Source organism: Oryza brachyantha, chromosome 1 (genome assembly GCF_000231095.2).
Source record: "Oryza brachyantha chromosome 1, ObraRS2, whole genome shotgun sequence".
Classification (NCBI taxonomy): domain Eukaryota; kingdom Viridiplantae; phylum Streptophyta; class Magnoliopsida; order Poales; family Poaceae; genus Oryza; species Oryza brachyantha.
In genome coordinates, this window is record NC_023163.2 from 21,768,356 (window position 1) to 21,900,873 (window position 132,518).

General features: G+C 42.3%; 15 protein-coding genes across 23 annotated transcripts; 8 read left to right on the plus strand and 7 right to left on the minus strand.

Moving 5' to 3' along the window:
- Positions 1-20,503: 20,503 nt before the first annotated feature.
- On the plus strand, positions 20,504-21,986 carry LOC102708397 (mitogen-activated protein kinase kinase kinase 17-like). Its single transcript, XM_006646175.1, has one exon. The coding sequence runs from the start codon at positions 20,607-20,609 to the stop codon at positions 21,984-21,986; it is 1,380 nt and encodes a 459-aa protein (XP_006646238.1). The 5' UTR covers positions 20,504-20,606.
- An 8,377-nt stretch (positions 21,987-30,363) lies between these two features.
- On the plus strand, positions 30,364-31,880 carry LOC102708675 (mitogen-activated protein kinase kinase kinase 17-like). The gene has a single exon (XM_006646176.2). The coding sequence runs from the start codon at positions 30,444-30,446 to the stop codon at positions 31,878-31,880; it is 1,437 nt and encodes a 478-aa protein (XP_006646239.1). The 5' UTR covers positions 30,364-30,443.
- Positions 31,881-36,520: 4,640 nt separating this feature from the next.
- LOC102708953 (mitogen-activated protein kinase kinase kinase 17-like) lies at positions 36,521-37,908 on the minus strand. Its single transcript, XM_015834194.2, has one exon. The coding sequence runs from the start codon at positions 37,850-37,852 to the stop codon at positions 36,521-36,523; it is 1,332 nt and encodes a 443-aa protein (XP_015689680.2). The 5' UTR covers positions 37,853-37,908.
- A 2,915-nt stretch (positions 37,909-40,823) lies between these two features.
- Positions 40,824-43,178, minus strand: LOC121055178 (mitogen-activated protein kinase kinase kinase 17-like). Its single transcript, XM_040527049.1, has 2 exons — positions 41,772-43,178; positions 40,824-40,877 (listed from the first exon to the last, which is right to left on the minus strand). The coding sequence occupies exons 1-2, from the start codon at positions 43,122-43,124 to the stop codon at positions 40,824-40,826; spliced, it is 1,407 nt and encodes a 468-aa protein (XP_040382983.1). The 5' UTR covers positions 43,125-43,178.
- Positions 43,179-49,540: 6,362 nt separating this feature from the next.
- On the plus strand, positions 49,541-50,764 carry LOC102722160 (membrane protein PM19L). The gene is made up of 4 exons (XM_006644506.2): positions 49,541-49,747; positions 49,908-50,127; positions 50,210-50,255; positions 50,355-50,764. The coding sequence occupies exons 1-4, from the start codon at positions 49,621-49,623 to the stop codon at positions 50,430-50,432; spliced, it is 471 nt and encodes a 156-aa protein (XP_006644569.1). The 5' UTR covers positions 49,541-49,620; the 3' UTR covers positions 50,433-50,764.
- A 10,261-nt stretch (positions 50,765-61,025) lies between these two features.
- On the plus strand, positions 61,026-64,500 carry LOC102722438. Its single transcript, XM_006644507.3, has 4 exons — positions 61,026-61,316; positions 61,633-62,120; positions 62,217-62,324; positions 64,003-64,500. The coding sequence occupies exons 1-3, from the start codon at positions 61,136-61,138 to the stop codon at positions 62,316-62,318; spliced, it is 771 nt and encodes a 256-aa protein (XP_006644570.1). The 5' UTR covers positions 61,026-61,135; the 3' UTR covers positions 62,319-62,324; positions 64,003-64,500.
- Positions 64,501-66,582: 2,082 nt separating this feature from the next.
- LOC102722718 (bidirectional sugar transporter SWEET2b) lies at positions 66,583-68,664 on the plus strand. The gene is made up of 6 exons (XM_006644508.2): positions 66,583-66,691; positions 66,804-66,840; positions 66,919-67,138; positions 67,649-67,807; positions 67,911-68,030; positions 68,145-68,664. The coding sequence occupies exons 1-6, from the start codon at positions 66,646-66,648 to the stop codon at positions 68,253-68,255; spliced, it is 693 nt and encodes a 230-aa protein (XP_006644571.1). The 5' UTR covers positions 66,583-66,645; the 3' UTR covers positions 68,256-68,664.
- A 3,127-nt stretch (positions 68,665-71,791) lies between these two features.
- Positions 71,792-73,250, minus strand: LOC102709520 (probable methyltransferase TCM_000336). Its single transcript, XM_006646179.1, has 4 exons — positions 73,134-73,250; positions 72,597-73,004; positions 72,214-72,486; positions 71,792-72,127 (listed from the first exon to the last, which is right to left on the minus strand). The coding sequence occupies exons 1-4, from the start codon at positions 73,248-73,250 to the stop codon at positions 71,792-71,794; spliced, it is 1,134 nt and encodes a 377-aa protein (XP_006646242.1).
- An 8,564-nt stretch (positions 73,251-81,814) lies between these two features.
- Positions 81,815-83,813, plus strand: LOC102709799 (flavonoid 3'-monooxygenase CYP75B137-like). Its single transcript, XM_006646180.3, has 2 exons — positions 81,815-82,766; positions 82,870-83,813. The coding sequence occupies exons 1-2, from the start codon at positions 81,864-81,866 to the stop codon at positions 83,494-83,496; spliced, it is 1,530 nt and encodes a 509-aa protein (XP_006646243.1). The 5' UTR covers positions 81,815-81,863; the 3' UTR covers positions 83,497-83,813.
- Positions 83,814-86,400: 2,587 nt separating this feature from the next.
- LOC102710084 (3,9-dihydroxypterocarpan 6A-monooxygenase-like) lies at positions 86,401-88,040 on the plus strand. The gene is made up of 2 exons (XM_006646181.2): positions 86,401-87,303; positions 87,398-88,040. The coding sequence occupies exons 1-2, from the start codon at positions 86,401-86,403 to the stop codon at positions 88,028-88,030; spliced, it is 1,536 nt and encodes a 511-aa protein (XP_006646244.2). The 3' UTR covers positions 88,031-88,040.
- A 3,664-nt stretch (positions 88,041-91,704) lies between these two features.
- LOC102710365 (cytochrome P450 711A1) lies at positions 91,705-94,057 on the plus strand. Its single transcript, XM_006646182.3, has 5 exons — positions 91,705-91,937; positions 92,298-92,450; positions 92,575-93,388; positions 93,484-93,579; positions 93,673-94,057. The coding sequence occupies exons 1-5, from the start codon at positions 91,705-91,707 to the stop codon at positions 94,006-94,008; spliced, it is 1,632 nt and encodes a 543-aa protein (XP_006646245.2). The 3' UTR covers positions 94,009-94,057.
- Positions 94,058-96,920: 2,863 nt separating this feature from the next.
- On the minus strand, positions 96,921-99,125 carry LOC102722995 (heat shock 70 kDa protein BIP4). Its single transcript, XM_006644509.2, has one exon. It carries the CDS (start codon positions 99,122-99,124, stop codon positions 97,085-97,087), a length of 2,040 nt encoding a protein of 679 aa, XP_006644572.1. The 5' UTR covers position 99,125; the 3' UTR covers positions 96,921-97,084.
- A 3,852-nt stretch (positions 99,126-102,977) lies between these two features.
- Positions 102,978-105,581, minus strand: LOC102699449 (probable methyltransferase TCM_000336). The gene is made up of 5 exons (XM_006644510.2): positions 105,497-105,581; positions 104,415-104,541; positions 103,873-104,286; positions 103,492-103,764; positions 102,978-103,381 (listed from the first exon to the last, which is right to left on the minus strand). The coding sequence occupies exons 2-5, from the start codon at positions 104,529-104,531 to the stop codon at positions 103,046-103,048; spliced, it is 1,140 nt and encodes a 379-aa protein (XP_006644573.1). The 5' UTR covers positions 104,532-104,541; positions 105,497-105,581; the 3' UTR covers positions 102,978-103,045.
- A 10,887-nt stretch (positions 105,582-116,468) lies between these two features.
- Positions 116,469-124,902, minus strand: LOC102699728 (phosphatidylinositol/phosphatidylcholine transfer protein SFH6-like). 8 transcript variants are annotated; one of them, XR_001549426.1, is made up of 17 exons: positions 124,659-124,902; positions 123,900-124,200; positions 123,686-123,782; positions 123,500-123,599; positions 123,333-123,410; positions 123,181-123,263; positions 122,988-123,089; positions 122,839-122,888; positions 122,664-122,763; positions 122,483-122,581; positions 122,281-122,391; positions 121,942-122,065; positions 121,374-121,529; positions 121,130-121,296; positions 120,806-120,880; positions 120,288-120,372; positions 117,394-118,161 (listed from the first exon to the last, which is right to left on the minus strand). XR_001549426.1 is itself a non-coding variant. In XM_015832602.1 (15 exons), exons 1-15 carry the CDS (start codon positions 124,684-124,686, stop codon positions 120,352-120,354), a joined length of 1,776 nt encoding a protein of 591 aa, XP_015688088.1. In that variant the 5' UTR covers positions 124,687-124,902; the 3' UTR covers positions 120,240-120,351. The 8 variants fall into 8 exon arrangements, 1 of the variants encoding a protein (XP_015688088.1); XR_001549424.1 differs by lacking the exon at positions 117,394-118,161 and adding an exon at positions 116,469-116,665 and having other exon boundaries at positions 123,181-123,258; positions 123,333-123,599; XR_001549425.2 differs by lacking the exon at positions 117,394-118,161 and adding an exon at positions 117,219-117,345 and having other exon boundaries at positions 123,181-123,258; positions 123,333-123,599.
- Positions 124,903-125,366: 464 nt separating this feature from the next.
- Positions 125,367-128,550, minus strand: LOC102700003 (bifunctional nuclease 1). 2 transcript variants are annotated; one of them, XM_006644511.3, is made up of 11 exons: positions 128,433-128,550; positions 127,971-128,290; positions 127,564-127,734; positions 127,432-127,481; positions 127,274-127,330; positions 126,967-127,032; positions 126,809-126,883; positions 126,230-126,345; positions 126,025-126,116; positions 125,705-125,763; positions 125,367-125,578 (listed from the first exon to the last, which is right to left on the minus strand). In XM_006644511.3, the coding sequence occupies exons 2-10, from the start codon at positions 128,287-128,289 to the stop codon at positions 125,708-125,710; spliced, it is 1,002 nt and encodes a 333-aa protein (XP_006644574.1). In that variant the 5' UTR covers position 128,290; positions 128,433-128,550; the 3' UTR covers positions 125,367-125,578; positions 125,705-125,707. The 2 variants fall into 2 exon arrangements, with proteins under 2 accessions (XP_006644574.1, XP_015693534.1); XM_015838048.2 differs by having other exon boundaries at positions 127,971-128,304.
- Positions 128,551-132,518: the final 3,968 nt, after the last annotated feature.

A 132,518-nucleotide genomic window follows, 5' to 3' on the forward strand; every position in this document is an offset into this window, starting at 1 on the left:
GGAGAGAGTATAGAATAGTTATTCAGTGTATATATAGAGTTTTTGCACTTGCGAAAAGTAGTGCACCCGGACAACGGGGCGATGGCAAGCCCCCCGGCTCTCCACCATGCTCCGGCATCCGGGTCCCGGCAAAGCGGCAACTACGCCAGACCACAGAACGAAATGATCCCATTCCCACGCCTTCGATCCACTCTCCCGTGCCGTGACGACCAACAGCCACAGCAACAGCAACCGCCCCATGGGCACGCCAACCGCGTCATCCCGCTGACACGCCACGCGCAGCATTCCGACTTCCGCGGCCAGCGCCAGCGGCGCTCGCACCATTGCGCCAACAGCACACGCCTCGATCGGGCACGGGCGCTGGCTGCCACCGGCAGCGCACGCCGCATAGCGCCAACCGCCCCGCGGCCCACCGGCACGCGCAGAGACCAGGCAGGGCGCATGACGAAACGTTTCACGGCACAGCGTCCCCGCCCGCACCGGGCAAGTACACTGCACCAATGCACCATGCATGAATCGCAGGCACGACGTGATGATAAATGAAAGGAGATAATAGACTATAAACCAATTATAAATATATTTTTTAAAGATGAGAGGTAATTGAGCTACTAATGTGTAACTAGCTAGATATCGTGTGTGTATGACATGTATAACCATGTATTAATGTTCTGTAAGTAACTCTTATATAAATTACTTATTAGATTAATTATAAACGAATTAGAGCTGGTAGTTGGCTATACTATTGAACTTGCTCTTAGTACGTTTAGTACGCAGTACTTCAGCGTGACAGGGTCCACGTCCTGGAGAGACAGATTGCATCTCGATTTGCCATAGATCGATCGATTTTTGAAAAAGAATTTGCCTAGCTAGGTGCCAGTCTAATTTGCCTCCTCTCCTCTCCTCTCCTCTCCTCTCCTCTACCCGAAAACTGAAACTTTATCTGGTACGTATCCCGTCAACCTTACACAAAAAATAATACTATGTATACGCTTCCCGGACCAATACGGCTTCATTCCCATCTCCTCCAGCCACCCATGCCCTCTCCTCCTCCTTCGCGTGCGTGCGAGCAGGCGTCACGATCGGTGGATATCAGGCTGCTTCTGGGCTCATCAACGTGGACACGGGGCCTGCAAGTGAGGGGAATGTTCTTGTCAATTGTCGAGGAGACATGATTGAGTTGTACCATTGATTAGAGCACACATGTTTGTTTCAACACAGCATTATACAACAGGAGCGCTGAAATTAGCCACGGCAGCAGACCGTACGGCGTTAAAAATGGGCCACACGATCGAGTACACCATGGCAACTCCTCGGAAGCTACTATTCACCGATGAAACAAACACATGCATACAGCCAATGAGTTCAGGCCAACTGCATGCATGCATGCTGCTAAAGTTGCGTGTGGATAACCTGTTTACCTACAGGACTAACATTGCACAACACAACCTTTTTCCCCCGAAGACCCATGAAGATGCGTGCACCGTAATGGAGAATTCATGGCTGCCTGAAAAAAAAAAGTTTTGGGGCTACAAAACTGTTTGCATGAATCAACAGAAAAGGCAATCATATGTTGAGTTTATTTTATCATTGGCAATTATTTGGTCTATTGAGACTGACTCCAGATCTATAATTCATGTTGTTTTGGACAACAGTGTGGTCGAATTTTTAAAAATTTTGATTATCAACAAATTTTAAATATTTCATTTGAAATACTATGAAAACATATCTATAAATTGTCAAAAAATGTATTTTAATAAAAAGCAAGATATTTGCTTAATTTTTATATTTTTTATTAAAAAATCATATTATCATTGTTCAAAACAACAATAATTATCAACATGGAGAGTATCAAATATAGAAATTAAAGAAGAAAAATGTAGATAGATCTCTGGAAATAAATGCAGACAAACATGACATTTTTGTTTGTTGATCTCTAATTAATATAGATCACCTAGGGCTGTTAGGAAAAGCCATAAGCATTTTTTAAAAAAAAACTAGTGCAGCAAAAATTGATTGCTTATAAGACAGTTGGTGGCTCCTTTACTAACATGGAGGCCCATAAATAGAGCATGCAGATCATGTCCATGAAAAAAAAGTAAAAAAGACAATTGGTTGGCATCAGGACCAAAAGGGTCCACATAATCTGCAAGTTTGTACCAATTCAATGCTAGATACCGAACAAAAAAGAGGGACGTAAGTCACGTAAGCAATGGCAATTTCTGGACTTTGCATTGAGTCGTGCAGTTGATTTCAGAATTGTTAACGAAGTTTGTACCGCTGAAATTAAATTTCTAATAAGCACATAGTGATATTAACTGTTGAGAGTGGATTAAGTGCTAAGCATAAGCAATGGGGGTGATTATTTGGGTTTTCATGGAAAAAGCCAAACAAAATATTTGCAAACAAAAAATAATTTTTAAATAAAATTTTTATATACGTATTTTTAGCGATCTAAAAGCCAATGGTGAAAAATAAACTTTGGTGAAAACCTTAAAATTAACTCTAAATTTAAGATTGAAAATTCTAATTTTGTCCTATAAGTATAAAAATAAGTGAAAAGATAGGGGTGGAAATATGCCTTTAATTAAAAAACGGTTATACATTTACAGGTTATCCCTCTTCTTCAGAAAAAAAAAGGAAACTCAGAAGCTCTGATATAATCTTGTAGTCCGTAACAAAACCTACAATGATCAATTTGTGACTATTTCTTTGATGTCTGATTCTATACTGATCAAGTGATCAGTGTCAGTGCTCGCATACGTCAAAAGTGCTCATATGTAAGTCCCCTTACCAGTAATGAAAGTCGACCACCAAGCAGTGGCCCAAATGGAAAACAAGTAATGAAGTTATTCAAAACTGTAGCACTTGTCGTAGCATTGCATCAAATGAAGCAGGCATTCAGGATAGACCACCCAAAGCATAACTTAGAATGGGACAATTACATTAATTTGCCTAAATTACTAATCAAATGCTTATGATGATTACAGAACATAATTCAGTTTTATAAGCATAAACCTGTCAACTCTTAATAAAAATAAAGCACCACTTCAGGGCATATTGCTGATGAAAACCATAGTGTGATTATCCTAGAATCATGACCTAACTCTCCCAAGATTTGGCATCTAAGACAATTGTTTAACAAAGTACTAAAGCTTTTCTCTTCTTTTGAGAGAGAGAGAGAGAAGCAACATGAAAGCATGGCATCTAGTATTAAAAATCATAGGCACGAGATCAGGCACTTGTTTGAGCGCGTACGCTCAAAGTGAACGCACAGTAGTTATGAGATGGCAGCTCATCCATAAAATGTATGAAGTACTTGTGCTGCGCAACCAAATCTACGTCCACCAAACCCAAACTATGGTACTATGGACTATTAGAGCCTGAGCAAAGATGATAAATAGTAGTCACCTTAAAATATACTAGCTCACGTATGACAAGTTACCCACAAATTAGCGGGATCTAAGTATCTAGCCGCCTAGTAGCTAGCCAAATGGAGTAATTAACTCGTCCAATGTTTCCTAATACCATAATAGAAAAAGAAAATTTGGCCCTCCGCATAGCCATGTAATAACAAATTACACCGTTCATTTTGCAATGTACATATATATGATATATGTACCATTACTATATAGCTAGCTTAGTAGTTTTATTATTGTAGAGTCTACTCATAGTGAGCCTAGCCTGAACCTTGAAACAAGAACTAATGAACTATATACGACTTCTTTTGTGTTGTTTCCTAGCTCTTACTACCTCTGTCTCTCTCCAAGAAAACGCCTCGCTACCTCACAGCATGAACAACTCAACAAACTTCAAGAACAGCAAAAGAGCAAGAAAACCGAGTGCAACGCAGTAACCATGGGAATCTATCTAGCAGCTGCTCACCTTCCCCTCCGAGTCCACATCGCGCTCCTTCCTTAGGAGGCCATGGAGGCCTTGAGGAGGCCCGGCGGCCGACCCCATCCGCGGCCATTTACTCGGTCGGTCCTCGACGTCCTCCCGCTTGCTTGAGCTCTTGTGTCTCCGAAAGCCAGGAGGAGCAAACAAGTGGGCGCAAGGAAGAAGGGTTAAAACCAAGCAAAGAAAAGGAGGGCGGTCTACTCTTGTGTTTTGCAGAGAGAGAGAGGGGGGCGTGCAGGGGTGCAGGGGCAAAAGGAAAGGAGGGAGCAAATGTGCAATGACTGTCAGCTATTTTTTCTGCTTTTTTCTCGAGTCCGCACAGCGCTCACTGCTCACGCATCGCTGCCACCGCAACGCGCGCCCCACACACATATACGGGACGCATACTAGTGTACAGTTCATCTGTCTCGTATCCATTTTTTTCAACTCTTCCCTCCCCGCTGCCACTGGAAGTGGGGCACGGTAATGCTAGGCCCCGTTGCCAGTCGCCGAGAGGGAGGGGGGGGTCCCTGTTGAAATCCGTTTGGAAAGAAGAAAAATATAGTGAGTCACGTAATATTTGTACGCAAATTCTGCAAATTTACACATTTCAAACGGGACTCGCTGAGCCGCAGTGGATCACAGTCCACATGGTAATGTGGTATATAGGCCCTGTTTAGTTCTCAAAAACATTTTCTAAAAACATCACATTAAATTTTTAGACATCTAGATGAAGCATTAAATATATATAAATATTAAAACTAATTACACAGTTACGGGGAAAAAGTAAGACGAATCATTTCAGCCTAATTAGATCGTAATTATTCATAAGTGCTACGTAACCAATATATGCTAATGACGGATTAATTAGACTCAAAATATTCGTCTCGTGTTTTCTAGGCAAAATCTAAATTTTATTCTGTAATTAGACTATGTTTAATATAAAAAAATTTGCAAACTAAAGAAGGCCATACTGACGGTGAGAATTCCATTTCACCCTGGCGTCGGAATTTCTCGAGCTCCGTGTGACGGAGTGAGCAAAACAAAGCAGCTTGGCTGAATACAGCTGCAACGTTTCTACGTTCAAGGCTCGCAGTCATCACCATTTCCCCCCGTGCTTTTCACAGAGTTTTCACCGCGGCACCGCTGGCCTTGCTGCATGCTGCCCTGAAAGGCTTCATCATGCGCATCGTCTATCCCTGTGGAAGCGAGTGATTTTTCTCCCGTATGCGCGCGTATCTTTTCGCTCTCTTCTCTCGTCTCGTCTCGCCTCTCTCTGGTCTGGTCTCGGGTAGTACTACGTGGTTGGTATCGGCTGCCGTGCATGCGTGGTGTGCACACATCGCCTTTTTTTTTTTTCGCTCGGCGGCAGCCAGCGCAGCGGTATCGGGCGGGTCCTTTTTCTTTTACCCGGCGCGGCGCGCGGCTTCTCTCATCACTTCTTCCCTGTCTCCACGCTGCCGCGGCCAGGGGCAGCAGGGGTGGCCTCTGCGGCGCTTCTGCTCGTTCGCCTGCTGCTTTTGCTCGCTTTTATCGTGTGTCTCAGGAAACGGGAAAGGGACGGGGTCGGGGGCTGGGCCGTGGAGGGAAGGAATTCAGAGGGGACTGTGCCAAGCGCGGTGGCTGCCCGAATCCCAAGAGATTGGCAAAGATTTGGGGGCGTGCTTTTATTTAACGTTGTTTCGTGTTGCCTCCCCTCTGGTAGTCTAGCGTTGCACAATAGTAGCTAGGTTTGCCTCCTAGTCTCCTTCCTTCGGGGGGCAATTAAGCCATAACAATGCTGTATTACAGTTCTGTGCGTGTCCAACAACGTGCAGATTGAACACTGGGGATCCACACGGGATCATGGCCATGGCTGAAGTTTGAGTACCACGCAAATACAAGTATTTCGTCAATCTATTCATCCACTAGAGTCTTGATAGCAGACAGGATAGCAGCCCGTGGATAGCCAAACAGCATATATTGCTCCTTCGCCGCATACATGTGAAACATCCTTCCGACTCCTCACATAATGCAAATACACAAGAAGAATCTAAACACACCATTCCAGTGTGGGTCGCATGCAAACAAGTGAAGCCATCTTCATAAATACTACCAGTAAAACTAATCTCGTTCATTGATTTAAAGAATATTTTTTATTTTGATTAATATTTGATTTATATTTATTCCACAAGTGGTTGGAGGCACTGGCAACGTGCCAACGAGTTCCTAAACAAGGGATGATCCTTCCTAGTTCTTACTTACTAGCAACATAAGAAATTTAAAAGAAGAGAAACCAAAACAAAAATAAAACACGAAAAAGAACATGTGTTTTTTTTCCTGCTACAAGGAAACCCTAGCATAGCTACTCCATTAGAGCATCCCCAGTAGGATTGGCAAAATCCCCGTCGGGGGCGGGGACCCACCCCATCTGGGCCAGGGCCGGGGCCTCGGCTATTTCGGGGATGGGGCCCGGGGTCCAAAAATACCCGCGGGGATCCCCGCGGGGCCCCGAATTAAAAAAAAATAGAAACTTGGGCTAGGCCTAATTAATAAACAAGCAAACCATAGATCAAAATAGAAACTTGGGCTAGGCCTAATTAATAAACAAGCAAACCATAGATCCCCTCCCTCCAGCCATCTCTCCTACCTGCCCGCCGCCACCACATGCTGTGCCACCGCCACCACCTCCAGTTGTCGCCGCCTCTAGCTAGTCCCCGTGCAGCCACGCGCCGGTCCGCCACTGCCCACCGGCCTCCGCCACCCACCGCCGCCCCCGTCCCCCACGTCGAATCGCCGCCCGTAGCCGCGGCAGCCAGCCTCCGCCGGGCGCGTCGTGCGCTCAAAGTCCTGACGCTGTCAGCCCGTCGTTGCACGCCGCGCTTACGCTCGCCACCTCACGTCGCCGCCATCGGCTCACACCCTGCCTTCCTACGCCCGCCAGCTCACGTCGCTGTCGGACACCGCGTCAACGTCGCCGTTGGCTCGCGGCTCGCCTCCCTACGCCCGTCGCTGCACGACGCGTCGACGCATCCCCTCACGTCACCGCCAGACACCGTCGTTGGCTCGCGGCCTGCCTTCCTGTGCTCGCGGGGATTTCGGGGCCCCGTTCGAGGGCGAGGACCCGGCGAGGACGGGGAGGGGACTGATTTTCCCCCGATCTCTGTTTCGGGACCGGGGTCGGGGCGTTCCAGCACTCCCCGTCTTTATTTTGAAAATAGAGAATGGAGGATAAAAAATACCACTCCTACTAGAGCATCTATCTCATCCTCTATTATTGGATATCATCAATATTAGGAGAGAAACTTCGTATTTGAATGTTTTCTCTCCATCTCCAAAGAGAAATGAATGATGTTATGTAAAGAGAAATGAAGGATGTTATGTATGGATGATCTGCTGAAGTCTAAAAAAATATGAAGGTTAAAATTGTTTTAGATAATCATCCAATAAAGATATAGATGGTCAAATTTAGATGAAGATGTTAGGGATACTCTTAGTGCATTTTTCCTAAGTTTCAACTTGCACCATCTCAGCTTTTTCCACTCTTGTAAATACTCCTCCTGTTGCAAAATGCAAGCATTTCTATTATTTAAATATTGTATCAAAATATAATTATTTTTTATACTATTTATAATATTAATTATCTTATCAATCACTTCATATCCAAAATTCTTTCCATTTAATCCATACCTACGCTCTCATCCACATTCATTCCTTATTTATTTGGGACCTTAACAGTAATTTCTTCTTAACTTCCATCATTGCTAAAAAAAACTAAAAATATTTATATTTTGGGATGGATGTTGTACATGTTGTCCCTATATTAAATGTAATTAGCATGGTAGTCCGCGCGGATTGTGCAGGTAGCATCATTATAAAATTTTCTCTCGTAATTACATATATGTTCTTAAATTATTAAAATTGATAGTATAGTTTTTAAACTCTGCCTTGACTTCACCAAATTTATATGTTTGATATTTTAATTGACATAGTAATTCATATGTATATAAAGCAAAAGGGATGGATCTTTTACTGCTCTCATATTTATAAAATAAATTAATAATATCTCACATCTATGGTATATTTGTTTATCTTTATCTTCAGAATATTAGTTATGTCTCCTTAGGGGCTGTTTGGATTCAGGGACTTTTTTAGTCTTTTGTCACATCGGATGTTTGGACATCAATTAGGAGTATTAAATTTAGACTGATAAAAAAACTAATTGCATAAATAAAGACTATTTCATTAGACAATTTTTTAAGACTAATTAATCCATAATTAGCAAATATTTACTGTAGCATCATATTCGTTAATCATGGACTAATTAGCCTCAATAGATTCGTCTCACGAAATAGTTTAGAATATAAGGTGAGTTTTATTAATAGTCTATATTTAATACTTCTAATTAGTGTCCAAACATTCGATGTGATAGGGAAGTGATAGGGAATTAAAAAAAATAAGAGGGATCCAAACACCAGAATATTATTTATTGCCAGCGTTCTTCTCGGCACCGGTCACCGGCCGTTTCAAATCCCATCCGGTAGCGCTAGGGTCAGAGTCATACATGTTGCAAACATGGACCATGCGTACGAATACGTTTATGCCGCTAACAAAATACTCTAGTACAATAGTAAGGTTTTTTTGGTGGGATATCATGTGACGGTGCACAAATTTCATCAAACAATCGGCCATATATCTTTACAAATCTATATTTTGTCCGGTTGATTTTTTTTCTTATTTTTTCGATTAATCTCAGAATCTCTAGTCCATGAAAGATGTTGAGACTTATTTTCCTATTACTTTATATATACTCCATACACGTATATTAGATTGGCACGACAGTGTCTTTTCATTCAAAAAACATAATGGATGAGAATAATACTAATACACGTATAATTTGGACATTCATTACAATTCATGAACATATTAATACTACCAACTACTACGTTCGCCTCAACACGTACCCAGTACACAAGTTAATTCACTCGTGGTTGAATTACAAATGACGAAAGCTTTTCGAAATCTCAATCTGTCCCACGCAACTTATCTGCCCTACCAGCCCGTTTAACTTCGAGCGGCCATGGGCCTTCTTGCGATGGGCCTGGGGAACGAGCTGGCCAATCGCTTGACCGAACCCAATGCGGCGGGTTCCTTCCGCGGGGCGCCGGTGGAGCTGACGGCCTGCGCCCGCCTGCCATCCCGGTCCCGGCGCCACCACTCGGTTTCTGCTGATGCTGAGGTGGGTAACGTCCCTGAGGCGACGGCGGGGAGCGCGCCGGCCGGTGCAACCCCGCGTCCGGCGACGATCCAGGGGAGGTCTCTGAACCTTCCTCGCTGCCACTACGGGTTCCTTTTAGCTCTAAGTAGTCCACCATAACCTGCGTGGTTTCCTCTGCTGTGGCTGTGCTAAGTACAGGGAGATTTTCGTCGTCTTGATCGCCTACAGAGCCGGGAAGCAAAGACGGTTCAGTCTTGTGAGAAAGTAATGGTACTTGTGTCGAAAACGAAACGGCATGAACGTGTGAATACCAGTAACAAGTGGTCGAGCGGCCTCGAGGAGTAGTGGAACGGGCAGAGCGAGCATCAGAACAAGATTGAAAGCAACATGTGAACACTTCATGGCTTAAGAGTATTTCCTGCAGCGGTTTACTAACGGAGAAGCTAGAACGAGTTATCAACGAACTCAAGCACTCAACTCAACCATCCGTGGCCACTGGCCAGCTCGATCGATCAAGATCACGCTTATATATAGCCGGCCGGTGTGTCCCCGACGGGCAAAGCCCCGGTCGCCCGATTCCCACTCACGATTTCATCAACAACCCACCCTGTCAAACGCAGCAGAGGAGTTGCGCATGTTGTGCATGCCGGTCAGCAAACCTGGACATACGCCAGCCACAGCGTCGTTTGCTCGCTCAAGTCCAAGTGAGGAGTCAATTCTGGACTCGTCTCGCGAAATTTTAGCCCTTCTTTAGTTTTGTCTTGAGGTGTTGGGGAGGTAACAACCGGGGCGGTACCAGGCCCACGCCTGACCAAAAATTACATTAGAAAAATGACTATATTTTAGTTAAAAATTATAAAACAAATTAATAATCTCTTGTTTAGTCCTAGGCTTGATCAATCTCTGATTCCGTCCGACAACAGAAGTGTGTGTCTGTTTACCAGGGATCATGTACAGTGTAGTGTAGCAGAGCTGGCCTTGTGACCATGTGCATACTTGGTTTGTATTAATCGAACCACCGCGTGGCCGTGGTTGTCTTCATGCACTGTGTGCGTGATCAGACAAAAGGAATAACCGAAACACCCCTTTGTCTCGCTTGGGAAGTGGGAACCTTATTTGTTTCCCTTTTCTGACCGGTGACTCCACCAAACCATTTCTCAGATTTCTGCATGCAGATCACGCAGGATTGAAACCCGTACCTAGCTAAACGGCGATTGCTTCGTCGTTACTGCGTACTACCGATGTTAGAGGTTTGATTTTTGGTTGTAATGTTTGATCATTCGTCTTAATCAAAAGAATTAGTACAAATATAAAAACTGACAAGTCGTGCTTAAAGTTCTTTTGATAATAAAGTAAGTCACAGGCAAAATAAATGATGTTTTTATAATTTTTTAATAAGACAAATGGTCAAACATTGCAAGCAAAAAAATCAAACATCTTAGATTATAAAACGGAGGGAGTAGTTATGTGCCAGTTATGCTTTTTCTTTAGAAAGAAAATACAGTTGAATGTTGTATCAGTCAAATTTTATATGGTAACAGCTTGCCCATATTAAAAGAGGTTTAAAGAACGCTAAAGGGTTGTTTGTTTGGAGAGGCTAATCTATAAGTCTCTCCACTTTAGTCCCTTTTAGTCTTTAAAATACTAAACATGAGAGACTAAAAGGGACTAAAATTATCTGGTCCATAAGTCCCTAGGGAATGTGCTAAAAGGGATTAAAGGCCTATAGTATATCTACTCTACTGCTCTAGGCATATAGCTATGTGTGTACTATGTACTATTGAGTAGGTCATTTAATGAGGTTTTAGTTTCTTTTTGGCCAGTCTCAGTGGAAGTTTCATAGGCAATAAATAGGGTGTCATGTAGACATTTTTGATAATGTGGCAACGTATTAATGAAGAGAGAAATGAAATGAGTTTCATGTGGATGAAACCCTCTATGCACAGTTACCTAAACAGTTTGTGTCTTGCATGTAACGTAGGAAACAACAATAGATGAAACTATATATTAAGAGGGGATGTTTTATTTTAGTTTCAAATATCTTTAGATGACATGTCACTCTAGATAATCGTGTTCATGAAACTTACATTGAGAATGACTTTAGTCCTTTCAAACAAACAAGGTATGACTAAAATGGACTTATGGAAACAAACAATATTTCAGGGGCTATTTGTTTAGAGGAACTAATCCATAAGTCACTTTAGTCCCTTTTAGCCCATAAAATACCAAACAAGAGGGACTAATAGAGACTAAAAATAACTAGCTACGTAAGTCCCTAGGGGACGTGCTAAAAGGGACTAAAGGCCTATAGTACTCATACTCCACTTCTCTATGCCTATAGCTATATGTATATGATATGTACTATTGAATAGATCATTTAATAAGGTTTTAGTCCCTCTAAACAAACATGGTATGACTAAAAAAAACTTATGGTTTAGTCCTATGACTAATTTTTAGTCCTAGGACTTATAGAAACAAACAACATCTAATCATATTGTGGTAACTGTGGTCCGCAAGGAATAAAGTAAATGCCGGTGAGACAAGGAGAAGTGCTGTGTATATTTGTTGATCAATTGATTACTGACTCCAATTCCATAGTTCTTATCCGTTATCCGTTTTTTATGTGTGTTAAAACTTCTAAAAATTCAACTATTAATTATTTTTAAAACTTTTAGTTTGAAAATACTAGTACGGATATAGATGAATCTTAAAAAGAAATTTAATAAAACGAAAATATTTATTTATTTTTATATGTTCTAATAGAAATGTCAGTCAAATATAGAATATAGATTTTGAAGAGCGTGGTCTAAAATGAAAGGAATTATCGGAACAAGAGAGAGTACTGTGGTCTTAAATTTCAACATTAGCGAAGAAGGAACGTGCTCCAGTATGCAGTTATGAAAAAGAGGAAGCATGGCAAAAGCCAAATGACCCATTCTTGAAAATTAATACTGATGGCTCTTCTCTTTTATTGAAGACCGTAGGCGCCAGGAAGTTGACATGACTGCATAATGGTTTTTTTCATGGTGAGATTGACGTCCACTTTGGAAGTGAAGTTCCGGTTACTCACCGAATTATCGTGGATATGCTTATTGAGTTTTCTTTTTTTTTAAAAAAAAAACTTTCCAGATAGATCTTTCTTTCAAAAGTTAAATAAATCCAGTTTCAAATCTGTGGTGGTTAATACTTTAACTACGTAACAATACTCTACGCCTCCACGGTGTTTTTCGTGCTCCAGTCCGCTCAGCCGATTAGGATGGAACGAACGGAAACTCTGGTCCGTTTGCACCGGGGTTAACGTACTTTCTCCATTTCAAAAAATAAGTTGTATCTGTATGATTCTATACTGTCTATTAGTATATTCTTTCATAATATATTATCATCATCTACAAATTAAAATTATGCCAAAAGATTTTTCGAATATGTGTGATATCAGAGATATACTCTTCATTTTTAGTAAATGGCGTCGTTGACTTTTTGGTACATATTTTATCATTCATATTATTCAAAAAATATGTGGATATTTGAAAACGTAAATTATAGTGAAAATATATTTAGTAACAAATTCAAGCACAACATAATAAATGATAATTACGAATGTTTTTTGAATAAGACGAATGATCGAGCATGTAACAAAAAATTAACGATGTAGTGTATTAAAATACGAAGAGAATATTTCTAGTTCAAATTAGTTAAAATTTTAAATATTGGTTTACAAAAATTGTTGGCTCATACTTTAGAATGGTAGCAAAGTACCTAACTCTTTAGTTGTTGTAGGTGTGTTCAGAGTCTTTAGAAGCTGCGTCTGAATGGGGGATTTTTGGTGGAATTTAATGGGAATTATACTAGTCGCTATGAAAATGTTCCGAAAAAGCCCTAAAATTTGGGTGGACAGTATGCCTGAGGACTGAGTTGTACTTAATTTGGTCGCTGTCGATCAGACTTGTTAGCAGTAGGGTACTGGACGGTCAAGCTCAACCCCAAACTCATTTTTCTTTTTAAAGAAAGAAAAGGAAAAGGAACATACTATATGCTTCAAGCTTTTGCCGTACGACACAAATATTCTTATCTTGGGCTGGGTTACGTGCCGGAAATAGGCCGGCGGTCTATTGGGCTGCTTGTACTGGCTACAAGGCCCGTAATACACACGGTTCAGGCTTGAAAGCACCTCCGCTACACACAAGTAGTGGTAGACTAGAGGAAAAGGTCAACTTTAGGTCCCTCGGTTACGCTCGAATTTAATTTGCGTCTCCAACCATAAAATTAGGTACGGATCATCCCCAAACTTTGTATAGCCGTCTAAATCGAGTTTCTTGGTGATACTGAGAGCATTTTTAGCTAACGTGATGCTTACATGACCTATTTGATTTTAGCCGCGTTCGCCATGGTATAGATAAGTTAACTTATCCCTGACACGAAAAACATAGTAATAGATATATATTAATTAATTATTAATTATTAGAAATATAAAATAGATTAATATGATTTTTAAAATAACTTTGTTATAGAAAATTTTTGTAAAATATACACCGTTTAGCAGTTCGGGAAACGTGCACGCGGAAAACGAGGAGGGATAAGTTAACTAGGCGGGGACGGCGAACGCGGCCTTTGTCCTAGTCCTAAGTGACATTAACGTAATGCTTACATGGCACCAGAAGAAAATTAAAAATAAAAAAGTAAAACAAACATATGGGACTCATATATTAGTAAAAAAATAAAGAGGGTCCCATCTCCTCCACCTCACCTACCTCATTCCTCTCTAATGTTCTCATGATCCTCTCCATCTCCCTAATTTCATTTTTTTGGTTATCGCTGCTGACCTTCAATGTAGGCATTCCACGTGTCGTTGAGCTCGACGGTCGCTCTACTTTCACGCGACGGTGGAGGCTGCAAGGGAGGAGGGATAGGGAAGCTCTTTTAGGCATGAACTTTGTCCTTCTTGCCTAGAGCTCTTGCAGTCTTCATCTTTTCGCTCGTCCACCACAACCGTCGGCGTCATCTGACCTCTCCTCAACTGTTGTCATCTGTCACACATTGGGTATGAACCCTCATTGCCCGCCTAACCTAGCTTCTTCATGGATGGGAGCTTACCAGCTATAGACATGACGAAGCTCAAAAAGGCGGTTGCGGGCTACAGTGGATTGGCGGCACCATGAGGGGAAGAAGGTAGTGGACCTGCCAGAATCCTTCACTAGTTGAGGCAGGATCCAAGGCTAAGACAAGAGTTGCTTGGAATCACGATGGAGAGGAGTTGTTCTGGGTCAACGGTACCAATGAAGACAAGGTGAGGGAAGTGCAAATTGGTCGAGCTTAGGTGACCCAGGTCTAGCAGGTTCCATTTACACAAGGACCAATCAATAAAGCTCGTGCATGAATGATTTTATTGGTGAAACCATTCATAAGTACTTCATTATGTGATTTGAGAACAAAATGTTATCCAATGAATTAATTATGATTATGATTCACGGAGAAGACCGGGATATATTGGGTGATGAGTTAGGAGAAGGACAAGACAGGTAAGGACATTCAAGTCAAGATGGAGAACCAATTCATATCAAGTGCAGGTCTACATTGATATTCAGGTTCATGTTTCACTAAATTGGTCACCTAGGTCACATCTAGAATCCAATTTTGACATTCTATATATGGACAAAAAAGTAACAATATAATCTTTCCAATATATCTGGCCTCATATCAAAATTCCATCGGAGTTGACATGAATCATCTCAAGAAGAGGGCGTACAAAATTTGTTATCTTTTGGACCGTTAGGCCTTATATTGTATTAGAGTCCAATAGAGACACATCCATGGGTCCTTGGATAACCCTAGAACCCTAAAATTAAGTATCAATCATCGAATGACGGATAGGTTTTGCTTAGCTTATTCTGTCATTTGTACTTTCACCGCTAGTTCAGTTTGTGAAACCCCAACTTGTGATATTCATTGATATTCACAATGTATTCAAATTGTTTTTTGTACTCTCTGTGTATGTTTTTGATTCACTTGCAGGAGATAAACATCTTGGAGATGTCAACCACATTTTGTCAATGTTAATAACCAATAGAGCGGTGGTGTAGTGATTACAAGGGGTTCGATTGTTTTAGTTGGAGTCTTTGGATCATCAACATCAAGTCCTGATAATCGGCTTATCCATACCTTTCGAAAGATTGGGTCCCTATTTCCTCAACAAAGTAGGTGGAAATGAAGACTGTTCCTAGCCGGGAGAACCTTATTGCAGCTCAGCGAATCAAGTGGTTCAACTGGAACCGGTGTAGCTCGTTGGTTGTACTAGAGTGGACTTCGAGTGTCGACTCGAGCTCGACAGTGAGTTAGAGGGGCTTGGGGAATGGGAACAGATCGAGCTTGAGCTTACCCAGTGTAGGACAAATGATACGAGGGCCTTCCATTGTTTGCAGCTGGAGGGAAAAGGACAAAGGAGAGAGAGGATAATGGAAGAAAAGAAGGGGAAAAGAGGTGACGACACGTGGGCCACATAGTTTTTATATATTTAGGTGGCCATCCTTTTTTTTCATGTTGGAATGCCAGCTAAGAGCCACACGTATGTGCCGTCTCATGTAAAGGACCTACTATACATGTCAGCCCATGTTATACTTAATATCGCCGATGGACTTAATTTGGACTGGTTTTAGAGGTTAAGAGGTATCCTCTACCTAGGGATGAAAATGATAGGAAACATTACAAGTATTTTCTTTACGAAAATGGCCAGGAATTTTTAAATTTATGAATTTGAGTGTTTTAGTTGTAAATTCAATACCATGTCGACAATTTAAGAAAACTAATTTTAAAACAAGAACGATAAAAAAATTATTATTATTGTGTTACTTTCAAATACATTGTGGGTATGTTGTACAATGTCCATCTAGTTGATACACCTTTTTGCCAACTTCAGATGGTGATTCTCGAATAGAATTCAGTAATTTAGGGTGTTTTATCTTGTGTTGGTGTTTTTTAATTTATGTTTTCTTTACATGTCAGTGTGTGCTGAGTTTGTTCATGCGTGGACTTTGTAATATTTCGCTGTAGCTTGTTGAGGTTATTCCATTATCTGAGAAAAAAAAACTCGGCAATAGTTAGAGGACCCAAAATAGAATTTCTAGACTAGACGATTACAACACTCTGAAGCCCAAGCTTTAATAATCTCAAAAAAGGGGCCCAAGCTTTTCACAGCTGGTCATGGTCTCACATCCATACGGCTAACAGAAATCGGCCCGGAAGGCCGGAATATGCTACGCTTTTCCGCTACGTAAACGCATAGGGGCTAGTCGCCAGCGCTTATTTTCTCAGCGTGTAGAGTGTAGTTTGCTTTCGACTCTGACCCTCTCTTTTGAGAAAAAATTGGGAGGGCATTGGGATTCTTTGAGTTGCATAATTGGAAGCTTGCTACTCCTATTTGCTTAAGCATCACCCAATTCCCAATCTTTCAACGGAACAGGTAGCGTTTTGGAGGTTATCGGTGTCATCAAGTAAACTGAAGTCTCTTTTCTACCACAAGTTTCAGAAAAAGCTACAATACCTGCTGCAAAGGAACATGAGATTACAAGTTGACTCTACACATGTGGTGATTATGTGTTTATGTCTATAAGAGGCTTCAACTACTCATCCCTAGCTATCGCTCCAAATCATCCTCGCCTCACAGGGAAATGAGCAGCGTATAAGGATTGGGCCGGCAACTAGCTGCACTGCTTTTGATTTTGAATGCTCAAAAGGAGAACAGTGAGCCACTGGCAGAACGGCGTAGCCTCACCGTCAGTAGGCAGCAACTAGTTGCCGCGGTCTAGTTGTAGGCCACAATCGAGCTCGTTGCGACAGACACCGGACAGTGACTTGACTCAGGAGGCAATAACTCCTTCAGCTCAACCAAAGGTGGCTTGGCTGATCAACTGCCCGATTCTGAAGGGTTCAGTTCAGTTCCTGCTTCCTAAGCCAAGCTGCCTTATCCAATTAGCCGGCAGGTTGTGTCAAGCCAGTTGCGTTTAGTTTATAGCAAACCTTCTGGAGCTTGATGGAGTTAGGTCGAGGCGATATTTCTATTGCAACTAGCTCACTCGGACGAATGAACTAGCGAAAACTAATAAACCATAACTACGACTCCAGCTCTCCAAATTGTCAATTCTTGTTTTTAAAGCCATAAAAGTAGCTTGCCATCGGCCAGCGGCCAGCGCCGGTCGATACATGTCAATACCATCGATATAGTAATATAGTTATATTCAGGCATTGACTAAGTTAATGTTATATTTTTCTTTGTCTCCTTTTCTTCTTTAATTATTAGACGTTGACTCCGCTTTACATTAAGTAATTTGCGGCCATTGGCAGTGTCAACGCTTGCTGACGATTTATTTGGGGGAAGCTCAAGGCCATCTTTGCATCTTGCGGGAGTACGAAAATATAGTTATTACAAAGAGGAGACTATATGCGTTTCCTTTTTCTTTCGACATGGCTCAAAAGCAAAGTGATCGAGTTTCCTTTATGAAGGGTCGGGATAAGAAAGCAAAAGAGTAGTTCGTAATCGATCCTGCGGTCAAAACGAAACTGGAGCTTTCCTCGTTTTTTATTCCTTGCAAACCTTGAATAGAACCTGACTTATGTTATTTATGAAAAAGAAAAATACTATGGAGCTTCTCAAACTAATTAAGACGCCCGCCCGAGTAACAAACCAAACTAGTCTTGCCTCATCTTGTATTTAACAAATAGTTCTTGTGAGATAATCATCGCAAGTTCTCAACAGTGCATTTTGTATTTAAGGGTTTTTTTTTTGTCTCTTTACAGCTGCTGGGAGCGACTGCTACCTGCATGGTGGGTGCAACGTCATTCCACACAGGCCGGATTCTTTATTGCGACACTTTGCTAGCATGGTACCTGGAGTTATGCCTCCGGACTCCAGCTCCCTCTTAACTCAAAGGTTCAGAGCATCTGTGCACATCACTTCCCTTATTGCGTTTCTTTTCCAATTTGATCTCCAGGACATATACACAGCCGACCTCGTGCATTGTTTGTCAACCTCCTAACATCCATGTTCATGGATATATATATAGTCAATTCATACAGCCAACAGAAAAAACTCATAACTTCTTGTAAGTATAGATAAGACCAAGTAAGAGATGTAACAATGGTTGACCTACTTCATACTTGGAGCAGGTTCAACCAAAAGGATAATCTTACAACTTGGCTAGAAATTGGAGTTCTCGGGACGGGAAGAACGGGTTATTGTTAATGTAATCGTAGGGCAGTGATGCTACTCATTAGTAGCAGTACCACAAAGTGTAGTCCGTACCGAACACTTGACTTGCTCACCTTGCTTGCAGCAATGCCGGCATGTGTTGACTTGGGCCGTGGACCATTGAATCGAACGTCGAGTTCGGCGTCGCAGCAAAGCGCGCGCGGTCGAGCGTCTCGCAGATCTCCAGACGTTCGGCTCATGTGCACAAGCCGTCTTGAAAAACGCAGCTCCCTGCCTCCCCCTTCAACGCGTTTGCAACGTGCAGGCGGGCAGGGCTACGTCGCGCCTCACCGACAGGGCGTGGTTTGGGGCCAAACTGAGATCGGATCAGGGACGCTCGCTCACCGAATCAAACCCGGCGCCCGGCTCGACCGGGCTCGCGTGGCGTCGTCGGCGAGCTGCTTAGCTGTTGTTCCCCTCTCGTCTGGCGAGCTCCTTGTGTGTGTTCGCGACAAACAAACGCATCAATCATACCGAGCAAACGCGCGTGCCGCGCGCCGGTTTGGCGGGCGAGGCGGGATGCGCTAACAGTTTTACCAGTTCGCGCGGCGCTGGGACGCACGCGCGGCGCGGCGTGCTGCGCTCTCCGACGACGAGGCGGCCCACCACCACCTTGTATGCTGGAGGGGGCAAGACCGCAAGAGGGATGAACCGTGAACGTACGATGCAAAAAGTGAGCGGACAAGGCGGCATTGCGGCCAGGTATGTCGTACTCGCTGTGGGGAATGGAAGGGGATGATGCATCCGATCTGACGCATATCCCAACTGCTAGTGCAGTGCAGTGTTGTTGCAGCGCGTTGCTGCAAGCCAGGTCGGTGTGGCACCTCTGGCCCCTTTGGCCGCCGACTTCTCCCAAAGGTGCGATTCTTTTATTGGTCGGAGACAAGAGAGTGTCGCCAGCTCCTCACTGATTAATCCGGAGAGCCATCCGATTTATCCGAACGAGCAACCAAGCAACAGCAGGTAACTAGGTAAGATGTGGCGTCTAACTGTAACACTCCACAGCTGGCTGCCTGCTAGGTGAATGCACCAACTCCTGAACGAATCGGTCACATTCGGAGGAACCTGAATAAGCGAATGGCCGAATACCTGATGTGTAATCTGAACTTGACCCAAATTTGATCCCATCAAAGTCGTCACAGAAATTTTTCTCAGGATGTTGTTGGGCCAAAGTACAACCATAGAAGTCATGTACCTTACCTGCTCGTCCGGGTGGGTTTGGTGGAGCAAACTGCCGCTTACCCCCCGAACTACCATAATTCTGTTCCGGACTCACAAGCCACAATGTCAAACCATCAGGCAGCAGCCATTTATGTCCCTTCCCCCACAAAAAAGACCCCTTTAGGCGCATGCGTTGACCTCCGGGCCGGGCATGTTTATGTTGCGTTTGAGCTATATGGTCTTCCAATGTCATCGAATCACCAACCACTTGGCCCGCTAGATTTTGCTTTCCTTGCGTTCCATCTCTCTCACCATCGACGGGAGAAGAGGTTGTTTGGCAAAGCCGTTGTACGTCCAATCTTGACCGGTGCCGCGGTACCGCTGATTAATTGGGCACAGCCGATGAACTAAAAACGGGATTCGCACAATCTTGAAACGTGCCGCGAGACGATTAAATTAGCGAGCACCGCACACCCCGACCCCAAATTTTTTATAGCTAGCTCGTGTTTCATACCGTGATACGGCACGGAGTACTGCTTATTTTGGCTCTTAACTAATGCTGTCTGTGTACACACGAGCTACACGAATCTGCAGAAATTTAACCCCCTTTGCGGTTTACTACTACCACGAAACCTGTAGTAGTAATTTGTAATCATCAATTTGGGTAACACACTAGCGCATCTCGTGTTCCTCGTTCCCAAGCATCTGAGAAAACGCATGAACGCAGCGTTTCTAATTCTCCCCCACTGCAAAAGCAGGAGGCCGTCCGTTGATGAGCCGGTCGTTAATTAGCCGCGCGTTCCCACCCACACGCGCAGTCCAGTAGCCGCGCGTGCCGACGACGCACCACCCAGGCACCCACACACACTTTCTGCCCCCGCCCCTCGCCAAGTTGAGCTTCCACGCACACCAAACACCTTGCCCATTTCCTAATCTTAACACCCCCCGCCCAATTAACGCCAAGTCGTCTTCTCCTTCTCCTTCTCCCCCCTTTGTATATAAACGCACGCAGCCACACACACCAGAGCTCAGAGCTATCACCACCACCAACAACAACAGCAACAACAACGCATTGCAAAAGCAAGGAGAAATCTGAAGTCCAACCACACACACAAGAGAAGGAAGAAGCAAGGAATGACGATTGCAGTGAGCGGGAGCTGGACGCGGCTGCGGACGCTGGGCCGTGGCGCGTCGGGCGCCGTGGTGTCGCTGGCGGAGGACGGCGCGTCCGGGGAGCTGTTCGCGGTCAAGACCGCCGGCGCGGCGGAGGCGGCGATGCTGAGGAGGGAGCGGGGGATGATGTCCGGGCTGTCCTCTCCGCACGTCGTGCCCTGCATCGGCGGCAGCGACGGCCCCGACGGGTCGTACAATCTATTCCTTGAGTTCGCCCCTGGTGGGTCGCTCGCCGACGAGGTTGCCAGGAATGGAGGTCACCTCGAGGAGTGCGCGATCAGGGTATACGCCGCGGATGTCCTGCGCGGGCTGGCGTACCTCCACGGGAGGTCGCTCGTGCACGGGGATGTCAAGGCGAGGAACATAGTGATCGGCGTCGATGGGCTCGCCAAGCTCGCCGACTTCGGGTGTGCGAAGACCATGGATTCGGCGCGGCCTGTGGGAGGCACACCAGCGTTCATGGCGCCGGAGGTGGCCCGCGGGGAGGAGCAGGGGCCAGCGGCAGACGTCTGGGCTCTCGGATGCACGATCATCGAGATGGCCACCGGGCGCGCGCCGTGGAGCGACATGGACGACGTCCTTGCGGCCGTCCACCGGATTGGATACACGGACGCCGTGCCGGAGGTGCCGGCGTGGCTGTCAGCTGAGGCGAAGGACTTCCTGGCCATGTGCCTTGTGAGAAACGCCAGCAACCGGAGCACCGCGGCACAGCTCTTGGATCATCCTTTCGTGGCATTCGCCTGCCACGAAGTCAAGGCAGCGCAGCCGCTGAGGTGGGTCTCTCCGAAGAGCACACTGGACGCAGCATTCTGGGAATCGGAGACTGACGACGAGGAGGAGGCACACGAGACAGCAGAGAGCCTGCGCCTCTGTGATAGGATCAAGTCATTGGCGTGCTCTGTTTCCGCCTTGCCGGATTGGGACTCCGACGAAGGCTGGATCGATCTGTTCGTTGAGCAGTGTGAATCTCGCGATTCGGAGGAGGCCAAGGAATCGGTTGATGTGGCGGGCAGCGCGCCAAGCAAAGTGAGCAGCGCCGCGACGGTGCCAGCTGCTGAAGTGGTGGCTGTCGGCGGCGGCTGTCGTCCAAGCGATGAACTGGACGTGGAGGATCGGCCATTCCATGGCGATATCCTAGCCTCAGATCGTTCAATCGAGCGTCGGAATAAAGTCTGTGCTAGTTCAGACAACGATGTACTTCTATTTCGATTACTATGTAACGGAATTTATGCAATGGAATTCTTCCAGCTTTTCACAAATCTTGCTGCTCTGCTCTGTTTTGTTCCCGCCGTTCCCACTCTGTTTTCGTCAAATCGCGAGCTTCAGGCATGTATAGAGTAAAAGCGCAATCCGTACAGCGAAATATTACTCGGTAACTTTACTAGTTACCACTTTCGCTAATAAACAACTGCAGAAGCATAGCATAACCTGCCTGTGACACCACGGCATGGGAACCCCTTAATCACCCGTTCCATGAATCCCTTCGACGGCAGAGAAACAAAAACAATCGATAACACCTGAGGTTTATTCCGTTCTGGAATCCCAAATCCAATCAAGTAATCAACGGCTTCTCGGCCACGAAACAGGTGGAGGTTTCCCGTCCCTGAATCGACACGGGTGCCGCGGGCGTCAGCCTTCACGTATACTACGTACGTAGTACATTTTTTTTAGCTGTGGAAATGCACTAGTCCACTTTAATTAATCTCGTGGCTAGACCAAAGCCTCCGTGGTGGGGGAAAAACCAGCGACCACGAGCGGCGACGGCGCGGGCGTCGATCACCTCACCTCGCAGGGCGAAAAAGAAAGCCGTACCTGCCCCTTTCGCGCCCGGCCCTCACGACGGTGATTGGCCCGGATGCCCGCCGTCCTGGGCCCCAGCCGGCCCAGCACCGCCCGTCCGCGAACCGCCCGCTCAGCCGCTCAGCGCTGACGGCTTCAGCGTGCAGCCTCTTATCTCTCTCCCTCTCTCCCCTCGCCGCGACGGTGCGTGCGTGCGTGCGTGCATGCATGCGTTGATGTCACGCGTGGGGTCTGCGCGGCGCCGCGGCGGGCACCGGCTGACGTGAACCCTCGATCATCCGTGCCATCACCCCGCACTACCGTGACACCGGTCCGGTCCGTCTAGCCAGGCGCACGCATACATGCCGCGCGGTCAAAGCGTGGGCACAATAATTTGGGCCGCGCGCGGGCGGCCGCGGATGGCTGCCGGCCTTGCCGCCCCGCCGATTATCCCGTCCGGGCGTCACGCAACGCACCGGCTGCCCTGGACGCGTGTCCCGGCGGCCAGGTAGGTTCGGCCTGGTGGCGTGCGTGACTACGTGTCCGGGTGGGCTCGTGTCGTGTACCAGGTCGAGCGCGTAAAATTTCGGGCGTGGTGGGGGCACGAACGGGCGTATCGGGATTGGGCTACAGCGGATAAGGGGGAAGACGTAGGCGAGAGCTCTGGATGGAGTCCACGGGTGAGTGCATTTTGGGGGTGCCCTGTTGCCAACTCGTGCCACGGAAGAGTCCACGGCTTTCGGGTCGCCTCTCCCGGGTGCCGAGTCTTTGCCACTTTATGCCCTGTGTTACTTTCGAGTCAGCTTGGTTTGGGGCACAAGTAGGAGAGCACACATTCATTACTCGCTCTGTTCTATGTTTTTTATACGATGACTTTGATTTTTTTCTATTTAAAACAATTGACTGTTTTTTATTTATGTCGTTGATTTTTATGTCTATGTTTGATCATTCGTCCTATTTAAAAATTAAAATAATTATTAATTATTTTGTAATGGTTTAATTTATTACTAATAAACTTTAAAGTAATTTATATTTTTTTAATAAGATAAGTGGTAGATAGTAGAGCCAAATAAAAAAATAGAATGAGTATTAAATCTTCCACCAAAATATAATTACTTTTAGTACTATAGTTATCCCATTAATCATTTTACCTTTCATTTTTCTTTTCTATTTTATTCTAACCTACTGCCACAGCTCCGTTCATTTTTTCCTAACCTACCGTCGCAGGTCCGTTCATTACTTATTTATTAAGATTTCATAATAATTTTCTTAAATTTAATCATATAACCTATAAATAATTATATTTTAAACTCGGTATCGGTTCTAGATACGTCCAGATCATTTAGTTCGGTCGTCCTTGTGAATTAATGGCTTCTTGATTCCAGAAAGATCCAGAACATTTAGGCTATCGGTCGATAGATGGCTCATTGATTCATTTGATTGCGACAATGAGACCTTGGCGAAGTCAGCCCGCGGTTTCGATTGTGCGAGGGAACACTGTGGGTTGATCGCTCATTAGGTGGCCCTTTTATCATGCGAACATGTACTTCTGCATCTAGAGAATTTCTGCCGGTCTTTTGTGGTCAACTCAGTGCCAGAGCCAGCTTTGGTGGCACCAAACTGAGCTGCCGGGTGGCGCGACCAGTGATTTAGGCGAACTGGCTCCACACAGCCGATGGTGAATGTATCTTTTAAGACGCTGTTTAATTAAAAAACTTTTTCTAAAAACATCGCATCAAATTTTTGGATACCTAAATAAAATATTAAATATATATAAATACTAAAACTAATTATATAGTTACGGGAGAAATTGTGAGACGAATCTTTTGAGCCTAATTAGGACGTGATTAGTCATAAGTGCTACAGTAACCAATATATGCTAATGACGGATTAATTAGACTCAAAAGATTCGTCTCGCGGTTTTCCGGCAGAATCTGAAATTTGTTTTATAATTAGACTACGTTTAATAACTTCAAATATGTGTCCAAAAATTTGATGTGATTTTTTTAGAAAAATTTTGCTATCTAAACAAGGCCTAACCCTGGACAAATAACAATGTGCTTAAAGATTATTTACACGTGTAATTTGCTCATATCTGAAGTCTACCTATCCACTAGTAATTGCTTGAATGTGTTCTTTTTTGTTTTGCTCGTCTACCATCTGCTACTGCTTGCCCTGGCAATTAAACAAGTGTCAAGTTATTGTCTAAATGCTAAACACCTGTGTGTTACTGTGTTGCCTCGTCTAGCCTTGACAGAAAGTAGCTTTGCTTTATGCATCAATAACTAGGGGTCCAATCGGGTTGATCCGCCAACCTACTTATAAGCTAATTAAATGGATAACCACTTAAAAATGGGTTAACGGGCTAACCCACTTATGTGTAGAAGCTGTTCAGCCCATAAAGTTGCCCACCCTTAACCCACCCCTTGAGTCCCTGACATAACTACACTGTTCTTCACCGAATAAATATTATATGCTTGGTTTGGTGATCAAGCCCAAACTACGTACTTGTAGGATGACTACAGGTTGATTATAGTCGACTATAATTCAACTAAATAAACTAAATTTTATTTTATGATAAAACTTAGTTCATTTTATTGACCCATGCACATCTGAAGTACTATTTTGTATCAATCCATACATGAGGCAAAGAGGTATGGTCCACCAAATCCGCCTCCCCCCAAAAAGTTATCTAATTTTTCTTGAACTGGACTTACGAATTAGAACTCCAATTATTTTTAAAGATTCGAAAATTCTACCTTGGGCCGAATCCCTCTCTTCCCAACCCATCTCCTCCCCTCTATTTCTCTCCTCTCTCTTCTCTTTCTCTTTCATTCTTTCCCCTTTGGCAATTTCTTTAAGCCATGACTAAAATCTCTTTAAAAAATGTGAACTACATGTAGATAGGAGTTTTTTGGTGTACTAGATCCTATGTGTTCGAGGTTGTTGACGTGTACTTTAAAAAAACATATGGGTTGTCGAAAACGTAAGGTCAATTTTTCTAGTCTAAAGTGAAAAAGAATAGATTTAAGGATGATGAAAAGTAAAACTTAGATAATAAAATAAGCGATCCACTAAAAACACTATACATGACCTCGGAAAATGAACAGGACATGACCAATGGGGTATTTAACAATTCGTCACTTCATTAACAGTTTAAGAATGTGTTGCTATATATATATATATATATATATATATATATATATATATATATATATATATATATATATATATATATATATATATATATATATGAGTTTAGGACTCACTTGTCATATACATATAAATTAATTGTCAACATTTAGGAGTGAAAAATAGTTAAATATCCCCACTGTATAAGTATAAACTCTTTAAAACCCTTGACATTCCCTGATTTCTTTCATGTTATCTAAATATAGAAAATAAAAAAATAAGGTATATTAATGTGTGGTATCTGAGTACACAAACCAATATTAAATTTAACTTCTATAAATTATAAAAAAATGATTATAAATATACATATAGAAATCAAAGTTTAATTGGCACCCTCGTCAATATGCGTATGCTTATGCTTATAAGCCAAAATTTGAATATTTAATCTTAAGTTTAGAGGTCATCTTGAAGTTTTTTTCATCGTAGTTTATTTTTTAATATTTGCTTTTCGATCACAAAGAACACGTATATAAACTTTTTATTCATAAATTATTTCGTTTACAAATATGACGTTGGCTTTTCCCTAAAAATACCGAGTAATGACCTCCTTGTTCTTTTATTACTTAACTTATAAAGATCAAATTTGGATAGATACATATTTATATCATGCAAAAACGGGAGAATATTCTACAGCGATTAAAATCCATTTTCCTATATAAGCTCACCAAACCTGGCTCTCTAGCTCGAGCTATAATCGGGCGCCCTGCTGCTCAGTCCCGCATGCTTGCTTTCGTAGTCTCGTATCTCTAAACAAACATAAACAAACATGATAAGTCTTGTAATATGGAATGAAGCAATATGTCTCTGCCTCCTTGCGGACATTTTGCATCGACATATGCATATTTGAAATAATTAAAGTTATTACATATTTATGTATTCGGCGATCCGATTATAACTTTAGGTTCGTTATTTTTTTATAACAAGATGTCACATGATTATATTTAGAAAAAAACATGGGTTATATCCTTTCATATATGATAAATGATTTTCAACAGGATTTTCAACAGGAATTCAACTTCCCGTTAAAACATTTTTATGACTTTCCGTTGTTTCATCCAATGTATTTTTAATGTTTTTTGGTGTTGGTTTAAAATGGTCCATAGGGTATTTTACCGTTGTTTCATGGTTACTGGAGAAGAGGGAGAAGTATATCTGGAACAAAACCTTTTGTGATTTTTTAATGTTTCATTTATTTTTTATGCTTATTTGTGTTGAATCAAAATATTGGAATGCACACCTACTCCCTCTGTCCCTAAAAAGAATCAATTCCTAGTTTCCCAAGAAAGAATTAGGAGTTAGTCAAATGACCAAAATACCATTATTAATAGCAAAATAATGTTGGTGTGTGGGTAACAGAGAGATATGGAAGAGATAAAATTTCTCGATATGTGGATTTATTTTTTTTGCATAAATTTAAAACGCTTTGAATTAATTTATTTTGGGACGAAGAGACTATGTGAGGTTTCTTATACCTTTTGTGTCAACGAGTCTTACATCTGTGATGGACACGCATGTCAGTTGTTTCAATAGTTGAAACTTGATATTTCGTACTCTAAGGCACAAATGTTTCAAAATATAAATTTAATTATGTGTCATTAATTAATAGGTAAAACATATTTTAATTAATAGAAAAACATTTTACATGCGATAAAAACATCGACCTTTGTTTAAAGAAAAATCATGCGCATGATGTGTACTCCCTCTCTCCCAAAGCAAACCAAATTTTCACTTTTTACCTATAATTTTTGACTCTTCGTCTGATTAAAAAAATTTATAATTAATATTTTTATTTTTATTAGATGATAAATTATAAATAGTATTTAACGTGTGACTATTTTTTTTTCTTAAAAAAATTTTGAATATGACAAATGATCAAACGCTGGACACGAAAACCGAAGACCGAAGAGTTTCTTATCGTGGGAGAGACGAAGTAGTGGATTCACGTCTTTCCACACCTAAAGTTCCGTACACCTATTTTTTGTTTATGCATGGGCAGTAGCCCTCTCTCTCCACTGCTTTTTCTAAATGGAAAAAAAAAACAATACTATCCTCGTATTTTATGGACCAGACTCAGGGCTCCTTCGCAAAAGCATGTTCGGATGCACTTGGTTAGCACGCAAAACGAGAAACATCATTGATATATGATTAGTTATGTATTTTCTATTTAAAATTTGAAAAATGGAATGATATGATTTTTTAAACAACTTTCATATAAAACATTTTAGTAAAAAATTATATCATTTAACAGTTTAAAAAGCGTGCGCATGGAAAAAGAGGTGAAGATTAGTTCCTTCACCCTCCTGCGAACGCGCCCTCAGTTGTCGTTTTAATACACGTCTAATTATTCATTTTATTTAAAAAATATATAAATATATGAAAAATATAAACTATAATTAATATTTAGTAATAAATCTACTTAAATAAAATAAATAAGAATTACACAACTTTTTAACATAAGATGAACAACATGTAAATAAAAGTTATTGACCTCATTAAAAAATCAATATTATAAGAGTATTTTTTTCATCCTTGAAGAGATATCACGAGCTACCACTGTTTTTTATATAAAATTTGATATCTTTCGGTATCTAGATACGAGAAAATATTAAATTTTATATAGAAAATAGTAATAACTCGTAAAAGTAGGGGGACATGGCCAGTATAAGGCCGTCCACTGGGACAAAGCAACGTGTCGCACGCCTCACAGGGGACAAAACGCCAGGTATTCTCCCGTTCCAGAGCTAGATGCGCGAAAAGAAAACGGAAGCAGGTAGCAAAGCAGCGCTGTGGCCCTGACACTTGTCGATGCAACAACTGCGACAGGTAATCGGTATCAACTGTAGAGCACATACAAAAGGCAGCCGCCAACTGAACAGGACAGGTGGCAGAGGCACAGGTGTTTGAAGGTGAACTTAGGAGTAGTACTAGTAGTCGGTAGCAATACATTGCTTGCAGATGATCTTGGATACATATTCTGCGTAGTACTTTTATCAGCCGGAATTTTAAGAGCTGGGAATGATTGGATTGGTGCGGTCGAGGGCACAATCTCTTCGCTGGCACGATGAGGCCAGTGAGGACATCCTTATCATCAGGGCGGGATTCCACTGATTGGAATGACGACTTTTGCTTTTGATTACTAGCCGCGCTGCTGTATTTTTGGACTGATTTCTGTCTTCAGAACATGACGAGTCGATCACATCGGCCGCCTTAAACCAAGGCTTCCAGCGATGTGATTCTATATCTTACAGTCCAGCGATGTGATTCTTACGGTTGTTTGATTGTTTCAGATAAGCCTGAACATTCACGACCAATATGTACACCTTTTAATTTCGCCAATACCGCTATCGATCATAGCGTGGCGGTGGCAGAGACTGGCACGCAGCGGCAGAGCAGTGGCAAGTGGCAACTCGCATCGATCCTTCCCTACCAGGTCAGCCTAATCCGATCGCATCAAAACCGAGCAATACTAATGCCCACCGCCGCCTGCATGCCGATCTGCCATAGAAATGTGCAACGACCCAACGAGACGGTGCAGGAATTAACCACAAGCTGACATACGTTCGCTCAGCAGTCAGCGCGCCACTGAAGTGCGTTGGTACTAGCAGTGTAGCACTATCCTCTGGCTCTCTGTGTCCTCGATACGTCGCCAGGCAAGCAGCAGAGAGGTTTGCCGACCCGATCAATCTCGCGACGGATTACGTGTGCTGCTCCGTTATGTCCTACCCGCGCCACGCGCATGGCTGCATGGTCTCGCGTCCGCGCGTTCCATATACAGATATATACTACTAGTACGATGCATGGGCCAGGCGGTAGCACGCAGTGGCATCGGCGGCGCAACATGGAGAAGCCCCGCTTGCCTTCACGTCTGTTCCCTTCCTTTGGGCGCGCGCCCGGCCAGGTGCCTACGAATCTCGGCCTCCCATTCTTCTGGAGGTCGACTCGTGGCACGTTTTCCCGCGCTACTGAGTTCCCCGTTGGGATTTTATGGTGATGTACGTGGACCAATCCGAAGTTACACTGTTTTGGAACTTTCACAAGCCATTATTGAGCCTCTTTATCTCAGGGATAAAGATCAGAAAAAAGAGAGGAAATAGGCAGCCTCTTGCATATTTGCCTATCCAGCAATTGACCCGGCGATGGTTGGTGAGAATGACTTACATGGGGAGGCAGGGAGCCTTCTGCCAATTTCGTTGGGGACAGTACGATATTTAGCTCGTGGTCACCCTTTCTCTTCTCAGATACCAACAACCCGTGTTTGATCCAGTGGCTGAGCCTGCGATATCCCTTGTCTGTGGCTGACCGTAAGCTATTAATAGCACTTTAACTAAGTAACACGAGTGACGGATCCATCAGATCACACTCGCGCTATGAATATTCCTACGGATAATACTCTCTGACGGTTAAAATGTCCTCACAATGCGGGCCTTCACCGGAGAGAGAGAAGCTGCGACGACGCTGGTGAGCCTTCTTCCAGCCGTACAGGCAGGAGACGAGTGCTCCCGGCCTCAATTCTCAATTTGGCCTCGTGTTCCAATTCCACCCCGCTCACTCGGGGGAACCAAAACACTCGCGTGCTCCGCTAGGTAGACACGTTGCGAACTTGCGATCGCCCAACACCACAAACCGTTCGGCCACGGTCCCACAAGCCAGCCTCCCGTTCCCCCCATCGCAGCGTCGCATGCTTTTCAAGCCATGCCGCGCCCCCGGCCTTATATATACGGGAAGCGCGCCAGTTGGAGCGCGGCCGGCGAGAGCGCAGCGGCAAATCACACGACAAAACCGAACCAAAATCGAGAAACTACTTGGAGCCAAGCTGAGACGCGAGGAATGGAGGGAGCAGTAGACGGAAGGTGGACGCGCGTCCGCACGCTCGGTCGCGGTGCGTCCGGCGCCGTGGTGTCCCTCGCCGTCGATGACAGCTCGGGCGCGCTCTTCGCGGTCAAGTCGGCGGCGGCGGCGAAGGTGGCGGAGCAGCTCGTGCGCGAGGGGCGCATACTGTCCGGGCTGCGCTCGCCGCACGTCCTCCCCTGCCTTGGCTTCCTCGCCGATGCGGGTGGCGAGTGCCAGCTGTTCCTCGAGTTCGCGCCCGGCGGCTCGCTCGCCGACGTGGTGGCGAGGAGTGGGGGGCGGCTCGACGAGCGCGCCATCCGCGCGTACGCGGCGGACGTGGCGAGCGGCCTGGCTTACCTCCACGGGATGTCGCTCGTGCACGGGGATGTCAAGGGGAGGAACGTCGTGGTCGGCGCCGACGACCGGGCCAAGATAGCGGATTTTGGGTGCGCCAGGACGGTGGGCTCCAGCCAGCCAATCGGCGGCACGCCGGCGTTCATGGCGCCAGAGGTGGCGCGTGGGGAGGAGCAAGGGCCAGCGGCTGATGTCTGGGCGCTGGGCTGCACCGTCATCGAGATGGCCACCGGCCGCGCCCCGTGGAGCTACATGGAAGACATCCTCTCGGTTGTGCACCGGATTGGCTACACGGACGCCGTGCCGGAGGTGCCCGGGTGGCTGTCCGTGGAGGCGAAGGACTTCTTGGCCCGGTGCTTCGCAAGAAACCCACGCGAGCGGTGGACGGCGTCGCAGCTCCTGGAGCACCCGTTCCTGGCATCAGCCGGCTCCAGCGTGAAGGCAGGGGAGGCGGCGCCCCAATGGGCGTCGCCCAAGAGCACGCTGGATGCGGCGTTCTGGGAGTCGGACACGGACGACGAGGAAGACGACATGTCAGAGAGCCCCGCGGAGAGGATCAGAGCATTGGCTTGTCCCTGCTCAGCCTTGCCGGATTGGGACTCCGACGAGGGCTGGATCGAAGTGCTCAACGAGCCATGCGAACCTTGCGACATGTCAGTGCCCAAGGATGCGGCCGAAGAGAAGGGGTGCGTTCTCACGGAAGTGTTCTCCGGTGTTGATGCAGATTGTGCTGATCCTGAGTTCACTGTACGATTGATTACTGTTGCTTGCATTGGGCAGCAAGAAGTGTTCTGCCTGGGTTTCACTAATGGCCCACTTGTATTTCCTATTAATAAAAGTGAATTAACAAAGTCTTTGTTTCGCACAAATTGCCTTCTCGTTCTTGCTTCTACTCATTTTCTTCCACTAGTATATGATTATCCGATTTGCACTAATCTGACGAAATTAGCAACCGCTGAACCGGTGTGCAATATACGATTATTCCAGAAACATTGTTCTAGACCCCCTCAAAAGAAATGCAAGAATCTGTTCAGGAATGACCGGCAGTATATCCGCTCATGCCTCATGGGGCCATGCTAAAGGCGGCGAGCCGACGACTAGATCATACCAGGAAAGGCTAGAGAAATCTTGGGCCCCTTTAGCCTCTTTTCCGTTGGTTCTGTGCCGATTCCCGGTCAGAACTCAGCACCAACTGATTGCGTACATTCGTCACATATTACTCGCTACCACCACTATCTATCTACTCTCTACAAGACTACAACTCTTTGTTGAGATAAGGATGCACATCTACAATAACATGTTCCAATCCAAATTGCCTCTGAAGAGTCCGAGTGGAACAGCGATCGGGTCAACCGGGGGTCTCGCGACACTGGATGGTGGCAAAGCTACTGCAATTAGGACCGGCACGATTGGTCCGGGAGTCTGGACGTGTTGCGACGCGAAGTGATCGATCTCCAGAGTGAAACTCCAAGTGGCAACCTTACCCAGACTTCCAGGTTTATGCCTCTCTCATCAGGCAGCGTAAACCAAGTTGACGTACACGTTTGATATTTGCCACACGTGGTAGGGGAGATGGGGAGAGGTGTCCAGGAGCTTGTCCAAATCCACAAGGCTAGCCCACCGCGACACGTGTCCAGCTCTCCCAGGATGCTCTTCCGTGAAACTTCAGCGCATGCCTTCTGGATGTTTAATGTACACTTTCTGCACTACTTGTCATCCGGAATTCTGAAATTCACTCGAAGTAGTCTAGAATAGACTCTCAGAAGTAACTTATGTTTGTAGAAAAGAAATTTTTGTTAGTAAAACGACTTACCGAACTACTACCGCTGTGGTACTGTGCTATACAACTCTTCTACTAGTACCCCTCTTCTTTTCACAGTGACATTTTTGGATTTTTATTGGATTGTCTTATTTTGTTATATTCACTCTGCTTTATAACACACGATGTTTTCGCTTTTCTAAAGCCAAACGTTTTCAAGGTTTACTATGTTTGTCAGATTCGATGAATTCAGGTTGGTGTTTAAGCTGTTCCTACATTTTTTTTAAAACAAATTGGTTAAACCTAACGGATTTAACGTTGGAAAAAGTTAAATTATCTTATAATATGAAACGGTAGGCAGGTGTTTAAGGCTATAAACAACTTAATTATCTACTTAAAAGTTAAAATTTTTCTTTAGAAATTTCAGATGATGGGTTTTTAAATAATTTTTTTACGTAAAATGTGTCAGCTAGAGGCACGAGAAGTGAGCTCACGGTAATATATAATCGATAATGAGAAGGAAAACAGGGCTTTTTATACGGCTAGTGCTGCGTTTATGAATTCCTTGCGGTTGGCTGCTGTTAGAACGGAGTGAAGTCGTCATAGGCAGCAAACGAATTTGGTCGCCAACACGACATCTGAATTCTGAAAACCGTCAGCAACCTTGCCGTGCGTCAACTACCTTCTCATTTCAATTCCCTCGCGACCGCTTCATCGCTGCTGGTTCTTGAGGAGCAAGAGGGAGGAAAAGTGTGGGGGGGCGTAGACTAGTTTAGTCGCCTCTAGAACCCTAACTTTTGGTGTAGCTTAGGAGGGCAGGGGCACCAAACTGTGTTAGGTAGGTGGCGTCCAAGTCAACTTTTCAATGCAGAGAAGCCATCTTTCTGCTTAACGAAGATTTTGGGCAATAATTAGCGTCATGAAGGAAGTTGAGCAACAAGAATCTCGTGCATATGTAACCCGCGAGATGGCCACATCACGTTTGCTTGCGTCATCTCTCGAGTTCAGTTGGGGGTTCAGGATCATTAAGTGTTTTAGGAGATCTGGCTGTAACAAGTGTGAATACAGAGTTGGGAATCTTTGGAATATACTAGTATGGCTGTGATGCTACAGTGGTTGTGTGCCTGCAAGTGCCATGCTGGGTTGGGTACAATGGCTTATTTTTCATGAACCTGGGTCTATATTTAACGATCTTATTGTGAGTTAATAATGTTCTCTGTGTGCGCCGAGGTGATATGTGACTATTTCTTTGGGACGGCAAGTTGTTGTGATTCTGAGTGCTACTGTAGTTGAGTTCAGTGGCATATGAAGCAAGAGGGGAGAAAAAATATCAAGGCACCGGATCATTGGACGATGGCGACGCGCAACAGTGAAACGTGCCCGTAGGGAATGCATGGTGCGCTGCGTGAACCGTGATGCGTCGCCTCGTCGGTGACGCCCTTCGTGACGCACCTGGACCAGCGACGCCGCCAGATAAGTCTCGATATCAAGAATTCCGAGAGAACCTTCCTTCCCTGGTCATTAGCCATTTAGCCGGCCGGCCAATTCAGGGGTGAGTTCATGCATAGCCCGGAGATTACTACTACTACTACAGATGCCCCGCCTTGCCTGCAGTAAACCACTGTCAATCATGCGTGCCAACATCGTAGGTGCATGCACCGTGCTAGCTACTCAGCAGGGATAAACTTGGCAGCTGGGTGGGTGAACAGAGGAGTAGAATTTTTTTTTCCCATCTATTGTCAGCCAGCGACAAACGCCGGGGGCACTGTCGCTTTGGCGTGCCGATTTGCTGCATGCTCCGGGTCACCCTCTGCACACAGCACACAACGTTAGTGCTTACGCCTCTCCTCTGCAAACTGCAAGGCAAAATGAAAACAAAGTGAAAAGGAATGGAAAACAAGTCAGTGGAGTTAATCTTTCTCTGAACAACTGAACGGATGACGATTCAGAGTTAGATTATTCCACAGTGGACGTTTGCCTTGTCCTGTGGTGCACCAACCGCTCGCAAGATGCATAAGCCTTTCGCCGGTTCGTATACCGGAGAAGTCTTCCTGTCTTGTGTTGGGTTTGTGTTTAGGGGTAAACAGAAAAGACAAACGATATATTTAAAAATAAAAATAATTTATAAATAAAAATTTTTATATATATGTTTTTAGTGACTTAAAAATAAATATTAAAAAATAAAAATAGGATGAAAAACTCTAAAACTAACTTAAAATTGGGAGTTGAAAATTTGAATTTTGGCTTACAAACGTATGCACTAGAGAAATATTATTAGTCACGTATTTTCTAGTCTAGTGTGAAACGCATGCAGGGTTAATTTGGTCAAGGTTAAATTCGATCACGAGGCCAGTATATATCGGGACATTTTTGAGTGAAGACATCCACGGATGACTTTCGCTGCATGGATTTCAACACTTCAACAAACATGTGTAAGTTGGGAGTATTTTTTACACCATTGGAAGATTTTGTAAGGCAGTGCCAATGATACCCAACACGGCTTATAATAGTCTCGAGCATATGCTACTCTATTCTAAGCTCAATGGACCAAACGGTAGGTGAGGGGTGGCACATATGATTTGTTCGGAAGGTCAAAACATGTGCCGGAATTGCATTTTTGCATGGCCGAACCGCTCGGGACGCAGAGAGCGGTTCAGCCTAACTAACATGGCACAAAACACGGTGCGAACTGAGCCACACCTAGGGAGATCTAGCGAAAGGTGCCCAATCGAAGCAAAGAGATCCAAGCGAGAGAGGCACATTTTCTAATCGTGGTGGCCTAACATATTCAGGCAGATTAGTAACTAGTAGTACTTTAGATATGTGCAGTATCTCACATAGTCACATCCCGTGAACAGCCTGGCTGTCTCCCCGTTGGTGTCTGATCAGACGATCGAATCACATGCTGCTGATAAAAACCACATGCGATTGGATCAAGGGTTTTTTCATCCGAGCAGAAGAAGCGGTAGGTTGATCTCATGGCTCGTGATGAGCTAGTAGCTAGCGCCTAACTGTGTGAAGCTGGCATGCATGATGTAATGCACCGTGAGGCAATTGCATATTTGCATCTCTCCACTTGTCACATGATGCGAGATCGCGTGTTCTTCCTCGTCTATGTAGCTGTAGATCACGCGAGCAGATCCCACGTTTTATTTCCCGTGTTTGCGCAATGTAGTATTAGTACGAACTGCTCGTTCATGGGTTTGCGAGAAATTTTAGGTGAAACCCATCAGTAGCACGTACACTGCCTAACTTGCAGGACCGTTCCTTTATGGATTAACTGATCATCGGAGGACATTTTGATAGCGATCCAATCAGCATGTGGCCGCCAACTGAACACCAAGCTCTAGATCACTTCCAATCCAGCGAGTTCAGATTCCACTGGAGTTTTTGCAATGCTATGTGCCTGTGGCCCAGGGAGTCAGCCACTCATAGGCCATTATGAGTTTTGGCCATGACCACTTCAGCAGTCTGCTCATGTGGTGTTCATGAAGCCCCTCGAAAACAGAGGAAGATGAACCAATCCCGTCCACAGTGCCGAACTATTAATCCAAAAAGGTACTACATCAGAGTTAGCTTGGATGATTGGATCTCTCCTAAAGTTGATCATCATCGATTTAACTGAAAAAAATATTCACACAATTCGAAGAGAGAAGTACGCTATGACATCATGGTGTCTCTCAAGTGACGTCATACTGACGCACATGATTTTCTCCGTACGTCCCAACGGCTTACTGAAAATCACCGATATACTCAGGCGCGATTAGTGGCTATCCAGTTTTCCGTACGCAACATTGCCTGTAGAAGAGAGCAAGAGACCTGCCAACTTCTAGAAGTGGATGGATTGCTGTTCGGTAACGACCTCGATCTTGATCGCTGGAAACATGAGTTTATGTTGACATATCCATGTCTCGCTCGAACTAATTTGGTCTCGAACTGTCACGTGATTGATTTGCAAAGTTTAGTAAAGGAGACGCAATGAAAATTTGAATGCACCAACTGGTTGGTCACAAACGAGGCGAAATTTGAGCGAAATTGATTTCATTACTCTGTTCCTGTTACAAACACAGTTGAATCTCACTGATCCAGTCCCATTGGTATCAAACGGGTGTAAAAATTTATTTTTGCAATGGCCTAGATGCACGCACAGGTAACTGCCCTGCCTAATGGACGATTCGATCGCTTCTGCTTCATTGCGCGGGAGATGGTGGCCGCCATCGGCAGCGACGGCGAACTGCTCGAACTCTGGGTCCGACGCTTCGGCCCAGACGTAGTCCGCGTCGATGGCCGGTGGCGTGACGGGGGAGAAGGAGCCCTCGTCGTGCAGCTCGATCCAGCCTTCGTCAGAGTCCCAGTCCGGCAAGGCCGAGGCAGCGCACGCCAACGCACCGATCCTCTCCGCCGCGCCGGTTGGCATCTCGTCGTCCTCGTCGTCGGTGTCCGAGTCCCAGCAAGCCTCCTGCAACGTGCTCTTGGGAGAGGCCCGTTCTTGCTTCGCCGGCTCCGGCCTGCGGTCGAGGGCCGCGGCGGCGGCAATGAAAGGGTGCTCCAGGAGCTGCGCCGCAGTGGACCGGTCGGTCGCGTGTCTTTTGAAGCAGCCGTCCAAGAAATCCTTGGCCTCCGATGATAGCCACGCGGGAAGCTCCGGCACGGCGTCCGTGTACCCGATCCGGTGGACCGCGGCAAGGATGTCGTCCATGTCACTCCACGGAGCGCGGCCGGTGGCCATCTCGATGATGGTGCAGCCGAGGGCCCACACGTCGGCCGCCGGGCCCTGCTCCTCGCCGCGGGCCACCTCCGGCGCCATGAACGCCGGCGTGCCGCCGATCGGCCCAAACGAGTCCATGGCCCTCGCGCAGCCGAAGTCCGTGAGCCTGGCCCGGCCGTCGCTCCCGATCACGACGTTCCTCGCCTTGACGTCGCCATGCACCAGCGATATCCCGTGGAGGTAGGCAAGCCCGCTCGCCACGTCAGCGGCGTACGCCCTGATGGCCGGCTCCTCGAGGCAGCCCCCGTTCCTGGCGACCTCGTCGGCGAGCGATCCCCCGGGCGCGAACTCGAGGAACAGCTGGTACTCGCCACCAGCCGCGGCGCGCGAGCCGAGGCAGGGCACGATGTGCGGCGAGCAGAGCCCCGACAGGACGCGCCCCTCGCGCCGCAGCTGCGCCGCCCCGCCGGCGCAGGCCGACTTGACCGCCACGAGCTCCCCGGAGTCGTCGTCGGACGCGAGCCACACCACGGCGCCGGACGCGCCGCGGCCCAGCGTGCGCACCCGCCTGAGCTGCTTAGCCATTATGCCTCGAATTCGTTTGGTCCTTGAGTCTTTTTCTTGCCTTGTGCGTATGGTGGCGTGTGGCGAGGAGGGGAGGGGAGGGGAGAGGGGTGTATTTGTACGGCCCAGCGGAGCGCGTTGAACACGTGCGGGAAACGGCGCTCGCTGCGGGAGGGAGGAGAGAAAAATAGCTTCGGCAGCGTGCGTTTTGCAAATCCTTCACCGCACCCACCACACTCCCTCTCCCTCCCCTGCATCGGCATGCCTGCGAAGGAAGGTGGAACGAAGTTGTCGCTCCGGTTGCGGTCGTGCGTTTTTGGCTTTTCGCCGGCGTTTTCTCCTGCGATTTTCCGTTTGACGGATCGGCGTCACGGCCGTCGGTCAGGTGCATCGGCACCCGGGGATGCAGCCGATACGCACGTGCTCTCTATCGTGTGACACTTGTCCTACCACATGGTCTGCTATCTGCCGGCGGCAGCCGGTAATCTCGCCGTCTCTTTTCTGCTTCTCCAACGGATAAGGCCTGCAAAAAATGATCGAAACACCGTGCTACCATCTCTCTCTGTTTATCACTACATTTCCTCTCGTCGATTCATAATCATGGGTGACGTCCAATCTCGTGTAGTAGTACTACATTTCAAACAACTGAAAAAATAAATAACTGGCCGTTTTACGGATAAGTCTGGGTGATCTCTCAACGTCCATGTGCTTGGGGTTTGGCCGAATGATCAGTTTATCTCTCTTGCTTCTGGCGTAACACTTTTGGTTGGCACATGTGCTGTATGATAGCTGTTTGTCATCTCTGATTGTGCTCTGGTCGGTTTAAGCCTGAAAGTTCTTCCGTCGAGCCCCCAAAACTAGGATTTCCGAATTTTGTGTCCCTTTCGCCCTAATTGAGATATGAGCAACAAGGAACAATGCTATTCCAGATTTCCAGGGCGTCATCCACGTTAGATGGCTCAGGTGATCGAAACGTGTGATGTTGCTGTCTGTGTAGAGCTTGTGCAGATAGGTCCTTAGAGCCTGTGTTATTTCCTGTTGGGCTACCCGGCGGTGTACCGCAGGCCTCTGTTTGATGCTAGTTATTGCCCTTTTTATTTACACATGTAGTTGTTGATTGCCCTATCTCCACAGACAGCACTAAACTAATCACACATGCATGTGTATTTTACAGTTCAGAAGGATAGTGGCACATGTCACCTTTCACTAGTGCTCTGCTCACTTGGCCAATCATGCATGCATTTAGGGAGGGCCTTCCATCTCGATTTTAATACCAGTAACCGACTGTTTGCGCTTGCGGTTATTAACTCAGATAAAACCTTAACCTTTCAAGGTTTCCAACACCAACCATTTTCTTGCACCGGAGATTCCTTGGATTTTCTTTCTCAACTTGAGATCTTTTTATACATGTGCTTATAAACTTTGCCTCGGCTCAACAACTACAATAGCCGACGCCCAAAATCTTTATCCGGAGGATGAACCTCACCCTGTGTGCTGTGGACCTGAACATGGAGTTTCTAGGTTGCTGTATTGCTAGATTCATGCATATTTGAGGTGGGGACACCCCCCCCCCCCGGGCGCTGAATTTTTTTTAAAAAAAAAGATCCATGCATATTCTGCATCAATGTGCATCTAAGATCAAACGAGATAGAATTTTTTATGTATTAAAACTAAAAAATATGTCTAAATAATTAATGTTTTTTCATCGCGAAACTGTTAATGTTTTTTTATTACCAATACAGTGTCCAACTAACCTTTGAGTATGCGCTTGACATTTTTTATGTATGTAAAATCTTTCTTTGTCTGTCTCTGATTTTTTCTGATGTTGCGAAACAATCTGTTTAGTTGTTTTTTTTTTGCAGTTATAAAGGAGAAGTATAGTAGTTAGGGTTTTGTTGCATCTCCCTATCATTTTTATTCAATACTGAAACCTATTGGATATTTGCTATACGACAGGGTCTGGGAATGTAAGGTGTATTTGGTTGACGGTCACGTCAGGATGGGATATGACCATCCGTATTCATGAAATGATGATCTAGTTTTAAATTTAGTTGGATAGATGAGATGATCTTTTTTTTGATTGGATGAGATGAGCATATTGAATTACTAATAAATAATAATATAAGTTATCATCATATTTCTTATCCTAAACAATACAAATTAACAACATAATCTATCTATGATCACTAATTAATACTAGTTTAAACTTGGCAGTTATTAATTAATGACAAAATATACTAATTATCACTAAACAATCGCTAACGATCACTGTGGATGAGCTCATCCGGTCAATTTGACTAGATACACTCATCCAACATCTTCAATTAAAAATGTATCAATCCTATTAAATGATCCCCAAATGAAATGGTGTGTGTTTCATATTATAAGACATTTTAATTTTTTTATAAATTAAATTATTTAAGCTTGACTAAATTTATAGAGAAATATTATAAAATGATAAATATATATAACCTTTTGAACTTAATGAAATTATTAGTGATATAGATGTTGATATTTTTTTCCTATAACTAGCATATTGCTGGTGCGTTACAACGAAATTTTCTTAAAGAAAATTATCATTATTTTTGACATATATCATGTCTTAATTGTTGCATATATTTATTATTGACATGTGCGCCCATTGGTTGCACGGTTCTTTTTTCTTCCCCAAAATAGAATTAGTGTGGGCAATTGATACGCGAATTCCATAGTCATTTTTCTTTTTTTAAAATAGGGAGTCGGTGGTGGGGTGGGTAGGTGGCAAATTTAGCACCCCACCATCACCACTACTACTGATCAAAATTAAACATATTTGATAAAAAAAATCTTATAATATTGAACTGAGTGAGTAACTAGCTTGATTCTATAACAAAAACAATACATCAGCTACAGATTACCGGTTGAAAATTTTGACTAGGTTAAGAATTGATCCTCTAGTTAAACCAACTCTAAGTGGTTTTTACCTAGAACCAGTTCTATAATTTCGAGGGCACTAAATGAACTCAGTAACGTAGCCAGTTCTATATATTGCATTATCTTTTATCCTCTAAAATGACACAAATAATCATCAATAACGTGATAAACCAAGTATTAACTCTTCAGAGTTACCTTGCAATATAGTCTCAACTCTAAATTTTGATAAATAATATTGACACAAAAAGTGAAAAGTATGATGCAAAAATGATTGAAAAATTAACCAACTAAAAAATAATTTATGATTAAAATTTTTTTCATGCTCTTAGCGATTAAAAAGGCATCGCTGGAAAAATAAACTTTAATAAAATCACCTTAAGATCAAGTCTAATATTAAGTTCCAAAATTCAAATTTTAGCTATGGCAAAGAAGCCAACAAATAAATGATAGAAATACTGACCTTAGCCAATAGAATATTGTTATCTATTAATTTCGTAAGTTGATTAATTATCTACTTTTTTTATAAAAATAAATGCAAAAATCAAAACCATATAACCATGTTTTAACACGTAGCTCAACGCTATGCAGTATCAGCCCTTGATTGTAGGATGGAATGATATCCACAGGCGCATATATAGTATTCACAAGCTAAGTTGATTATACTTATGGTGAAATCTGTCTACCCCTAATTGAAATTGACTTGATACGAGTCCTCGTATTTAGCAAGATATCTATTATGACTTCGTAGATGTCAAGGCTGGTCATCTTTTAGCTGGAGAAAAAAATGAAACAACATATTTTGCAAAGAAAAAATAATTTATAAATAAAACCTTTTATAAAAAAATTCTTAGCGATCTAGAAGAAAAAACTAGAAAATAAATTTTGATAGAAGAACCTCAAAATCATTCTAAATTTATGTTTAAAATTTTTAAATTTTAGTGTATAAGCAATATGAGGGTGAAGATATGTTGTTCCTTCCGAGGTGCTTTACTAATCGTAGAACTATGATGTGTGTGTACGTGACTACGTGAGTATCCGCGTTTGTAGTACGAATCATTTTCACAAAAATATAAAGAATGTGAAGAATTGACAGAATTTGTGCAAATTCAAAATTTATTACTTTGTTCTCGTCACAAGGACAACCGAATTTTACAGTGTCGTTCCGCTGGCAATCAACCGGACTCAATAGCATATCACTACTCACTCTCACGCCCAGTGGTCTGTCGTACTCCATGAAACCACGCGCTCGAACAGTTCGCGTAACATAGTCATCGTCATCCACGTCAACGAAATGGAGATCAATCTCCCCGTCCAATGTTTCCCACCAAAGACCAAAATCTGCACCGGCAATCACCATGGGCGCCGGTGTTTCCGAAGCTTCAGTTTGGTCGCTTTGCAAGTCGATCCAACCATCCTCTGAGTCCCAGTCCGGCAACGCAGAGCAGGTGATCGCCAATGCGCCGATCCTCTTGGTTGCGCTTTGTGACATGCCCTCGTCGTCGTCGTCATCGGATTCCCAGCAGTCCGCGTTGAGTGTGCTCTTGGGGGACACCCAGCCGTGCTTCGGCGCCGTTGCGTCGATGTCGCCGGAGGCGGATGCGAGAAATGGGTGCTCCAGTAGCTGCGCGGCGGTCGGGCGGTCCCGGGGGTTTCTTGTGAAGCACTTGGACAAGAAGTTCTTCGCTTCCGGGGAGAGACATCCGGGCATCTCTGGCACTGCGTCTGTGTACCCGATCCGGTGGACGGCCGAGAAGATATCGTCCATGTCGCTCCACGGGGCGCGGCCGGTGGCCATCTCGATGACGGTGCAGCCGAGGGCCCACACGTCGGCGGCCGGGCCCTGCTTCTCCCCGCGCGCCACCTCAGGGGCCATGAACGCGGGCGTGCCGCCAATCGGCTGCTCGGAGTCCGTCCTTCTGGCGCACCCGAAGTCCGCGAGCTTGGCCCGCCCGTCGGCGCCGACCATGATGTTCCTGGCCTTGACGTCCCCGTGCACCAGCGAGTTACCGTGGAGGTAGGCCAGCGCCCTCGCCACGTCCGCCGCGTACGCGCGGACGGCGCTCTCCGGGAGGCGGCCCCCGCTCCTGGCGGCCTCGTCGGCGAGCGACCCGCCCGGTGCGAACTCGAGGAAGAGCTGGTACTCCCCGCCCGCCGCGGCGCGGGAACCGAGGCACGGGACGATGTGCGGGGAGCAGAGCCCGGACATGACGCGCCCCTCGCGACGCAGCTGCTCCGCCCCGCCCGCGCCGGCCGCCGACTTGACGGCCAGCAGCTCCCCCGACGCGTCGTCCGACGCGAGCCACACCACGGCGCCCGACGCGCCGCGGCCGAGCGTGCGGAGCCGCCTGAGCTGCTTCTGCATCACCGCCGCCGCATCCATCGCCACTCGCTGAATCGATCTCCTGAAGTTTTTTAGTTTGGTGACTTTGTTGCTCCGTTCTACTTCTGCGACTCTGCGTGAGCGGCGGGAGGGCGAAAGGCCGGTATTTGTATGGGTGGCCGCCACTCTGGCTGCTTCCACCCGCGGCGCGTGCACAACGTGCGTGCGGGGGTCGCGTGCGTGGGCATCGCGCGCAGGAGGAAGGCAGCTCGCGCGCGCCCGTCAACGCCAAGGCGACGGCTTGACGAGCTCGCAGCCCCATCGGCCGGGTCAAATCCGAGCGCGGTAGATAGGTAGGAAATGGATCACCCTCCGTTTCGGACGTGCAGGTTGACCGACCGACCAAAACTGGTGCGTGACGGATCGTCCGATTGGCCACTTCCTACGCGCATATCCTTTTGCGCGATTCCGTTCAGGCGAGCACGGAATCTGCTCCGAAGTGGTAGTGATCTAACCGGAGCCGTCCAATTAACTGCACGCTAATCCGGTGCTCGTGCTGGATAAGGCTTGCGTGCCGTAAGCCCGTAAGTGATTCTTCTCCTTTTCCCTTCCCTTTCCCTTCGTGATGGACTTCCCTTTCCCCCCGACGTCGACTTTTTTTCCGTTCGTCAGGCGAAGAAAATTCACTGCGGCGAAAAGGAAAGAGCCACGCAGTGAATTAAAAAAAAAACAACGTGCAAAAAAGGGTCGATTCATACGGATGCAGTGATGCAGTCAGCTGATCCATGGACGTAGCCAAGCAGTTAGCCCGGATGACACACTGAGGCTGCATGCGATTTGCAAAGCGAGAGGACCCCAGGAAAAAACCCCGACGCTTCGCCCCGTAACAGCAGCCGGCAGCCGGAGCCCGGCAGCTGACCAAGCGTTGCTGCACTTTGGCTCCGGCTCTGCCTGCGGTCTCACTTGGATGCTGGAAACTTGGAATTTCCAACGGGACCCCGTTCCTCACAACTTCACAAGAGGTCAACCCAGTGTCGAGCAATCCAAAATCAAGGCCGTCGTCTCCTGCTTCCGACGGACAGAATAATCGACGGAAGTTCCATGTCCTTTTCGCAGCGTGCATATCTCCTTGCGTCCGGTTGATATATACTTGTGCACAAACGGGCAATAAAAACACCTTGACAATTCTATCACTCCTACCGTCCACCAACCGCATCGTCGTATCGTTCTCCATGGCGGTGTTCACACTTGCACCTAAGATTCATTGGATACTTTGGATGGGTACTTCGTCAACTCATGCACCTCTCTCATTCGTCCACTAAGTAAACATTTGCATGTCTGTTGAAGAGTCACAGCGCGCTTCATTCTCTCATAAAAAACGTTTTTTTGAGCTGTATGTCGATGATGAGTCGTTTAAAATATCTGCAGCACTGGAATAAAAGACGCCGCACCATTCCAAGATTCAAACTTGGATATGGTTCCTGTGATTAATAATTTCATATGCAACCTGCTGAGTTTAAAAACCTGACCTTGTTTTCTTACCCTGTGGCGAATTGCTCTTCTGGATGCAGCATGCAGCTTTGACTGTGTGCTTGATATTTTAAGCTGCCTAATTAAATACCCCTCGAATTTTCTCGCCTGTGAAATGTCAACTAGTCTGAAACATGTGGGTGCCCTGTACCATTCATATCTCGCTTTGTGTCATTGTGTGGAATACTGTGGCCAATTGACCGTGCATCTTTCTATTTCCAGGCGGAAAAAAATCCTTGTTGCACGTCCTCTAAAAAAGTCGGTCATATCCCAGATCGATATAAATCTTAGAAACCAGAACGCACAAGGAATTTTTTGACACATGTTAGTGTGGAAAACCTAAAAAGGAACGTGGGTTCCAATTTTTTTGTGTGTAGTTGTGCCATCAAGAAATGAGACTCCAGGTGGACTGGAGTAGAAATCTGGAACATGCTTAACTGTGAGCATGCTCTAAGGATACAAATACGAAACGGGACGGAAGGAACCGACGCTGTAATCGTTCTGACGACGCACTGAAAAAAAAATCGGCCTGGATATGCTTTGCTATAATATGGCGTGTTGGTACCTGATTTGTTTTCCACAGCACCTTGTGCTTGACCTGGGAAAAGAGAAAAGAAGAGCATTCGCGAACTGCTTGCGGCGCCTTTGATTGCCGACCTGGGGGGTCACAGCTTTTCGTTGTTCTGCCCTGAACATTTTTAAGCCATCCAAATGACATTATAGACATAGCCATCTAGAATTATCAGATGTACTAATGTCATCTTTTTGACGGGATGCATGTATTTCGCTTAATCATTTGGTTTTCCCTGATGACGTGAGTACTTCATCAAACCCCCCATTAAAAAAAAGCTGCACACGATGTACGACAAGTGTAAGATGGATGACGAAACTCAAAACCACGGACGCAGTGGTCACCAGCAGTTCAGCTGGCATTCTGTTTCCATTTACTACTACCAAAGTAGTATCATCAAGTGCCAGTTTAATAACATCGCCGCCAGCCGCCAGAGCGTCATATACATACGCAAGATTGATAATGTCATGCGGGTGCGGCGGCTTCTAGCATGTCGGTGTGTGCATGCACCGATGCACCACGCAGTAGTGCAACTCCAAAGTCGCCAGTCACGCACACCGTGGACGCCCTCTGGAACAAGTATTCGCAATGCAAACAAACACTGTCACATAGGTCAATCAGCGGGCAACGTACAACCTTCAGGCCAACAGCGAAACTATTACCACCGGAGCCATCAGGTAGAGCATTCAGGTATGCGTGCACGGTGACGCCGTCGCCATCGCCAGAAAATTGGCGGGTCACACGTCAGAACCAAAAGGCAGGCGAAAAGCGGCAGCATATCCGCATAGGCGCCGAGGTAAGATCCCATCGTGCCATGCGGATGTAAAAGGAGGATAGATGATGAGGATACTCACTCAAAACCGCGGATATATGCGACGACGCAGTTTTAAGTGGTAACCAGCTTCAGTTTTCTGCGAATGCCTGATCTATTTGCTGCTGGCACTGGCGGCGCCGGTTTGGATGATGAGGAGCTCTAAAAAATTGTCGGTTCACCACGCTGAGGACGCCCTGAAAGAAAAGATTCTGAAAACAAATTGAGAGCAACCAACGGGCAATAAGCCAACAGCAGAACAGAACCCTGCATCTGGACTTGTGGAACCATCAGCCCGCCCTTCAGAGTACCAGACCGATTTCCGTGCGGGGTGACGCCGGCGCCGCCGCCGGCGGAACCTTAGCCGATCGCATCACGATTCACGAAGACGAGCTTTTCGCATATGCCTCCGCGACCCATCACCCATGCATCCGGCGGCCACCCAAATTCGTTTTTGTGGCCGGCCGCGCCGACGAGCTTGTGGCAGCACGCGGCGCTGCCTACTCGATCATGGGATGGGATGGGACCCCCGCGGCGCGCGCGCGCGGCCGCCCGTCCGCTTAATTCGTGGGGACCGCGGTCGGTGGAACGTGGAAGGCTGGAAGCCAACATCCCGCGGCTGCGGCCCTCTGTTTTCGGCGGTGCGCAGGGTGGGGACGAGGCCCACTTGGTTTGTTGTTCCCTTTGGGTGCTGCGGCTTATGGGCCGCCCTAAACGGCGCAAGCCTGGATGGATTGGTGGGCCTCTCGTGAAGGCATACGATATTGGAGACTGGGGAGTAGCGGGCACGGGCCATTGCCCGTTGGTGTAATCTTGGAAATGGTCCGTTTTGTGCCCCTCAACTACCGAAAGGTCTGGCCCGTGCACATTCACGCTGGACACCTCTGCACGAACAGGTCGTCACTCCATGTTTTTTTCCCCTATTTTTACGTAGACGGAGATATATTTTCTTTTATATTTTTTACCGGCGATGTGGGTCCGAGATACATGAAAATTTTATAATGTATAGAACTTTAAATGTGAAAAAATTTATATATGGACTACCTTTAGATCTGATTCAAACGGACAGCAGCCTCTCCAACCAACCGGGCTCCTTCATTTGGTAACGGGGAAGCTCGACGCAGTTCACCTCGCGCTCCACATAAAAAGTTCTATTTCTAGTGCATTTGCAATTTCAATAATCGCTGATCTGTAAATGTCTTGTGCAGTTTAATGGTGACATTATGCGGAGTGGTATTTTATTGGCAAAACTATCTTTTGACAGTGGCATAATATCTAATTTCTTGACTCCGTGACAACCGAAAGAAATACCCAAAGAGCAAAGAAGGGTCAGCAACACCGAGAAAAATGCTATTATACTGTTCTAAAAAATTGGGTTTGCTACCATGTCACTTGTAGTTTCGGCTTCACTACAATATTATTTCTTAAACTGGCAACACACTTAAATGCCACTAGATGGATACCCCGCACGTTGCTATGGAAGAACTGTATGATAATATAGTAGATATGAATTCTAAAAAAAAATACCTAGTATACAATTTTTTCATGTGTTTATATATTTTTGTGTCTGTATCAAATATCCATATGTTATAAATGGTTGGTGGGTTGTATGGTGTGTCTTTTTGAAGGAAGAGATACAATTTACACTCTTGATGAATCATCCAAAGGCTAAAAACAATTGAGATGATGTGAATAGATGCAATTCACGTTCTTCATGTATCATCCTAAGGTTAAAAACAATTGAGATGATGTGGCTTAATTTACACCCTTGATGTATCATCCTAAGGGCTAAAAGCAATTGAGGTGATGTGGCTTCATGAGAGAAGAGAATGATATTAACTTTATAGAAAGTAGGGATTAGCCTCATTTTTTTCTCAAAGAAAATCAATCCGGCACTATTTTTATGGTGAAATGACATTTGTCGCCCTAGCCAACTGACTTAAAAAAAAGGACTTGATTCATCATGCAAATTTAAGTATGGTGAAAACACGAAACCCTAACATAAACTTTATAATTCCGGGTGCTTTGATTAAGTTCTTAAATATTACTGAAGTCCTTCGAATTATGATCAAGTGTTGTATTGGTGCATATAATTTTGTTTTATTTTTTATATGTATTTTAGTTTGTAATAAATATATGACTTGACTCGCCACCTTATTTGTTATTATGTGCTTCATTATTTTGTTGTTTTAAAAAATATTTCTCTAATTGTCCACACCAGTTGATCCATTGAATTACCTTATTACTAATTTGGTAAACTCACCAGGTAATAAAGAGTAAAACATTTTCTCTTGTGTTAAATAAATAAAAATGATACTTCAACTTGTTGTACTAGTTTGATTATGGTATTATAGCAACAAAAATAGAATGTTATCGTAGTGAAACCACGTTTTAACGATGGTAAAATAACAATATTCTCTATGGCACCGGTGTCACTCTCGATGCTTTCGTCGATGTGGATTGAGGAATGAGCGCAACAACCATGTGTCCAATCAAAACCAGCAGAGTTGGGCGGACCTTGCAAATGCGATGGCCGAGGAAGCAACGGTGTGGCGGTTAGCCAGAGCGGCGGTTCCTCAGTTGTGGCTGTAGCATAGGGAGTCTCCAGTCGCCTCATTCAGTCATTCCGTTACGAGAGTAAACCTATTTTGCTCAATTTCCTCCTTGTTCTTTTGTTTTTTTTTTTGGCAGTTTGTTTTCCTTAAACTTTACTTCTTAATATAATGATGAGTAAATTTATTGCGTATTTCTGAAAAAAAGAATCGAACGCTTGTACAGCTGCAAAGTTGGCTTGGTTTAGCTGCAAAGGAGCAAAAGGTCAGCTGACAAATAGCTGCCGGCCTCCCTCCATTCGATCTTTAGAACTCGTACCATTATCGGTCTCTCGGCATAATGGGGCCAAAAGAAGCATCTCCTGGGCTTTATGAGATACTAATCATACTACTGGCTAAACAAAGGTTGCATTAACCAGCAGTTGTTCTTTTGCTCCCGTTTCAATACTATCGGCAGAAGAAACGATGCCTTTCATCCTGGGTTATGCATATCCTTATCTGAATATTTGTTTACGTTTTGGCATCTACCATACGTGTCCTCGACGCAGCATCAGGCAATCCAACACCTCGCAGACATTCGCCCGCGGTTCGTTGGGCAAAGCAGAGTCCTCCGGCTGTCAAGGAATAAAGCTCTTGTTTGTTATTAGGAACTGAGTTGAACTGAGCTGAAACTAAAAGGATGCACGCATGTCTCTACGCGAAAGAAATGGCGGTACTTTTCCAGCTAGCCGCCATCTTAACCTCCAGACGAACAGAATCTCTGAAAACTCTTAGACGGTCTGAAACCAAACCCCAGGCCCCCCCTGCTGGCGACGTTTTCTTCTTTCTTTCATGCCTTAAGCATCACGTTTGTCACCAAATCTTAACGTAATTCGGCTGTCCATGCAGCCCCATCGAAGCAAGGAACAAAGCCAGCTATGTCCCGTCAGTAACATAGTTAGTATTATCTGCCGTTCTCCATTGATCGCGTGTGTATATATAAGGCCCGGATGCTAATACCCGAATTGGTGTGCCTCCTGAATCCAGTAGAAACAGTACTACTACGTACTACTGTAGAGTTTTTGCAAGCTCGGTGCGTGGTGATATACCCCAATGGCGAACGCGGGGCTGAAGCCGGTGGCCGGCCTTCTCCTGGTGCTCAACTTCTGCATGTACGTCATCGTGGCGGCGGTCGGCGGCTGGGCCATCAACCACGCCATCAACACCGGCTTCTTCATCGGTAAATTAATCAATCACCAACTCTACTCACATTTCGCCGTGTCGATCGTGTGTTGTTATGGGCACACCGAGCTAATTAGGTGCATTTTAGTAAGTAGTGTACGTTTTCTTCTGCTTAAGGATTGCTTGAGCTAGCGTGTGTGACGTATATATGTGTGCAGGTGCCGGGCTGGCGCTGCCGGCAAACTTCTCGCCGATCTACTTCCCGATGGGGAACGCCGCGACAGGGTTCTTCGTCATCTTCGCGGTGATCGCCGGAGTCGTCGGCGCCGCGGCGGCGATCGCTGGGTTCTACCACGTCCGCGCGTGGAGCCACGAGAGCTTGCCGGCGGCGGCGTCCTCCGGGTTCATCGCCTGGACGCTCACCCTGCTCGCCATGGGGTAATAATTAACTCAACCTGCAAACCTGCAACCAACCATGGCTTCGAAACCATTTTCCCTGACTCATTTCGTTACATTTCAGGTTGGCCGTCAAGGAGATCGACCTGCACGGCAGGAATGCCAGATTGGTAAGATCGAGAACAACACCAAACTAGCTAGGACTGTGACTCTGTGACTAACACGCTATTAACTGTGTGCATGCTGCTCTGGTCTTGATTTTTTTGCAGAAAACTATGGAGTCCTTCACCATCATTCTCTCGGCGACGCAGCTGTTCTACCTTCTCGCCATACACGGCGGGAGGTAGACGAAGGTCTTATCTTTCTGATTATATATATGAGCGTGTGAAGGTGATCAGGGCGGAACGACTTAATTTGGCTGGAAATTTGATTTCACCTGCCGGTTTATGGGTTAAGTTCGACGGGGATCCAGAGGAGCAATTTGTGCTTTGTACGAATACGTGTGTGTTTTATGTGCCAGTGTGTGACTAGTGCTGCTAGTAATTCGTGTAACTACTTGAATTCCCGTGTGATTTATTGATTATTTGGATGCGTTAATTCATGCTGTACTCTTGGATGGTGATGGTTACCTATTTTAAATCCAATCTGAATTCTGAACGGGTATCTCACAGAGACACAATGGTTTATCCAGCCCAATACCTAAGTAATGAATTCCCATGTTTAGATGGGCTAGGCCCAACTAACTAGGCGAGTTCAACCAAAAGAATTTTATGGACGAAATTATGTTTAAACAGCTGTAGAGCCTGTAACTTGGATTATTCATTCTTGGGATAGGACTATGTCCATCATGTTTTATTATTTCATATTACTACTCTCTCCATTTTACATTATAAGACTTTCTGGGTTTGGTTAGATTCATTTTTCTTATCAATGTATATATTTGTATATATGTCTAGTTTCATTAGCACATAAATGAATCTACGTAAAACCAGAACGTCTTATAACGTGGAACGGAGAGAATAAGATATAAAGACAATGATATATATAATCATACATTATTCTAGACAGATCTGATCTAATCGTAGTACAGTTATCACTTAACAAATTTATATATCTCTGATTAAGTTAATTGTCCATCATTATAATAAGTTTGACTCCATGTAATAAGAATATATTTCAGATTCTCCTATGTTTTACCTTATTTATTGATACGAACCTTCAAGGTCAATACATAACGTGTAATAAAACACAATGTTTTTACAACCTCATGTAAGTCTATAGTAAATAAATTTATAATCGTACCATATATTTAAAATTTTAAAAAATATATAAAAGCAAAGTTTCTATACAGATAATCTGAATATTCTTAAGTACATTTATGGAATACTAAAGTGTGAGTCAAACAACAAATAATACTAGAGCAGGTACAATAAGCCCTAATCAGTAGCTTCAGAAATAAATGATTCATAAAGGAAATGAGAAAACGAGGAGCCACCCATATATAAGGGATATTCTCAAGTTCTCAACATAAACTTAAGAAGTTCTCAAAAAAAAAACATAAACTTAAGAAAAGGAAAGTAAAGACGAGGGGTTGATCGTAAGTAAATAAATAAAATAAGTAGTTAATGACTTAATGATGTGATGAAGTTAGAGGTCATATTTATTTTTATTATTAAACTTGTTCATAGTAGTATTGTACCCTCATCTATTTGTTTCTGTTTATAATTTTAGAAGATGAAATTTGAATTCAGTCTTAAATTTAGAGTTGATTTTAGGGTTTATTTATCGTAGCTTATTCCTAGTATTCATTTTTAGATTAATAAGAACACATACATAAAAAATTTATTCATTCATCATTTTTTTTTGAAAATATGCCCTTTTTCATAAGAAAGGCCAGCAGACTAGCAGTTGGCAATGTTTTTCTTTTAGAGAGAATCTGAACGCCTTAATTTGTGAAACTGATAGTAGAGCCTTGCGCCCTTGCCACATTCTGAGCAATCAAGGATCTCATAACGCCAGACATCATGCATGTAGGCCAAGTCGCCAACACCTACTCATGCATTGAAGACTTGAAGGATATAGATCTCATGTCTCAATCTGTACTTCTCAACAAAAGAAAAGGTTCTACGTAATTTTAAATGCAACCCAACCAACCAACCTAAGACATTTAGAGTAAGACATTTAGAGTGTGTTTGATTTCCGATCAAGACCGGATGGGATATGATGGTCTATATTTTGTTAAATATGACGATCCGATTTTTTGTTTGGTTGAGCGAATATGGCAATCCAGTCTTTTATTTGGTTGTAGAGATGAAGATGGATTTGGTGATCCAATTATTTGTTTGGTTGGAGGGAGTATGATGAATTTGTAGGTATGGTATAACCCCCATCAAATTTTATTAATACACAATACAATTCATAAAATTTTCAATAATTTATTACACTACTATCTCCATTACAAATACACATAGAAAAAAGAAAAAGGAAAAAAAGAAAAAAGCGGCTGGATATGACCGCCGGGGGCTCACCGCTGCCGCCGCCGCCTCTCACCTCCCCTCGCCGTCACGTCATCATCGTCGCCGAACACGCATCGGCATCGCCGTCGCCACCGCGCTCGTCGCCCACGCCATTGCTCAACGCTGCTCCCTCCTTCCGGCCACAGCATGTCATCGTCGTTGTCGCCGAGCATGCATCAGCATCACCGTCCTCGACGCGCTCGTCGTTCGCACCGGCGCTCTGTCCGCCGTCGCCGCCGCACGTCATCGTCGCCCGATCCACTCGCTTGCCCGGGAGCCGGCGCTTGCCGTTGCTCCATTCGTCGTCGCCCACTCGCTCGCCCGACTCCCGGGCGCCCAAATCCGGCCAAATCGGCTGGATTCATTCATCCGGTATCTGGGGGGAATATTCCCCACCGGGCAGCCCCATCCCACTCCCGCGCACTAACCAAACACCTATAAAAAATGGGTTGACATGTCCTATCCACCTAAAACCCTCCATCCAAACACACCCTAACTAATACTGCTCCCTCCGTTTTATAATATAAGATGTTTGATTTTTTCTTGTAAAGCTTGATTATTTGTCTTATTTAAAAAAATTATCGAAATATCATTTATTTTGCTTGTGACTTACTTTATTATCAAAAGAACTTTAAGCATGACTTGTCATTTTTTATATTTATACTAAATTTTTGAATAAGACGAATCAAACATTGCAACCAAAAAGTCAAACATCTTACGTTATAAAACAGAGGTAGTAGCATTTTACAGATAGTGGTGAGCTAAAAGTTAACTGGCTTATAGATGAGGAAATGCATCTTGTGCACCAATAATGAAAATACTATTAGTATTTCTCAATGAAGAAAATACAACAATAGAGATATCATCATTTAAAAAGCAAAGACAAGGAAAAGGAACACTATCATCACAAGAGAACGACTCAATAACTTTTTCACTTTTGCTTATGTTTATAAACCAAAATTTGAATTTTCTATCTTAAATTTAGAGTTGAACTTAAAGGTTTTTATCGTAATTTATTTTCCAGTCTTTTGCTTTTAGATCGCTAACACATATATAAAAATTATTTATAAATTATTTCTATTATAAATATATCATTTTGGCTAATTGATAAACCGCAGGTCTCTCTTCTCGTTTCTCCGCTGCATACTGTACCTTGCTTCTCGAAGTGTGTGTCAATCTATGCAGGCTATAGTACTATGACTACTTTGCCTTGATCATGGCCCTGAGATGCTTATGCTAGGCTGCTTTATTTCTTGCTTTAGGATAAAGTGATCTCGTCAGAAATAATAGCTAATTACATTTGATGATAAGAGAAGGGCAAAAGGGCATATATTTAACAATGGCAATGGAATGTTTGACTTTTGCTACCTTCCGTTGCTAGAAATTCATTTATGTCATTTTCGTTATTATTGTTTATTGTAGGTCCGATCTGATCCATTCTCTGTGATGATACGTGCGTGCAACATGGAACTAGACGGATGAGCAGAAGTTGCACGCTACTCCACTTTGCCTATCCGTTTCGAACTTCAAGAACACCTTGAACCTTCTTCTCCTTTTCTTGGAACATTGCATTTTTTAAGTTGGTATTTAGAGACATATAATAGTTACCATTTTTTCTTTAAAAGTGAGAGGTGGTCCGCATCCCTATACACTTTTTAGTGAAATTTGCTACTCTAGACTGTCAAATGTCAAATACCAAATGCAAAGTTGTCATTTTTTTAGCCTAGTATTTAGATCCATTTTGCCAAAAAGTGTTCCAAAATGACAAAACTTTTGTCATTTTGAAAGATCTAAACAGGGCCTAATTCGTACTGAAAATCGTAATACTATTTGTTTCGGAAATTCATACGACCGAATGCGTACTGACGTAAATGGTAATGGGACCAAATTTAGGTTTCTAGATTCAGTGACTTTTTTTTGTCCTTATCACATCGGATATTTAGACGTTAATTAGAAGTATTAAATATAGACCGATAATAAAACTAATAGCATAAATAAAGGCTATTTTATTAGACAATTTTTTAAGCCTAGCTAAGCCATAATTAGCAAATATTTACTGTAGCATCACATTCACTAATTATGGGCTAATTTGGCTCAATAGATTCGTCTTGCGAAATAGTCCAGAGTATGGGTGAGTTTTATTAATAGTCTATATTTAATACTTCTCATAATATTCAAATATTTAATGTAACAATGACTTAAAAATTAAAGTTGGGTGGAAACAAACACGCCTTAGTACTAAATGAATACTATAGTATAACATGCTATACACCAGATCGTGAGCTGGGGCTGAACAGAATCAGTTTTTTAACAGAGATATATGAACGGAATCTTGTACTCAGATCATGATAACATACTATAAAATAATGCCAGATTCAAATAATCAGGTCTTTTGATCGGCAAGTTGTTGTTTTTTTCGTTTGGATGAGACTAACAAGTTGAACTGGATCCAAATTTGACAGACAAAACAAATTTGAACGAAACAGCAGTGATCCCCAAAGGGAAAGAAGACAATGATAACAGTAGACTAGTAGAGTGGTGCTCCATGTCTGATCTCTTCGTTCGATTGAATACCCAATCCTGCCAAGATGGGCACATTCATGCTACTGCGAGCTGATAGATTAGTCTTTGGATCCAGTTTACTCATGGATGACACATCCCTGAGAAGTCTCAGGCGTGGGCCACATGGAACGGGACGTTTGTATTATCAGAGCCATCCATCTGCCGAGTAACAAAACACCAGGGCATTTTTCGTGTAGCTCTCTTTGAAACAGCCCGCATCAAGTCCCCCGGATCTTCTGTACAGAATAACTCTACTGCCTCGTTAAGACCTGTTTAGTTTCCAAAAACTTTTTTCAAACACATCGCATCGAATCTTTATACATCTAAATAAAGTATTAAATATATATGAATATTAAAACTAATTACATAGTTATGGGGGAAATCGTGAGACTTATCTTTTGAGCCTAATTAGTACATGATTAGCTATAAGTGCTATAGTGACTAACATTTGCCAATGACAGACTAATTAGACTCAAAAGGTTTGTCTCGCGGTTTTCAGATAGAATCTAAAATTTGTTTTATAATTAGACTACGTTTAATGCTTTAAATATATAACAATACGTGTCGATTTGATTTCTCTCCTAAAAATTTTCCCCAACTAAACGAGCCTTAAGTTGAAGTTTTACCGGCGTCAGTCATTCGGTTGTCTAGGAAAATGTACCGTAACATTCCCTCTTCTTTTGTTCATAAACCAGAATTTAAAATTTTAATCTTAAATTTAGAGGTAATTTTTGAGATTTTTTATCTAACTTTTTTAACCTCTTGACATTTAGATCACTAAGAACAATATAAAAGTTTTAGTCGCGAATAATTTTTTTTTAGACATACTGTTTGAATTTTCCAATCACTCCGAAGGCGTTAGCTAACGTCCCAGTTGGTGGGGGCAACCATCATGTTGCACAAATGTTTTCAAAATAAAGTTGTAGTAGGAGTTGAAGTTCACCATATGTTTTTAACATGTTCTTTTCACCTTTTCATGTTTTTAGCATGTTTTACCCATGTATGACACATGCGTGAGAAGTCTCAGGCGTGGGCCACGTCGAACGGGACGTGTGTATTATCAGAGCCATCCATCTGCCGAGTATAACAAAACACCAGGGGATTGTGTGGCTCTCTTTGAAACAGCCCGCATCAAGGCCTCGGATCTTCTGCACAAAATAACTGTATTGCCTCATCGTTAAGTTGAAGTGTTACAGGCGCCGGTCATTCGGTTGTCAACTAACAACCTCATCTTTTCACTTATAAACTAAAATTTAAACTTTTAATCAAAACCTTATAATTAATATTAAGATTTTTCAGTGAAATTTATTTTTTAACATTAACTTTTAGACCGGTAAAGAATATATGTAAAAATTTTATTTAAAAATTATTTTTTATTTATAAATATATCATTTGGCTTTTCCAAATACACCCAAGTTATTACATAACGTCCCAATTGGGGAGAGGGGTAACAAGGGAACAACCATTATGTTGACACAAATGTTTTCAAGATAAATTTGAAGTAGTTCACCATTTGTTTTTACTTTTTAGCATGTTCTTTTCACCTTTTTCTTTTGTGAAATGGTAGACAAATCCACACCTGCTGCAATGCAGCTCCCACTCAAAACAAACCAAACGTACCATACCGACTCCATATAGCTTAGCGAAGAAACTACTACACTACTGCATTGGTCATAAATTTTGCGAACAGAGTGAGCAAGGCAAAGGTCCAGCAGCTGGCCACAAGTTAAAACTTAGGAGTAAAAGTCAATCCTGTGAAATAAAAAAAAACAGCGGGTCTGGTTGAGGTGCCAGTGTGCCACATGCAGGCATGGTGGTGGTAACCTGGTGTCCAGTGTCCACTCTGCATCCCCGCAAAATTCAAAATGTTCATACGCTACCGGACGAAATGCTAGCCAAGCCACAGATAGCATGCTCATCAGAAAGTGTTTTTATGCACGATTTTATTTTTTTTCTGTTTCTTTGTTTAAATGCTGGTTGCATTCTTTCAATTCAAACTTCAAAGGTGATCCTAATTCATGTGTAGCATTGCAAGACCAGTGCTTTTTACACTTTACCCCTTTAAAAAACTTATTTCCTAGATAGATTCTTTAAAAAGAACTTATTTTAGGAATGGATCATTTTTCTCGTAGTCCATTTTCCTCGGCACCGGTATTAGGGAGTGTTTGTTTATAGGGGCTAAACTTTAGCCCCTAGTCACATAGGATATTTGGACACTTGTTATAAATAGTAAATGAAGACTATTAATAAAACCCATCCATAATCTTGGACTAATTCGTGAGACGAATCTAATGAGCCTAATTAATTCATGATTAGCCTATGTGATGTTACAGTAAACATTTGCTAATTATGGATTAATTAGACTCAAAAAATTCGTCTTGTGGATTAGCTCTCATTTATGAAATTAGTTTTTTTATTAGTCTATGTTTAATACTTCAAATAAGTGTCCAAATATCCGATGTGACATGGGGCTAAAAAGTTTAGCCCCATCTAAACAACCCCTTATTTGTGTGGTTTCCGCACCAACGATGCTGATGTCAACATCCTCGCCCCCGATGACCGCTTACATGAAGGGTAATTGCCAATCTCTTTGGTATCGATGACCTATTTATAAATAACTTATTTACAAATAGGTTCTCAATGCAATATTTTAGGACCAATGTTAAATAAGTTAATTTACAAATAGGCCCTTGATGTCAATGTGTTCGGAGCTAATGACCTTTTATTTTGTAAAAACAAGTCATTTAAATTTTTGACCCTTCTGACATATGTGTAAAAAAGTTTCTACCTATGTCCCAAAATAAAAATAATCTTTTCAATCTATTGTTTCATCTAAAATAAGTTCATTAGTTTATAAAATTAGGGGATATATGCATTGGAAATAGATAAAATGAGGAAACAATCGCATTGAGATTCGATAAAGTGAAAAATATTCTAGTGTTTTTGCTTGTATATTGGCACATGTATATGATGAAATTATGTTGGAATGGAAGGAATATTTACAAAGGTTTATGGTGCTAGCTTCTTTGCACCGACCCCTCTACGTCAGTGCTCGGCTACCTGTCTTCCATAAGGGTTGAGCATGTCGATGCCATTGTATTGTCGTCGAGATAGTGGACCTTGTTGCCGAGAAAAGTGTCTGTTTCTAGACTAACTTTTTATAAGGCTTTATTTACAAAATAAGTTTTCAAAAAGGAACACAATGTATAAAATATAGATTGCGAGTCTGGGGTGGTTATTGTTCTCCCAACCATTATTGATATGTTGATTTCATTTGTTTAACTGTTTTTAATGACTTCCCTGGGTCATCGTTCCAAAATAAATACATTTTTGGTTAAAACAAAAAGAACAGTTGATTCATTGAAAGATGCTCAAGCATATGTGGTCATTTCCTCTGTTCCAGAATAAGTAAATCCTAGAGTTCAAACTTACCCTAGTTTGTTTTTTTTGACCGGAAGAACGTGTATCCATAAGTATCTTTGGTGGGGTCTTTCTTAAAGTGTTTTTTTTGGCGAAATGAAACATGGACCCCAAATTTGAAGTACTTATAATATAGTCGCTGTTCGCTCAACCTTCCTTATATCACGTTCCTTATATCACGCGTAGTGCACTATGCACCACTAGATGAGAAAACCGGTTCCAAAAAAAGAGCCCTACCAAAGTAGATTGAAAAACACTCCATTTCTTCTATTGGTCCATGTTGTAATGCATATGCACATTAGTAATCAAATTTTGCACAATGCTAAGACCCCCCTACATTCCTTTCTCTGCCTGGGGTCGTGGTTGCCGTGTTGTGTTACAAAACGTTTATCTTTAAATTACTGTAAAAACTAAAAATTATAATAATAGTTTTTACATATCAAACTGTGATAATATGGAATATCTTATCCAATTTATAATTCTCTTTATTCTATTACATTTTTAAACTACAACATTGTTGTTTACAACATCAATTAAAAGAAAACCAATTTGCCAAACACCAAAATGTGTTAGGGATTGAGATCACACGCAGTAACTGCACCACGCGACCTCATCCATTCATTTTTCCCACGGACGGTGCAGATTGAGTGATACTGTAGATATGTGCGACATTGAATGTACAGTGCCTTCTATGTGCCAGCAATGTTTTCCGTAATCTTAGCCGTCGGATGAAATCTGGACAGTTCTAATGTGATTGATCAAGTTGCAGGAACTGCACAAGAACTGAATCCGTCAAGATGCTAGACCCTATATGTTGTGCTGTTCTTCTCAAGGGACAAAAACAAAGGTCCTAATAAATTCGTCTCATTTTCGACATTTTTACACCCGTAGAACGTCTGCGCTAGCCATCCGCGCTACTTGTTCAATTCCGATTATAAATGATCTTCTAACGAGGGTTTATACGAAACAGTCACCTAAGACATTTGATTAGCTTATTAAGAAAAGGAGCTTCTAAAATAACATATAAAAAGAAACGGATAAGTAATATCTTATTTTTACCTATTTACCCTATTATAAGATTTTTAGTTTTTCACTAAATTTATATGGATTCTAATGAATACTGACACACATAAATAATACACATTGACTCATAGAACCAAAATATCTTACAACATAAAAAGGAGGCAATATATATGAAGTTAGGCCTTGTTTATTTTGCAAATTTTTTTTGCAAAAACATCACATCAAGTTTTTAAACACATATTTAAAGTATTAATCATAGTCTAATTACAAAATAAATTTCAGATTTCACCTGGAAACCGCGAGACAAATCTTTTGAGTCTAATTAATTCGTCATTAGCTGGTTACTGTAGCACTTATGGCTAATCACGTCCTAATTATGTTTAAAAGATTTGTCTTACGATTTTCCCCATAACTGTGTAATTAGTTTTAATGTTTATGTATATTTAATGCTTCATTTAGGTGTCTAAAGATTCGATGTGATGTTTTTAAAAAAAGTTTTTGGGAACTATGACACATATATGACACATATAATGAAGAAAAGCACCGCTACAGTATTTTTCTATACTTCTCCTTCCAGTCATGTTTATTTATTTCTAACGTCAAATATTTTTTACTAGAGTATAAGATAATATTATACTATCGCACATTGAATAAATTAAAAATAAAGAAACCAATATTTAAAAATCTATTTTTCACTGAATTAAATATAAGAACAAAACTTATTGATGATTAAAAATAACTTATAGGTAATAATTTTATATACATGTTCTTGACGATATAAAAATAATGTCCAAAAAATAAAGTACGATGGAAAACGTCCAAAATCATCTCTTCATGTAAGTTTTAATATTTAAATTTTAAGTTATAAACATAAACATCAGCAACATGGTAAGTGGCTATGGTTGTGAAGATGTTTTATATTTGTCATAGGGTATATTTGCAAACGAAAAATAATTTATGAATAAAAGTTTTACGTATGTGTTCATACCGATTTAAAAACCAAAACTGAAAAATAAACTACAATAAAAAAACTCTAAAATCAACTTTAAATTTAAGTTTAAAATTTTAAATCTTAGCTTATAAGCATCAGCAAAAGCCAAAAGTCAAAAGATAAGGACGATTGTTGAGCCGTTGTCAGACATAGCACGGTGTTGATCTCTTGTTCTTTCATGTTAGCGAATATTCTTAAGTAGTGGCAATATTAAGATCCCGTTGTTAACGACCATTCCTCGTGTCCTTACCCAAGAAGTAAAAAAAAAAAAACAGAAACACAAAAGAGCATATCAAAGTAAAGAAAAACGATTTACTGCCTTTAGTTCTGTTAAATTTTTTTCTTCTGAAAAAGAAAAACAATCTGGTTCCACCTTGATACGCCATCCAGGTAAAACCTAAAAAAAAACGGAGCGATCCCCCTCCCTCCCTCCCTCGTCGAATCAAATCCGTCTCTTTTCTCCATTCCGCTCCCCTCTCCCTTCCCTCTCGGCCGCTCGCTCCCTCCCGCCGCCCGCGCCGCACCGTCGTGTCCCGCCATGCCGAAGGGCGCCAAGAAGCGTGCCAAGCTCAAGAAGAAGCAGCAGGGGGACCACCACGCCGGCTCCGATGATGGCGGCAGCAACAACAACACCGTCGAAAACGGCAGCAATAATTCCAGCCGCCGCGACGGCGCCAGCGACGGCAACCATCTGCCAGTCCGACCGAACGTTCCTCCTGGTATGGATGGCATCTACCCTTCCCCTCCCCGTCCCCCTTTAAGCCTCCCGGGTAGATCTGTCCCGGCACGCCGCTTTCGGCACCAGCGTGGAGAGGAATCGCCTTTTTCCCCGCCCCTCTTGCGGCGAGGGTGGCATTCCCGTGACCTTCGCTGGCGCTCCGGCCACCCCCTCCTCCTCCCCCACGTTGCCACCGCCTCTTTACGAGCTGTTCGCCTTTCCCCCTTTTTTCTCGCTTCATTTCTTGCGCTATATTACGATGGATGCGTGCGCGCGTTTCTGAGACGCCGGTGTGTGTGGGTGGGTGGTGGTCGCAGTGGATGTGAGCGAGGACTCCATGGAGAGCTCCGAGGAGATGGTGACGCCGAGGGCCGCGGCGTCCGAGGCGGACGAGGAGGAGAGGAAGGCCGCCACGTCGGAGGTGCCAGTCGAGGTGGTCGAGGTCGGGGAGGAAGTCATGGTGGACGCCCTGCCGCCTGAATCCGCTGGTGTGCAGGAGCAGCAGGGTAAGGCGGTGGGGGACGAGGACGCGCTTGTGGTGGTGCAGGAACCGGAGGTGAAGCGCGAGGAGTTGGTGGCCAAGGTGCATCCGGTGCATGAACCGGAGCCGAAGGTCGAGGAGGTGCTGGTTGTGGAGGCTGCTGCGGCATCCGTGCCGCAGGTACCAGAGGTGAAGCATGATGATGTGGTGGTCATGGAGACGGCTGCGCTGCCTGTGGTGCAGGAGCCGGAGACGAAGAGTGGTGGTGTGGTCGCCAAGGATGTGGTGGTGTCACGGTCTCTGGGTGCAGCTGATACTACAGAGGTATTACTGTTTGCATTTGCGTGCTATGCCATAATTCCCCATATTTTGATATCGAGAGGTCTCATTTGGTTGATTATTTGTCCCTTTTGGTTGCAGGTAGCACGGGGACCTGCAGTAGCTATGGCTTCTGCAGGGCAGCGAACTACATGGTGGAATTGCTGCGGGCTGTGTGATGTACTGTCTGGTTCAGAAAGATAGATTAAGGTGTGCATCACTGTCTCATGTTTTTTTTAATGATGATGCTTTGTGGAAAGAAAATATCATTTATTTTCTTGTACGTAGCTTAACATGTGGGATCAATGGATCATTACCACTACAGTCAGATGTCACTGGGGAAGCTTAAAATATTCAATTTTCTGTCCTCCTTTGCTTATGCTTTAGGTCTATTTCAGTATTTGTCAGATATAAGCATAGCCTGAATTCTTTTGTTGGAGCGTTTATGCTTATTGTTTCTGACTAGAAATATTCCTGACTAATGCTAGTCACAGCAATTTTATTCTACGTGTCTGCTAATTGCATCACTTTACTCTTCACTGTGCTTTGCTGCTTGTTTTTCAAATGGCTAACATAGTTTTTAGCTAGTCAGCGATGATGTCAGGACACCTTCGTCTTTTCCTTTTTTTTTTCCTGAAAAACTGTCCAGATCAGACTTCTGATGTGCCTATAGACAGTAACTGAAGAATGTTAATGACTGATGACTTAAGGTTGTATAAGATTTATTGGACCATATTAGAGGATACAGTTAGACAATCTTCAACTAATCTCCCAAAGCTGCATGTTATATGAATCTTTCAGTGACTTTTTTACTAATTTGATTGTTCATACATTTGTTCCCGTAAATGCTTCTGCAAATCATTTTACTGTTCTCCTTTTCCTTACCAAGAGGGTACTGAGCTCAAAACCAGAAACTGCATTTTCAAATCAAATGCTCAGTGTCAGTAAAAGGTTATTGAATAATATAGCTGTATGATTACAATCACTTTTGATATGCCATGGGGACATAAATTTTAGTGTTTCATACTATATGTTAGTCACTTTGGTTGCTGAGAATCTGTTAGTTGCTTAAGAAACTAGTTACTCTGAATAGTTATCGAATCATTTCATGTATAGCGTTTGTTGCAATACTGATACACAACTCTGGAAAGGGAGGCTGTACATTATGGTATAGCACTGAAACATTGCACAATAGTAACACTGTAGAAATTGATGATTCATTTGACCTATCTGTTGTATATATGTTATGCACATGGAAAATGACGCCCCACTTTTACATTTTAGAGGAGAATATTCATTCTATGCATATGAACATGATCAAAGTTTTACATGTTTTTATTTGTTTTCCTGTTGATTTGGTTAACAAGTGTTTAATTCCAAAGCAGTGAAGATGGTCCCTTTTAGTCTTTTATGCATAATTATCAATTGGCAATCAAACATAGCATCCATGAGACCGAGACATTGGCAGATGCTTCTTTAGACTTGGTGTAAACATTGCCTAGCTTACCGTACCATTTCACAATCAGCAATGTTGTGTTATCTGCCACAAGAAAGTATGAGGTGCTTGAACTTTTGTGGATACCTAAATTTTCAAATTTGTGTTATGTCAACATGGACTTAGATAATAAATTAATAATTGTATAGAAAAATGACCAAATTGGAGTATATCTTGGACTAAGATGATTTCTCTGCTTTGTTTGAGAAACTACCGATTTCTCTGCTTTGTTTGAGAAACTACAAATTGGAGTATTTGTGTTTATGCAAATTAATTGAAATATTTGCTTTATGGTTTCACCGCAGTCATTTATTACTAAGAAGAACATGTACTTCTAAGTTCTAATCTTCTATGTTGCACTTAAAAGTTCTCTTGTTTTCTCCCACATACCAGGTTGGAACTTGGAAGCCAAGAAGACAGTAGATGCGAAGTTGTTCAAAACTGATGGTTAATTGTAACTAGCCTGGTTGAATGCTCATATGAATGGAGTCGAAGGATTTTGGATAACATCGAGCTGATGTTTCTCTCTGGCCCATGTTTCTACACCTTGCTGTGCAAAGTTACATCCCCTTGGTTGTGGTTAATATTTTTGAGTCCCATAGAACTCTGAAATTTACACCCTTGTCTATTATCATCTAGGTTCTGTTCTTGTAGCATAAGAGTTGAGTTGAGTCGTCAGTAAAGAAATTTTGTCTTCTTTCTGTTTCATACTTATTTTTTTCGTTTGTCGTCCGGTTTGCCCCCCTTCTATGGTTCGGTCACCTTGAAAGGAGTAATGTTGAAACTATTGAGATGTTCCTTTGTGTAGTCTTGCTCCGCGATAGTTCGCAGCATGTCAGACTGCTCGCTATTAAAAAGAAAATAATGAGACGTGTGGGTTAAACTCATTCACCCCATCTTTTTGTTTATGTTTATAAGCTAAAGTTTAAATTTTAAACTTTAAATTTATTTTAGGTCTTTTTATTGTAGTTTATTTCTCAGCCTTTTCTTTTAGATTACTAAAACCACTATATAAGTTTTATTTACAATTGTTTAAATATTAATTTCGCTTTTTCCACTAAAAATTCAAAAGATGGCATCCATTTATTCTGCTCACTTCTACCCTGGTGTTTATGGTGATATTGTCATCGTGTCAAAATCCTGGCATCTATTGTGCTTCGTGCCAACATGGTGTTTGCTCCGAATTTTAAGACTGAATTTGAAGAGTAAATTTCATTAGCTATAGAACAAACTATTATAACATTATAGATTTAAGGGGTTTATTACAAAAGATTTGACATCAACTTTTTCACAAAAGTACATATTTAATGTATTGCATCCCAAAATTATAGATTTAACATTATTTATCACAAAACTATAACTTTTAACTTAAGAAAACAATAAAAACAATAGTAAAACTCTGGAACTTTAATTCTTTGATGCAGATTGCTTCGTTTGTGATAGAATAGACCTTGAATATGTAGTTTTTAAATATTATTTGGTGTTTTTATATAAATCTGTAGATTTATAATACACAATCTTAACTACGTAGTTTTATGACAATTTAGTAAAAGTATGTTAGGTTTATGAAGTTTACTCGAATTTTAATTACTGCAACCCGACAGTTTGGGATTGTTCGATGAACAAGGGACAGTCCGGAATGACAGCGTCTCTTCAGCTGCTACCGCCTACCTGTGCATGAAAGCTACCAGCCTTGTCCTCTTGTCATCACGTACAAAAGTGACTTTAATTGTAATTGTAATTGTAATTTTACTTTTTTACCTTTATAATTTTGTCTTTTTTAATTTAAATATGTGTTTGCCCCTATTCCGTTCAATCTTCCTAACGGTGTTAAAAACATACATGACATTGCAGATGTACCCCCTTTTTGAGGATATGTGATTTTCCCTCAGTTTTGACTAAAAATACTTTGGCATGAATTTTCCCTCTACTTTGACATGAATTTCTGCGTATTCAATTAAAAAATAGGTTACGGACAAATTGACATGAATTTGAACACCGTTAAGAGAATGAGGACAAACAATGGCAAAATTATAATTGGAGGAAAAAATCATAATTGGAGTTTAAAATAGGGATAAAAGGCAATTGTCCCTTCGTGAAATGGCGACTTATTTTGCGTGGCACTAACATTTTGTGAAATTAACGACCTTACTTGGAAATTCTGAGCGCAAATTCGCATGACACGTCTGCGGCTGAGTCAGTCTGGTGGTCCTAATAACTCTGCTGCAGTATCCTTTTAGTCTTCCATGTTCCATCCGAGATTTTAGCGGGTTGTTTTAAGAAGTGACATGACACAGCGTGCGAGCCAGAATAATGCGCACTAATCATCCGATTTCCAGAAGCGTTTGTGGCCTTGCAAGCTAGTACTGGCTCCCGGATTGTTGGCTTGATTTGCAAAGAGTACGTGGTGACCATCCAACCTCTACCAGCCAAGAGCTGTGTACTCGTAAAGCGACCTGCCGACCTGGCTGATTTGTGCTCATGGCGATGATCCTGGTATCCAGTCATCCAGTCATTCAGAAAAGGATAGCCGGCTGCACGGTTTTCTACTGAAAAAGTGAAAACGTTGCAGTAACTAATTTCCAAGCAGAGAGAACGCTGCAAGTGCTGTTGTGTCTGGACCTATCTTTTTACTTCTATTTATGCTTAAAATTTAAAATTTAAACTTTTAGATTTAAATTTGAAGTTGTTTTTAAGAATTTTTTTCATCGTTGTTTACTTTTTAGCAAATTGCTTTTAGATTGCTAAGAACACATATATAAATATTTTATTTATAAACTGTTATGTGTTTATAAATATACCGTTTGGTTCCATCTTTTACTGGAGACCGGAATTTCACTCTTGCAGTATTACCATAGGGGTGAAAGGAGAAGAGGGATATTCTCAGGAGCAAACTCTAATGATCAGCTCAAACATTTAAACTGGTGGCTGTGGCGTTTTGTGTCTCTCAGTGACTGACTCGTGCTCCCCCTTATAAGAGCCACAGATTTTTAGCACAAGGAGGCAGGCACGAGAAAGGGGTCAAGGGAGGCACCAATGGACTCCTTGTATGATATCTCCTGCTTTGCTGCTGGTCTTGCAGGTACGTACTTCCATCTCGATCTCACGCTCGTAATCTTCTAGTGCAAAATGGTGTAGATGAAAGTCTTGCTAATCCTGTGAAAATTTGGCCGTCTTTTTTTTTGTCATCGCAGGCAACATCTTTGCGCTTGCTCTCTTCCTGTCGCCAGTGTAAGCTCCTACTATTTGTTTTTTCTTGCTGCATCGATTTGTAAGGGAGGTTTGTAACTGAATTGTTACTTGTTTCAGGACGACGTTCAAGAGGATCCTGAAGGCCAAATCGACCGAGAAATTCGACGGGCTCCCTTACCTGTTCTCGCTGCTGAACTGCCTCATCTGCTTGTGGTATGGGCTTCCCTGGGTCGCCGATGGCAGGCTGCTCGTCGCCACCGTCAACGGCACCGGAACGGTGTTCCAGCTCGCTTACATCTGTCTCTTCATCTTCTACGCAGACAGCAGGAAAACGAGGGTAATTCTTTCCATCCTGCACCCAATTTTGTCTCAGAAATATGGTGGTATTACTTGTGTACTTGTAGCAGATTGTAGTACTAGCACTTGTTTGCATAAATGGGATCCTCTACGGTACCGTAGAAAGTGAGCAATTTTTATCGTAGGTACCAAAGTTTTAGTGTAAAATTTGATATCTCCTAGTAACTAGGTACCAAAATTTACATAGAAAAAAAAGGTACCTTTTTGTACTTCCTCAAGTACTGTAAAATTTCTTATAGAAAGTACTCCCTCCTAACTAGCCAACGTCTTACATTTATGCATGGAGGGAGTACCGTTTATTAACATATGGGCCAATAATAAGTGAGGCTAATTTTAGTACTGCAGAGGATCTCCCCTCTTTGTTTTTGTGCCAGATGCCAAAGGAAATTGACTGTACATTATTTTTTCAGTTTCTATTATTTGCATCTGCAAGAGATCTCTCTATTTCTTTCACATGGATGATGGGTTATGTTTTCCAATTCCTCTACAGATGAAGATGATATGGCTCTTGGTGCTCGTAGCTTGCGGGTTTGCGCTAATTTCACATACAAGCCTCACTTTCTTTGATCAGCCGCTTCGGCAGCAGTTTGTTGGAGCTGTGAGCATGGCTTCGCTGATCTCCATGTTTGCTTCACCGTTAGCTGTCATGGTATACCTCCCAATCAAGCTGAACTCTCGATCAAATGCCTCCTCTCCTGTTCTATCACCACTGTGGTCTCACTGCTTTGCATGCTGGATTCTTGCGTCTTCAGGGCGTGGTGATCCGGACAGAGTCTGTGGAGTTCATGCCGTTCTACCTGTCCCTCTCTACATTCCTGATGAGCAGCTCTTTTGCGTTGTATGGGTTTCTGCTGCGAGATTTCTTCATTTATGTGAGCATCATCTATCACTTACAAATCCACCACTCTTTTCCTGAATCGATTTATCTGCGAACTTGATGGATGTTGTGCTGACAGCTTAACACTGCATCCATTTTAAATTTTCAGTTTCCCAATGGGCTTGGAGTTATCCTGGGAGCAATGCAGTTGGCGCTGTACGCTTACTACAGCAGAAGATGGAGAGGCCATGATTCATCCGAACCGTTGCTGCTCGCTTGATCAAAACCGAATTGATCAATCAGCTGGTTTGGAATTTGGGTTCTTGAAAGAGTTGGGGCTTATGGTGATATTGGAGGAGATATAAGTCTCGTTTGGTCCCAGTTGACGTGGCATGTTTATTTGTACAGCTTTAGCTCATGCTGCCACGTTGGTTCTCTTCTGTCTTCGATCACTTGCTGGTACGGGAAGAAGCTGTACTTTAAAGTTCAAACTGCTTTCTTCAAACACGTTGGCAAGCTTTGCACACCAGGGAGGCGAAGGATAGAATTTTACATTTTATTCCCTCCTTTTACTCATTACTTGTATGCAAAACTATTTCAGCCATGCACATCGTGCCTGAGTTCTTATCATAAACATTTCACGTATGTATACATTGCAAAGATAATTTTATTTCTGTTGCTTTTATAAACTGCAATATTCCTGAGCCATTAAGCCAAACTGTGTGAAAAAACAATCTAGTGGCTATGTTTGTGACACGTGGGGCTGGAATTACCGCCCTATGTTGTTGCAAGTCCAACATATTTGGTCCGTCCGCGAGGAAAATCTACGTTTCTGGTTCATTGTCAAGACAAAAAATAATTCAAATCTCACACAAATCCAATTCCTTTTCACAATTCGGCACCATGGACAGCTCAAAATTTGATGCCGTCCTTGAATTCTGCGAGTTACATCATCGTAGAGCAAAACAGTGAAAAGTGTACCAGGCCTTATAGATCAAACTAGGCCCAAGAACAGCCTGCGAAACACGTTTCACTCGGCCCATGATGTGGAATCCGTCCCGTTCCGTTCGGACCGACGGAGCCCAGGGTAACAAACCCACCCCTCTGTTCTATCCTCCGCCTCCGCCTCCGCCTCCGCCCAATAAGCCGCAATGATCTGGGCTAGCATTTTGGGTTGGTTCGATGGGAGTTTGAAACACCCAGATTAATCTGTGAGCCGTCTCCCTGCACTTTGATGACTATTTCGTTGGGCTTTTTATCCATTGTGAATTTGTGATTAGGTCAGGTTGTCAGATGTGAATTTGTATGCCACTGCGGATGATAGTGCTGTATGGGAATTGGGGAAAGTCGGACGCTAGCTAGCTGGCGCAAAAAAATAACAATAAAAATGGGGAGTTCTTCTGATTCAACCTAATGCTTGCATGTCTTCGCGGAACTGGAGTCATTCCCACCTGTGCAATGTGTTCTTGCTTGTTATTTCTCTGATTGCTAAATGCAAATATAGTTTTTGGGTTGGGTTGACTTAATTTTCTCTGGACTTAGTGGCTGACATGTGGGCTCTATGGCTGTAGGATTCACATGTTAGCCTTTATGTCAGGAGGAAAGTAAAGTCAGAGAATCTCATTCCGGTGAAGGTTGGGGGGAAGGGTATGATAGGTTCGTGTGATATACAGATCCCGGTGCCTCTAACTTAATGCAGACAACAGTGTAAAATTAACGATAGGATGTTGACGTATTGTTGATTTTTGTTGAGGCTCGCAGCCCTCGCAATGCCATCACTCTGGCAGCCCTGTCACCCTCCCACCTCTAGGCTGCCGCCACTGGGCAGCTTCGTGGATTGACAACGCTGCAACCCTAGGAGCTTCGTCACTCTCGTAGCTCAACGCCGCTACCACCAACGACCGTGAGAGGCCAAACCACGAACAAGCCAAACGGGCTTGGCTAATATTTCCCTCTGTACTGATGTGACAATCTCGGGTGACATGGCATCCAATGTGTCCAAAAAACACGGTTGTCAACATGGTTAAAACAACTGGGGAGGGGAGGGGGGTAAGTAGCTGGTATTGATAGTCGAGGGTGTATTTAAGATAAACCTAAGAGTTCGAGGGTGTAAAATAAACGTTTTGTTTTGGTATAATAGGTATATCTTCTTCTCTATTTGAGTTACTAAATGTCTATATAAACATAATTCCATCCATGTTTGGAGGAGTGAATTTAATGGCTATTTCATGCCACTTTGTACATCTAATAATCCACTCTTCTGCACTTCAATGGTGTAGTGCATAAACTGCCTAGCGATGCAGACAAAAACTTGAAAGCTGATTTTTCCAATCATAAGTCAGGAAGTACAAGCTACTTGGTTACTAACTCACAACATGGCAGTTCTGCTAGTGGCTATGCCAGTACCCTTGCAAGTGAATCCCCTTCCTATCGTGTCATGGAAAGCCATGCAAATGTTCATACCGAAGCATATGGTACACATTGAGAAGTACTGCATTCAAGCCGGGCCCGACTGAGGTGCATTTCCCCATCCATGCAGTAGATGTTAAACTGCTTTTTCTTTCCATCTAAATTTTTTTCTGTCTACTTAAAACTTGTCGGGCAGCAACAGGAGATTTGCAGAGAATCAGGCTAAGGCCCTGTTTAGTTCTAATTTTTTTTTTCCAAAAACATCACATCGAATTTTTGGACACTTAAATAAAGCATTAAACATAGATGAACCAAAAAACTAATTGCACAGTTATGGAAAAAATCTTAAGACGAATCTTTTGAGCCTAATTAGCCCATGATTAGCCATAAGTGCTACAGTAACAACATGTGCTAATGACGGATTAATTAGGCTCAAAAGATTCGTCTCGCAGTTTCTAGGCTAACCGTGAAATTCGTTTTTTCATTCGTGTCCAAAATTCCTTTCCAACATCCGGTCAAATATTTGATGTGACATTTCTTTCAAAAAGTTTATCAACCTAAACACCACCTAAAGAATGGGGGCGGAAAACCAAGAGCTGGTCTTCTAAGAATTACAGCCATCCGACTGTTCCTCAGACAACATCAGCAACCGCAGGACCTTCTCACGAGGAAGAAGCACTCATGATCCTTAAATGAGGTTCCTACAAATTGTGTAAGAAGCTTCGAATTGGTGAGATAGAGCCGCGAGTCTTGGCAGTAAATTTCAAATCTCTACTTGGTTATTGCTCGGGAAAAAAAAATACTATGCCCCTTTTTTTTTTTCCATTTGATGCGGTTAACTTTTAAATTAACGCTTAACTATTTATTATATTTAAAAAATTATATAATTATGATTTGTTTTATCACTAAGGAGTTTGAGTATGAGTTATAATTTAAAATACCTATAAAATAATTAAATAAGATGAATAAACAAATGTAAATTCAATAGTCACCGGCTTTAAATATGGGCTGCGTTTGCAAGTGACCAACTAATAAAACTTTTACTTTGTTTTCCACGCGCACGTTCCTGAACCGATAAACGGAGTATTTTAAAATATATATATATATATATATATATATATATATATATGAAAGTTGTTTTAAAAAATCAGATTAATCATTTTTAAGTTTGTAAAAGTTAATACACAATTAATTATGTGCTAATGATTTTTCTGTTTTACGTGATTTGATTTGACTGCTGGCAGTTGCTAACTTCGAACGAAGCGATGAAAAAGAAGAGGAGGGAATGCCTTCTTTACGTAGGAGTAGAAGTAACACTGGACGGCACAACTGCACAAGGCAGGTAGGCAACACACGTAAACTGATACACATAGGACTCCCAAGTCCCCAAGCTCACAGGTCACGGGCTCACTGCCTCACGAGGACAACCCCAATCTGGAGACTCTTGACCTCCTCCCTCTCCATGGCCGCGGTGACGAGCTCGGTGTACTTGGAGAAGAGCGCGTCGATGATCCCCGTCCCGAAGTGGTGGCCCAGCATGGACTCCTGGACGGCCCTGATCGCCATCGACACCGTCCTGCCCTCCCTCCCCGCGTCGCCGCTGCCGTTCAGGTGCGTCTCGTACGCCCGCGCGTAGCCCAGCGTGAACGACCCCTCCCGCCGCACCTCCTCCTCGATCTCCCCTATCGACGGCGCGTAGAACGGCGCGTCGTACGCGTCCACCTTGCCCTGCTCGACCGCCCCCTGCACACGCGGCGTCAATGCACGCATGCTGCAAGAAGACGCTATACATATACGTACTCGAGTCGGCTGGGCTGTGGCTCACTCACCTGTGACACCAGCGCGGCGAACGACTCCGAGAGGAGATCCCACAGCAGGGCCGTGTTCCTGTCCGCGTGGCGCTCGTCTTCCCTGCCGAGCATGACGAGGACCATCCGGCCGCCGGCGACGACCTCGGCGGCGCGTGACCTGAGGAACAGGCTGAAGTCTCTCCGGAACTGCCTCGAGTACGCCGCTGCCACGGCAGGAGGGCTCGTGCTCGATATGAACATCTTCCCCTTGTTCACGGGCCCGTCTCTCTCGTCCCAAAGACCGGGAGGAATCTGAAAAAAAAAATGTGAGACGGCACGACACGACACGATCTTGATAGGTGCCACATATCAACGTGCCGAAACATTGTACGCACGTGCGACGCAGTGCGGTAACAACATACCTGAGAGAGCCAGTGCAGGCTGGAGAAGGAGCAGACGAAGTGCACGCTCCTGCTGGGGAACAGCCTCCCGTAGAAGGACCCCGGGACGCCGGACAGGAACACCATCGGGCCGTCGCCGGCGACGGCGGCGGCGTCGGCCTTGAGCTTGCCGGTGAACTCGGGCAGACGGGAGAAGATGGAGTTGAAGTCGTTGGCGGGGAGGTCGTTGAGGAGCACCGAGAACTCGGGCGGCGGCGCGCCGCGGCACGCCTCGACGACGCTCCTGACGATCTCCTGCACCATGCCGAGAGCGTTTGTGCCCGACGAGCAGCCGAGGTCGCCCAGGGTGAACCTCTCCGGCCTCAGCGACGCGTACACGTCCCTCGCGGACTCCGTCACGAGGCTCTTCACCGTGTCCATGCTCTTCTTCTGCAGGAACACAACGGGTGCGCGCGCGCGCACGCATGGCGCTAATTAATTAGCTTCGATCTCTCGATCGAGAGGATTAACAAACGGCGTATGCAGTGTATGCGTAGACACCGATGGGAGGTTGCTGACCTGAAGAGTGGAGTTCCTGTCGTAGCTGGTCTCGCCGAGACCTTCCTTCATGTGGAGGACGGACTCCATCTTCATGGACGGCGCCGGGTCGTCGGAGCAAGGGAACGAAGATGGCATCGCCGGTAGTGTGTGCTAATCAAGAATCCACGCAATATTAGGCTATATAATTTTGCTCATTGGATCGATCGATCTTGGAGTGTTCAACGCCCGATATAAAAAGAATGATACTCATTTGTGCTGCGATTAATTTGGTACTAATATACTAATATATTGCTAGACGTGTAACTCGTTTACGAGTATTACTTAATGCTGGAAGCCTGTCACACGGGTTAGTTTATGAATTGCAATAGAGGCTTACGGTAATACATCTCGCACGTCCATGTTTAGACTTTAAAGTAGCGCAGCATCTCGCACGTCCATGTTTAGACTTTAAAGTAGTGCAGCTGCAATGTACTTCGGCATTTATTATCAGGCAAGTCGTTTCATGCTGGGCATGTACAACGTACTGTCTTTAAGCCGTCTGTGTGTTATCAAATTTGTAAAAAAACCCTTTACATCTAACAAGACGACCACAACGTCTCTTCGCGAAGAGACGGCAGGGGTGCGTGCTCTAATACCAAACCGACACCGCTAGTACTGTTGTACGCTACGTCTCGTCTATTCGCTAGTACTATTGATTACCTTGATTTATATGTCAAATGATAAATTAAATGTTTCGTAGACAAATAAATATACAAGTCATTATACAAGCTATCTTTATATGTGTGTCAAATAGACAACAACCACATCTACATAGTTGTCTGCGTCTCGTCTATAATATTCAGGCTGAAGTCAGAATTGCTAAGAGCTGGTATTAGTTATTTAAAGGCCGTGCTATTTTCACATTATTGATTACGAATTATCTTGGGAACACTCCACAAGTTACAAAACAACCCATTTTGTGCAAAATATTCTATATAATTGTTTCCCACCTATCCTTTTCTAAAGCAATTTTCAATTTGCACTAGTTAATTAAGTATACCCTCAAATAACTATCACCAAATCAGGTACGGAGTAACTTATAAAATCTAAAAATCTTGGACTTGACTGTAAGAATTCTCGGAGGAAAATATGATTAAATTAGTGCCATAATTACTTGTTTTGATTTTTTTAATCATTATACATTTTCATTAAAATATTTTAGGTGAAATAATGGCGCCAAATTAAAGATTGGCTTTACAAGCATTTCACCATGTTCACACCATCGTTGGGCTGCGTGACAAAGTTCTATAGCCACAGTATGAATAGTTGCGCTATGGTGACGCCATTGCAATATTTGATTGCCACACCATTCATGTGGCATGACCAAAACATTTACTTTAAAAGTAAGTTTTGTGAGTTTTTATTTAAATTTTATTTTTATAAATAATAAAAATGTATTTCTTACCTTTTAAATTTCTAATAAGAACTAAATGATCTATGTCGTTTCTGATCTATACTCCGCTCTAAGACTCCACGTTGGTTCAATGGCCGCATTCACATTACTATTGAGGTTATATTCATATGTAAACCACTGAATAAAAAAAAAGCATCATTACTCCAAAAGATATTTTTGCATACAGCCAAAACTCCATTTCATAGATATGATCCTCACACGAGATGTCAGTGAGGATTGACATTTTCACGTGCAAGCGTCACGATAGTACTCGAAGATATACTTTTATTGGCAGCCCTCCTAAGGAGGTCACCCGCGAAAACTGATTTTTGCAGGTGGGTGGGTTACCCCGCTCGATCACAAAGACATTTCCAAAAAGTAAAATCAAATAAAAATAATTTAGAAATTCTAGCTATAGTCATCGGAGCCCTCAAAATACGTGGATCTGCTGCTTCCATGGCCACAAGCAGCGGATACGTCACTATTATAGCCACCGCCGCCACATAAAACCCATCTCGAGGCCACCGACGGTGGATCCACTGCTTGCATGGCCATATATAATAGATTTGTCATTGCCGCACAAAGCCCATTGCGCCGTCATTTGACGAAGGAAGGGAAAAGTCCATTGCGCCGCCACTTTACGAAGGGAAGAGGCCTCATTGCTATTGTACAAAGCCCGCTGCTGGTAGATTTGCCGTCTCAGCAATTAACCACCACTGGATCTGCTACCACCCGACTAAAGCAAAGGTGTTTCTTCTAGCAAACTCACTGTTTATGTGGATACCAAGACGGAAAATCATTCATTGATTCTTTTCACACAAGTATTTTGAAAAAAAAATTTCCATGGTAGGAGCACCATATATCTCTACGTTTTAAATACTCGCTCAGAGTTTTTTATTTGACACCGTTTATCTTTTTATCTAACTTTGACTTTTTTGCAAATATACAAAATTATAAACTATGTTTAAAGTAGCTTCGATGATAAAATAAATTACAACAAGATAATTAATAATTATGTAAAATTTTAAATATGATGAATAATTAAATATAGATATAAAAGTCTGTGACGGCTAATAAAAAAAAATTCGAAGGTACTACTATGATCTCCTTTGATTTGTCTTATTGTGAGCTTGGTATCTCAGTGGTTTGATACCGAGCTTCAACTGCTCTTCGATAGAAAATCTAGATAACAGCTTGATGAGGCATGCCTGACAATTAATAACAGAGCTTGTTAACTATTAAGCATGTTACTGATCGAATAGTTTGGGGGAGATGCTCAGTGCATCTACTACACGAATAATACAAGATGTTACTGATGCTGTCACTAAAATAATTTAGTGATTTCGCTGTTTTCTAGGTGGTGTATGTAATACTCGCACCATAATATAATATAATATAATATAATATAATATAATATAATATAATATAATATAATATAATATAATATAATATAATACAATACAATATAATATAATATAATATAATATAATATAATATAATATAATATAATATATTTTTACCCTACAGAGATTTATTCATGGATTAGATCTACATATATTTATTCCCAAATCAATTAATATATTATATGTATATGTTTAAATTTACTAACATTCACGTAGAATACGGAACACATCCTAAACGAAAGACACCCCTAAACTTGTATGCTTCCTTTGTCTCAATGACATCATTTTAACCATCGATATTCAAAATAACAACAAATTGCCTTCCATTAGTTAAGAAAATACTGGTAAGGAATAAAGCTTAATCTCTTCATTTAAAAATATTAAAACACAGTACTGGATGTAACACAACCCGTCTTAAAATATTAAAACATAATATTAGATATGATATATTCATTTGCTAGAAATCTGAAGGTAGGAGTAGTTACATTTATTAATATGTTTTAATATTTTGAGACTGGGGTAGTATCAATTTACAGATTGAAGATATATAAGGAGAGAGAATTGAGTTTACTTTAGCATAAATGGTAGAAATTACAAATATAGTTATTTTCGGACAAAACGAATATAATGCTGCCGTGTTCATTTTTCAAGTCAACTAACGACGGTACTGTTTTATTTGAGGCGCTACCTGGTTGCGCTGTTTTTATAATCCAATCGTACGAACACAGATCGAAGATATATAAGGAGAGAGAATTGAGTTTACTTTAGCATAAATGGTAGAAATTACAAATATAGTTATTTTCGGACAAAACGAATATAATGCTGCCGTGTTCATTTTTCAAGTCAACTAACGACGGTACTGTTTTATTTGAGGCGCTACCTGGTTGCGCTGTTTTTATAATCCAATCGTACGAACAGATGCCTTAGTACTGTATTTTCCGATTACCCACCTGACTATCATATCACAGTCACGAGTGGGATCCCAGCATAATAACCACTTGCCGTTGATATAAATACATAACCCTTGATATGTACATAACCACGGGTATTTGCGTTTAAATTTGAAGACTAAACAGTAAACATTTTCTCACAATTTCCTATAAAATTCCTGTTCCGAAGAGGGTCCGAGAGGTAAACAAGATTGGAGTCAACCACATACGTACCTTGGAAAACCGATCTGATTAGTGATCTCCACTCCAGGCATCAGCAGTGTACGTGCTGACGTAATATTTATAGGCAAGACATGTAACCGTAATCACGATTCAGAACTGCGGGTTGCACTAACATGGCAACAAATATTTAGGGCTTTTATAAATTTGCCATTGATTTTTTAAATAAGTAAGGATGTCATTTAAATTATAGTTTTAGTAGTATTTTTATAATTTTCTAGTGGTGGTTTTACAATAACGTTTTAAACCGGTGACAAATTTATAATTGCTTCTAAATATTTCTTTCTTGAAATTTGCTCCAGTCCAACAAAAAGTACCTCTAGGTACCAGTACCTCGAGGTACTAAATCGTTTTTCTATCATTGGATCTAGCCGAGTAAGATGTGCACTGTTAGATCCAACGATCATAAACGATTTAGTATCGTGGCATACCGGTACTTCGAAGTATTTTTTGTTACTTTTCGTTGGACTTTTTCTTTCTTTCAAAGAGCTCACGGCGCATGAGTATATTCCGATCCTTTCTCAACGATAGTAAAATCTCATGTGTATAGAGCTAGGACTTGTAAGTATCAATAGCTTTTTTCTGGTACTTTAATTTCATACTATGCAAATTCTAGCAAGATTACTGTTTTACGCTTGACTGCATCATCGAAAGTTCAGCTTTATTCCATCGCTTCTAGGCATATGGTCAGCTGTAACTACTGCATCGGATATCCCGATAGGAATGTGATTCATGATGTTTCTTACAGAACATTGCCAGAAAAAAAAATCCTTACCTTCATAACATTTTAATTATTAAGCAGGGCCTTCTTCGATTTGTCGTATTGTGCTCGGTATCTCAAAGGCTTGATACCAAACTTGAACTGCCACTTCGTATAAATTGTAGACACGTCAGCTTTGACCGTTACTACGTAGCAGAATACTTAATTTGTGAACACATTATTTATTGGATAAGGGGATAGCCCAGCGATCTACTCCTCCATCCCTAAATATTTGACATCGTTTTCTTTTTATACACATTTTATTATTCGTCTTATTTAAATTCTTGTCAAATATGTAAAACTATATATATACATAAAAGTATATTTAATAATAAATAAAATGATATAAAAATAATTAATAATTATGTAGATCGCTTGAATAAGACGAATAGTCAAACGTGTAAAAATCAACGACGTCAAACATTTAGGGATGGAGGGAGTAAGAGATAGCTGGAAAATAAGCTATGATGAAAGAACACCAAAATTGAATCTAAATTTAAGTTTAAAAGTTTAAATTTGGTTTTATAAGTATAAACATAAGCGAAAAGATTATGATGTTAGTTATATAAGGTACTTCTGCTGCTTCTGCTATATGAATAAGCTAGACAGATGCCACCAAGGTTTTTTTTCACAAAATAGCAGCAGGAGAATTACCAATTACATTTTAAATAAGTATGTATAAAAACCTAAATATGATATAATAAAACGAAAAAAAAAACAAAATCTAAGCTAGAGAAAATTCTCCATGTACCTCAAGAAAAAAAGATCAGTACACACACAACACACTGAACAACACTCAACCCTACCTAATGATAGGTACGAAACGGAGGAGCCCAACTTAAAGCAACGGTTCGGACTTGGGAGTCTGCCATAAAAGCATCAGAACTGCCCCGTCTTCGTAAAATATGTGTAATCACTGTTGAGCTGGGCAGGGATCCCATAAATTGTCGTCGTAATGTACTTAAAAAACATTTAAATTTTAGATAAATTTATTGTAAAAAGTTTTATATTGGTTCTTCTTGGGTTTTATTGATATTCAGATAATCAAATGTTTCCTCTCTTAAAGATTTTATAAATTTATTTTTGTCTCCTAAACCTCGTTCAAATAAATTCAGGAGTAAATTTAACAAAACTACATATAGTTTGGTCAAACTATCACAAAACTATAGATTTAAGGTTATGTATCACAAAACTATAAATTTAACATCATTTTTTTCACAGAAGTATATATTTAAGCCATTATATCCCAAAACTACATATTAAGCATCAGTTTTATCAAAAACTACAACTTTTGTACATTAAAAAATAATAACAGTGGAATTCTAACACATGTATTTTTTTTGACAGTTTCATCACTAAATGTTTAGTTCTATACTAAAAGACTTTAAATATATAGTTTTATGATAAATTTGTTGCTAAATATATAGTTTTGTGATACACAATATTAAATTTATAGTTTTATGATAATTTGGTCAAAGTACCTGCTATTTTGTGAAATCTACCATAAATTTGGGGTTTCATACCTTCTTAGTGTCCATATTTTTTGGAAAAAAATATCCCCTAAAATTCAAATATCCTAGAAACTTTTCATTTGAATTTTATCCCCTTTAAATTCTATTCAAATAAATGATACAAAAATTACAAATCCTTTTATCTCTATTGGGCCAAAACCCATCCATTTTGGCCCATCCCTTGTTTTTCTCGTTCTTCCATTCCTTTCCATCTAGGCCTTGGTCCATATTTCTTCCGTCTCTCTCCCTCCCATTACGAAATGAGCCTTTTGACCGATTCTTCCAACACGGCTCAACTAGGCTAACGTAAATATAGACGTCGACTGCTAACTTCTCCATCCACTAGACACCTCCATCCACTAGACACCACTCTTGCCATGGTTAGAGTTGTGCCACCTCCCTTAGTGTGCCATCGTCACCGATTTGCCAGTTGGAGAAGAAGATGGCACCGCCACTCCCTCCCTTTGCAACCCCCATCGCCCATAGCTCGCCCCTTTTTTCTATGGGCATCTCCATCTCCACCATCTCCCCTTTTCTCGGTCGTTGCTAGGCCCGTTCAAAACCTAGGCCAGACTCGACCCTATTTGGAGTTGTGTCGTGGGTGATTCCTGTTCCTTTGGTATAAGTAGTTGTTTAAAAAATTGATAGAGAATATTAATGAGTTACTGTTGTCATGTTTTATATACGATGATGGTAGAAAAATAAACTTCTTGCATCACAATTTTTTTTTGCTTTAGTTAATGATAAATCTCGTTGAATACATAAGTAATCATTCTTGTATAACTTTGATATATAGATGAACACTATTATGATAAGGCCCCAGAAGTTGACCCGATTTTATAGTGCGTAGTGTTTTTCTAGGCTTAGTATACACTTTGCCAATGGAGTCTTTTGGGTTTTAGTATCTCTTGGCGTATCTAAATAAGATTGTACTAGTTTGGATCTTGAAACTTTCTAAGAGTTGTAAAACTTAAGTTATATGAAGTAACCGAAGCTGGTTTTGTATATCATTCTGCGCATGGTCAAAATCCTAGATGATCATGATTTTGATTTTTTGTGATGTTAATTTTGAAACTAGACGTCCCCACAAACTTGATATCAGAGCTTAGCTTGGCTATAGGCTTGTCGAGATTGGTTCGAGTCAAATGCAAGGAAAAGTTAGTTTAAATTTAATAATTTGCTATAATTAGCTATTCCATTATGAGTAGACTTTCTTTGGTTTTGTTTATTTTGTGGAGGTTTTGATTTTTATGCATCGTGTTTATAAAAAAATTGCATTTTCTTGGCTTTTTCCAAGTTTATAAAAACCAGTACAAGTTCGACTGCTGAGGGGGAAAACAAATCAAGATGCTAGGTCCAAATGGCAATACCGATGAAGAGTATAGTTTGGCTCGAGTTCTTTCATCCCTTGGAAGAAATCAATCTATGAATGTTGAAATTCAATTGAAATTTCTAGAACAAATGGCAAACGATAGGACAAGAACTACATCTTCAGAAAGGTCTTCGCTTGGAATTAAATGTCACACTACAGGCTGCCAACAACACGGGGTGAGGGGGTGGGTGATGTCTATATTGCTGTCTTTGTCTAAAATTCTAAATTGAACTGGTGTGATCATGGTTGAACAATAAAATATTTAGTAAGTATGTCCTATAATAACTTTATTTTTATGTTTGACCATTCGTTTTATTTGAAAAAATATACAAAAACTTAAAAACATTAGTCACGCATAAAAATATTAATTGTAAAAAAATTCAAATAAGACAAAGAGTCAGTATTTAAAAACTGAAAAATAAACTTAATATGGGATGGAGGTAGTAGTAGGTTTCTGCGAGTTCCAGTATACTCCCTCCATTCTAAAATATGGTTATATTTGGATCTAAATATATTCATCGAGATGTTATTTTCACTAATAATATTTATAAAAATAAGTTATTTTAAATAAAAAAGAGTTGCAAGTTACGATGGTTTGTTGGATGATAAATCTAGTAATATCATTTAGGAAAAAAACCAAATGACATATTTGTTTATAAAAAAATAATTTATAAATAAAAATTTACATCTATTTTCTTAGCGATCAAAAAGTACAAGAATAAACTACGGTGAAAAAACACTAAAATATACTTTAAATTTAAGGTTAAAAATTTAAAATTTGGCTTATGACCATATTAATTTAATATAAGGGGAAAAAAAAAGAACTTAAGAGGTGTATGCAATAATTCCTTGGGCGGCCGGCCAGGCACGCTGAACTTATCAATTTATCATGCTATCATGCAGAGCTGAAATGTACTAAAAAGTTGATGGTGATCTGAAAAGATGAGAACGACGGGATAGCCATAAACAAAGCAAGAATCTCCATTGTCGTAAATTAATCTACACAAACAGTGGCGTTTAGCTGTTTTTACGTCAATAAGTTGGGCATTTAGTAGCCAGCTGCTAAGATTCCTTCACTTCACAGAACCACAGGCCACAGCCATGCCTCCCATAGAACCAGTAAACCTTGCTGTCTGCGCTGCATTGCTTGTGCCTGCGGTGCTGTGCCTCGCTATCACCCGACGGCGCCGCAGCCGCTTGCCACCCGGACCGGCCGGGCTCCCGCTCGTCGGCAGCCTGCCTTTCATTGACCCAAGCTTGCACACCTACTTCGCTCGACTCGCCGAAAAGCATGGCCCTATCCTCTCCATCCGCCTCGGATCCAAGGTGGACATCGTCGTCAGTTCCGCGCAGCTGGCCCGCGAGGTGCTCCGCGACAAGGACTCCGTCTTCGCGAACCGGGTCATGCCGGACGCCGGCGACGCGATCGCCTTCGGTGGCGCGCAGAACATCGCGGGCACGCCGGTCGGGCCCACGTGGCGGCAGCTCCGACGAGTCTGCGTCCACCAGATGATGAGCCCGGCGGGGCTCGCCAGCGTGCACGGCCTCCGCAGGCGCGAGTTCAGGTCCACCCTCCGGTACCTCCACACGAAGTCCGGCGAATCGGTGGACCTCGGCGCGCAGATGTTCCTGAACATCATGAACGTGATCACGGGCACCATGTGGGGAGGCACCATCGGGAGCGAGAGCGAGGGGGCAGTGGTGGGGAGCGAGTTCAGGGGCCTCGTCGCGGAGGTCACCGAGCTGCTCGGAACGCCCAACGTCTCTGACTTGTTCCCGGTGCTGAAGCCGTTCGACCTGCAGGGTGTCCGGAGAAAGATGGAGCAGGTCAGGTCGAGGTTCGACCTGTTGCTCACCAAGATCATACAGCAGCGGATGAAATCCCAGCAAGACGGTGGTGATGGGACGACGACGGACTTCTTGGAGTGCCTTCTGAAGATGGAGAAGGAAGGCGGCGACGGCACGACACCCTTTACCATGGATAACGTCAAGGGCTTCCTCTTAGTAATTATTTACTCCAACTACTCATCAATCCCCTAGTTCCCCACACCTAAAAGGACGTTCACTATATCAGTAACACCCCTATGTGTTACATATACGTTAACAGGAGATGGTGGTCGGCGGGACGGACACCACGTCGACCACCGTGGAATGGGCCATGGCGGAGTTGCTGCGGAGCCCTCAGATTCTGAACAAGGTGCAGCGAGAACTCGACCGCATCGTGGGCCGGGACGCTGTAGTGGAGGAGTCCCACCTCCCGCAGCTCCACTACCTCCGTATGGTGATCAAGGAGACGCTCCGGCTGCACCCGCCGGTTCCCCTGTTGCTGCCGCACAGCCCGAGCGCCGCCTCGACGGTCGGCGGCTACCACGTCCCCAAGGGCTGCCGCGTGCTCGTCAACGTGTGGGCGATCCAGCGGAACCCACTGGTCTGGAACGAGCCCCTCGTTTTCAACCCGGAGAGGTTCGCCGGGGACGGCGGCCATAAGGGGGACTTCATCGGCAGCCAGCTGGACTACTTCCCGTTCGGGTCCGGCCGGAGGATCTGCGCCGGGATGGCCATGGCGGAGAAGCTGACGGCGTACTCGGTCGCCATGCTGCTGCAGGCGTTTAACTGGAAGCTGCCGCAAGGCGTGCAGCTTGACTTGTCCGAGAAATTTGGTATCGTGGTGCAGAAGGCCACGCCGCTAGTGGCAATACCGACACCAAGGTTGTCAAAGCCTGATCTTTATTAATAGTATTCGTGTAGCCACCGTACCTTGCACAACTAAGTTCGTCCAGGTGAAACAAATTGTGCGATTGTTTGTACTGTTCGTGAAATAAAGATGCAATAGATCAACCTACTAAAGAACACCTTATCATCCTCTGACTTAAAAGTCAGGGGACTCGTGCTACTGACATATAGACCTATACACGATAGGGTCTACATGTCAGGCTCAATGTCCCTATGACGTTAAGTCAGAGAAATCTCTTCCCCTTATCATTAGCGGCTAAAACCATTGTCTGTGGTGGGTCTTTTAGCTGTTATTATGCTTTGGTGAGAGATGTGAATCATGACCTATCATCTGTAACATATATGATTTTTTATCACTCAATGAGATATGTACTCATTTCTCGTAAGCTCTATTATCATTTAAAAAGTTAACAAGATAGATTAATATGAGAAACATTTAAAGAAGGTTAAAAGAGCTCTTCTCACATGGTTGGGAGTCCTATATATCTCTTTTGCACAGTTACATTGAGGGTATAAATAGGTACCAAAAAGGTTTGTCCCTAATATGCTTTTTGATGAGCTTTAGAAAAAGAGAAAATTAGGGTTTAGCATATAGTTTATGAATTTAGGACATGTAAATATCAATAGTTTGTTTTAGTCCCTTAATTTTTTGAGTTTTATTCTAATCCTTTCTTTTATACCGTGAGGTACTAGTATCCCCACTCATGCTATTTGCCCCATGACCAAGCTAGTATCTGGAGATACCATGTAATCGTAATCGTTCAATCTATCATCATCAATAGTAGGGATTTTAGTATCAACTTGATCAATTTTAGTATCTCGCGCTACAAAAGGAAGAATGGGAGTTAAGCTTTAATTTTTTTTTATTACAGCTTCATTTTAGTGCATCCGTATTACTGGTTCGTTTTACTGCATCGGAAGTCAAGTTTTATTGCATCGCTTATTTAGGCATGTTCAGCTGTAACTACTGCATCGAGAATCCAGATGGAAAGTAATTCTTGATTTTTCTTGCAGAAATAATCGCAGAACATTTCTTACAAGAATAACATTTTAATTAAGTACGATGCCCTTTAATTTGTCATCTTGTGGCCTCGGTATCTCAAAGGTTTGATACCAAGCTTCAGTAGCCCTCTCCATATAAAATTTAGACAGATCAGCTGTGACAACTACTGCGTAGCAGAATTCAAATCAGCAAGCGCACTATTTATCCAATCATCTTACGCTCTTGTCTTTTTATTTTTTATGCTTATAAGTCAAAATTTTAATTTTAAACCTTAAGTTAGAGTTAATTTTGGTGTTTTTCATGGAATTTATTTATCACTTTTCGTTTTCATCGGTAAAAACCATATATAAAATTTATATTCACAAATTATTTTTTATTTATAAATATGTCAATTTTTCTCAGAGAAAAGCCAGACAAAGAGTGCCTTAGCTAGATGCTCATCTACTCCTAATACATGAATAAGACAAGATGTCACCAAGGTTGAACGACAGGATTGCTTAAGGCGAGTTTGATAAAAAAAACAACGACAACAATACATACATAAAACGGGGTGAGCTTTTAGAGCAAGATTAATTAAGTATTAATTATAATGATTTTGAAATTTGATTAATATAATTTTAAAACAACTTTTAATAGAAGATTTTGTAAAAAAAAGTCATGAAAAGTGCAGACATGAAAAACAGACGATCGACTTTTCCAATTTCTCCACCCGTCGAACACACCCAAGTCGCTGGTTTCTCGGGCGTGGCCTGTATGTTTATCTCCTGCGCATTGCTGTTGAAGAACCGTGTGATAATGTACTATATATGAATTCTAAAAAAAAAATCTTACCTAATATATGATTTTTTCATATGTTTCTATATTTTTATACCTTTATCAATTATCCATAGGTAATAAATGGTTGGTTGTATGGTGTGACTTTTGGAGAAGAGATGTAATTTACACTCTTGATGAGTCATCCAAATGCTAAAAACAATTAAGGGGATATGAAGAGATGCAATTTACATCCTTGATATATCATCTTAGGGCTAAAAATAATTGAGATGGTGTGATTTAATTTACACCCTTGATGTATCATCCTAAGGGCTAAAAGCAATTGAGGTGATGTGGCTTAATTTACACTCTTGACGTATGATCTTCAAGCTAAAAACAATTAAGATGATGTAGCTTTATAAGAGAAGAGAGAATACGTTAACTTTATATAGAAAGTAGAGATTACCGGGCTGTACAGGCGTCCTCGATCCGAACTTATGTACTCTCTCCATTTTATAACATAAAACTTTCTAGTCTTGTTTAGATTCATATGGATGCTAATGAATCTAGATATATATAAGTTATATATATTCATCAATTGATAAATTTAGTCAAGTATAGAAAGTCTTACAATATAAAATAGAGGTATTATTTATCTTACAATATAAAATAGAGGTATTATTTATCATGCTATCGAGCAAAACCGAATAGTATAATCACCCTGAATTTTTTTTAACGCCATTGACTTTTATATATATGACCCTTCGTTTTATTAAAAAGGTTATATAATTATTGACTATTTTATTACGATTTGATTTATTACTAAATTAACTTTAAGTATGATTTATAATTTTATATATTTAGAGAAAATTTTTAATAAGACGAAAGTTAAACATAAATAAGAAGTCAGCGACGTAACAAAAGAACGAGTAATAATAACACAGAAAAATATCAGAATGATCGGTAGTCATCGATAAAGCAACAGTCTTAGCTTCATTATTCTTGGCGATCGATACCCTTCAAAATCTGTCCTAATATAGCCAAACAGGGCGTTTGTACGTGGCTAGTTTGGCGTTGTATTCGACAAAACGTAGTGCTGATAGCCTGCAGTTGTACCTTTGAGACTTTGACACCTCGCAGGCCATAGCCATGCAGCCCATGGCAGCAGCAAACCTTGTCTATGCTTCGTTGCTTGTGCCGACGGCGACGGTGCTATACCTCGCCATCAGCCGGCGGCGCCGCAGCCGCTTGCCACCCGGACCGGCGGGACTCCCGCTCGTCGGCAGCCTCCCTTTCATCGACCCGAACTTGCACACCTACTTCGCTGGACTCGCCGAGAAGCACGGGCCTATCCTCTCCATCCGCCTCGGCTCCAAGGTGGACATCGTCGTCAATTCCGCTCAGCTGGCCCGAGAGGTGCTCCGTGACCAGGACTCCGTCTTCGCCAACCGGGTCATGCCGGACGCCGGCGACGCGGTCGCCTTCGGTGGCGTGCGGAACATCGTGGGCAACCCGGTCGGGCCCATGTGGCGCCTGCTCCGCCGCGTCTGTGTCCAGGAGATGATGAGCCCCGCGGGGCTCGCCGGTGTGCACAGCCTCCGCCGGCGCGAGTTCAGGTCCACCCTCCGGTACCTCCACTCGAAGTCCGGCGAGCCGGTGGACATCGGCGAGCAGATGTTTCTGAACACTATGAACGTGATCACGGGTACCATGTGGGGAGGCACCATCGGGAGCGAGAGCGAGAGGGCGGCGGTGGGGAGCGAGTTCAGGGGCCTCGTCGCGGAGGTCACCGAGCTCCTCGGGACGCCCAACGTCTCGGACCTGTTTCCGGCGCTGAAGCCGTTCGATCTGCAGGGTATCAGGAGGAAGATGGAGCGGCTCAGATCACGGTTCGACGTGTTGTTCACCAAGATCATACAGCAGAGGATGAAATCCCAGCAGGATGGTGGCGAGACGACGACGGACTTCTTGGAATGCTTACTCAAGATGGAGAAGGAAGGCGGCGACGGCAAGACCCAATTTACCATGAACAACGTTAAGGGCTTCCTCTTGGTAATCAGTAATCCCTACATTAACATGTTATTGGAACGTCCCTAAATGCTTTCACTAATCAGAAATCGCTATAAACTATGTACGACGTGAATAGGAGATGGTGGTCGGCGGGACGGACACTACGTCGAACTCTGTGGAGTGGATCATGGCGGAGTTGCTGCACAACCCTCAGGCGATGGACAACGTGCAGCAAGAACTCGACAGCGTCGTTGGCCGGGACGCCGTAGTGGAGGAGTCCCACCTCCCGCACCTCCACTACCTCCGCATGGTGATCAAGGAGACGCTCCGGCTGCACCCGCCGGTGCCGCTGTTGGTGCCACACAGCCCGAGCGCCGCCTCGACGGTCGGCGGCTACCACGTCCCCGAGGGCTGCCGCGTGTTCATCAACGTGTGGGCGATCCAGCGGAACCCACTGGTCTGGAACGAGCCGCTAGATTTCAACCCGGAGAGGTTCGCCAGGGACGGCGGCCACAAGGGGGACTTCGCCGGCAGCCAGCTGGACTACCTCCCGTTCGGGTCCGGCCGGAGGATCTGCGCCGGGATGGCACTGGCGGATAAGCTGACGGCGTACTCGGTCGCCATGCTGCTGCAGGCGTTCGACTGGAAAATGCCGCAGGGCGCGCAGGTCGACCTGTCCGAGAAGTTTGGGATCGTGATGAAGAAGGCCACGCCGCTGGTGGCAATACCGACACCGAGGTTGTCCAAGCCTGAGCTTTATTATTCGTGAAGTAACCTGATCAACCTTGGGTAATTAAACAGAGCCACAGGCGCGCGCAACAAATTTTGCGATTGCTGGCATGTACTAAATCTGTATAATTATGCTAGTAAGACTGTTCGTTCTATCTTCTATGCATATCAGCGTATGGGTATACAATGGATCGAGGCAGAGTGTCATTAACTGCTTGTTAAAAAAAATGTTAAATTTTCCGTTAGTCAGACGAGTATATCGTCTGTCGCGACTTGCCGTCTTCATCCCTCCTTGGCTCCTTCCACGGCGATATAAAGGCGTTGTGCACAGTGCACCTGTGGTTCCTGTTCGGCGAAAAATATTTTCTCTGCGGCACCACAATATGTGAGGCTCCCGAATTTATCCTTTCAAAAAACTTTTAACACTAATGGACCCTTAAAAGAATTTCAGCTAAAGATAATCATTTTACTCAGCGTTATGATCATTGGCATCAAGGTCTACCGTCTCAGCGTCAAAGAAGATGATGCCGTCACCCTCGACCCAGTGATGGCTAAGTGATTGAGATGAAGGTGGTCGGCGTCAAAATATTGGCACGGGTAACTTTTAAAAAATCAGAAAAAAATCTCCACATAAGAACAAATATATTTGTAAATAGATCCTTAGCGTCAATATGGATGGTTCAAAGAGTCTATTTGTAAATATTTTTATTTACACTTGGGCTGTATTTCTCAGAATATTTTTACAAAAGGATCATCGGTGCTTAGGGCTAGATACCGAGCTAGCTCGGCTTGGCTCGACTCGTTATAGCTCGTTTGGCGGCTCGTTAACTAAACAAGCTAGCAGACCAGCTCAGCTCGGCTCGTTAGCCAACTCGAGCTAGCTCGTTAGACTCGCGAGTCACAACATTTACATGAATTTTTTGCACTATAAATTTATAATTATCATACAAATATAAATATAAAAAATATAATGTAAATTTAATTAAAATATGAAATCATAATCTAAATTTAATTTCATGTCTCCATAATTTTATGATCAAGATTGCTTAAATTATAAGTATCAAGGCACAAAATAATCTAGAAAATTACTTTGATGCGGCTCGTTTAGCTCACGAGTAGCTCGCGAGCCAGCTCGAGCTGGCTCATTATTGCGAACGACTAAAATGATGGCTTGGCTCGTTAAGAAATTGAAACGAGTCGAGTCAAGCCGAGCCGAGCCGAGCTAGCCACGAGCTCAGCAAGCTACCGAGCCACGACCTTTTCGTCCCATCCTATCGGTGCTAATGACCTAAGAAAGAGATTGAACGAGGAGAAAAGAAAAACGTAATGTTGATTTTTTTCCTTGCGATGACCAGATCACCAAATACAAAGGTATAGACTCAATCAGCAAAGGTATTGATATAACAACAAACTCAATACTAAATTATTAGTTAATTAACATAGTACCATCAGTTACGATAACTTTATTTTATGTGATTTGCTCTGATTTAATAAAAAGTACCTCGATATACCGGTAACTTGAGGTACTAAATCATTTCTCACCATTAGATCTAGCTGAGTAAGATGTGCGCTGTTAGATCCAACGATCAGAAATAATTTGGTACCGCGCGATACCGGTACCTCGAGCTACTTTTTGTTGCTTTTTGTTAGATCGTAAAATTGCTCTTTTTTCATACCTTGCCCCTTTCCTGGTAAAAAATTACTCTTTTTTCACACCTTGCCCCTTTCCTGATCAATAAACCATACTGCTCTGTGAGCTTTTTTGAGGCATCATATTTTTTAATATAAAAATTTAGTACATTGAGCTCTAATATAACTTAAGTACAACAATTTTATACTAAAATTTTGATATCTCAAGATATTATTTTAAATGATAAAAAAGGGCTTTTTACTATCCTTGAAAAAGTATGCCAAGATACCACACTTTTAGTGTAAAAAGTGTGGTACGTTGAGGTACTTTATACCTGAAGGTATCAAAAAATTGTACTAAAATTCTTTATACTTTGAGGTACTTTTCAAAAATAATAAAAAAAGCCGTAAAAAAAACTCTTGCTCCTCTATTAGTACCTCTACGTACCTCGTAGGCATCTCTCATACAATGTATAGCAACATGTGCTTGTTACAAGATTTTCTTGGCACCCTCTCTAATAAAAACGCTATAGATATAATATAAGAGTTTTTTTATTATCTTTGAAAAAATAACTTAATGTACCATACTTTTTAGTGTAAAAAGGGTGAAAGGGTGATACCTTGAAGTACCAAATATTTATACTAAAATTCCTGATACCTTGAGATACTTTTAAGGACGGTAAAAAGGCCCGTAATATAAATGAGCATTTTTCTCGTCCTTGAGTAGGTATCACGAGATTCCATTATTTTTTATGTAAAATTTGGTACCTTCTAGTGTCTAAGGTATCAAGAAGGAAAAAGTGACACCTCAAGGTACGTCCTCAAGGATGGGAAAAATGCTCAGTATAAATAGGTTATTTAATGGATAGCTCACTTTTCCTTTTTTTTGGCTGGCTAATTAAAAGGGGGCCACAATTTGCCCGTTCCCAATTTTACCTATAAAAACTAGCATCGTGGTCCACGCAGACTGCGCGGCTAACTTCGTTACGAAATTTCTTATATAATATTAAATATAGTTTCATATCATATTGTACAATATAAATATTAGAGTGACAATATAGTTTTAAACCTGGACCTAACTTAGATCAAACTTTTATATTTGTCTGATCAAAAAATCAACCATGTTATTTCTTTTTCTTTCTTTTCTCTTATTTTCCTTTGATTAATGCGGGGCTTTCTAGCCCGTGAAATTAAACGCGGTGTTTTTTTCATGTCCGATCAAAAATATCACTATCTTATCTTTTTTATTAAAAAAAATCCAAAAATCATGTTCTTTTTTATTAAAAAATCACGTTCTTTTTTTATATAAAAAATTCCTTGTCAATCACGTTCTTTTCTCCTAGCTTGTCCGATAAAAAAACCAATCCCGTTCTTTCCTTTGTCCGATCAAAAAATCAACCACTTTATTTCCTTCTTTTTTGTTCTATTTTCCTTCAACTTAGGATTTTCTAACCCGTGAGGAACGACGTGGAGACTTCTTTTTCAATTACTTTATATATATAATAGATAGATAGATGTGTGTGTGAGATACTGAGATATGCATAAGGCGGATCTTTGATGCAGAAGCCAAAGGTATTTTTTTTTCCCTTTGGTGGTCGAGTAATCCAAAATCGTTATGTTCCCAAGTTGTCGGATGAGTGTTTCCCGAATGTCAACAAAGATGCAGCGGTCCATCTGGTGGCGTTAAACTCGCGGAACAGCTTCTGTCAGCTGGTACATCCCAATGACAACAAGAGCTTACCGAGGAGCATCTCGTATGGTCCACCGTTAGCATCTAGTAGAATACTAACTCACGTGGCATATTGCAGATTTACAGCTATCCTCATCATGAAAACAAAAACACCTGCCACTGCAACTCATTGGCAGCAAGCGATTTGAAATTAAAAAAATGGTATCATTGACTAACAACAAGGATATCACCTCATTAAGGACAAACTAATCCAACCAAAACAATATATGATACTCAGCGATGCCTCTCCATCATCTCCGTTTTGACCATTTCACATGCCTGCAGGTTATATAAACCAGCAACGCTTGGCACGGTGCGTCGAACAGTGGGGGTGAGTGAGGAAGGGCGTCCGTGAGATGGAGACCGGCGAGTTGCTGGCCGCGGCGGCGGAGTACGCGGCCACGTTGATGGCCATGGCTGCGGGTGGTCTCCTGGTGATGATGGTGGCCTACCTGTACGAGCCGTACTGGAAGGTGCGGCACGTGCCGGGCCCCATGACGCTGCCGCTCATCGGCCACCTCCACCTGGTAGCCGGCCGCGGGCCGGACGTGTTCTCCGAGCTCGCGAGAAAGCACGGCCCTGTCTTCAGGTGACTACTTTTCTTCTCTGATTGGTTTGCTACGCAGATCTCAGCTGAGGATACACCGTGTTTTTATTTAATGGTTGAAAGATAAAAATTGTCGAGTTTTGTTAGATATTTAATAGTGTGAATGATGAAAATAACTATTGTAAAGTTAAAAATATACTACTCTTTCTGTTCCATATAAAAGAGATTCTTCTAGATTTATCTATATATTCATATATAGATTTATCCATATATTCATATATATAGTTTATATATATGTCTAGATTCATTAGCATACATATGAATCTATATAATGTAAGAAAGTTTTATAATATGGAACGGAGGTAATACCCGTTAACCAAATCCAGTTCAATTTGCTTGTAGATTTCACATGGGAAGGCAACCACTAGTCGTTGTGGCGGATGCAGAGCTGTGCAAGGAAGCGGGAGTGAAGAAATTCAAGAGCATTCCAAATCGAAGCATTCCCTCCCCCATTGCCAATTCTCCAATCCATCAGAAAGGGTTGTTCTTCACAAGGTACTCGCCACAGGCAGCAGAGTGCAGACTGTTATCCACAAAGTTTGGCTGAGTTATATTGGGCTAGTGTCGGACAGGACAATTGATTTGAGATTAAAAAAGAAATCAATGGGATGCACTGCAGGGGTTCGAGGTGGACGGCGATGCGAAACATGATCATCTCCATCTACCAGCCGAAGCACCTGGCCAGCCTGATCCCCACCATGGAGTCATGCATTGAGCGCGCGGCTAAGAACGTCGGCGGCCAAGAGGAGCTCACTTTCTCCGACCTCTCTCTCAGCCTCGTCACCGACGTCATCGGTCAGGCGGCGTTCGGCACGGACTTCGGCCTGTCAAAGCTGCCGGTCTCACCCGACACAAACAAGGGAGACAAGACCGCCGGGGCTGATACCGGCGTGGAGGCCAAGACGTCATCGGAGTTCATCAAGATGCACATGCACGCGACCACGTCCCTCAAGATGGATCTGTCCGGGTCGCTCTCCATCCTCGCCGGCATGCTCGTGCCGTTCCTCCAAGAGCCGTTCCGGCGCGTGCTCGGGAGGATTCCCGGCATGGGGGACTACAAGATCGACCGGGCCAACCGCACGCTGAGGGCACAGATGGACAGGATCGTCGCCGAGCGGGAGGCGGCAATGGAGCACGACCTGCTCGCGGCCCCGCAGCAGCGCAAGGACTTCCTGTCCGTCGTGCTCACGGCGAGGGCGTCCAACAAGTCCTCCAGGGAGCTGCTCACGCCGGACTACATCAGCGCGCTCACGTACGAGCACCTCCTCGCTGGATCGGCCACGACGGCGTTCACTCTCTCCACGGTGCTCTACCTCGTCGCCAAGCACCCGGAGGTGGAGGAGAAGCTGCTGCGGGAGATTGACGGGGTCGGCCCCAGCGACCGCGTGCCGACGGCCGAGGATCTGCAGACCAAGTTCCCGTACCTTGATCAGGCATGCTCTTCTTCTGCGCGAGTGTTCATGGGCTTCGTAATACCGTGTTTTTCTTTCTCTGATGCATTGTACTTTTCACGTGCTTACCAATGTAGGTTGTGAAGGAATCGATGAGATTCTACATGGTATCGCCATTGGTAGCAAGGGAAACATGCGAACCAGTCGAAATTGGAGGATACACCCTTCCGAAGGTGCTAGATCTAACGATCATATATAAGTCCGTCTAGGACAAATCTCTGTTTTAAAAAGTCCATATAGGCAATATTTCATTTTTTTTTCTTCAGGGAACATGGGTGTGGCTGGCTCCAGGAGTTCTAGCGAAGGATCCCAAGAATTTCCCGGAGCCGGAAGTATTCCGGCCGGAGCGGTTCGATCCAAACGGCGAGGAGGAGAAAGGGAGGCACCCGTACGCGTTCATCCCGTTTGGGATAGGGCCGAGGGCGTGCATCGGCCAGAAGTTCTCCATCCAGGAGATCAAACTATCAGTGATCCACCTCTACCGGCACTACGTGTTCCGGCACTCGCCCAGCATGGAGTCCCCTCTCCAGTTTCAGTTCTCGATCGTCTGCAACTTCAAGTACGGTGTCAAGCTTCAGGTCATCAAGAGGCACAAAGCCTAGGAGCATCGTCACAACTCACAAGTTCACAACTGTTCACTTGGTATGTTCGATGTGCTATTGGCCTTCTGCCAACGTCCATGTAGAAGTGTGTTGTAGAAGTGTTTTAAGGCCAGTATGGCGTGTGTTGTGCAAGTGTTTTAAGGCCTCTTTAAGCCCAAAGTTGCCATTATTTGCTCTTTGCGCAGTACAGGGCCGGCCTCTTGTCCATTCCTTCTCTATGTGCATAAACAGTGATGTTTAAGGCGGAATTTTCAAGGAGTCCGAGTTTTGAATTTTTTTTAACAGAAGAAGAAAATTCAGAGAAATGGTATTAATTAGTGGTTATAGATATTATACACTTACAATCTTAAATCACAATTCAAAAAAAAATAGTACTTGCATTGAACCATATTGGACTATTTGTTACGTAAACAAAATACTAAATTGAGAGTCCAAAATAGGTACTTGCAATGATATATTTATTTAATATTACATTAATTCTTAGTGCAATTTACGGTAAGAATAACAAGATCTACCTGGTCAGTGACCATAACATGGGATTTCTTAGTATGCCCAATTAATATAGGCATAGCCGCATAGGTATTAATTATTAATACATTAACCTTTTCATGTGCTATACTCTTTGAAAATAATTTTTTTTGCATATATCAAAATTTATTATAATAGGCTGGAGGACGGAAACAATAGGCGGGCAAGTTAGGGCGTCTGACTGCACATCTATTTTTCAAGTTTAAGTTGAAATAAATTAGTTCTTAGTCATAGAATATTATCCTCATCAGACTTGAAACTAACGAAAATAAGAAAGGCTCAAAAAATTATTTCCCCTTTTCACAGAAGGGTCTTAATCCATATTTTCTTATTCACGTATCACAAATGGATCTACAGTAGGAGCTTTTATTACCGTACCAAAGTAATTAATTTTTAATAATGAATTTCTAGATCTTCTTGCTGAAATCTATTTGAATGTTATCGTTTAAGTTGGTGAACTAATAGAAACAGAGGTGTATTAACCAACCATGGTGAGTTGAAATTGAAAATTAAAAAATGTGAAAAAAATTATAAAACGTACGGAGCAGTAAAAATCCTAGTTGAAAAGTTAGGAAAATTAATGTAGATAGATCAAGAAAATATATGTAATCTTGCACGAATTTGTTGGCATAACCTTTGGTATGAGTTGTAAAGTAGAAATAATATCCAATCCATGTTTTATTGTTTTAAGTTTTTTTTAAAAAAAATGATGGAGTCCTAAAATAAAAAGTAAACTTTATTATTTTTCACAAACTTTGTTCACTACATAACAGTATAAATTAAGTGCTACTTGTAGGAATTTATTTAGACTTTTTACATTTTTATCAAATTCAGATAAAATTCATCAAACTAAACCACACGGTTATATCACGATAACTGTATGGTTTGGTGATTATATCAACTAGTAGAGCAAAGTGTTAATGGACAGTCAAGGCAAGCTTGCAGCAAACTTTTAAAAAGTCCTACTACAGTAGATAACATCCAACTATCGATTGGTGTATAATACAGTGAGGTGTTTTACGAATCATTTATTTCTTCCAATTTAATGGATCGTTATTGTACATTTTTATACTAACACATTGACTATAGTAGAATAGAATATTAACACATTAACTATCTACTAATTTGGTATGACTCTCGCGGTCTCGCCCCCAGCGCCGGTGGGCTATTAAAGCTCTGATATTTATATATTTATCTCATTATATTGGACTAGGTTATTTCTAACCTCTAGTATTTATCTCATTATATTGAACTGTGTTATTTCTAACCGTACATATTTTATCTAAAATAAAAGAGACTTTATTAAGAAAAGAGAAAAATATGAAATACATTTTTTCTAGTGAAGATTTCATTAACCAGAAAGCCATACATTAGGCGGAAAATTAGCACACTTTCGATCAAATTGCACCTACGAATTTAATAAAAAATACTGATATGTTTTCAATATAATTGTTTGCCTAAAACAGTAGCTAGGATTAGTACTTCATAATCTTCTATCTATTATATATATAAAATAATAGGAAAAAGAGCTTTCACGTTGATTTTCACGGGCTAAAAATTCTGAGGTTAATCGGAGAAAAATAGGAAAAAAATATTTTTTAAGAGAAAAGAACGGCAAAAAAGTTGAATCGGACAACCAGAAAAAAAAAAGGAAAGAACGGCAAAAAAAAAAATCGGACAATGAGGAAAAAAAATGAATCGAACAGATCCGGTTTGTAGCAGCAGTAAAAAAGAGAAGATAAAAACCATCACGTCAATAACTCGCTATTTCTATAAGTACACCTGCCAACAAATTGATCAGAAGTTTAAAGATAAAAAAGATCACATCAATCGCTCGGTAAAAAAAAGAAATAAGAGATAAAAAAGAAAAGACACTTTTTTAGAGAAAAAAGAACTTGGTTTTTGGATTAAAAGGGTGGATATTTTTGGATTTTTTGAATAAAAAAAGAAAACATAATGGTTTTTTTATCGAAAGGAAAAAGATTAGGTTTTTTTATCGATCATCAAAGGAAAATAAGAGATAAAAAAGAAAAGATATATTTTTTTAATCAGACAAGGAAAGAGGAAAATCAGGGTTTTTCTCTCATATGCCTAAACAATATTTAATTTATTTTATAAGTGAGCGTTATGTTATCTGAAACATGTTACGAGCAATCACAAATAAATAATATATATGAAATATATGTGATTGAAGAAGACAAATGAAAGAAGAGATATTATGCTATAAATTTTGTATAACTTTGATCTAGTATTATTGTTAGATCTGTTATGTTATTAACATAATATAAAAGAAGCCACTGTTTTAATTTGCGTGAAACGTCAAATGTAATAGTTTGATCTAACTATAAGTTAGGTCTAAGTTTAACACCGATATTATCACTTTAATATTTATGTTTTACAATATAATGTGAAACTATATTTGGTATTATATAAGAAATTTCATAACGAAGTTAGCCACGCAGCGCGGGCCACCAGTTTATTTGACCAGAAAAAAAAAATCTCGATAGAGAAGTTAGTGAAACAGGAGCTAGCAACCGGACTAAACTGTTTAAAGCTCGTCCTGGTCATCCTCGTCGTCGACGTTGCCAACGGTCGCGCCACCACCAGCCCTCCGGTACACAGCTGACATGATGGGGTTGCACACGTCCTCCAGCTCTCTCTGCTTGTCCTCGTATTCCTCCTTGCCGGCGTCCGGGTTGCCGTCCAGCCACTCGTACGCCTCCCTCACAGCCTCCTCCACCTTCTCCTTCTCGTGTCCCTTCATGGCGTCCGCCATCTTGCCCTCCACCGAGTCCTTGACGTTGTACACGTACGCCTCGAGACTGTTCCGGGCGTCCACCTGCTCCCTGTGCCGGCGATCCTCCTCGGCGAACTCCTCCGCCTCGCGGACCATCCGGTCGATATCCTCCTGGCTCAGCTTCCGGTCGTCGCCGGAGATGGTGATCTTCTCCGACTTGCCGGTGGCCATGTCCGCGGCCTGCACGCTGAGGATGCCGTTGGGGTCCACCTCGAAGGTGACCTCGATCTGCGGTGTCCCTCTCGGCGCCGGCGCGATGCCGGTGAGGTCGAACTTGCCGAGAAGACGGTTATCCCGGGTCATGCTCCGCTCGCCCTCGAACACCTGGATGGTCACCGTCGTCTGTTTGTCCTTGTAGGTGGTGAACACCTGCTTCTTCTTGGTCGGCACCACCGTGTTGCGCGGGATCAGCTTGGTCATCACTCCGCCGGCCGTCTCCAGGCCGAGGGTGAGCGGCGCGACGTCGAGGAGGATCATGCTCTCTGTGTTTTCGTCGACATGGCCGCTGATGATGCTGGCCTGCACGGCGGCGCCGTACGCCACGGCCTCGTCGGGGTTTATGCCGCGGTTGGGCTCCTTGCCGTTAAAATAGTCCTTGAGAAGCTGCTGCACCTTGGGGATCCTTGTGCTGCCGCCGACGAGAACGATCTCGTCGATGTCGCCCTTGCTCAGCCCGGCGTCCGCCATGGCCTTCTTCACCGGTACCATCGTCTTCCTGAAGAGGTCGTTGTTGAGCTCCTCGAACCGCGCCCGGGTGAGCGGCTCCGAGAAATCAACGCCGTCGAACAGCGACTCGATCTCCACGCGCACTTGGTGCTGGTTGCTCAGCGCGCGCTTGGCGCGCTCGCACTCGCGGCGGAGCTTGCCCAGAGCGCGCGAGTCGCCGGTGATGTCGCGTCCGTGCTTTCGTTTGATGAGCTTGATGAAGTGGTCCATGACGCGCTGGTCGAAGTCCTCGCCGCCAAGGTGGGTGTCGCCGTTGGTGGCCAGGACCTCAAACACGCCGTTGTCGATGGCGAGGATGCTGACATCGAACGTGCCGCCTCCGAGGTCGAAGACGAGGACGTTCTTCTCGGCGCCCTTCTCGTCGATGCCGTAGGCGATGGCGGCGGCGGTCGGCTCGTTGATGATGCGGTCGACTCTGAGTCCGGCGATGACGCCGGCGTCCTTGGTGGCCTGCCGCTGCGCGTCGTTGAAGTAGGCCGGCACCGTGACGACGGCGCGGGTGACCTTCTCGCCGAGGTAGGCCTCGGCGGTCTCTTTCATCCGAGTGAGCACCATGGCGCTTACCTCCTCGGGGCTGAACACCCGCACGTCGCCATCCTTCACCTCGACGCGCACGTGCGGCTTGCCGTTCCGGTCGACGACGGCGAACGGCAGCAGCTTCATGTCCTGCTGCACCTCGGCATCGGCGAACTGGCGGCCGATGAGCCGCTTGGCGTCGTAGATGGTCCGCTCCGGGTTAGCCGCCGCCTGGTTCTTGGCGGCCTCGCCGATGAGCCGCTCGCCGCCGTCGGTGAAGGCGACCCAGGAAGGCGTAATCCGGTTCCCCTGGTCGTTGGCGATGATCTCCACACGCCCGTTCCGGTAGACGCCGACGCACGAGTACGTGGTCCCAAGATCGATACCGATCACGGTGCCACCGCCCTGCTTGGCGCCAGCGGCAGCACCACCCTTGGGCGGCGGCGGTGCGGCGGCCGCCAGAGAGCCGGCCGGAGACACGATGAGGAGAAGCAAGGCGAGGAAGAACGACCCGAGGTTCCTCATCGTCGACGCGCGGCGACGCGCCATTATGGTCGATCGTCGTCTTCGCATCGGTAGTTTGCTTCGCTTCGTTCGCTTCTGGTTCGTGCCGACACGGGGCGGGGGGCGTCACGATAATACGATATATATAGCGTGCGGTGGCCAATCCGACGTGGGAAAAGGAGCCCGACTGCGATGTGAAGTTGTGGCGTTCCAATCGGAGGCTCCCGCGGGACGAAACGCGTCAGCGGCGATCTGGGCCGCTGGCTAATCCAATCGGACGGTCAAGGGTGGTGAGTGTGACGTGTCAACGACGTGGCCGTGCGTACGTGTGCATGGGATCCGTGTCGATTTTGATCTGGGTGCATAGGATGATCGGATCCGTATGGAACTACGTAATCAGATCGACCTGCATTATGTCATTGTGTGCCTCAGAGTTTATTTGGACAGCGATTAATCTGTATTAGAGTCTGAATTAACAACGTACTACAAAATTATTGAGTGTTTAAGGTGGAGACAAACTTCATATATTTGGCAAGTTTGAATTTTGGAATAACTAACTTCTTATACGTATAGATTAAGAATAATATCTTTATCTTTACTATTTAAAAAATACGGGTATTTTTTCATAGTACATCATATTTTTGAATTTTAAATTTTATTTATTAAATAATTTACCAATTTAATTTTTCATTTCAAAAAATCACAAAACTAACATCCTTCCGCCCTATAAGACGGCGAAAAGGTGACGTGGCAAACGGTCATTTGGTCGCAACGAATGGTCCGAAACGGCGACATGCAAATTTTGCATTTAGGGGCGGAAAGGGCCTAAATGGAAAATTTATCGTGTCATCCAGGAATTTTTCTATTGAAACGAGAATTTTTTGATCGAACCGCGGTTAGATACGTATTCTAATCACAATTACTATCATAGCTGAGTGGTCATTGACCCATCGGTAGCAACATATTTTATTTGATTTTTTCTCGGGCTGGCAAAAATAGTAACTACTTAGCCAAGAAACTATTTGTGATCTAATAATTACATAGGTTATACATATACGTATCTAATCGCAGTTTAATCGAAAAATTACCGGGTGACATGATAAATTTTGTATTTAGGTCCTTGCCGCCCTTACAGTAGTGGAAAGAGACTAAATGCAAAATTTACCATGCCGCCGTTTCCGGCTGTTCGTCGCGACCGAGTGGCCGTTTGTCACGTCACCTTTTCGCCCTCCCAGAGGACGGTAGGTGGTTAGTTTTGTAATTTTTGAAATGCAAAATTAAATTTGTAAATTATTTAATAAATCTATACTATTATAAAAAGCGGTAATGATTCTGCCAAAAATTTTCATCCGTCTATGCTGACGTCATCCATATGTCATGATGACGTCAGCAGCAGCAGCAACCTCGCGCGCCGGGCCGAGTCCGTCGGATAAATGGCTCGCGCTTCGCCCGAGCGGGTCAGGTTCGTGTTGGCCCGAGTTATCGCGCACGCCAAGCCGAGTGCCGGAGTCTACCGCGCGCTTGCTTGACACGAATGGGAAAAAAAGGTCGACAGCTGGTTCGAACTTGCGCGGATGGAGCCAACCAGACTACAGGTATGCTTTCTTAACCACTTATGCATATCAACCTTTCGTACCTTAATACACTTAATTATGCTAGGACCTAAACAAAAGATGTCCAGGCAGGACTTTTATTTCTTTACCCATTCTCATTCTTTTTATTTTTTTACCTTTTCTTTTTTTCTACCCAATCTCAACTTTTTTGTGTGTGTATTCTCTGCATAAAATGGTTTGTGTAGAAACTTTTTTATCTTTTCTACACATTCTCATTTTTTGTGTGTTTTGTACACATTCTGAAACTTATTTATTTTTGCTTTTCTAGCCAATCTTAAATTTATTTGTGTTTTTCTCTACACACAATGTTTATATTTAATTTTATTACATTAGATAAAAAATAAAGGGACTAGGGCCTAGAGAAATTGGTTGAGAATGACATAACGAGGTTTAGCGTACGCTTCTCAAATCAATTATACATTAACCATTATTTACTATTTCCGGCTAAACACATAATTTATTTTTAAAATTTATTTAAATTTGGATAATTAAAATTAGCTTGACCCGGTGCAACGCACGGGTATTTTTTAGTAAAATTAAAAATTTTAAAAAAATTCCCCGCTCACTCGTTGTGGCCGAGATCTCTCCTTTTGCGTGACACACGTACCTTAGCTTTACAGCCTGCGTGCGCACGCATTGTGCTTCAGCTGGGCCTCGCCCCCGTTCTTGGGCTTCCTCATCCGGCCTGCAACGCCTCGCATCCACGCGTGCGCGGCCGCTCTCGGCCTTTACGGTCAGACTGAGCACGATAAGCCAAAAACGACACTTCACCAATACACTAATCGTTTTTTTGAACTTCTCTAAATAATCTCATTGCAAACATAGACCACACAATATTAGGGCATCCAAATGCATTTCCAAACACGATCACAAATGCACCAGACTACTAAGCAATCACTATACGATTCCATATCATATTCCAAAGATCATTTTTTTTATACTTAATGAGGTACCACTGTTTTCTATGTAAAATTTGGTATCTTTTAAATAATATTTTTAAGGTATAAAGAGATATTAAATTTTATATAAAAAACAGTGGTCAAGGATGGGAAAAATTCCCTATTCCAAATCAAGGCATCCACATGCATCTCCATGTACAACCATAAATGCACCAGAGTACTCATCAATCTCAATACGACTCCATATCATATTCCAAATCAAAAATTTTAATCATATATTAGGTAGCCCGTGAGAGAAATCGGACACTTAAAAACAACGTGATTTTTTTGGACTTTTTGGAATCGGACACTTACATCTGAAGGTCTAAAAAAGAATCGGACACTTAAAAAGAACGTGATTTTTTGGAATCGGACACTGTTTATAAGAAAAAAAAAGAAAATTAATCGGATGAAAGATCAATCGGACGAATATTTGCTACGACAGAAAAGATCTGGTCAACAAATCAGATTTTTTATTTTCTCCCTATGTAGTGACATATCAAATCAATAACAATAAAAAAAGGAAAGATCAATCGGAAATATCAATGTTTCTATCAGAGAAACTAGAACTTAAAAACAGAAAAAAAATTGGAAAAGAAATGAAAGGAAATCAGGACTCTGGAAATGGACTGTGTGAAACAACTTGGATATCATGTGAGAAAAAGATTTATTTGTTACCAATTTATTTTGTAAATGATGATGAAAATGAACGGTTGGATATCGTACAAAATTAATCATATATGCCTAAAATTATTTGATTTATTATAAAAGTGAACGTTGTGTTATTTGAAACAGATTATGAACAATCATAAATAAGTAATATATATGAAAGATATGTGAAAGAATGTAACTAGATATGAAGATAAGATGACAATATTAGTATGAAGACAGAGGGAAGAAGAGATATTATGCCATAAATTTTTGTACAACTTTGACCTATTATAGTATTATTGTTGGATCTATTATGTTATTATGATAATATAAAAAGAGTCACTGTTTTACTTTGCGTAGAGCATCAAATATAAAAGTTTGATCTAAGTTAGATCGAGTTTAAAACTATATTACAATTCAATATAAAACTATATTTAATATTATATAAAAAATTTCATAACTACGCGGCCACAGTACTAGTTCAATTATATTTTTATAGGCCTACATAAAGCTACGGAATCCACTAATCCCGATGATATGTGGACAGTCCATGGCATTTTAACACACCGGTTAATCCACTTTCCATTAATTTCTCTCCAACCTACCAGTTAAGTACACATGGAATTTGTTATCAGTTACCCAATACAACACTGAACACCACAATACCACATCACCAAACATCAGAATTTAGACACATGGTTAAGGAATAATAAACTGGCACAAATCGGCTCCGGTCAGTCGTCACAGCTTGCGCTTTTTTTGTGTCACAACCTGCTGAGGACCACCCCAATCTGGAGGCTCTTCACCTCCTCCCTCTCCATCGACGCCGTGACGAGCTCGGTGTACTTGGCGAAGAGCGCGTCGACGATCTCCGGGCCGAAGTGGTGGCTGAGCATGGACTCCTGGATGGCCCTGATCGCCATCGACACCGTCCTGCCGTCCTCCTTCGCGTCGCCGCTGCTGCTCAGGTTGATCTCGTACGTCTGCACGTAGTCCAGCCTGAACGACCCCTCCCGCCGCACCTCCTCCTCGATCTCCCCTATCGATGGCGCGTAGAACGGCACGTTGTACGCGTCCACCCTGTCCTCCTCGACCAGCCCCTGCAGCGACCCGTGCAATTGGCGTCAGGTCAGATCAAAAACTAAAGACACGCACACTGTTCACTTGTCAGTTCTCAACACTGTTGCGATGGGCAGTAGCTCGATCTCACCTGCTCGACCAGCGAGACGAACGACTCGGAGAGGAGCTCCCAGAGGAAGGTCGTTCTCCTGTCGATGTAGCCGTCGGCCTGCCTGCCGAGCATGGCGAGGACCATCCGGCCGCCGGAGAAAACCTCCGCCGCGCGCGATTTCAGGAACAGGCTGAAGTCTCTCTGAAACTGCCTCAGGTAGGCCATTGGCACGGCCAGAGGGCTCGTGCTTGATATGTACATCTTCCCCTTGTTGATCGGCACGTTCACCTCGTCGAAGAGTCCAGGAGGGACCTGAAATATATGGACAGTTAATTAGCCCACTAAAACACCGACTAATCGCTTGATCAAATGAGGAGCTATGCATAGCAAACAATGCAATATTGTCAGAGGAGTTAGTACCTGAGAGAGCCAGTGCAGGCTGGAACAGGAGCAGACAAAGTGCACGCTCTTGGCGGGGAAGAGCCTCCCGTAGAAGGAGCCCGGGACACCGGAGAGGAACACCATGGGGCGGCCCCACTCGTCGGACTTGGCGGCGGCCTTGAGCCGGTCGGTGAACTCCGGCAGGCTGAAGAAGATGGTGTTGAAGTCGTTCGTCGGGAGGTCGTTGAGGAGCACAGAGAACTCCGGCGGCGGCCGCGACGACCGGCAGCAGATGCGGCTGATGCTCCCGATGATGTCCTCCGCAAGGCAGAGCGCGTTCGGGCCCGACGAGCACCCGAGGTCGGCGACGGCGAACCGCTCCGGCATCTGCGACAGGTACACGTCCGCCGCGGAGTTGGTGATGAGGCTCTTCAGTGTGTCCATGCCCCTTCTCTGCAAGAACGGCCAGCCACACCATCGATCGATGCACCATGCACGCTCAGAGATCAGAACTACTCGGAATGCACGTACTGATCAAAAAAAGAATCAACGGCTATGAGCTGCAACGTCAAGCTGCTCACCTGAAGCGACGAATTCTGCGCGTAGCTGGTCTCGCCGAGGCCTTCCTTCATGTGGAGGATGGTCTCCACGTTCATGAACGGGATCTTGTCGGAGCAGTGGAGCAACGAGGACGCCATTTCCTGTGACCTGTGATCATGCAATGCAATGCGTACATGTTCAGGACTCTGTTTTTCTATACCGTTTAGCACATGACAAAAATAAAGAAAAATACCGTATCTACTTAGGGCACTCAATACAGAGAACTATATTAGAACGTATGCAGTTACTGACAGACAGTTGTTGCACGCGATGTGCAAAAGAGAGATTCTTTAGAATAATGTGATAGTAATATGGGCATCTAAGTTTAGGCCGCTTTACGCAAACAACGCGCGATATGTCTAACTCAGATCTCCTTTTTGGCTCAAGTTTGGTGTGACCGACCGAGCAACCGGGTTTCAGATAAAGTACAATTCTGTCAGTCTCTTCAAGGACACATGGGCTCGGATTCGATATTATCATATCACCGCAGTACGGCGAAAGATTTGACTCCCAGGAGAAAAACAACGTGAAAGTGGGGAGAGTCCGGAGGTGCAACAGGAGATAAAAGCTGGTGCAAAACCATTGGTCCGGACTTCTCCTTCCCCGAAAAATGAAGAAAAATATTCCATGTTATGTTCCTTCTCAAACACCTTTGTTCTAAACTGATACCCTGTCTAGTATGGCCGCTAAACACAATTGCAAGTTGCAATGATCTGCTTCACATGCACCTCGGGGGAGGCATGCAGTTTCCATGTTTGAACAGGCAGCATAGATGCAGCTCCTGAAAGCCTTTGCCCTTTGCTAATGAGCAAGATTTGACAAAGTAAAAAATGGAAGGTTCCTGATGAAATGGAAAGTAGGCAACACAACACAGACTGCTTGGCTTAACTAAACACACGCAGAACATAGCAGAGTAGCTAGCAGTGATTCTCCTCTTGACTCTTGAACTAGTAAACCAGTACTACAACAAGTGATGGTGTGGAGAAGGCAATGCCATTTGCATATCCGTATGAGAGCTGCCATTCCGTAGCCGAAATTAACCAGCCCTTTTGAGGAAACATACCTAGGGTTTCCAGACAGGATCTGCCGGCCGGGCCTCCTCCACCGAGCTGCCCACTAGGTAATACGGTGCCTAGCTGCTAGCAGAGAAGCTTTGGCCTTGCCTTGGCATCTGCAGTGCTCCCTCCTCGGGGTATTTATAGGCAGGCCAACGGAATCAGAATAGCCGGACCCGTCGTGAGCCTTGTGGCTCCAGCCATCGGCAAGAGTCCTCAACTTGCACGAACTGTGCGCACACGCACCCGACCACATAAGAGCAACATGGCGAAATAAATATCAGCTGGCTGGCTCGCACTGCCTATAGCTATATGTGCCTATGAGCATATGATAATTTACTGCTAAGATATTATCATCTCTATTATTATCATGGAACAGCCTAGGTTCCGGTTAGTCATGGACTTATCGGTGGACCAAATATGAAAAACCAGTGACCCGCGCATATTGCGTGGCTAGCATCGTTACAAATTATAGCACATAGGGTCTTTTATCTTGATAATAATTACTTTTAATTGTTAATTTAAATTTAAATTTTTCTAAATTATATTTTTACATGGAACCTTATTTACATGTATTCTAAGCTGTACTTGCACATAAACTCTTTTCTACATAATATTTAATTTATAATTCAAATTTTAGATACTTATAAATTGTATTTATATATTGACTTTTTCTCTTGATTTTTCCCAATTTTTAACTGAAATTTTGGATATTTCCTAATTGTATTTATAGATAACATCTTTCCTCAATATCAATTATTTTAAAAATTTTAATCGAGATTTGATTTTTTTCTAAATCGTATTTACACACAGACTCTTTTTTATTTTTCTTTATTTTTAATTCTTAAATTGTCTCTAATCTAATTCTATTTAACCGGAATTATAGATGTTTTTAATTATATTATTCATGTTTTATCATCTAATAAAAATAAAATTATTAATTATAAAAAAATTAAATAAGATAAAGACTATAAATTATGAAACATCCGGTTGTTCGCGCATACCGAGTAGCTATGAGATAAAGAGACAGATATTCAGTGTGACGGAGCGGTCTGCATCTTCTTATAGAACTCTACGATGTCCGCCACAGCAGGCGACGCGCCATGGATGACGTCCATGGCCTCGTAACGCTTTGATTTTTTTTTCTTTCCATGCCCAATTCCAAAAAATATTATCTTTTTTTTTCTTTTTTATCTCCTATTTTTCTAGCTCGTGACAGTATACGTGGTTTTTAGATCTTTCCAAATTGTATTTATGGATGGACTTTTCTCAATATCAATTATTTTAAAATTTTTAATCCAAGATTTGAATTTTTTAAACTGTATTTACACGTGGACTCTTTTTTATTATTTTTATTTACTTTTAATTCTGAAACTATAGTTCTATTTGATTCTTTTTAACCAGAATTTTAGATGTTTTTAAATTATATTTATAGATGGACTCTTCCCTCCATATCAATTATGTTAAACTTTTTAATCTGAGATTTCCAAATTGTATTTATAGATGGACTCTTCCCTCAATATCAATTACATTAAAAAATTTATCCGAGATTTAGATTTTTCTAAACTTTACTACGCATGGACTCTTTTTATTATTTTCTTTATTTTTAATTGATCTTTTCTTTCCTTGTCTGATTTTAAAAATAACATTATCTTTCTTTGATTTTCATTGTCCGATTCAAAAGAAACTGTTCTTTTCTCTTTTTTTCCTCAAATGTTGATCAGGATTCTATAAGAAAACTTGATCAGTCTGATTCATATTTTTTTCTTTTTCTGATTGATTGTTTTTCTTCTTTTTCTCCAATGTCCGATTGATTAATTACCTCGTGCAGTCGTGCACGATCGATCTGCTTAATTTGCAGAGCAATTTGCCAAATCAAAGCTAAATGGAACATTAATTACATGCCACTAATGTGATTGATTGCTATCCGATTGTTTTTTTTTCTTTTTGTTTGTTTGATATTTTTCTTTTCCCCCTATTTTTTTCCATTAATCTTAGAATTTTTAGCCCATGAGAGACAATGTGGATGTACCTTTTCCTATTACTTTATATATATATATATTTATATATATATATATATAATAGATACGTCAATCAATGTATTAGCAGAGAAAAAATAATATATGGTCCAGACTTTTATATTTTTGTTCTAAGCGACTTAAACACCAATGCTGAAAAAGAAACTACGTTAAAAAAATCTCAAAGACAAATCCAAAATAAAGTTCTAAAATTTAAAATTAGGCAACGACATGCATTTTAGGCCAACTGGTGAGGCCCTCTTTTCTTTGAATGGCCCGAATTACATTGAGATTTGTGCAATTCTCTCCACCTCATCTCTTCTTCATTCCATATACAGGCATATGCAATCAACAACCTCCTCTTTGAAGTTGCTGCCACTGCCCTACCTCATGCATTGCCCATGGTTCACGGGTATTGACAAGCTTCACTTCACCTAACTACCCTCCTTTCCATCTCCCTACCTATCTTCCTCCCTAAACCGGATGTCCTTGTGCCACCATCTTCCCCATCTCAGATGGCTCGTCATCTCCTTACCCTGGCCTCTCTCACCCCTCCCCTCAACACTGCTTGCATCTCCCCACCCCATCATCGAGGTCACATGAGGGCCAAGGTAAGGGGTACATGCAATAACCTAGATCCAGGGGGTTGGCGAAGGCCCGCCCGCAAAAATCTATTATCGTCCTGACATCTCGGTATTGTTTTAGCCATTGCAATCGATTGGAGTAGAATATGGAGATGTGGCTACATCCATTTGAAAGTTGACTTTGAGACATTTCCATCAATTACTCATACACGCAAACAGACTTCTAGATCAACAGATATGCTTGTTTGAGTTCGACATTGTGCAGCAGACCAAAGAAGAGACATATGCTCATCTCATCCTTCATTCCTGAGCACAATAACATCATCACAGTCAATTAGTACTATCTCATTCAATAAATTACCCTTTCTCAGAAATTTCATTTCTATCCCTGTTCTTTAGTCATTTGTGTTGTTACCCTCCGTTCTAAATCATAGCAATATATATACAACAACAAAAGCAATATTATTGTTAATTCATCTTCAGTTTAACAGAACACCTAATTTTTTTTAAAAAAATTGATAGAGTTTTATCAGAAATTGGGTACAAATTTAACAACAGTTAGATATAGCATATCACGTCAAATTTTATCATGTAATTCCACATATTACAAGTCCAAAATAGCCCTCCCTCCTAGCCGCCGCCTCCCCTGCCAAGCCGCCGTCAGTGCAGCCAACTCTCAACCCGTGCTCAGATTTGGAAAATGCCACTCCAAACTGTCCCCTTCTCTCTAGTTATAATAAGAGCAAAATTGTCGTTACAAATTTGGAAATTAATTCTATTTTTTTTAACTGATTATATTTCACAACTAACGGTCTTATAACTTCCATCCAAAAGAGGGGCATCTAGTTCGTTTAGTTCAAAAAAAGTAGAGGCAAATACGAAAACCCTAAAAATGAGGGATAAAATTAGTATTAGACTTCGAAATAAAGGTAAGAATGGAATTGTCCCTTTTGTATTCTATTCTAGCATAAAATTGAAAAAAAACGTATGTAATATATTAGTGTAATGGTACAATATGCCTGATTGGTAAGACATATAAAGCATATTGTTTTAGTTTCATGTGAACAAAATGGCACGCGAGCGGTTTCGAGTTGTCTATGACAAATATTTTTGCAGGTGGTCTGGCTAAGCCACCTAAGAGCAAGGTCGGTATTTGCCTAAGGGTGTCTTAATTAGATTGTCCGCGAAAAACTTCTTCACAGACGGCCATAACAAGTGAACCGCCCATGAGGATCGATCTTCACCTATGATTGACCAGACACGTAAGAAAATAAATATTTTTCACACGTATCCTTTCTCCTAGGCAGGCCGACCAGCCGTCTACAAAGATCAATTTTGGGCGTCTATTCCAAGTAATAGTGGGTCTCATCACTCTATCGTCCCACCACCGCCTATCACCAACAGTGACAAATGTAGTCAACGAAATTAGAAGAATCTGAACAAGTTAGAATGAGTTTTAGCCCTCTATCTTTCTATTGATTTTTGCACAAAATTTTAGAGAGATCTTCGTGGAGACTTTAATAGCTTTAACGGGTAGCGGGGACTCGAGCTCCTACCGCTCCATGCTATATCCGCCCCTAATCGCCAATGCCCACGTCCGAGGCCATCTCTCTAAGCCCAAATTTCCCCTACCGTTAGCCCCTCTCCCACCCTGATCCTATCCCAAAACTTGAACTAGTAAGTTTTTTCCTCAAAGTTTCGAGCCATCACAGTAATGTCAGAGAAAAGAACATCACCATCGCCACTGATTTCGTTCCCCCCATCCATCCACACCCTCCACGAATTCAGTGCTAGGTTAAATGCGAAAGGTAAATGATTTTTCACATAAAATCTAGCCATTCCCTATTATTATATTGCGATACGATCGATACGTACGTGCATATGGACGGATGGGTGCGACACGGTGCAAGCAGCCGGTGTCACGGCGAATCCATTCGTCTCGTGCATGCGCCACCCCTTCTTTTCTTTTCATTTTTTCAGTTTCGCTGTGCGGAGTACGTGGTGGCGTTGCGGGCAGAAGAAATCGGAGGACCATACGGTAGGTGGAGAGGCGTGGAGCCGCGTGCGCGCGCGGTAGTGGAGCGTGCAGGGCCGTCGCCTGGATGGCCCCCGCTTTTCTCCGGCTTTCTCCCGTTCTCCTCCGTGCTGAATCTCCCAGAGGCATCCCGCAGCCCAGCGGCCGGAGGGAAGCGGGGGGGCCCTGCTTGCTGACTGCGGCCTACGGAGGGAGGCTCGGATGGCCTCCTGCTTCTGCTTCTCAAGGGTGTTTATTTCTAGAGACTTATTTTTATTTCTAGTTACATCGGATGTTTAGATACTAATTTAAAGTATTAAATATAGACTAATAAAAAAACTAATTTCATAAATGAGAGCTAATCCGCGAGACGAATTTTTTAAGCCTAATTAATCCATAATTAGCAAATGTTTACTGTAGCATCATATAGTCTAATCATGGATTAATTAGGCTCATTAGATTCGTCTCACGAATTAGTCCAAGATTATAGATATGTGTTATTAATAGTCTACGTTTAATACTTTAAATTGGTGTCTAAACATCCGATATGACATGGGGCTAAAAAGTTTAGCCCTATCAAAAACAACCCCGAAATCTCGGCCGATAGGTACGAGCTAAAAAGCTACTACTACAGTCATTTTCTACTGTGGTTTGTCCTTCAGTTTTGTTGCTTTGCTCCGAGGATGGGAACAGTCTAACAGATGAAGTGAGTTGGCGATTTTAATTTTCTCTTGCAGTGAATACTGTTCCAAGCAAAAGCTTCGTGTGGACTGTGGTACTCTACAGGTTATGGATTGTGTTTCTGGATTTCTGCATTTTTTTTGGTGTGACTATGAGTTTAAGTGAGGCTGCAGGCTGCTAGCTTGTGAGGACTTTTGGAGAGAAAATTACGATTTAACACCACCACCAGGAGACATGAACTAGCAAGGTTCAAAACAGAGATGTAAAACAGCAGATGGCAAATAGTGACTACACAACTAGAAGCAATCCCGCTATATATGTGATTCAATTGTACTACCTACGTATGACTGAAACACTGACCATTGATTAGATAATGGGGTAAAGTGAGTGATATTATAGCTGTTGGATGGTTGAGTCGTACGCGTTGCAATTTCCAACTAGAAGCTAGTAGCACAGAAAGGAGAACGTTTCGGCCGACCAAGCTAAAAGAGAAGGCAGGAGATCAACACACTGAACTGTTCAGGAGTTAAACGTAGGGGAGTTATCATAGTTGCAGTCATTTTCAGGCAAGAATGGTATTTACGCTCGCGCGAACTTTATTCATGAAGGTTCTTAAAAGAAGAATGTTATTCATGAAAAAAAGCAAAATAGTACATAATTATATACACGAGAAAGCCTAAACCCTTTACATTATGTAGACTTTATGTTAATCACACAGTGAAAATCTATGGACTAACATCATATCAGGAAAAGTAAATCCTTGTGAACCAACAAGAATCTTGTCTGCACTTATAAAAAGCAGGGACAAACAATGTAAAAAATACTATAACTTGGCTAGCTTTTACAGTTGAAGTTTATGCTAAGGCATTTACACAGGTACTGATATAGACTAGACAAAAGAAATTCCAGACATATAGGCTTAGCTAATAGGCATCTTCCTTTATTATTTCAGGTAAAATAGAATAAACAAAATGCGAATTTTGGCATCGCTAATGGGTTGCAATGGCCATATTCATTACTGCCAATGTCTATTGCCCTTTGACAACACATTTTAAATTTCTAGATATGGCCAATATATTCCACATTTTTTTTGTCTCTGGATACAATATTTAAGGTATCTATGCATAACACTTTGTCCACTCAGGACACTGCGTGTGACCTCTGAAAATTGCAAGGTGTCAGCTTACCAAGCTGAAAACAAGACCGGTTTTACTCATCTTTTCTTTTTTAAAAGTACAACTCCTTTATTCCCTTGAAATAGGCAAAAAAAATAAGCTATTTCAAAAGGCACTGCTGCATATAAGAGATGCAGTTGCAGACGACACTTAACCAGATTCCTTTTAAAAAAATTAAAATAGCACTGAACTTGCTTCCAATAGAGAAAAGAAAGAAGTGGAGATTTGATGGGCATAAACTCCGTTTCATAGCCACTCCATCTGTTCTAAAAAATTTCATTTTTTAACTTACAACACATATACCAATACAAAGCAACAGAGACTATATTATCCTTTATCTTTTAAAATCCCAATACATATGTTTCATATATTTTTTTCAAAGTCCAATGCATATGTCACTACTTTACCAAAATCCAATACAATTATTTAACAAACAGTTTCTATGGGATAAATGAGGGGAACTAAAAATTACGTTTCATAGAACAGAGGCAGGAACTCCAAAAAAAAGCACACTACCCCGTTAATGAAAGGCCATGTTCCAGGCGTTTGCTGCATCTCTCTGATCAGAATAGAGAACGAGATTGTCAAAACTGAAAGCAAGCCATTTGGCACACCGGTTATTTAGGCGGTATTCTTTTTTCATGAGAATTTTATAATAATTTTATCATCTGATTTTGGGATGACTATTTAAGGTCATTAATGACTGAATTCAATAGTGGGAAATTGAAATTTTGTTTCTAAAATGTTGTATGAAAACTTTCATCTAGAAATGTTTTGCACAAAAGACATCTACCCTTATCTTTTCGCTTTTGTTTATGTTTATCAGTCAAAATTTAAATTTTCAACCTTAAATTTGGAGTAGGTTTTGAGATTTTTTTATCGTAGTTTATTTTTAGCTTTGGGTTTTAGACCGTTAACAACATGTATATAAAAGGTTTATTTAGAAGTTATTTTTATTTACAAATATATCGTTTGATTTTTTCCTTAAAAAATCCAAACAATCACCCCATAATACAGGAGGTTGAGAAGCGTGTCCGTGATAATTCATACCCAATATGTTTCATATTAAAAGGCCATGTTTCATTCGGCTTGAGATTATTATAATCTGACTTATTATGGGTAAACTAAAACAAACAAATGGATTATCATAACATATTATTATAATCTATAGCTCAAATTGCTATAATTTGGCAAGCTCATCCAAAGGTGCTTATTTTAGATTATTGGGTGGCTCTAGACCCACTACCCGTTGATACTTTAAAAATAATAACCAACATTTGTTATTTCTTTATACTTTAGCTTATAATAATCTAGTTTATAGCAATCTAACTCAGTAATCAAGACTACAAGAATACCTAACTGAAACAAATAGGGCCTAAAACGTTTTGATTTTAGTTAGATTTATCCATGAATGAATATGTATATATGTGTCTAGGCTTATTTGTTTCCGTATGAATACAGTGAAGGCTATAACATATTCTAATGTGAAACATAAGCAATAATCAATAATGAGAAAAGAACAGGGACAAGCAGATTTCGTTGGCTGATATGTAAAGTTGCTCCTTTCAAAAGAAAAAGGCAGCAGTCCACATTGAAATTGTTGTCAAGTGATAACAACGATCAAAACGGCATGTGTTTCTGTCGTTCCTAGTGGGATAGAAACCGTCAGTTTCAATTCCAGTTTTTGTTCTAAACTCGCTTGAAGATTGTTTTTGTTCTAAACTCGCTTGAAGATAGACAGTATGTGAATGCACCTAGACGGTACAAGTGGTAGGCGTCGTTGTAAACAACCCGGCCGACTAGCGGAAATCGGTTCGGTGCCGGTTATATATTAGTACCAAGTTGGCACGAAAAAAAGCAGATACTAAAATAGTAGGAACTGTACGCGAAGCATATGCTGGTGTTGGTGACAGAAGAAGTGGTGGTTCTTTTGGGATTCTCCTCGAGCCCTTTCCCCTGTAGTGGCGCATGGTAGGGCTCAGGTTCAATTGGGTGTGTGGTTGTTTGTAGTGTTCACGAGGGTGCAAAGCTTCTCCGACAGCTAGGTAGCAAGCCACTGCATGCGCACTATATGCGCCTAGTACTGCACCGATTAGTGTCGTAACATGCACTAATGTCTTTTCGTTTCTAATTATGCGTACGAGCCAAAATTTAAATTTTTAATCTTAAATTTAGAGCTAATTCTAAGGATTTTTTATTATAATTTATTTATCAGTATTGGCTTTTATATCACGAAAAACAACCACCCTAATGATCGCCGCTGAAAAGCTTCAGATGCAATACAGTAGTGTGTGTTCATGGCAGTAGCAGCCAGTAGCTAGCTCTACTCCGCTCAATTCCAAGCTCTCTTTTGACCCCCGGTATAGCGACCCTTCAGGCTATAGCCGCTCTGATCGAGTTGGGTGAATCTGGTTAGTCATCGGTGAGGCGAGCTAGAGGCCATAGTTTTGTGGTTTCCACACATTCTGTTGGCTCACAATCGCAGAGAATATCAAGACTTTATGCTCCCGCACAGTATAATATGTATGTAGCTTATATAGGGCATTCGGTCCATATCGCCTTTTACAGTTCTCTGATGCAACGGACGAATACATGCTGTTGAAGGGAATAAGCTAGGAAAATTCTGAGAATAAAGTGCCACCTCTAGAGATGCTTATATTTTCTAAGGCACAAATCAAACACATAAATTAGGAACACACAGCACATCCAGTACACTACACTACTATATCTCCAATTAAACTAGGACTCTAGTGCACGAGTAAGCGTACTTTCACTTAACGTGTGTGCATGTATGTAGCATTCTAACTAATTATTTCATAAGAGTATCTATGAGTAAAAAAAATTCCAATTACTTAAGTAATATAACTAGTCTTAGCCCACATATGTCCCACCACCCCCAACCACCACACACAAAAAATGACCTATTTTCAAGTAAGAGCTTTCTTCACCAAGGAGGTATGCATACTGGTTGTAATGAGCCCCTTTATTTTTGGCCTATTAAATTTAAGGATTGAGTTTAAAATAGGGTGAACTAAAAATTTTATATACTTTTGAGCTTTAAATATATAAACATTGAATAGAGTTGTGAAAGAAACCATGTGTCTTAGCCCATTACCACCTCTAGCCACGTACTACTACGTGAGCATAGTTCGCTCCTCATGTTTATTTTGATGAGATTTATTAAATAGTGAATGATAAGGAAAATAACTAAATGCCAAAAATAAGCAACATCAAACGCAGTGTTCTTTCTTGATGAAAGATTTTTTTAATTTTTGTCAAAGCTACTATTGGTTTTAATTTTTAAATACTAAGGCAACAGCCTCAGGGAACTTTGAGTACATCCAGTTAGCAAAAGAAAAAAGAAAGAAAAAACCTCAGAGTTGGTAAAATTAAATAGTACATCCTGACATTTGCAGGAAAGGACTGCTAAAGAAATAAAAACTGCAATCAATTGCGAAGAAATTGCAGAGTTTGGCACTCCAAAAGCTCTATGAAGTACTAAAGTTAGTGAAGACGTGCATGCGTTTGGTCTAGCTTGAGTTTATTCCAAAAGCTAAATTTGCAGTCCTTGTCTCATAATAACTTTATTTTTCCGTTTTTTGATACAATGTTTCGATTCTTCGTCTTATTTGAATTTTTTTGCGATTAATATTTTTATTGTTACTAGATGATAAAATATAAATAATACTTTATGCGTGACTATTTTTTTAAGTTTTTGTATAAATTTTCGAATAAGACGAATGGTCAAATGTTGGATACGGAAAAACGAAAAATGAAATTATTATGGGACGGATGTAGCAGCTACCTTCTCAAACAACCAAAGAAAAAATGTTTATTAGAGAAACAAAGAAATCAATTACTCCATCCATCCTAAAATATGAGAATTCCTAGGGCTGTACACGGTATTAAAGAAGTTGGTAGAATTAAATGGAAAAATGTTGTGATTGATTTAGAAGAGAAAGTAGTTGGAAGACTTCAGTGGTGTAAGTTTGTGATTGTTTGAAAACAAAATCCAGCTGAAGTACCTTATTTTTGGATGGAAGTAGTTTTTATTGGGAAGTGGGAGAGGAAATTAAGCCAAGAGTTTCAAAGTAATCGAGTTCAAAATGCAAAGTCTGCCAAGTACATCCACCTTTCGGTAGCAAATACCAATTCATCATTGAATCTACACTGATATTTTGCATCACGAGCTTTTTTAACGTTCTTAGAAAAATATCTAAAGGTATCATATTTTTCGACGTAAAAATTTACTATCTCGAGGTATAGTATACCCTGAGGTATTAGAATTTTGCACTAAAATTTTTGATGACTCAAGATACTTTCCAAAGATGATAAAACCGACCTAATTTGTAAATTTTTAGCAGTACATTCATAAATTCATTTTTATGTTATTACTGACGTCAGGAGACTCTACATGTATACCTTTGCAGCCTACGGGTTTATACAGGGTTATAGGCGTTTCCACTTGAGAGGAATCGGAATATAAGATCTCAATTCTTTTGTGAGCCTTGGTTCAGTTAAGTTGGACCAACAATACAACCACCGAATTTATAACGTCACTCCACTAAATTCTAATAAGAAATGCATCAGCTTGGGCACCATTGTCCGGTGCCAGAATCTGAATCTAGGCGACATCCCTGATTCAGTCTTCAGGGTTGTGAATATGTAGTGTCCCATTCCAGTTTGGGCATTCGCAGTCTCTTCACTGCATTGTCAGCGAACAGAAGTAAGTGGCTACAGCCAAGGGCACTATAAATGGATGGTTTTTAGTATGTATATCTTTTCCTTTGTATGTCACGTTAATTTCCACATTGACAAGTAATTTGCAAGATGCACCAATAATAGCCGTTGAAATATCGTCGTTTGACCACAAAAGGGTCAGCCTACGCCAACGAAGACAGAAATTTGTAAGAATACACTGTTATGTATATGTGTACATATCACGATTAAAATATAGTCACCTACCAAGGGGTATTATTATTATGATATATCTTTCAATAGAAACGCTAAAACCATCTTATTTTTTAGGCACCAAATCAACATAAAAAACTTCCTTGAAATTTTAGGGAGAAGGCTAGGGATGTACACCAGATCCCTGTCAAAAACCGATGGGATCAAAATGTATCCCGGTCAAAAACTGGTGGGATCAATATGTATTCCAGTCGACTGGCCACAAAACATTTATTTGTTAAAATAAATCGAGTTGCTGAGACATTGAAACATTAGGTACGGGCATGCAATACATATAGCGGCAGACCGCAACACCGTTGATCCTAGGCAAGCTTCAGTTGTCAACTAACTTTTGCGGACATTGGTGACAGTTTATAGTGGAGGCGATAGCACCGGAGCAGTGGAGCTCAGGCGGCCGCCTGACCTATTTGGGAGCTAACTCCACCGCCAAGTAGAATATCAAAAATAAATGAAACACCGTTATTTCCTAGTTATAATATTTTTCTTATCACATATGAAACAAAGTTATAACTATTGAAACATAAAAAAAATCATCATTGCAATGTTCTTAAGTGGCCTATTGAAACATAAGAAAATGCATATTTAAACATCCACATAACATCATGCACACGGGTGGGCCACTTAAAAAGACCCATTGCAACGCACCATATTTGTCTCACAATCTAAGCGCGACCATTGTATCCCATGGATGCGAGCTTGACATCAATTGTCTCCCAATCTAAGCACGACTATTGTATCCCATGGATGTGAGCTTTACGTGATGTCGATCTCAGCATCGAAGAAGGTGAACTTAAACGTCCTATAATGCCTGTTTGCAGCTCCCTGGGCCTCCTCTGATTCAGCAGTGGGCTATGGCTAGCCCCCTCCATGGTTGGCTCTGTAGCTCCTTCAGGTCGTGTGCATGGTTTTCTATCACGTGTGATAGTTTAGGGAAGATGATAAGACACGAGGCAGCGTGGTGGTGAAATGTGTGGGATGGAGAGCGTCCAATCTTTTACCCCCACTTCGGGTGTCTGGTTTGTAAATTTAGGCATGGTATGTGTAAGACTAAACAGTAACCATTGTATACTCTTATTTTCATGCTTCCACCGAAAGATATGGCTGCCTAATATCCTTCCACTATCCACATGTTACTCGTATGCATATAAACTTGGTCGTACATGTAGCAGCATTCCTCAACGGAACCCATTTGGTGCTCAAGTCCACTTGCTGGTGACGATCGTGATGTTCCTGGACAAAACAAAAACCATGACGACAAAAGGTCACAGGCTCACAGCAAGCTCGATTTGGAAGCGTCCAATGTGGAAGCACCAATACGATTCAACAATTTGGGTGAAAATGGGAGATTCTAGTGGTCAAATCCTACAAGCTACGTACCAGTCGATCAATCAAGTCTAATCACCCCCACTGGCGTGAATCCAGGGCTTTTTCATTAAAAATAAGGTTCAACGATATATTTACAAACAAAAAATAATTTATGAATAAATTTTTCATATACATATTATTAGCAATCTAAAAGTCAAAGCTGAAAAATAAAATTTAGTGAAAACCCAAAAAACAGCTCCAAATTTAAAGTTAAAAATTTAAATTTAAATTTACAAAGATAAGGAGAAGCGAAAAGATAAGACAGAAGTGGACAGGATAGTGGCGTGCTGCTCTTGCACGTCTGCTTTGATTGGTTGATCTGATGCCATACGCGCATGATCGATGATGTCTCCAAACATCAAAACTGCGTGCCAAGAAAAAGACCGGCCTACATGCTGAGGTATCGTGAAGAATATGCACCGGAAAATTCCCATTCTGAATTCCCGGCAGATTGATCACAGTTAAAGTGAATCAGTATTGTCTGCTCGCCATGTGTATTCGGACTTATTAAGCACCTTGTATATGTGTGTATTTAAACTTTGATTTTAAGCACCTTGTAACATAAATTTTGAATTTACACACAATTATGAGCATTATGCAAAATGATAAAAGCACTAAATATTAAGGGGTTGTCTGCTTGATGTATAAACTTATAAACTTACCGCACTACACTCTGCCAAATGTGTGGCATGCCACACAAATTATGGTAAGCTTAGACAAAAGAAAGTGCATGACATGTGGGTCTACTATGTGCTAATAAAGCGTGGCATGTCACGGTTGTGGCAGTCAACGAAACACTATGCTAACAAACTATGGTATGACTAAAGTATAACTTGGTAAAGTGAAGTAACCGATCAAACAGCCTCTAAGCTTCATAAAAGTATGGTTGTTTTCTTCTCTTGTAAGTTATTCTTACCTCAAACATGTTAAAATGTAGATGTCGAAGATCGGTTTTTACGGTTAAAATGTAGATGTCGAAGATCGGTTTTTACGGTGAGGATGTGCAGCATCAGTTTTCTCAGAAGAGTTGATTGGTTCACTTCTTGGGCAGTTTTCATGTGGGAGTGTTGGTTAGCTGAGCAGTGAAGGTTGATTTTCATGCATTTGCTTTTAGGATGGAATTCATGTGAGGGCGTCATTTTTTATTTGGGGCTTTTGTAAATTTGCCACTGGTTCTTTTTATTGCATGAATGTCACTCGAATGATAGCTTTGATGATAATTATGTAAATTTCTAGCGATAGTTTTGTAATAACGATTTAAACTGATGGTAAATTTATAACTGTCTCTTTTTATTAGCTAGTTTGATGGTATAAGAGAGGGCGGACTATATGCCTCTTTTAGATTTTCATTAATGAAGTATTAAGCAACTATCTTCAATTCATATAGTAAACCAATAAATCATATGTAGAACAATCTACAAGACCTATTTTTCCATAGCACAGCCTACAAGACCTACTTTTCCATAGGACTAGGTAGCATCTTTACCAGCCTTTAAGATCATTTATAGTGCTCCTCCGTGAGCAGTATTGAGGAGGAGCTCTGCCGCCATGGGAGATAGAATGTGTGTGGGGAGAGTCACCTCTCTAGCTTCTCCAGACTACTACTCCCTCCATTTCAATTTAATATTATAAAATGTTTTTAGTCATACCTAAATTTATTTATGATATGTCCTGATTCATTATGTTCATATAAATGTAGGAATGACTATATCTTCTTATAATTGAAATTGAAACGGAGGTAATAGTTTTTACATTTTTCCTTATGAACGATTGGCTAATATATAGTATCATCCGATCAATCTACATGTCACACCTATTTCCTCTAAACTCAACAAGCCGTAACTTGCAAATATTAAAAAAAATACACCTAAACCTATGACGTCAAAGAGGTGACAAAATGATCTTTCCTTTTTTTTTTTGAATATATTCACAGAAACATATAGTTGAATAAATAATTAAATATCCACATTTCAAAAAAGAGTCCAACTTACAAGTATTCAGTGACAGAACAACACGAAAGCTTTGAGGAGAATAGCAACCATGCCACTCTGGTACTTAGAAGCAGAACCTCTTTTTCTGCATAAAATGGATGGGAGTATATGAAATAACTTGCACAGTGATAGGAGATATTGCTCTGTCCAAATTGGAGCTATCATCCTAGCGCTACAAATCTAGACATGGAGCGTGTCTAAATTTGTAACAATAGGACGAGCCAAATTTTATTCAGGTAGCTACATTTCGTGACAGAGAGAGTAGGCTAGAAGAGGGACATGCGTGAGTCAACCCACGTGGTTACCTTCGACTTGCTATAGTTCAACTTTTTGCAAAAATACACACATTTTTCAATAGCAACAAAGAAAAATGAGTATTTTTTGGAACTAGTGAGTCAATAGGTACTTCTGGGTGAACTCAGGCCCATCCCTAAGACCCTAACTAAAGAGTAGTAGCATGCAAAAAGGAGCATTTCTCGAAACAAGAGAGTAAATTAATTGGAAGACCCACAACTTACCCGAAATTTGATCTTCTTTTGTTGGTCAATATATGCAATCAGTTCATCCTGCCTCATCAATGCATCATAAAGCATCTGCTCATGAGATAAGCAAAGGTCAATATCGAAAAATGCTATTTTTTGCTTAGTTGTTAGTTCTTATTACAGAAGAAAATCAAGAAATCCAGAGAACTGTCCAATTCTTGGATGTACAGTACAACATATAGAAAGAATACCTCAGAACAGTACGATACCACAAAATATTAAGCTATCTAACTAGAGTCCATCCTCGTCGTTGCACAAAGGGAGGGAGGGAGATAAGAGTCCATCTGATTTCAATAGTACCTTCTTTGTAGATATTAGCTCGGCTTCCAATGCATCAACACGGTGAATGGCTCCATTCAGTAATTCCTCTCTATCTGATGGCATTTGAGATTGCTTTGCTTCAATCTCTTGTAATTTCTCCTCCAATTCACCAAGGCGCCTTAATACAGATGAATGTGTATCGTTTTCTGTGGATCCAGGAGAAGATGGAGGTCAAAACTCTTCTTTAACCTCAATTTCTTGAGGGAACTAGTATTATAGTTACCACAGGCAATGGCCTGGCTTGATAGCCTTGAAGTTACTCTGCTTGGGGCAGAACGAAGCACCGCAACAAGGCTCACGATTAAGACTGTCAGCCACATAGTAATTCGATTTCGAAGTCCACCCAATTCCATAGGTACATTTCTTAAAGAAAATGAATCTGGGTAAAGGATGCAGCAAACTAAGTCAAAATCACTCCAATGAACTCTTGGTGGACTTATTTGTCACCAATCACTACATATTGTAATATAATGGTCAGTTTGGTTTGAGGAATGAAAAGATCACTTGGCCATATATAGGTTGTTTGGTTTGAGGAATGGGATGGATTTGTCCATCCTCAGCTCATCCCTCCAAAGTACATACTACATGAAAAAACTAAGGAATGGAGTCATTCCATCAAACTTGTGGGATGATCCCTTGACAGATCACCCATCCTAGATAGTTTGATTGATAAAATCAAACAGCTAATAAAATTCCTAATATCCCATGTTTCCTAGTTTAAGAATGTTTAAAATCAGCAAGTAGACAAATTCTTAATAAGAGCTACAGGAATTATGGCATCATATAAAGACCTGAGTTGAAAGTCATTGAGCTGGTTATTCGACCGATGCAGGTATCCACAACCTTGTCAATAACTGGGACGTCCTCTACTCTAGTAGGAGCGCCAGATGTGGAAGCATGTCCTGGCAATTTGGACTGCAGAAAGTAGCACAAGATGTATTTATGATAATGTTTACCAACATAAAGATTGAATAAATAGGAAGAAATTAAGAATGAATCATCATTGTTTAGAGCGAGTACTAATCAGTAATCACGGATCAACATTGTGCAGTTGAAAAGCGCAATAGAGCCAGTACTAATCAGTAATCAGCCTCGTGCAGTTGAAAATTCCAAAAGGTATAAGATCTTGCCTCGTGGACAGGGGTCAAATGAGGGTTTACGATGGGGTTAACCGAAGCAGTAGGAGACGAAACATCTTCCATTTCAGAACTAGACTCGGCAGAGGCATCACTGCATTTTTTCTGCTTGAGAAGGGGATAAAATCAAGCATCTAATGGATATTTATTAACTTTAAGATGATGTTATGAGTAATTTCATTCAAATCATGGTTACAGTTAAGTGTCGAGGGTTAATATAACAGATTTTCTTCCCGTCAACACTTGATATAGCAAGAATTTGCCGTCCATAGTTTGCTTCACCATTAAGTACCCTCTAAAAATCATAGACACGTTATTTTAGTGTTGTAAAACAGGGGGTATAAGAAGAAGGGTAGGTTGCAGGAAGAGTGGTAGACCTTTATTATGCCAGGATCCTTCCAAGGACCTTTATCTGATTTTATGCAACCTCCATGTTCTTCACACCTGCATTTGCCACCAAGAAAATCTGGAAGTTCACTGAAAACATGAATTAAACAAATATTAGGATAGGAAACAAATGACAATATTTGTGACAGTAGACAAGACCCTAACCTCTCATCAATAGCTTCAAGTAGCTTATTTTGGTACTTGTTTCCAAGGACCTAGGTGAGAAAAGAAAGAAAAGGTTATCAGTACCTACACTGAAGTATCTACCATTCTGACAAATGGTAAAAACATACTCCTAAGCAACAGGGACTTACATGAATCTTGGAAGCGGTTTCTGGATCAAGAAACGATTTTATTGTACCCCATAAAATCTTGAAGCCTTGACCAGCATTTATAACGTACAATCTGTGCAAGGTCTGCACGAAGACTAGAAAGATATTAGGTAAGTCCTGTTACGGCCCCAGATAAAAAAGAGAAGTAACGTTAAAAGATAATGAAACCATCTACCTCTGGATAGTTGTCATTGTTGATCTTCTGCAGTTGCATTATTAGCTCTCTTGCATCTTTTGAGAAGTTCTTTAAACCCTTCACTTAAAAAACAAGTTAACTACTACTCTAACCAGAAAATTTGGCAATAGCAACATTGGCTATAAACATACCACTCCTTGCACATCCAAGATAGTAGTGCACGAATCTATGTGCCTTTTTGCAGCAATGGAGCAAGCTGGAAATCTCATCTGCAAGCACTTCTCGGACTCCTTGACATGATATTTTACATATCTATCAATAGTTGTAACTTGTACTAATTTGGTGGGATCGACTTTACCAATTAGTTCTATGTAGACAGGTCTTCCCTCTTTATCCACACCATGATAAAATTGCGGATAGTACTTCAGAACATCATCTAACTCGCTGTAGACAAATTCCTAAATGACCCAAACTTCAGATGTTATATGAAGAAACAATACTACATGCCTACATATTGGAGCCTCTGGTCCATTTTCGGCATTACCTCTATATTATCGGCCCCAAATTCCCTCCTCCATCTAAGCATTTCCGACCACATATGTTTTGCTTTATCAATATCAAATTTCCGCGCTTTCAGGAATCTACATGTCACAGGCACATGAAGAAATTTAAAATCAAATAAGCAATGCTGATTTTTCTTCAGGAGTAAGGAGAACCAAAGTAGCTCTGACTGAGATCAGGAAGAAAAAAAATGGCACCTCAACATCACGTGATAATCATCATGACGTTCTGGCAGCAAGCCCTCGTCGTGTAAGCGCTGGTGAAACCTTTCGACAGCTTCCAACTCTTTAACATCCCTTATGTCCTCTATGGAGGCTACATGGTCGCCGATCCTCTTTTTTCTCTTCCTTCTCAAGGAACGCCTAAATCTATTTCCAGCGCTGATAGCTCGCTTCTTGAAGGAGCCTGCCTTGGCCTTTTTGTCTCCTTCTGAGTTGTCCTCCTCAGATTTCCACTCTTTCTTTTCTTCATCATGCACAACGCCTTCAAAACATGCACCTGGTATATAGTTTCAAGGCAATGCCCATCATCTTAATCAGGTTGCAATTGGTAACAACTAAAGCGAAAATAATCAACGCGAGAACGAAGTATATAGCAATGAACTCAAAGCAGCGCAATTACACGCACGTTAATAATATAAGTGGTGTGATTATAAATTTATAGTACACAGGTGGTAAACTACTAGAATTAAAAATTCCAATCCCACTCAAAGCGTCAAACAATCAAAGCACCCAATTGTTTGAGAACATGAACTGTTTTTCTATTTCCGAAATGATTTTGCCATGTTCTCTACTTGGACTATTGAACCCCCCTCACGGAATCAACCTCCCTGCAACCGCAATTTTCCGCGTTCGCGTATGACAAACAGGTAAGCATTCCAGAAACGAGAATGGACGCACGAGGAAACAACGAAATCATCAGGGACACGCAGCCGAAGGAAGAGGGTTCGCACTCACAGTGCCGATCGACGGACCCCGACATCATCGCCTTCCTCTACGCGGGGCCAAGCCGAGCCGATCCCTCGAGGGAAATCCAATCCCCTAGCCTCGCCGCTCGCCGAAGAACAAGGATTCCGGCGGCGCAGGAATGCGCGGAGACGGGCACGAGAATGATGATGGCTCTTTTGAAACCGATTCCTTTTTAGATTTTTGATGCTTTGTTTTGGGGGAGAGGGGAAGAGAAGCTTCTGCTCTCCTTTCATCGGTGGAGGAACCGGAGGGGACAGGGCAAAAGAGCGAAAGGGGGTGGTGCTACACGTATCCTCCCGTGGACCGGGTCCATAGGCTCACAACGGCAATGCGGCATCGTCTGCCACGTGGGAGGCTCGCGGGGGGCTCTGATCCGTCGACCTGGCGCACACGCGCCACGCGGCCCCGGAAGGCGAGCGATGAACCAGCACCGTCGATCTAGATGCGCTGGTGCTTACGAACCGTTGATTTGTCTCATCGGGACACGCACGCGGCAGTGGGTGGGTGCGGTGATTCAGGAGATGACGTTTCGAGGCTTTTGGGCCGGACTGGGAGTTTGTTGGGTCGGGCCGAACCTTGCTTCGGAGCAAACAAATGAAACGGCAGTTTCAGGAAACGAACAGCGCTATTAGAAGAACTTCAGTAGTACGAAAGGCTGCGAACATCTCGTGCAAGCAATTTGCTCAATGTTGTGCATAAATCAACTGTGACAAACATGGGCGACTTTTCAATCAATTTTACAACCAACGGCACCACGAGCTGGGAGCACCCAGAATCATGGTCATGTTCTAGTACGTATGTATATGTATCTATAAGTTCTATAAGTATTTACAAAGATCTTCTTGGTATTTGGTAATGGTTTTATGCACTCCAGGCGAGCTAGTATGTACACCTCCTCCCATCGGCAACTGATCAGAAGAAGCGAATTGTCATTCAGTCAGTTTGATAGAAACGATGTAAGCTAGTTTGTGCAAGCGAGTTAACAGAGAAATCGACTATGAAAATTTCAAGAATGGCATGGGTGACTTTGTTACCTGTTAAATCATGTTCTTGTTCTTTGCCCGGAACGTGAAAAGCTGGTCTCTGTACTGGGCTGAAACATATAGCACCAGGAATGGTGTTAGTCACCTTGAACGTTGTGTTGCATATATTTTTTGGGAGGCAGCTATAAAACAAAACAAAAATTTCCCATTGAGGGGTCATCTAGGAATTTTACAAGATTTTTATATGAATTAGTTCAATTTCAACAACAATCCTATAAAATTCCTCTGTTCCAAAGGAGACATAGTACTGCAATGCAACACTCCTGCAATGCATGACTATTTTTACATTGTATAAGCCAATATGAGCTTACCAGCATCTTTGTAACGTTCCTCAACAGCAGCTATCAGCATATTGCGTACCAAATCAAACTCTTGGGCCTCAAAGCAAGGTTGATCGTCAGGCCTTCAAAATGGTATGGATGCATAAGTACTTCAAAATATATATTTTTTGAAAGGTGTACTTTAAAATAAATTTCATCTTTACTAGAAACCTATGGAAGCAATTTTATTACCAACCTGTCGAGTCTTGTGTATTGGAACTGGTCTGATCCTACATAGCTCTCAGATGGCTTTGGTTGTACAACTTTCAATCCATTGTTATATGCTATACGCCTATTCACTTGTATAGGAACCTATCGTTAAGATTAGAATAGATTGGAGTGAGTATCATAAGCGTCCAGTGAACAACAAAACACCAAGCAGATCAGGATTTTGCTGCATACTCTTTCATTACTGTACTCAAATCATTGAGTGCAAAATTTTCCTCTAAAAAGAATTTAAAATGAAATAAAAATGAGTGCCTCTGGTAGTCTGGTCATTGATTAGTGCACTCAAATCATATCATCCACGGCTAGTAAGATTTAAGTAACAGGTCGGATAAACAGGCCACTTTTTTTCTTGAGAAGACAAGAGAGTTCTCTTGCTGATTTTAGAGTTTTCTCGCTAATGCTCAATCAAAGAGATACATCTTGTAACCCCTACCATGAAATAAAGCTACAGAATTTTTAATATTCATCTATTACTGACACTAAAGCAAATATGGCCAGCACTTAGTAGTTAATCAGAAGCACAGATGTGCGGGAGATGAATGCACACCTTACACCGGAAAGCAATGTTGATGGCATCCGATGGCTTGAGATCAAAGCTAATAGTCTCTTCTTCATCCCCAATCTAGATTAAATGATGACATGATGCCATACTTCAGACCAAAATAATGATTAGTTAATTGATATTTCACTCTGAATTCATTTTACCTTAGCAAGATACAATCGAGAATAGTACGCATCATGGACCATTTCTGTAATTCGCACCAAACGTACCTAAAAAGACAATAAATCTGAAGTGAATGATAAAAAATAAGCACATTCATGAAAGTAATAGTACGAATATCCCATCTGTTTACCAAAAGAACCTTTTAGAGAAGACTTAGCCCAGATGCATGATAACCAGATCAAAAGTAATAAAACGAAAGTGGCTGTACACATAAGCACATTCATGAAACACTAAACAGAAAACCTACACCATGTAGTCTCATGTTGTAAGATTTCATCTTAAACTCACCACATATCCCATCCTTTCAGTCATCTCCTTTACCACATTATAGATAGTTGGCCTTGGCTGGAAAGACAAAATATCGATGTAGTTCAGATACATGACATGAAACCAATTGAAATGAGAACCATGTGGATTTTTAACATGTATCTAAATCCAATTCTTACAATTCGAATGTTCCGAAGGGCAGCTAGCAACATGATACTCGGTGTTTCCACTGAAAAATGGTAACGTGGGTATATCATGTAATAAGATAAGCATATGCAGAAATGGAAAGCGTGCCCAAGCAAGAAACATACTGACAATAATTGGAAGCAAAAGGTCACTTCCATCTTCCATCTTCAGAACAATAGCATGGTGAGGTGCAGAATCCCGCAATCTTAGTACACGTGGGTTATTTTGGACACATCTAAGGTTTTTGCCGTCACGCATTTTTATCACAAATCCATCAGATACACTTCTGAGCTCAACTGCAACGACAGATAAAACCAAAATATTAATCCTAAGAAATGAACAATAGTTGTTTAGCAATAATAATGATATGTAGCTGATGCTACAGGCAGCAGGTCCCAACTTGGTATAAGCGGTGTAGCTGATCTAACAACAGTAAGCGTTGTACAGGGAAATCCAAACAAACAATGGCCGAACAGAACATTGCTCGAAATGCGTCAAAAACCAAACAAGTCATAAGATCAGTAGCAATTACCAGCCTCCATCACGCTGGAGTTGACGAACTCCTCGCCGCTGGCGTCGAAATCCGCGGCAGCGGCGCCGTCCCCGTCCCCGTCGGAAGACGAGCCGTAACTGCAGCAAACAGGCCATACCCAGCCGCTCCGCCCGTGCCGCTCGGACGGGAAGCCGAAGAACCTCCGCGCCGCCCGGTAGTGGTCTCCCTGCACTCCACAGGCCCGTCTCCTCAGCTGCACGCGCCGAAGCAGCTGCCCGCTGATCTTCGCGTCGGAGGTCAGAGCGCCCGTCGCCGGGGCAGCGTAACGCGGGAGAACCGGCCCGTTGATGATCTCCATCCTTGCAAAAAATAACTCCATAAACCAACCGTCAGAAATGAACTCACAGGCAACAAAAAAAAAAACACATCAGAATTCAACTCCGAGCGAAGAATCGATCACAATTGAAGAGCGAACGCACTAGGAGGCATGAACTAGCTTACCACTGATCCTGGCGGGAGGAGGGCCTGATCCGAGCGGAAGGACGCAGGAATTTTGGGGGGATTTGGTAAAGTTTTTTTTGGCTCGAAATGTTTTGAGCCAAATGTTAAAACCCTTATCGCTAAACCCGACTCGGCTTTTATGGCCCAAGCGGTGGGCTGCCTGAAGTGACGGTATTGCCCCTCGATATTTGTCGCAGCATTGGTCGCTTTTTAAGGTGCTTTCGGGAATGCGGGTGGCTGGATGGAGTGACCATTTCTGTCCGTTTGACTATAAAATGGAGAAGATCGCTCCATCAGGATATTTTCTCTTTGGATAGAAAGCCTAAGCGTGATGTGGAAAGGGCTGAAGATATTTCCTACGGAGTACCTCCTCCGTTTCAGGATGGTTATTTAAGAGTATCTAACGGTTTATCTAAATTTGGTTATCCATATTTTCATTTAGATTATCATCTAAAACAGTTTTATCATTCGTATCTATTTATACTCCAGCATATTATTCATATATGACATCGTCCGTATCTTCTTGGAGGATGGAGAGAACATCTAAATATAAAATTTCTATTCCCTGATACAGATGACATCTAAAAATAAAGAATATGACAGATGCTTTGTTGGAGCTTTACGTTTACCCTTCATCCTCTATTTTTAGGATAGAGGATGAGATACTTTATTTTTAGGATAGAGAATGAGATAGAAGAACTATTAGGGATGCTCTAATCGCTAGTTTTCAAACTTCACACATGATAATAACTTTTAGATGTTAAATGCGAACGATGATCGTATTTTTCATCGACAATATGATGTTTTCTTATGTGTGTATATAAAAATACATATATATATATATATGTATATGTATGTATATATATATAATTACATTCATATTTTAATAAATAATGCTATTCCCTTTTTGCATAGTTTTGATTATTTGTTTTATTTAAAAATTATGAAATTATCATTTATTTTGCTATGATTAAATTTATTACCAATTGTATTTAATTAATAAGTTAAATTTTACATATTTGCCCTAATTTTGTTAAATAACACGAATTGTCACATGTGTAATAAAACATCAATGTCATTATCGATTAAAATACGGAGGAAGTAATTGCTAAGATGTGATTAGGCATTACTTTAATATGGACAGTGTCTCATGTATCTATCTATATATATATATACATATATATATATATAAAATATAAAAACAAGTTGGTTCTTTTTTAAGTTGTATCTAAAGAAAATGTATCCAAAACTTCCCTAAATCATTCTTCGGTAGTTAAATGATCTCATCGAACGGATCAAGATAAACATGAGCTACTCTATCTTGTGATGCTAGACAGAACTCACCCGCTTCGCCCACATAACTATGTGACCTCCCCAAAACTAATGCCTCTGCCCTCCTCGCAATTGCCGCCCTCCCAATCTGCCTTGCCAGCAGTCTACCCACATCACACCTACATCATAGCCATGTGCCCTGCCCGTCGATCATCATCTCCATGTAGATCCATTGTTGATTCACACCACCCCGACCAAAGTCGAGGGCATCGACCGTCAGTCACTGCCATCTTGTGTTGATCCAACACGATAGCCATCCAGGTTTGCAACCGATGGAACAAGCACACCGCTTATTTGGGGATCATGTTCTGCCACATATCTAGCTGGTAACATGCATTTTCCCCTTTGCTTGAGATTTTTATTTATTTTAGATTATGGCATTTTAGTTGTGGCATGACAGTTAATTAATCAGGAACTTATATAGCATTTAGTGAATAGGTCCATATTATTACGTGGTGATTGGAAGTTATGGTTGAGGTGACCAAAAGTTTTGATCAATCCCCTCTATTTGGACGAGAGGCCCTGATCGGAATGGTCATCAGAATTTTCGTTCAAGGCTCTCTACCGAGATGAGCAGGGCTAATCAAAAGTTCTGATAGTTGCAATTGGCAATTTTTATCCCGTTCTCTAAGAGTTTTTTCTAAGTGTTGATCGAAAGTTTCAATATTTGAATATGTGAATGAGTTACATCTTGTCTCTGACAGGAATGAGTTCCCTCTCGCCCTATTTTCATGGGGGTAATACCTACTTCCATATGCTTTCTAGGGTTTCCACGCCTCTCCATCCGAGTTTTATAGATTATGAGATTGTGAGTTGGGAGATTTAAGGATTTGAGATCATCTAAGATTAGGGTCACATTGTCACACCAGGAGTTTTATCCCAAGCCTAAATTCGTAAAGAAAATTCGTAAATAATAATTGGCTTAATTAACTCAGGAAAAATCCCTCTAAAGAAATTAATTTAATTAAATCGTGGTTCGCAAATCGATTAACAAGATTTAAACTCAAATTAAAGAAGTATAAAATTTGGCCAAACAAATTAATTTAAAACTCGGCAAAAGTGGGTCTTTCCTTTTTCCCTCATTTTTCTTTTTTCCCTTCCTTTCCAAATTGGGCCGAAGTCCAAATTTGCTCCCTCTTTTCTTTTTCCTTTTTCCCCTTTTCCCTCTCCCAGCCCGGTCCGGCCGAGCCGGCACGCTCCCTCCTCCTCCTCCCCGCGCCGCGCGCACCTTCCCCGCCTAGCCGAGCCAAGCCGTCTCGGTCCAGCTGCCGGCCCGCTCGCCCTCACGCCCACGTCGCCGAAGTCTGGCTTCCCTCCCTCCTGGCCAAACCCGAGCTCGCACCGGAGCCGTCGCCGACCCCAACTCCGCCGCCTGCCGCGCCCGCGTGCGTGACTCGGTCTCCACCGGCCGTCCCGCCCTAACCGGCGCTTTCCCCTATAAATCCCGTCGTCCGCGCGCCACCGCCACTTTTCCCCGTCCGCCCAAGCTCTGTCGCCGCCGCGCCCTCCTCCTTCGCCGCCGCATCCGATCCCGCCGTCAAGCGCCGCTCGCCGTCGCCCGTCCGCGTCGCCCCCTCCGCCTCGACCTCGACAACTCTCCGCCGGCCTTCGTCGCCACCGGTGGGCACCCGAGCGCCCTCGCCGCCTCTTCGTCCCTATCGCCGTCGCACCCGACCTCGTCGCCCGCGCGCCGCCGACCACGCTCCGGACGTCGCCGCCACCTCTCCTCTCGCCGTCGCCCGTTCCCGATCGTCGCCGACCTCGCCGCCACTTTCCCCGTCGCCGGTGAGCGCCTCCATCTTCCTCTCCCCCTCTCCCTTCCTTCCGCCGTCATCGTCGGTACGCCCGTGCCGTTGCCTCACGCCGGAAGCCACCAGGTGGCTGCCCGACGTCGTCGTTGCCTCGCGGCCGCCGTGTAATCGCCACCTCGCGACGCCACCACCCTCCGTCGCCATCCCAGCCGCCCGTCGCCACCGTCTTCCTCCCCGCGGTGGAGCCGCCTCCAGGCCGTCTCCGCGTCACCTCGCGCTGCCCTCCCCTCCGCGGGCGCGTCGCCGCTCCTCCCCGTCGGTGCGCACCGCCGAGGCCACCGCGCCCCGGCGCCGGTTGCTGCCGCTGAGCGCCTCCGGTCGCCATCTGCCTCTCCTCCCCTGTTTTCCTTGCCCCCGACGGGTGGACCCCACCCGTCGGCCTCTCCGTCTCTCTCTCGCCTCCCCGGGCCAACTCGTCAGTCGACGCCACCTCTTCCACTCTCTCTCTTCCCCGGGCCCGCACATCATCCTCCCCTCACCCCTCCCTCTCACTGCCTGCGGGGCCCACCTGTCGACGCCGCCCTCCTCTCCCCTCGCTGACGTCAGCAGCCCCATTAATTGCGCAATAATCGATTTAGGACTTTTCTGTTTAGTTAAAAACCTAGAAAACTTCTAAAATTCATAAGTAATTCATCTAGTCTCCGCTTAGGCCATTCAAATTTCATTAAATTCATAAAATTGTCAAGAATCCATTAAAAATACTTTCTTTTGCTGTTTTAGTAGAGTTTGTGCCTGTTTTATTTATTTTTGTGCTTTGTTGCTTAGATTCGGACCCCACCGAAGAGCCGGTTTACTTTGAGATCATCACCGAAGTAACCCAGGGGCCAGAGCAAGGCAAGTGGCACTCATCTTTGATCATATTGAACCAATTATTGCAAATTCCCCGCTTTATTTATTCAAATATGCATTGTTTTAATTAAATTATTTACTGTATTTATTTCTC

Bases quoted from the DNA above. Each gene is read 5' to 3' on its own strand.
- LOC102710084 (XM_006646181.2), top strand. From the start codon at position 86,401: ATGCAGCCCATGGCAGCAGCAAACCTTGTCTATGCTTCGTTGCTTGTG. The intron at 87,304-87,397 runs GTAATCAGTAAT...CGACGTGAATAG, and splicing joins ACGTTAAGGGCTTCCTCTTG to GAGATGGTGGTCGGCGGGAC.
- LOC102722160 (XM_006644506.2), top strand. From the start codon at position 49,621: ATGGCGAACGCGGGGCTGAAGCCGGTGGCCGGCCTTCTCCTGGTGCTC. The intron at 49,748-49,907 runs GTAAATTAATCA...ATATGTGTGCAG, and splicing joins CAACACCGGCTTCTTCATCG to GTGCCGGGCTGGCGCTGCCG. The intron at 50,128-50,209 runs GTAATAATTAAC...GTTACATTTCAG, and splicing joins CTCACCCTGCTCGCCATGGG to GTTGGCCGTCAAGGAGATCG.
- LOC102722718 (XM_006644508.2), top strand. From the start codon at position 66,646: ATGGACTCCTTGTATGATATCTCCTGCTTTGCTGCTGGTCTTGCAG. The intron at 67,808-67,910 runs GTATACCTCCCA...TTGCGTCTTCAG, and splicing joins CTTCACCGTTAGCTGTCATG to GGCGTGGTGATCCGGACAGA. The intron at 68,031-68,144 runs GTGAGCATCATC...TTAAATTTTCAG, and splicing joins TGCGAGATTTCTTCATTTAT to TTTCCCAATGGGCTTGGAGT.
- LOC102699728 (XM_015832602.1), bottom strand. From the start codon at position 124,686: ATGATGTCGGGGTCCGTCGATCGGCACT. The intron at 122,582-122,663 runs GTCTACCACTCT...TATGATTTTTAG, and splicing joins AGGATCCTGGCATAATAAAG to AGGGTACTTAATGGTGAAGC. The intron at 121,297-121,373 runs GTAACTATAATA...CTGGATCCACAG, and splicing joins AAGCCAGGCCATTGCCTGTG to AAAACGATACACATTCATCT.
- LOC102700003 (XM_006644511.3), bottom strand. From the start codon at position 128,289: ATGGAGATCATCAACGGGCCGGTTCTCCCGCGTTACGCTGCCCCGGCG. The intron at 126,346-126,808 runs GTGTGCATTCAT...TCTTAACGATAG, and splicing joins ACATTGCTTTCCGGTGTAAG to GTTCCTATACAAGTGAATAG. The intron at 125,764-126,024 runs GTAAGCTCATAT...TATATGTTTCAG, and splicing joins GGAACGTTACAAAGATGCTG to CCCAGTACAGAGACCAGCTT.
- LOC102708953 (XM_015834194.2), bottom strand. From the start codon at position 37,852: ATGGCTAAGCAGCTCAGGCGGGTGCGCACGCTGGGCCGCGGCGCGTCC.
- LOC102709799 (XM_006646180.3), top strand. From the start codon at position 81,864: ATGCCTCCCATAGAACCAGTAAACCTTGCTGTCTGCGCTGCATTGCTT. The intron at 82,767-82,869 runs GTAATTATTTAC...ATACGTTAACAG, and splicing joins ACGTCAAGGGCTTCCTCTTA to GAGATGGTGGTCGGCGGGAC.
- LOC102722995 (XM_006644509.2), bottom strand. From the start codon at position 99,124: ATGGCGCGTCGCCGCGCGTCGACGATGAGGAACCTCGGGTCGTTCTTC.
- LOC102709520 (XM_006646179.1), bottom strand. From the start codon at position 73,250: ATGCCATCTTCGTTCCCTTGCTCCGACGACCCGGCGCCGTCCATGAAG. The intron at 72,487-72,596 runs GTATGTTGTTAC...TTTTTTTTTCAG, and splicing joins GCCTGCACTGGCTCTCTCAG to ATTCCTCCCGGTCTTTGGGA. The intron at 72,128-72,213 runs GTGAGTGAGCCA...CCGCGTGTGCAG, and splicing joins TCGCCGCGCTGGTGTCACAG to GGGGCGGTCGAGCAGGGCAA.
- LOC121055178 (XM_040527049.1), bottom strand. From the start codon at position 43,124: ATGGATGCGGCGGCGGTGATGCAGAAGCAGCTCAGGCGGCTCCGCACG. The intron at 40,878-41,771 runs GTAGTCACGTAC...GTGTCATTTTAG, and splicing joins CTACAAACGCGGATACTCAC to AGGATAAAAGATAATGCAAT.
- LOC102708675 (XM_006646176.2), top strand. From the start codon at position 30,444: ATGGAGGGAGCAGTAGACGGAAGGTGGACGCGCGTCCGCACGCTCGGT.
- LOC102722438 (XM_006644507.3), top strand. From the start codon at position 61,136: ATGCCGAAGGGCGCCAAGAAGCGTGCCAAGCTCAAGAAGAAGCAGCAG. The intron at 61,317-61,632 runs GTATGGATGGCA...TGGTGGTCGCAG, and splicing joins CCGACCGAACGTTCCTCCTG to TGGATGTGAGCGAGGACTCC. The intron at 62,121-62,216 runs GTATTACTGTTT...TTTTGGTTGCAG, and splicing joins GTGCAGCTGATACTACAGAG to GTAGCACGGGGACCTGCAGT.
- LOC102708397 (XM_006646175.1), top strand. From the start codon at position 20,607: ATGACGATTGCAGTGAGCGGGAGCTGGACGCGGCTGCGGACGCTGGGC.
- LOC102699449 (XM_006644510.2), bottom strand. From the start codon at position 104,531: ATGGCGTCCTCGTTGCTCCACTGCTCCGACAAGATCCCGTTCATGAAC. The intron at 104,287-104,414 runs GTGAGCAGCTTG...CCGTTCTTGCAG, and splicing joins CGCAGAATTCGTCGCTTCAG to AGAAGGGGCATGGACACACT. The intron at 103,382-103,491 runs GTGAGATCGAGC...GGGTCGCTGCAG, and splicing joins TCGTCTCGCTGGTCGAGCAG to GGGCTGGTCGAGGAGGACAG.
- LOC102710365 (XM_006646182.3), top strand. From the start codon at position 91,705: ATGGAGACCGGCGAGTTGCTGGCCGCGGCGGCGGAGTACGCGGCCACG. The intron at 92,451-92,574 runs GTACTCGCCACA...GATGCACTGCAG, and splicing joins AAAGGGTTGTTCTTCACAAG to GGGTTCGAGGTGGACGGCGA. The intron at 93,389-93,483 runs GCATGCTCTTCT...TTACCAATGTAG, and splicing joins AGTTCCCGTACCTTGATCAG to GTTGTGAAGGAATCGATGAG.